We start from the raw sequence: 144,179 nt of genomic DNA on the forward strand, positions 1-144,179 counted from the left end.
TATATATATATATATATATATATATATATATATATATATATATATATATATATATATATATATATATATATATATATATATATATATATATAGTACAATTAGCAAAGGATGTAAATAGCCGGCAATTAAGATAACATTTTTGCACATACAAAGGAATGTAGATAACAATAAATGGTGCGATGTTTTCTTTACACAGACGTATTGCTTTACAGTTGGTGAGAGGTTCTATGTATACAGAAGAATATGGGTTTAAATATGGTGAGAAGTTTTATGAAAAAGGAGGAATATAGGTTTAAAAATGGTGAGACGTTTTTGAAAACGGATGAATATAGGTTTAAAAACGGTGAGAATTTTTATGAAAACATAGGAATATAGATAACAACATATGGATAGCAATACATCAGATGTAATTTCTGTGTGAAGATTTGTATAGATGACAAGATTTGTGTTGTCCAAACAGATAGAAATATTTATATAAACTGATATAAAGACATGAACTGATTGTTGCCCTCTAAAACATCAACATATTGTTGCCCTGTATGTGGTAGTATAGGAAAACACAGGTACTGGCCAAGGGAATTGTCCGTAGAGTATGACCTGAGCTTGTAATGCTGTAAAATTTGGCAAACAATCCTTGAGGCCTTTGACTCGTGGTCGCAGATCTACCTCAAACCGAGAAACCTCATTTGTGGTCTGCGATATGGCCACAACTCTGGACCATGTCCTTTATAGTCATATCTGTGTTTTCCTATACTACTTTTATTCACACAGAAAATATTAATAGTAACATATTTATATTCCCTCATACAAGGTCAAAGAGTACATTGAAAAGATTTTTTAAACATTAAGTACATCATGGGATTCGGAATGGATATTGCTGAGCAACAGGTCGTCATACTTACCACTGCACTGGGCAATTAACAACATGACGGAAGAAACTTTTGGTCATAGTGTTATCAACGTCTATTGACTATAGAGAAAAATTTAAAATGGTAACTCATTCCGTTGAATTATCAAAATTAATTATCTTGTAAAATTCAAAGATTTACGAACTAGAACAAAATATAAACGATTCTTTAATATATTAGAAACAGGAGACGAATGATTGCTCATGATAATATAAATATCTTCTACTGTGTATCTAGCATCTTCATCGATTATCAGCAGCCGCATCCCTCTCAAGAATCGTATACAATGGTCTTCCAGAACGTGGATCCTCCTCCATAGATTCGCAACCATCTTCAAAACGACGAATCAGCCTCACAAGAGTGGGTTATAACACAGAATTACATCCTCCATAGATTCGCAACCATCTTCAAAACGATGAATCAGCCTCACAAGAGTGGGTTATAACACATAATTACATACTTAAACTTCATCCATGTTGGTCGAAAATGTCAGTCGTGGGAGCACCCGGATTTGTTTCCTTAGTAGATGAATTGTTTTTCTAAGATATGTTTAGGTCACTGTCATTTAACTGTTGCGTCACACGCATAAATCTGCAAATCATTTTATTGGTATTTTGTAGTTGACAGGTTCTAAGAATCAAAAAAGTTTTAGAAAAGTATTCATCACTTTTCAAATACTCTTTATATATGAAAATCATCGGAGTTAACCAATTAAGCTCGACATAAAAAATTTCAATAATACTTCTATCAGATATAGTAATGTAAACTTTTGTAAATTCAACGCTTTCTTTTGTGTTTATTGTTTGTTTTGTATTTGTCTTCATCACAGACGCAGTGAGAGACGAAGCGCTTTTATTATTATATATCGTTTGATTTTAAATTCACTAATGGCCTGCTCTCATAATAAGTTAATTACTGTAGTTAATTAGAAATTAGATGGAAAGAAGTCGGGATAGTGAGGAGAATTGTTGTTGGACTTAATCAGCAGTGAATAATAAAAATGACTAATTACTGAGTAAAAGAATAGATTGATGGGACGATAGATTGAAGAACAGGGGAATCATTGGAGGGAATGACGAATGAATAAAAAATGAAAAATAGGATTGATGCTAAGTAGATAAATGGATATATATGTTGGGTATGTAGGTGGGTATGCATGTAGGCTGGATGGTATGAAGGTAGATAGATAATATTTGGTATAAAGATATTTACAAAGATATATTGATACGAATCTGCTCCCGTGTTGCACATTTCGTTCTATATTAATAACAAAACAACATTTGACCAACTCAAACTATTAAAAACCCACTTTACGTTTATTAGGTTTAGGTACAAAAGAAAGAAAAAAAAAAAGAAAAGAAAGGAAGAACTTGCAATCAAGTACTAGCGAAATGTAAAGCAAGTTCAGTTTTGCTCCAGAATTTACATTAAACTGAAACTTAGAAGACTCGTATGTTCAGACATTTGTATTTTTGTTAGTACCGGTTGTTGATCATTATGGTAGGTGTTGTATGTAAGTACGATTAAAGTGACCATCCAGATCAGTGCGATAGGTGCTGTATGTAAAGTACGATTAAGGCGACCATCCAGATCTTTGTGATAGGTGTTGTATGTAAGTACGATTAAGGCGACCATCCAGATCAGTGTGATAGGTGCTGTATGTAAGTACGATTAAGGCGACTATCCAGATCAGTGTGATAGGTGCTGTATGTAAATGCGATTAAGGCGACCATCCAGATCAGTGTGATAGGTACTTAAGTACGATTAAGGCAACCATCCAGATCAGTGTGATAGGTGCTGTATGTAAGCACGATTAAAACGACCATCCAGATGATTTTCAGGCAGGGGTTAAGATTTGAAAATAAAAATCTGGTCCCTTCTTTACCATACACAATATTTTTTTTTTTAAATTTGATCTTATAAATAAATTAAAAAAATGAAAGGAATCGTCGGTAACTTACCTGAAATAAGAACACATCGGGGAGAAAATGAATTAACAGTTTCAACAGACAAAGCATTTATAAAACTTTCGGTTGTCTGTGGGGTTTCCGTTCTCAAACGTTGTGAATGTCGAATTTAATAATTCTCAGGGGGAAAAAACACAACACATCCGTTGCTGTAAAGTACGTCCAGTTCAGATTACAAATTAAGACACGGAAAAATAACTATGTTTACGCGTGATTTTATTACACCTCTTAAATATATTTTTATAATTTTAATTTTCTTAGTTAAGAAACTTGTCCACTTATGGACGTGACCACAACTTAAAGATTTGGTATACGCTTTGGATACACGTTATTTAGGAGAATTCGTAGTAGAAACGGAATGAATTATTGATACTGGGGTTTGAACAAGCAAACTATTTTAATATTTGATCGGAACACATATTTCTGCAACAACAAAAAATGGCGCTTTACTTTGTTTGAATTTAAAATATTTTTAAAGATACGTTTTTTTAAGGCATACCACATGCACACGGATTTTACGGAGATTTCGTCGTGCATGGACGCGCTGATTGGCCAGGAGATTTACACCGAATATACTTATCTTTAAGGTTGCAATCTGGAACTGAATTTGGTCATAAGAATGGGACTTTGCCGATGGAATATACACACAGTTTGTGAAATTACGGCCAATACCCATTTATAATTCACAGCTTGTCATTCTTTGCTTTTTTCATTTTGTATTTTTTTAATACCTGAGCTAAGTTTTCCTAGCGTTTAATTAGTTAATTTGGAGTTAATACTAAGATGATGTAATTTTTTTCCGAATCGAAAGATAAATACACACATATCCCCACCCCCCTAAATCAAACAGCTTTGTAAACTTAATATATTCTTTTCTGTTCAAATGTTATTAAGATCTGCGAGTCAATTTTTATTCAGTTATGGGTATGTACGACTTCAGTTTACAATTTGAAGCTCACATGCCTGCCTTTGTACGTGTCAGGCACACCCCACTGACGGATTTTTTATCTGTTTTATTCACAGAAAATTATAATATATTGGACCAAGTCGATATTTTGTTGTTGTTGTTTTTTGTTGTTGTTATTGTTGTTGTTGTTGTTGTTGTTGTTGTGTGTTTAAAATGTAGCCTTCACTAGAATGTTTATGTCGTAACCACAAATATTCTTTCACTTAAAAGCAGGTTAATATTATTGTTTTATTTTGGAAATGTTTAGGTAATAAATTTTAAGATTGTGGAGTTTAACTCGTCCTCAGTTTAACAGAAAAAGTCTCTAAACTTACATTATTTATGAAGCTGTGTGGTCCGATAGAATCTTGAACCAGTTTACTTTCGCGAATTTTTGGAGGCCTTGTCACCCTGTAGTGCGCGCATGTGTTGCCTTTCTACAGTATTATAGGACTGTATATTTACCTTTCCATGATATTAGCCTTTGTGTAAATTATTACTAATTTAATTTGTGCGCAGCATAATTCTACTCGATCTAACATAGGCAAATCTATACTGAAACAAAATTCATACGCTATTTTTTTAGCGGAAAAAAAGAATATGTGGAAAACAAGTAACCAACCCCACTTCTAATTTGAAAATAAAAAAATTTAAAAAAATAGGCAGAGTAGGCACCCGCCTATGGACCCCATTCCTTTCAGGGGCCCCGCGACAATAATTGTTCAATCATTTTTGTTTAATAATATAAATTGTTAATTTTTTAATAACATTAATAATTGTTAATATTTGTTTTTTGCAATACAATTGGTTTATTAAAAGTGTTGGTTTGTAAAATTAAAAACGTATTAGGAGATAATTTGCGATGGTTGGGGGGGTGGGGGCCAAGATTTTGACTGCCTGAGAGCCTCCACAGTGTTTAATCTGATTTTGGACGTGCTGATTTTGATGCATATTGTACAGAAATTATCCAAAAAATATGTGGACTATGACACGTATATCTTTTTTTATTATTTTTTTTTTTATTTTTTATTTTAGCCACCGGCTGTTCCGTTTACCTCCTCCGATTATAACAACAGGAAGTTCCCATCGCCATTTGTGATAGTTGAAAATCTGCTTCCTGCGAAGACGGATAGAGCAATACACCCCTAAATTTTATAAGTGCTCGCGAATAATCATTTAAAATTACTCAGCTGGTAAGTAAGGACGTCATTGGAAATGAAACTGATTCACTTTAGGTTGAATGTTTCCAAATTTTGGTTTGGTATGTCAATTTACTGGTTCATGGGTCACAGTGTTGGTATGGTGGTTGCTAATTTTGGCAACCGATTACTCATTCTATTTTAATTGAGGAGTGTTACGAAAGTTATTTATTTTGTGGGTTTTCAGTCCAGTTGTTAATAGTCTGTATCATGTATTGGCATACACTACTTTATACATGTTTTTTGGGCGTGTGTGTAAAATTGTATCGTTGTTTCTGGTTTCCTTTTGTCGAAGTTCTCGATCACACCTGTCACTATCGTGAATATACGATAAATATGTACCGGCATGTGTACTATTGATTATCACTGAACATAGTTTCTTTTGTATAAATAGCAATCTAAACCATATCACTTTCGTATTGCTTTAGCATTAATAATTTTTAAGCAGTCTTAGATATTTTAAAAGGTTATTTCATTTTACGTTCATGTTATATGAAAGAAAACATATTCTAGACTGAAAAGATTATATATATATATATATATATATAGTAATACCTCGTGCATTTGCATTTCTGGATTTGCGAATTCACGGATTCGCGAAATTTTCATTGGTACCCTCTACGTACATTTTTTCTTTACTTTATTGAATTGTACCTTGGTTATATGACTTCTGTGACATATGAAGTTTACCTAGTTTACCTTCCTGACAATGACAAAGAAAACATCAGTCATTAAGTTTACAGTCCCATTCGTTACTTGGTTTTACCTTACTGTGAGTGCAAAAGAAAACGGCAGCCAATGAATTAGTATAGGGGTAATATTAGTATACATGTACCATACTGTAAATGCGCTAGTGTGGCAAATACCCATTAGGCGATATTGTACTCTATTTTTACGTCAACCATTTATTTCTCTTTTTAAGGGTAATGTATTAAGCTAACTTTTAGATGAAGTTAAAGTGCTTTGGGAGCATGATTTGGGTCATATTTAGGGTTTAAACCCTAGAAATAAGCATTTATTAGCATTTTTAGTGACTCGTACCAAACATTCGCGATTCCTCCTGATCCGCGACTGGTTCTGGAACCTAACCTTGCGAATGTTCGAGGTATTACTATATATATATACTACTTGAGGATTAATTGCTGTCAAAAAAATGTATCTTTAAATTTCTTTATTTAAAAAATATATCACTTACACATATTTTTCCATGAAATGCTAAAAAATTTGTTTGGAAAGTTTATTCATTTCATTCATTGATGTGATAGCTGATTAACTTGAATGAATATTGTTGATTAGGACTATCCATTATTACTTATGGGACATGTTATATTGTAAGAGATCGTAGTATACCGATAGACCACTCTAGTGGCCTAGTGGTTTGAGCATCCACCCTGGATGCGGTAGGTTGTGGGTTTGAACCCCGGCCGAGTCATACCAAAGACTTTTAAAAATGGTACTAACAGCTGCCTTGCTAGGCGCTCAGCATTAAGAGGTTAGTGTTAGGACTGGGTGGGTGTCAGGATACTATGACGGGGTGGGATATCATGCAAAATGTATGTGACATGATGCCCCAGTGCCAGACATCACTTTAAACTGCCACACTGCGGACATCATCGCGATATGACTGGAAAATTGTTAAAGCTACATTAAATATCTAAGTCACGCACAGAGTATACTGATATAATGCAGCATTCCAAGTTGCAACAAAAATCTCAGAAGAGACGAGTGAAAATGGTCAACTATGTGCCCTCTAGCAGCAGTCAAAATATGTCTGAAACATTTGTTTCAGTAAGTTGACCTGCTTAATAATATTAGTGGTTATTTAAAATTTTAGGTTGCATCGCCCTATTAATTTCATTGCAATAGAAATTTGAAAGCCAAATTTTAGTAGGGATAGAATTAATGGTAGAAGATAACCAAATGTGGTGGGTTTTTCTTTTTTAATTATGGCAAATTAAAAAATAAGTATTAATTATTTGGTGTATTATTAACCATCACTGTATTTTTCATTGCCTCAGATTCACTGATGTGGGGTTTTCTTTTTCTTCATTGGTAGTTTTTTGTTAATAAAGAACAAGCCTTATGTTCATTTATTATAATTCAGCTGATGGCAGTTTTGTTGAGGACTTTATTTTGTATCTGTTTCCATATCTTCATTTTATCAGATCTTTACCATCATCCATAATTAATTACATAGTTCATGTATTGGACTGGTTTCAGATTAATATGTGTAAATAATTTACATTATTTTATCAGCTGTGACCTGTAACTTGGATTGCATCTGCTTGATAGCAGGCTTGTTTATCAAACAAAAATGCAGCATGTCCTATATTCGTAAAATTGAAAAATGTTGATGACGTTTTCAGGATTCTTCAGATTGCAAGATGGCAAGCAGTTGTGTTTGACTGGCAAAGGCTAATGTTTAGTCACATATGTGACCATTTTACTTGCAACATGGTTATTTGCCTGGTTTAATTCTGAGTCATAATATGGAACCTAGAAAATAACATGAGCACTCTACAGTTACGAATATGAGCCATGTATTATGCTAAAAGGCAGATGCAATTTAATTTAAAAGCATAACCCCATTTGATTTGTGGGACTGCCAGTTGCTGCATTAAGTAGCTGTCATTATCCTAACAATAATTATTATTATTATTACTACTACTACTACTACTGACAGCAGGGAGTACTGTATTATAATTATTGTAAAATTAGGAGAGTAAGTGACTTCTAAAGTTAAACAAATATTGTGTTTAATATGTATTCCACATAAAAAGTTGCAGGATTAAATACATTGATGCATACTTACTTAGTATTTATTTTCTCTTTTTTAAATCATTTCATAGAAACCGCTCTGGTGGCCTAGTGGTTAGAGCGTCCGCCTCAGATGCGGGAGGTTGTGGGTTCGATCCCAGGCAGAGTCATGCCAAAGACTTACAAAAATGGTACTAACAGTTGCCTCGCTCAGCACTCAGCACTAAGAGGTTAGTGTTAGGACTGGTCGGCCTGGTGTCAGGATAATGTGACTGGCTGAGGCATCATGTTACATGTCTGCGGCATGATGCCCCAGACATCACGATAAACTGCCACACTGCAGACATCATAGCGATATGACTGAAAAATTGTTAAAGCTATGTTAAAAATCCAAATCACACACACACACAAACATCTTTTCATAGCATAAGTTACATGTTTGCAGTATTGCTTTGAACAGAAATTGAATGCTATAACCAGTCAGTGTATCCTTAGATTTCTTCCTGTCAATAATTATGTAGTCTTCTGTTAAAAATTTCAGAAGCGCCCTTATTTGGATCATGGCCTATGGCTGTGAACCACTGCAACACTGCAATATAATTAGTTTACTTTTCCCTTTACATATATTTATAGATTTTCTGTTGAGTCACCTGCATTTTTGTTTCCTTTTTTTTTGCAGGTAGGTCTTTGTAGAGGATATGGACCTGTGACCTGTAGGCTTCTTATTGATAGATTGGTTCGTATCTTTCCTTTGGTGTGAAACCTAAAAAAGTTTCATTCATGATGCCAATAAGGAGGACATTGAAAAATGTCGTTAAAAATTACACAGACGCTCAAGTCAAGGTCCGTGAGGCAACCTCTAATGACCCTTGGGGTCCCTCAAGTACTCTGATGTCAGAGATTGCTGATCTGACATACAACGTAGTTGCTTTCACAGAGATCATGCAAATGGTATGGAAAAGACTGAATGACCATGGCAAAAATTGGAGACATGTGTACAAGTCATTGGTTTTGCTTGACTACATCATTAAAACAGGGAGTGAGAAAGTGGCTCAGCAGTGTAAAGAAAACATATATGCTATACAAACTCTCAAAGACTTTCAGTATATTGAGGATAACAAAGATCAGGGGATGAATGTACGAGAAAAAGCAAAACAGCTGGTTCAGTTACTGAAAGATGATGAGAGACTGAAAAATGAGAGGGCCAAAGCACTGAAAGCCAAGGAAAGATTTGCACAGAATTCAATGCATGGCATCGGTTCCAATAAAGTAAGAAATATTTACCGCATCTTCTGTAATTTTCATAAACTTTTTGTATGCCTGTCATTACCAGTTTTATTTCTGCACAATAATTTGATTTGTCAATCATTTACAGTTGCCAGACTTTGTGGATGGTTTGCATTTGGGTTAAGGAAGAACCCTATTGATTTCAGGCTCAAAAACTAAAAGGTCATTGTCACAGACTGAAATAAGAACAAATGATTTTGTCACAACTTGAGTTCTTCGCTATCTGCAGTTACCCAATTTTCTTTTTTTTTTTTAGCTTGCAAATTCGGTAAGGAAAAATTATATTGGTTTTTAGAGTTTTAAAGATTAGATGCCAAGTTTACATGATTGAAAGATGAAAAATGGTTTCTGCACACTTATTTAAGTTGTCAGTTGTATGAAGCTACCAAACTTTGTGGATGCTTGGAACTTGTGGTAAGCAGAACCATATTGAATTTGTCCAGAAAGTTGGCATCATTGTGATTGAACAAAAACAAATGTTGCACAGTAATATTGGTTCTGCATTACATACCTGGACCAGATTTTGTGTATAGCGTACATTTGTGGTAAGGAAGAAGCTCATAGGTTTTGTGGTCAGAAGGTCAGAGTTGAAGAGCAAAAGAGTGGTTTCTGCACAAAAAGTTAATTTTTCTACATGGGGGAATGTTAAACATGAGGTGGTCATATTATGTGCCATTCATGGTGCTCTTATTAATTATATTTTTAGAATTAATAATAATTATTGGTAAGAGAATAAATTGTCATTTTAAAAATCATAATTTTATGGGGTGGATCAGGTAGGAAACATTTGTGGGTATGATAAATTACAGACAATCAATGTGGCTGCTTTGCACTCCCTCTCTTTTGAGTCCTCTCTTATTTTTGGTGAACATAGAGAGCAATTCAGAAAACAGTCAGCTCAGGAGTTGCCTCTACAGTTGTTGATTCAGAACCTGGTCTCGGCTCGCCCTTGTAACAAGAAGCATCAGAGCCAGGAAGACAAAACACATAGATATGATAGAGGTTACTGTTGTTGTTATTGTTTTATGGTATAACGGCATTTTTCAGCACACGATAGGCTATACATGGCGCCCAGTATTAATGGTGGAGGAAGAACCCGGGAAAACCCCGGAAAGAACCACGACCCACGAGAAGCTACTTGCAAGCTTTTTCACATACCCACATTGGCTGAATCCAAGACTCAAACCCATGCAGACAGAGGTGAGATGGCACTGATACGTAACGGAGAGTGCTTTAGACCACTCGGGGCCCCCGATAGAGGTTGCACTCAGATACAACAATCATAGAGACGCAGAGCAAGCAATAGGAGATCTTCTCATCCAGTCCATTACCAACTTACTGTTCTACAGCTCATGGACCAATTTATTCCCTCACAGTGAGTGGTTGATATAACTGGTGTCAAAGGGGCACAGCATCTCGATCAGCCATCCCCTCTCCCTTCCCTTGAGCTCCTTGCCTGTTAATCCCTTAATGGTAGCGACTCGGACCAACCGCATGAAAGCGTACATATTACGGAAGGAGATAAAAATGTTACTAGATTAAAGGGCTGTGGAACTTGTTTGAAATACGGCATCCCCAGGTTTATAATCAGTGCTCTTTTTGGTCAAGAAAGCCAATAAAAATTGTGTCCATTTATAGATTTAAGCAGTCTCAGTGTATTCATATGATCCCCAGAGTTCAGAATGAAAATAGCATGGTCTATCTGTTTCTCATTATGACTAAATGAATACACAATAAGCGTCCTCCTATCTGATGCATATTTCCACATTCCTATTCATGTAACATCAGGAAAATACCTGCGTTTGCCCACAAGTTTGTCAGTTTTGTGCCCTACCTTTTTGACCTCAACTTCAGATCTTGTTACTGATCGTGAACATATACATTTATAGGCTTATAGAAGGATGGTAGGATGCAGTTTAATTGTCTACAAGTATATTACTTAACCTGCTGTCCTTTCTAGATGGGCTGCATATGTTTTGAAAAATTGATACTAGGATTCCTGAAAAAGCATGCTTATAGGTTTAGTTCTCTGCATCTGTGTTATATAATATGATGACCTAAAATGAAAGACCATTTTGTGCTGGCAGGTGGGTTGTTTTAATTGTTATGCAACAATTAAGCAGGGGCCAAGGTTATTCAGTTGGTAGAGCATTAGATTCATGATTTAAGTGTTGCTGATTCGATATGTGCCCAGGCCAGCCTGGGTTAGCTACCTCTGTGTGATCTAAGGAAAGGCACTTGGCTCCCATTTCCATGGGATCATGTAATCAATCATGTGCTAAAGGTGCCATTACAGACCAGCCAACCAACCAACCGGAATAAAGAAATTGAGGTTCTCCAAAACACGGAAATCCGCATAAAATCATGCATGCCTTTCAGTTTGGAAAACATGGAAATTCCAACAGATAAGTCTTTGGTACACAAGTTTTGTGTTGGTGAAATGTTCTTTTTTTAATCCAAAAGTGAGTATCATTTATGCTGTATGCAAACCATCAGACACATTTCAGGTGATTTTAATGGGATTAGGTGGAGTGGCATTGGTTAGTTCTTACAAGACAAGGTGATTAATACAACTGTTAATCCAATGTTGGTAATTAATGATCATTTTGATCTAAATCCTAATTAGACACATGTGCTTTGATACACCTCTTTGATCAGCACAGTTTTAATCCATCATCTTATCAATCCTTATGTGATGTTTATAACACTTGCATGTTATTGTATTCCACATTTATAAAAATGGTAGCAAGATTTCATTATTTATTTATGCATGTAAGGAATATGAACTCCCATGTTAATCATCATCACTTGTTTTGAAGTCAGTTAATTTTTGTGTCCAATAGCAACTTTTTACATAATTTCTTTGGTGCCAAGTGCACGGTTCTAGATGAGAATGATTACTGCAAGACTAGCCTTTAGAAATTAGCAGATGCATCTAGTTTTGATAAATAACACAGAATGACTGTGAGACTGGGAGACTCGTGATTAGAATCAGGGATTAGGACATTCCCATGGGCTGAAAAACAAGAAAATAATGGAGCGTTAGTAGCCTTATATGCAGGATGTTACAACTGTGGAAGGAATAATGCAGTGGCAATCCAAGGAACACTGAACTTGTAAAATTCAGCATAATTGCATCAAGGCAAAAGGCTTTGGGACAAAACCAAGAAAATGAGGTTGATAAAGAAAGGCCCAGAACTTAAAAAAATCCAGAATTTGCAGAGGAGAAATTTATTACGGTTTAAGAAAAAAGTTCATTTAGTATGATGTGTTACTTAAGATGAAATGAATGGATTATGGTCATTTTTTTCTTATTCCATTGTCTTGGAAAATTGATTAATTTGAAATATAATTGAGCTAATTTAACAGATAAATATAAAAAGAAAGTATAAACATTTCATTTATTCCTTATAGCTGCAGACAAAATTAAAGAATGGCTAGGTAAAAGCATTGAGAATTGTTATAGTTGTAACATCACAATCACAATGATCAGTAGCCAAATTTTTCATTCATTACTAAATATTAGCTTTAGCAATTTGGTGACATTTATATTTGTGATAAAATAAAACAGTCATAATGTTCTGAATTATTGCAAGGGGAAAGGTATTGTTATTGGGACTGCAACTTGAAATATCTTTTGGAGAACCCTGGAAATGGTCAAATGTTGTGTTATGCAATCCAGATGAATATCAGGTGCATTAGGGCCTCTTGTTATTATAGTATGTTAAACATGAGATTGACTGTAGAGGAATTCACAACTATTTGTATCAAAAATCAAAATTCCCATTTGGAAATGAATTGTAAAAAAAGTGTTATTATTTCAGTAAAATGGCTGCTATATCAGATTGTATACGTAATTATTCAAATTCTGTCCAGTGAAATGATTGTGGTATGTGAACATTTTCCTTGGATTCTGCCATAAAAATGGTGGCCAGTTTGTATTGTAACTTCCAATTCAAGTAGTTGTCACATTGGGAAAGACCAGAATTATACCATAGCATGACCACTGCAACCAGAACACACCTTGCATGTCAATTTATCCAATATTGATGTGATTTATTATCATGGCTTTTTTCATGAACTATTGGAAACGTGGTTTAAAACCTACCAAGGCAAGTTTTTCCAAGTTTTTACCTTATGAATATGTTATATGGCTGAATTTATTCAGGTACTTCATGGTTATTAGGAAAAATTAGCTAATGATCACAATTACAGCTGAAAGTGCAGGTACTCGACATAACAATACCATATTTGAAGCTGAAGACACGGTCAGGAAAAGAGGACAGATTCAGGCTTTATTTTTAGATTGTGGTGATTCAGTTTTTCTAATCAATTACTGAATCAAATTCCCCAACAATGTATTATAAATTCTTGTACAGTCTTGTTGCAAGATGCCTGGGTTTAGTACATATAGACTTGACTGCAGTATGTTGTAGATCTTCTTGTAACATGGTCTTGGTATAAAGGAGGACTTCATTCACTGGATGTAACAGATGTTAAAATTTACTGCATTTATTGAAGTCAATTTAGAGTTGGTAACTGAACTTATATAAACTGTCTTGCCTGTCTGTATTTCATTTATATACTGAGATATAAAACAAGGTCAGTTTGGTAATGGAGAGAAAATGAAACATTTTAACATGCATCAATTCAGTACAAGATTTTAACAGAATTTTAACTACATAAAACATGTCAGCTAATGCAAATTTTGTAATAGTTCATGTTGTCTGTATTTTACTTAATTTTAAGGTGTTGAACGAGTTTATTACAGCATTCCTTGTGTTTGACAGTGGCTCTATTGATTAATTAAGAATGATAAGAACCCATTAACCCTTTACCTCATGCAAGCGCCTTTGGACGCCTCTACTCCATTTGCATGGAAGCGCCTTTTGATGCCTCTACTCCATTCACATGGAAGTGCCTTTTGACGCCTGCTGTAAACATCAGCCATTTTAAGCCGGTTTTTGTGAAGCCACCTTCGTGGAAACCCCCTATTAGATACTACATTCATTTCTGTGAATGACAATTACGTCAGATCACATGGTCACTGTTTATGCTCTGGTCGATATCTGCTATTTAAGGTAACTGGGTCGTAATCTCCACTCTCCAAAATGGAGGTTGCTGATTTCATTCAGTACTTATAAAGTTTTCAGGCTTAGAATCACAACTATGAAAGATTCAATAACTTAGGTAAAGGCACTGATATTGATGTAGGCAGCAATTAGTTTTTATAAATTATCAAATTTAGATGACTTAGTGATGTAGACGCAGACAAAAAACTTGTAAATTTCAAGTATAAGAAATGGCAGCTACGGTTGGTCACGAGGCCTCACTAACATGACGGTGAATGAGTTCTCTAAAGATTTTTTAAAAAATCTTCCATGAAAAATAATTACATAGCTATAATAATCGGACTTTACTCTTAAATTTTTTGACACATAATAGATGTGTACCAAAAATGTAAAATGGTTATAATTACTGTTAAAGGTAATATACACTACATTGCTTAACAGTTAACAGGCAGGCCTATGCATATGGAGTCGAATAGGTAACAGATGTTCTATTTATAGCACACTGCACTGGGCAACTCTGCTCTATGAGGTAAAGGGTTAAGCATGCATCATAATTTTAATTATTGCATATTATCTCAGAATGATATAGCTTGAATAAAAAGTTACAATTGTTCCAGAGTTCTAAAATGTTTTTCTTTAAATTTATAATACAGTAAACAATGTTGTATGCCAACAGTGTGATAAAGGGATCTACAGTTTGTATACAGAAATAAATAGAATCAAAATGAAGTAGTAGTGATTGTTGTAGGTTGTTGTTGTTGTTGTTCTAGGGTTTAACACCATTTTTCAGCACAAGATAGGCTATACATGGCAGCCAGTATAATTGGTGGAGGAAGAACCCTGGAAAACCCAGGGAAGAACCACTGACCCCCAAGAAGCAACTGGCAGGCTTTCCCATGTATCCTTGCTAGCCGAACGGTGAGTGCTTTAGACCACTCGGCCACTCGGGGCCCCCGATTGTTGTCGGGTTTAACACATTAATCCCAGGTGACGAGTTTACATGGCAGGAGGTAGTAGCCTACTGCCGAGCTCTGTAGTGTCAAGGTCATGTATGATACACTAAAGTGGGTGGTATTATAGAAAGGTAGACATATATGGCTCTACAATGATACCAAATAATCTGGAATTTCTAGTTGCACTACAAAATTTAGAGGGAAAAACCTCATTTTTTGGACCTGATTTTTTTCTACCCAAAATTTGCCCATGGTCGGAATCCGATATTGTGTCTGGATTTGAGACTTTTAGGTCTCAGATCTAAGGCAGACCGGTATGAACTGCAAACAGACAGATGAACCTTTGCAAAAAGTAGGATAAGATGGGCATTTGGAATAAAGAGTGGTCTCGATACGAAAATAATGGGTCCGTTAAGCAAAATAAAAAAATAAAAGTCGAACTTTTACCCTTCTGCCTCATGCACGAGCCAAATAGCCAAATAGCCAATGAAAAACGATGTTTCTAACACAACTAGGCAGTATGTTATTGGAAGATCACCTGGAAGTTGGTGTTTTAGGATGTATTCAGAAATAGCTTTCAAAATGTGTTTCCCACTCGAATTTCAGACGAAAACAACAAATACCTCCAGGGGTTAATGTGTTAACAGCATATCAGCACATTACTGGCAATATGGTGCTGATTAAAAATAAAGTAAAAACTCCTCACAAAATGGAAGCTAACACGAGTAAATAATACATTCTAAGTGTATGTAATAAGTATACATGTTAATACAAAATAAAACCATGCAAGGAGACCATATTTACAATTTCAGGTGCATACTAGTTTATGTGTGTCACCAGTGATAATTAAAGGTGAATTGTGAGGTGTGGTAAATCAGAGTTTTATATGTAGCATCAGTCACTGGAAATGCACCTGTTAAACAACTGTTAACAAACAAAAAAACACTTAAGATCCCAATCTACATTGTTTTATAGATGATATAGGAAACACAGGTATATTTATTAATGTCCTGGGCAATTGCAAGTGAAGCATGTTACACATACAAAAGATGGTTAGATTTCATTTTTAAATAGTAGGTGTGGGTAGAGGTTCAAATTTGTACCATTTGTTCACCTATCTCCTGTAGTAAGTTGCTTTATGTTCAATCTGCTACAGGCACGTTTAGAGGAAAAGTGATATACACTGTATGCACTAGTAACGTTTTGAACATGAAGTTTTAAATTCAGCATACTGTATATAATCACTTCAGTTGCAAACAACACAGACCCATACCTGTCTTTGCATGCTGTTTTGCATAGACTCAGATTGCACATTAAGTGGCGGCAGATCTGGTAGTATAAAGTTTGCAGTTGGATCTGACTTAAAAGCAGGTATATATTTTAGGCTGCCTTACTTTCAGGCAATCACAAACGGTTTTCAAAAGTAAAATCCTGCACAAAATCTAGTAGTGTTATTACTTCCAGGTCAGAACTTTTTTTTTTTTTAGTTACCAAAGGTACAAAACTAATGAGAAAATTTAAATTTTACATCTATTTCCATGAAGGGAAAGACAATTGTAATATGTGATACTACTTTTAACGAACTGCATGTGGGTTTTTTTTTCTTTCTTCCAGGTAAGAGGTGGTGCCCACAGTCCCACGCTACAGTCCGGATCAGGATACTCAGACACACTTGGAGGTTATGAGGAATGTAAGATCTGATGAAATTTGAACTTTGCTTTTTAATGACTCGCTTCATTAAGATCTGATATTTATGTTGATTTTTTCTTATCTGCATTTATTTTGAAAAAAATGTATAGCTGGTCTATATGAATACAGAATTTCCTGATTTTGTCAAGTGTATATGATAATTTTTCAGGTGTATTCACTTTACAGGTTTTTCATGAGAACTTTAGATTTTTCTAGATGGTGATTTGCTTCTTGAATTAAATGCTATTGAACAAAGGTGCCAAAGTCAAACATTCAGGTCCAGTCCAATGAAAATGGTCTTCTAGACACCTTTATTTCAGAAATTTGGGGGAAACAGTATTTGTTGACCCCTATTGTCTTGAATTGTGTGAAACCTAACATTTTACTCCCATGTTTTGTCTTTTAAAATCTTAGAAGCATGCATTACCAAATGTAATTTAAGCACATTAATGAGAGCCAGTGTTGGTTTGCAGTGAATTTAATAAATTTATTGTTAGCGCGACTTTTCATGGATAAGAAAGTCATCCATATGTCAGTTAGCAGAAGTTTGTTATTGCTACTCCTCATAGACTTTTTGGAGGATTGCATTTAAACTTCACACATACATTCATCCCAGTGTGCAGGGGTCTTAAATGAAAATCCTGAAAATCTTCCAAGTTGCTTCTTCTCCTGAAAGATTGGTCGTATCATCATGCACTTTTCACCAAAATACTTCCTATGATGCCTACTTGATCATAAAATGGTGCCGTTCTGATATTTAGTATGGCTGCCACAATGGCCATCTTGAAAATCTTGTTATTGCTGTTCCTCAATGGATCGGTCATGTCAGAATGGGCTTTTCTTATAATGTCTATTTGGTCTTCAGTGAAAATGATTCTGATCTGACATACAATGTGGCTGCTTCTATGTAACTATGACATAAGAGTACGCTTGTCTGTAGATATGCATGATTTGAAGAAACATGATATAAGTTGGCAGAACTGTTAGTGGTTTTTCAGCTGATAATGCATCAGTGATGTCTGGAATTCATAAAGGAATTGCATCCTATATTTTGAAAATATCTCCATCAGTGTACTTAACAGGTTGTCATTGTCATTTGATACACCTTGCTGTGGGAAAGGCTGCAGATAAATTAGAAGGATAATTCCTGAAGTATCAAGTTGGGAATCATCTACCTGACAATGTACTTAATGCAGACAGAGTTATGTGCAATGACATCTTATTTCCCAGCTAAAAGACCCAATCACTGGAAGATATAAATTTCCTCTTCTTTGTCAGGTTATTAAAGGAGTATTGGTTCTTTACCATTCTAATGCCGTGAGTGATGTTCAATATTGTTAACAAAAAAAACTGAATTCAGATCCAGGCTCAGTAAACCAGTAATTAGTGCTCTACTGGTGTGCAAAACATTCATGGTCTCAGCTGGTACAAAGTGTTTTGAGATGCAGCATGACAGCCTGTTGCTTTCTGAAGCTAAAAGTGCTAGATATGAAAACTTGAAGAAGTAAATGATGTTAAAATATCAGAGGGGTAAATAAATCTGGTTGTACATATGCTCATTGAATTTTTGCCATGTTATATGTGGATTTCTCTTTTTCTGCTTGGATTACTCTTTCTGTCCACTTAAATTACACTTTTTCCTCACCAGGGGTTGGCATGTATGTGACAGCCATCATTAATTTTTTTTTATTGCTACTCTTTCTGAATTGATGGTCATATCAGCATGTGGTTTTCACTAGAAGTCTTGTGATGATATCTAGTTGGTCCTAAATGAAAATAGTACCAATATGACATCCAGTATGGCCACCATTGAAGCCATCTTTTGAATCTCATTAATATAATTCTACATGAGCAGAAAGTCATGTTGATGGTTTTTTTTCAACAGAAGACTATAAGATGTCCATTTGATCTTAAGTGAAATTGGAGCTGAACTGACATCCACTATGGCCACTAAAGCAGCCATCTTGAAAATTTTGTTATTAGTATTCCTCCTAAAAGGATGGTTGTATCAAAATGAGTTTTTACTGAAAGACTTCTTATGATGTCTGGTTAGTCTTAAACAAAAATGGTGCTGATCTGACATCCAATATGGCCACCACTGAAGCCATCATGAAAATCATGTTATTGCTACTCCTGTATGGTCATATCTTGAAAATATTGTTATCTCTCAACTTTCCATATGGATGACTATATCAACATGGCATTTTCACCAGTAGTTGGCCCTAAATGGAATTGGTGCCAGTTATGCATCCAATATAGCTGGCACAGCAACTGTCTTAAAAAACACTTGTCACTACTCCTTCTGAGTTGATGGTCATTATGACACGGGGTTTTAAACAAAATACTCTGGGAGCTGCAGTGGCTCAGATGCTAGTGTGCCAGACTCACACCAACAAAAGGGTGTAGGTTCGAATACTACTTTCGGACCAGGCTGGGTGAGCTAACTTGGTGTGTCTTTGGGCAAGGCGCTTTACTCCAGTAGCATCGGCACTAAATAACTACTTTTGTTGCTGTGTCATAATGCACCAAACCAAAACAAACAAAACCAGAGCATGACTTATAGTCTCTACTTTTTCCAAATAAAAATGGTTCCAAGCTGACTTGTATTTGAAAATTTAGTTATGACTCAAGATTATTGTATGGCTTCAGTACTTCACAAACAAAAGGAAGAAATAGTCTTTTCTTGAACTCCTGGAAATTCTTTTTGCCAGTAGAGCATGAGTCCTTTCAAAGGACTCTTATTTTATTTTTGCTGGATGTAAAATAAACTTTAAATACAACATTTGAGGTCATTTGGCAACAATCTACCCTTGTATCATTTATTTTAAATCAGGATGATAGTGCACATTCAATGAAGAATTTGTTTCTTAATCAAGTTTATGGAAATTTCTTAGAAATTGTCAAAGAATGGCTCTTTTTATAACTTATGTGCAATACTGATGCACAAATGATGAAATGAATAAATAATAGTCAGATTTGGTGATGTCACCAAAATTCTCTGATTAACTCATTCAGCCCCAGAGGTTTTTGTCATTTTTGCCTGAAATGTACGTAGGAAAGACATTCAGGGGGCTATTTCTGAATACATCATAATACATCAGCTTTCAACAGATTTTCCATGAGACTAATGCCTAGTTGTATTAGAAACATCATTTTCCATTGGTTATTTTGCTTGTGCACGAGCAGAAGGGTAAAAGTTGGAGTTCTTTTGTTGTTTTTTTGTTTGTTTTTTTTTTGCTTAATAGAACCACCATTTTCATATGGAGATTGCAATTTATTCGAAATGCTCACCTTATCCTAGTTTTTGCAAAGGTTCACCTGCCTGTGTGCAGTGAAGACCGGTGTGCCTTAGATCTGAGGCTGAAAGGTCTAAATCCGGACACAAAATCGCATTCTGATCTCGAGCGAATTTTGGTTGAAAAAAAACCCAGGTCCAAAACATGAGGTTTTTCTCTCTGTATTTTGTAGTGCAACTAGAACTTACAGATTTTTGATATCATTTTAGAGCTATATCTGTCTGGTTTTTTTTAATGCCACCCACGTTGGTGTATCTTAAATGACCTTGATGCTGCAGAGCTTGGAAGTAGGGTACAGCCTCATCACACCTACAGACGGGATCGGGGCCGAATCGGTTAAAATATTAGACTCCAAAAATAAAAAGTAACCTCACTGTAGTAATTGTAATAGTGTAAACTTGATATTCATGAAGTTAAGAAGAAACAAGTTCTTACTGATCATAAGTAGAGAAAATCTTCATTTAGGAAATTTTTATTGTATGGTCTAGAACAGTATGTATAAATGACAACTTTGCTGCTCCAGTACTGTTTGTATTGATTTGTCAAAATTTATCACTAAAGTTAGTGAAGAGTTTGATTGGCCAAACTCATGGAATAAATTACCTCCCATGATTTTGTTTGCTGTTATGTGTGACATTCTAGAATCAGGCAAATGTTCATTGGAATGGTCATTTTAAATGAAAATAATTGTTTTTTGTGGTCACGACGTTTGATGAAACAAAAGAGAAAGACAGAATGTATTGATCAAGTGATTTAAAACTGTCTAACCAGGCTGTATCTTCAAGAGCTTTGTGAGCATTTAATTCCAGGCATATGTAAAGAAATCAAATCATTATTAATCAGTCTGAACTTTGAACAACAATTTACACTTAGATTTTTGGCAAATAACTTTTGTTACCTTTCTTTAAGTACATTGTGAAATAAGAAATCTGTTTTCCTAGCGTAGAGGAATAACAATTGTAAGCACATTTCTTTTTCTCACAAATGTTTTCTATACTGATTATCTGCTGCATATCTAACTGAAGACAATATAGACCCTAATCTGACATGACATATACACCAGCAGATCAGGGTCTATGCTTTTTGTTCTATTGGTTACTCATAACAAATTGCACAGACCCATATCTGCTAGTGCACTATGCAGCAGTAGATTGGCTTTGTGCAGTTTGCAGTTTCACTTGGTAAGAAGAAATAAATGTAACAAAACATGGTTAAAGATTGTTACAAGATAAGGGGTAACATCTGAAGGAGAGTTTTCCTTATTTAATATCTAATTTAATTACAGTTTATTCTCAAAGTGTTATTGGCAGTGATTTTGACATCCTTATTTTCTTTGTAAGTTGCATGATATAAAGGTATGAAAATATTGGTACATCCTTCCCAAACTGAGACTTCACTAATGCACTGGAATGCAGCATGGTTTCAGAATGTAAATATTTATTGACTGTAAGCGTAGCATTGGCAGGTCTCAAGCTAGGTTAGAACTTTTAGGAAGAAGTCACTTCCTCTTGCAAGGTCCAAGAGGGAGAAGTTGGAATTCTCTGTGAGACTTGGTTTGGATTGGCAAATAATATCCTATGCGTAGTTAAATTTTAACTATGTGTGGATATACATGCATATATTTATATATATGTGTGTATGGATGGATGGATGCATGCATGCATGTTCATAGCTGGCTAGGTAAATTAATACAATACAATGTGCCATGCTTGATTATTTAACTGTTATATCAGTGTGTTTTATTTGTATCGTTCAGAATAGTGAGCAGAAATTTCACTGAATATGTATAATTACAATTGTTAAGAAAAGAAAGAAAATAAGATTTAAAAAATTAGGTGTAGTGCAGGGACTGGTTAAATATATGGACACAAGTATCAGAAAAATATATTATTTTATTACTTTTAACATGTTTTTATTATATAACATTTAAAAGTCCACTATAGGTTTGCTGTAGAGGTATATAGACAAGTTAACAGTGACAAACAATGCATGTATGTATTCACTGTTTCCAGTGTCAGATTATTACAGAGAGGCCTGAGATTGAATTTACATTATAAATCCATAGTTAAGAACATTTTAAGCATTTACTCGGCTTGTTCATACATGTATTACTGATGGAATTTGGGAGCAAAGTTAAAATTTATACTACATGTACTAGTACCTTCATTTTGAGGAGCACCATGACTTATTTTGGTTCTCTATTACCTAACCAACTTTTTAGCAACATATTGATACAATAAGATGAGTCATTGTATGACCATTATTTTTGAACAATTTCCCTTTTGTAATTAAAAATGCTGAAGTTGCAATGACCAAATTGTAATATCCAGTCAATCAACACCAAGACCATGTGACCCATGCCAAATTTTCTTTTCATATGCTGACATTCAGATTTCATTGTTCAAATTCCACAAGCTATATGTAACTTCCTAAGCACCTTTAAAACCTGCAGACCTGAGTTATTTAATTAGTCCCTTTTTTAAAGCAGTAAATTTGCCACATTCTTGTGCCAACTGTCTTACCACAGCAGGTACGTACAGAAAATGATCCATTGACTGTTCCAGGTATTAACAGAGAGTGACTTATCCTTCACCCAGTTGCACAATCTCTGCTTTAGTAATTTCAGTTCTTACATCACCATAGTCATTGTTCATTTATTAGCCTATCACAAATGATGTTATAATCTCCACTTGATTAAGCAAGTAATTATGTTCCCCTGATATGTCACATCCTCATGTATCAGGGGAAGTAAGTCTGCTCCAACTTTAGGAAAACTTGTACTGTGTGGTGGTGTTACGTATATCTGATTTAATATATATTTATTTTAATTTAATTGTTTGTCAGTTTTAAATTTTTTTATTCTATTATATGCTATTATAATGTAAATTTATTCACTGGAGATGATATTTTTCCAAAAAATTGGTTGACCTGAATCATTCTTTTCATAAACACCAAGTGTTTATCTAAATTCTGACCTTGATTCAAAATTAGTAAACAAAGTTCTATTTTATTTTAAAATGATTGGTTGTTTCCAAAGTCATGATGGGATTACATTTAAGATGTAAACAACTTTTTTAATTTTTTTTATTTCTTAGAGAAAATTATTGGTCTAATCAAGGCCATATTCTGTGTACGCGATATAAACATGATCACGTGACCACCCCCACCCCACCCCTTCTGAGTTCGCATCTTGGGGGAATTTCGAAACTGCGTCTTATGATACAATATAACCTTTGTTTTGGGAGAGATTTCTCAGCTTTAGGGCTTTTACAGTTGGTATCAAGTTGTTTTCTTTGTTGTTGCCAGATTTTGAGTTAATTATCTTCAGATCATTTGGATTTCAAAAGGATTAATTCTTTTTTCTCTGGAAATATTTGAAGAGGGCTTACACAGATTTTGGAAAGACATTGTTTACAAGTTTAATTTGGATTTTCAATACCGGAGTGCCATTATTTGTATTTCTACAAGGAACTGTGGGGCCTCGAGTGGCCGAGTGGTCTAAAGCACTCTCCATTACGGATCACTGCCATCTCACCTCTGTCTGCGTGGATTTGAGTGTCGGATTCAGCTAATGTGGGTATGTGAGAAAGCTTGCCAGTAGCTTTTCATGGGTCGGTGGTTCTTTCTGGGGTTTTCCCGGGTTCTTCCTCCACCATTAATACTGGCCGCCATGTATAGCCTATCGTGTGCTGAAAAATGGTGTTAAACCCTACAACAACAACAAGGAACTGTAGATAAGCACAGTACTGACTACAGCATACATCATCGTCATCCATCTTGAAACATTACATCAGGATTCGAATTTGAAATTATTAGAACATTTATTACTAGGACTTTGGTAATTTAATTCGTGGATTATTCTTAGATTATTTTTTGGATTTGATTCTTGAAACCATAAGTTCTTCTCCTTTTTTTCATTTTTACAGAATTTTCCAGGAAAATAAATTATTTGTTAAATTTTAAAAAGCTTGTTGTTTTCACTCTTTCTGTGTTACTGTTTATTCGAGCCTAAACACATAACAGCAGTAATTTGTAAACTTTGCAGTATAATTTTTATATAGGGGGAGGGGTATAGAGTAATGCTTAAGTCCAGCCATCTTTCCATCCAGTTGTGCATCTGGCACTAATTAGAGCTTTTGATGGATTGAAATGAATCTTAGTAAATATTATAGTTATCACCTGAAGATCCACGTAGCAATAGATCACTTGCTCCTGCCCATTTTGTTTTCTATTAGGTATGACACAATCTCATTAGCGCTTGGTACATTTTTATATATCCCCAGATGTGCTTAAGATCTGCATTTGAAATCAGTGTGCTTCTGCCATTTTATTTATAGTTATTGTCCTTTTAGTTTTGCAGCTTAATGTTGTGTTTGCAAGAAAAGTTTGCAATTTTTGATGGGTGATGGATTGTCATAAAATTTGGTTAATATTGTGGACATCACCTGCATATCAACAAATTCCTTTGCGCCATTAATTTTGGTTAGAGTTATTGCCCTTTCTTTTTGGTAGTTTAATGAAGAAGTATAACACAATCTCATGAACACACGTAGTCCTGCAGTTTTTCTTGCATATCTAGGTGTGTATATGCTGTGTATATGCTGTGAGACATATAGTCGTTAGCTAAAGATATGCATTTTGACAAATCTTTTTGCTTCCATTGGATGCAATATATGGCATAGATTTAGAATGCTACAATTTTCTCAGATTTTTTAAAGATTGCTGTGCAACTTAGTACATGTTATGGTCATCTTGAGAAGACATGGATCTTCAGAAGAGTTTTATGCTTTTTTTTAAATTGTAAATTCAAATCTGCCATGGGGTAGAGTTGGATGTGGGAAAGTCATGGGTATATTTATGTGATCATATGATTAAAATATTTCTAAGTGTAAACAGATACTTCCATATTTGACCTTTACTTTAAAAAAATGTCCAGGAAAAATGATTGATTCCAAAATGTTTTATATGAACAGTGTAACTTGTTCAATTTCAGCACCGAGGAGGCGTGCATCATCTGAATTTGAGCAAGCCCGGCCATCCTCCATGGGAGAGGAGGAATTGCAGCTTCAGCTTGCATTAGCAATGAGTCGTGAAGAACATGAAGAACAAGTAAAGAAACAGAAGACAGATGAAATCAAGCTTCAGCTAGCCTTAGAAGAGAGTAGAAAACAAGCTGAAGATGAGGTCAGTTTGGTTGTGAAATGTCAAATTTTAAGTTTAAAAACAGCAATATTTATAATTTTTCTTTTAATCTTACTTCAGATCTTGTTTATTTGCTAAGGGGAGTAGTTTTTGCCTTTGTAGACTTTGCTGTTCTATTGGTTGGAATTGATTGTTGATCCCGCCTTGGTGGAAGCCTGACATCAATCACTTGAGTTTACATGTCCATCTATCCCTTGGTCCACATGCTAAATTAAGTCCGTTTTACTTTTTTTCATGTTCAGTTTTTTTTCTTTGTAGCCAAATGAAAGGCGGGCTCACCACAAATAAGCATCTGATGTGTTACTTATTTATCCATGTGTGATGATCAGTTATCTTTACATTTTTGTAAAGATGTTAGGATGAGAAAAGCCTTCATTTTCGAATTGGGGAAGGACAGCTAAAATTCTGTAGCCTTGGTTACTATAAATAAGTTGTTTAAAATAAACTTCCTGAGAATAGTGATCTGAGATTTAGCTGACTTGGTTTAAAACATATTGGAAAATGCTTGTTATTAAGTAATGTTACATTTTGATGTACATGAATCAATCCTTAAGTTATATAGAAGGTATATAAATTTTATTGGATAAGAGTTTTACCAGTACTTGATTAACATGGTAAAAATTTTATTTTTCAAATATGCAACTGATTATAATATGTTAAGAGTATGACCACTACCTTGCAAATCCAGCCTTCTCATGCAAAAATGGTGCTAAAGGGTCATCTGCTTCATAAAAGGAACTTATAGTCTCCCTTTTTGCTTAAAGGGATCGGTGCGCAAAGCCCTATAGTCCCTAGTTACTGTTACTGCTATAGTGCATCTTTGTTTTGAAGATCACACAAATTCTTGTAGTGCCTCTTTCTTTTGGAAAATTTGATCATGCACTCTGTGATATCTTCAACTGATTACCCTTTCAGTTTCATTAATGTATTAAGGATGGCCAGTTACTGAATTTACTGCAGACCTGCCAACCCTTACAATTTTGCCCTGAGTCTTACGAAAATTACCCTTTAAATACGAACTTAAGGCATAAAAGCAAAAAGCTACAGAAAAATGATCATTGCTGAAAAATCTGGAAAATTTGTGCAGCTGTACTAGTGGTAAATAAAGACTATGTGTACTTTACAAACTTTTCAGTTGAACATAATGTTTATCTTTGCTGCATGTTTCGAATAACGAACTTTTAATTACGTTTTCCAACTTGACAATAGCAGTTTATATGTTTTTTTACACCTTACTGACAACAGGTCTTGCTTATGGAAAAAAATCAACTGCCTTACTGAGATGGACTCGTCAAGGTTGGCAGGTCTGTTACTGACAGTTTTAAGTTCTACTTTTATTCACACTTGGTGTCTTTGTATTACACTGGTGTTAGTAGCCCCCCTTTTACAGACAGTTAATGCGATGCTGTACCATTGGTTTATATTGGTCAAGTTCAGTGGGAAGGATTAGCTATAGTGATTGTAGGCATTTCAGGCTGCAGAGACTAATCACCGTACATGCTTAAATTGTATGGGGTGCAACTTAGAACATATGTTTGATTTGTTTCCACTGTGCTTATTTGTAAGATGGACTATTATTTCCACAAAGCAACTTTTTTATGGCCAGTGAGAGTATAATAAAAGATAAAATCTGAGTCTAATATGCCATTGTATCACTGCCATCATCACCTCAGTCTAATATGCCATTGTATCACTGCCATCATCACCTCAGTCTAATATGCCATTGTATCACTGCCATCATCACCTCAGTCTAATATGCCATTGTATCACTGCCATCATCACCTCAGTCTAATATGCCATTGTATCATTGCCATCATCACCTCAGTCTAATATACCATTGTATCACTGCCATCATCACCTCATCTAATATGCCATTGTATCACTGCCATCATCACCTCAGACTAATATGCCATTGTATCATTGCCATCATCACCTCAGTCTAATATACCACTGTATCACTGCCATAATATACCATTGTATCACTGTCATCATCACCTCAGTCTAATATGCCATTGTATCACTGCTATCATCACCTCAGTCTAATATGCCGTTGTATCACTGCCATCATCACCTCAGTCTAATATACCACTGTACCACTGTCATCATCACCTCAGCAAGCCAAGACTCTGATTGCACAAAATTCACTGATCAAGAAAAAAAATAATACACTGGTACAATATCATGGGCCTCCCATGGTTCTAGCCCTGTTGTCTGCCTCTCTCTTCTAAGCATGTGGCCACTTTTAGTTCATGCATCCATTGCTTTCATTATCAAGAAGAAAAAAAGATGACCATTCAAGCAACCACCACTGCATTGTTGCGTTGACAATGTTTTGTTGTGTTGAAAGACCACTTTAAGATAATGGTGTCCATATACAGGGATTTACAAATCCACTTGCCCTACTCCAGGGTCAAGCTCAAATTAAGTTCAGACAAGCACAAGTTTGCAGGACACATGCCCACTGGCAAGTCCAAAATATGGAGAGAGAGGAATGCAAGATGCATGCTAGCTTATTTAATATCAGTAGTCTGGATAAAATAATAAAACACTAGCTCTGTCTGAGCTATTTTACTGACAAGAGGCCATGTTTGATTCCTAAAACTTTATGTTCTGTGAGTTTTATACCCTGCAATCTTGCCAGAGTACATATATCCACACCTTTATGGTGCATACTTCTACAGAGCTCACCAGAGTTTCTTTCATCTATTTTATGTGTCATTTCCATACTTTTGTCAGTGTCAAGGTCAGTCTCGTATTTTCTCCTGCAGATAATGTGAATATATACTTTTTAATGCAAGTTTTGACAAATAAGTCATAAATATTTATATTTTACATTAGTTATATATTTATTGTAATATTTGCACATATCCAGGATTCACCAACTTTTAGGTCCTATGTTTGCCGTGGGCAGTTTGTCAGATTGTCATCACAAAACAATCTTTTCCAGAAACAAAATTGTTATGATACATGTCACCAGATTTGTGTGAATAGGTGTTAACTATTTAATAATACAGTTCTGAAGATTTTTCTTTGATGTGTGTGTTTGTAAATAAAAGTCGCTTGTCTCTTTAACCACAAGGAGGATATTGGTCAAATCATGATTGATGTTATGAAAATGTAGCACCCACAAGTGGTGTTTATTATGTGTTGTTTACGTGATAATTACGATAGACCAATACATACTGTTTGCTGAACAATTAAATCTACAAAAATAAGTGTTCTCCAATCAATGTGTAAAGTTGGATTGTCAAATATTTTGATGCATGTTGCCAATTTCAAGAAATCATTAGTCAAGTTTTAATTTTTTCTCTCTCTGTCTCTCTTAAAAATCTTATTTCCAAATCCGTGTGTACCTATCCTTTATCTGTCTATACACATGTACCTATCTGAATTTGCTCTTCTAACAGTATCTGCATTCTCTTTCTAATCTACGTTTTTGTCTACTTGTGTTGTCTATATTCGTATTTTTTGATAACTTTTGTTATGGATATGTGGTTTAAGGTACATAAAATCACTTGTAACATTGCAGTATTGCCATGGATTCCTTGTCAAGAAGGTTTAATCTGACCTCATCCATTCCAGCATTCCATTAATATGGGCATGGAGTTCTAAACACTCTTGAAACAAATTGCCCTCTCTTGAGAATTTGTTCTGAATAATTTCAATGGTGTCTGCAGTTTGCTCAGATAATCATATTTAGGCCTTGCATGTTTTTGCTTCTTAGGTCTCCTAACTGTGACTGTCAAAATTAAGCCTGTCATTTTGTGGCTTTTCTTCATGAGACCCCGCAGATGCTCCATCTTTTCTTGTGATGGTCAAACTTTGCCCATGATCCCCATTTCTGTCTCAAGGAAAAGAAGGCTAATGTAAATGCCTTTCACACATGGCATGAGTCAATGTTTGGAAAGCGGAGCCACATTCTGTATGACATAACAACTCTGGTCATCTACATCAGCCGGTAAGGGGGAGCCGAGGTTTCTGACCTCAGCCTCCACGTGGGGTTTTTCTTAGTTGGAAATTCACCTTTAAGTCTACCACATCAAAGGAATATTCAGTGTTGAAGCAGACTTTGTGTCCCACTGGAGTCAGCTGATTCATGTTGGATGATCCATTTAAGCCCTGGTCTATATCTGCCAGGCTTGTTATTGACAGTCGAAATGCCAAGCACCTGAACTTCATCTGTCCAATATATAACAGACCTGAATGCCAAGTACCAATTAGTCCTGATCATTTCTCTTAAATAGGAAAAATTCCAGGATTTCTTACCAGCTCAAAGTGCCTAAACAAGTATTTTCAGTCTGAACTGGGAGAGACTGAACCTTCATGCAAGGCTCTTATCAGAAAGTGGCTCTTCTTACAAGTGGTGGACAGGATTGCTCAGTTAAGACAGCCTGAAAATCTGAAAGTATATGGAGGTAAATTGAGTGTTTCTTTCTATTAGTATGATCAAAACCACATCATCCCCTTAAAGCAAACATAGTAGCAAGAGGCAAATTCCTTATTATGGATTTTTAGAGAGGAAGCTAGTCTCCATCTCCATCAAGCACCACCACACAATGGTCTCAGACATGCTTTGATATACAGAAGGGAGAACATGAGATAAAATAAGGATCTCTTCAACCTACAGGCCATCTGTTTCTTCTTGGTACATGTTTTGGCCCTTACTCCAAATAGAAGAAACCATGGGTTTTGTTGTGGCTCAACAAAGCACCATTTGAACCCTTGTTCAAATTTCACTTACTCACCTTGTGCATAAGACCTGGTTTCTAGTTTCCCAGACAGAATAAGTGAGCTGCGTGCCATTTTGTTTGACATGAACTATTTGCAGCTCCTTCAGGATGGTTTAGTTTCTCTCATGATAGCTCCTGCCTTTGTTGCCCAGATCAGACTTTCACTCATAGCCAGTCAGCTGGTACCCTTGGTCCCAAAGGCATCTACAAGATCCTCTCAGGGCTTTGAAGTTCTGAAATGGTACCCGAAGCAGACCAAGCCAGTCAAAAGAGTGAGATGTTGATTACTCCTACCTAATGTATATGGAGATGACATTTCTTATATCAAACTGTCATCATGTATGCATTTGGTTATCCCGTCAGCATATAGAGAACTAACCCATGATCAGACAAGTTTCTTATATATTTCAGAATATAAGGTTCAGCATTTGCTGCTAGCATATAAAGTGAATGTACTTTCTCCCCTACTTCCCTAATTCAGGTGATGTGGTGGAGGTTAGAAATGACCTTTTCTAACTTATACCTCTGGGATCTCTCAACACAAAAGCACAGTTTCACCTAGTGGGGCAAATTGCTTCATATGTTTTTGGAGACTGGAGTCTGTACCAACTCTAAAGGAAGGGATGTAACTCCCTCTTAACATATGATCGGGTAATATATTTGAAAAGAAAACAATTTTTGTTAAGGTAAGGTATGTTTCTTAGATAGCACTTATCTGATTATTATATAGGTACATTCTCCCAAACCCTCATAATTACCATCTCAGTAAAGCGTACACCTCATACTCAGTAATAACTGATGGCTATATGGTTTTGAGTAAAAATTCTTATATCCGAGTGATGGTTGCTCTCATTTAACTTTTATCTTAAGCAAGCAGGTGACTTATTAGCAGAGTTGTTGCTAGATAAAATTGAAATGGTTGTAAGTTTTTTTTGCTAAAAAAGAGCTGGATTGGGGAGGTAGTGGACATGCTCCTAACATTGTTATAATCAAGTAAGTATTATTGAAGAAACGATTTAGCTTCGAAGTAGTGGTGTTTTTTAATCAATTGCATCATCTGTATTTCTCAGTCACAATGTAACATTCACCTTTTTCTACTTTTTTCATGGATTAAATTTTCTAATATCCTCCCAAAGAGCAATTTATGTATTTTTTTTATACATTTTTTTTTTAATTTTATTTTTTTAGGAACGAAAGCGCTCAGTAAGATTTGCACAGTTTGTTCCTTTGCAAGTGTGTCCTAACCAGTGCCCTCCTTGCATATCAGTGTACCATTATCTTCTTTGCTACACTAAATTTCTTAAATGTATATATTCTCCATGAAAGATTGCTAATCATTATCCTTGCTATAAGCATATGCTAAACGTCTGTCTTATGTCTTAGCCTTCCTTTATAACATCCTGAACTGTTATCGACTGTAGTGCTTTGTTTTAGTGTTTAAATCCAGTTCAGCATTTGAAAGCTGAATATTAATTGACTCCATCCAGTTTTGTCTGTCTTTACTATCACCCAGAGTGTTTATTGATAGATATTTCATTTATTTGTGAAAACAGTTTGAGATGATGCATTGTTTGAAAGCTTTGCTTGATATTCCTTTGTAATGTGCAAAAGTTTGAGAGACTGGTGCAGATACCACATTTTAGCTTTCTAGAAACTGGCAGAGTTTACCTTTATCATGCCAGTCAAAACAAGTCCAGTTTAAATTTACTGGATAATTTAATATGTATAACAAGACATTCATACCAAGAAAACTTTGTATGGAAACACCTGAGAATTACATGCTTTTAATTCCTATAAAATTTTCAAACCTACCAAAGAATCTTTTATTGAGAAAAAGGTTTTGAAATTTATCTTCTTTTTTCAGTGCACGCATTTTTTTTATTTAATTGTACCACCAACAAATCACATAATCAGGCACAGAGATTATAAACCTCTGAGTATGATTTTGAATTCCCACTAACAGCTAATCAAAAGTGTTGTTCTAGTAGCGATGTCCTTTGTGATTGGTTGAAATAAAAAATACCTGGAAATCATAAAACATTAAGTTTGAATTTGAATTTGATCTTGAGATTTGTTGCAGCCAATCACAATCAACATTACTTTTGAAAGGTAGTTTCTCATTGGCTGATAGTGGAAACTCATTGTCTGACCAGTACTCTGTCAGTAACAGCTCAAGTACTATGTGCCTAGTTTAAATATTTTTGTGTGGATTATAATGCTATTGGTACATCATGCTAATATGTTGGATTGTAAATGACATGGAGAAAGAAAACACATTTGCATTTATTGTCAAAAACTGAAAGGATTAGGGAGTTGTGTTTAATACACAAACAACAGAATTATAACATAAAATATCAAGAGGAGACCAAAATGAAATTTGAACTTCACATATATTGAAATACATTATTTATAAATCACTATATAAAAATAATTAGTTACTTCATAAAAGTAGTTGATCCTTTTCTGTTTTTTTTTTTTTTGCAGTTCAAATTGTTTCAAAACTTTTTACATTGAAGTCACTCATATCTGGACCCTCTAACATTATTCTAGTCAATTTACATAATTTGGCATGATCCATTCATGGTCTTGATTTGGTTCTCATGTGATTTTGTCTAGAAAACACCCTTTCACAAGCAACACTGTTAAGTTGAGCAGTGAGCTTGTATTTTGCTAGAATACGAATTAGCTCCTGACAATCCAACTTGAACTTTCCCCCGCATTTTTCAAAATCATCTAATCATCTTCAACTGCATGTAGTCTTTCTTCATGATTAATAGTCCTGGCTTTCCGTTGTTTGACCCCAACCAGTTCTACAGCTCATTTTCACCATAAACCGTGATTAATAGTCCTGACTTTCCGTTGTTTGACCCCAACCAGTTCTACAGCTCATTTTCACCATAATCCGTGATTAATAGTCTTAACTTTCCGTTGTTTGACCCCAACCAGTTCTACAGCTCATTTTCACCATAATCCGTGATTGCACTGGATGACACTGGATAGAGTTTTGGATTTAGTACGTTTTTGGCATAGTCTAGTTTGATTCATTACCTTGTTGGTATAGTCCCATTTGCTCATGGTGATTCCTTGAATCTGTTTATTTGGTATTCCTTCAGACTGTCAAGGCAATCCATAGAAACATTTTGAAATCCAAAATCCAGTTGTTCACTGTTGGTCAATTTCATGTCCTGGTTTCCCTCAAATTTATCATATACCATCTGCAGTGTAGGACATTTTTTCAGTGAATTGACATCCAGTGTCACAATTATGCTAGAGACACCATGACATTTAAAATGTCAGATTCCAGCACATATTTCTGGAACACTTCACACAGTTTGTTGAAAACAGAGATCACATCAATGAGAAAAGCGGTTGTTACTATAAACATTTACTGCATGACTTTCTTAAGGAACCCTTTGGTCTCATCTTCTGCCAGGTATTCAATGTGGGCACCATTGCTAGCTACACTTCAAAAATTGCTTGCACTGCACTATCCAATGAAAACAAGTGAAAGCACGCTGCTTCTATAAGAGTCAGATATCGGGTGTCACACAAGTTTCTGTCTCCTGAATTAACTGTATCTCACTGCAGAATTATGAAAAAATCGCTATATATTTTTCACATTTGTCTGGTATTCATGAAATGGTGGCACATCCTTGCTGGCTTGACTGGCACACAGTGCTAGGGAATGTTTAACACAGGTTCTATACAAGTTTGTTGCAGAAGCTTTCAAATAGCTTCATGCCTGTACCTATCTTTTTACAAGTCAAAACACCGCTCCGGTGGCCTAGTGGTTAGAATGCCTGCATTGGATGTGGGAGGTCGTGGGTTTAAACCCCGGCTGAAAGTAGTGAATGGGGTCACCCTACGTACAATGGGAATTAGCATTACAGGGACCCCTGGGTCACTCTACGTACAATGGAAATTTAACATGGCGAAAAATCGTGGGTCACTCTACGTACAAGGGAAATTTAACATGGCGAAAAATCGTGGGTCACTCTACGTACAAGGGGAATTTAACATGGGATTTTTTTTTTAAATTTTAAAAAAAATTTTTTTAAAAAAAAGGGGTAGGCAATTCAAAGACTATCTCTTTTCGAGAAATATGGGGGCCCTGAAAAGGGCCTTTGGGTTTTATGTTAATGTATTCATTAACATAAATGGCACCGCATTGGTCTTCTTCTTGTCCTTAGGCTGCGTCTTACTGTTGGTCCGTACATCAGCACTCTTTTCAGGCATCCTTGTCTTTCTACGTAGATCCTACGTATCCACAGGCTGGTGTTTGTCCTGTGGACAACGGTCCACTTCGATCGGACATACATGAGCAAGTCTGTCCGAAACATCATGGAAGACACAAGGGTGGATGACTCAACTGTAGTCCACATCTTGAAGCGACGAGAACAGGTGAATCAATGCATTGAACGGCGCTTATTTATAGGCGGAGGAAGGATTGAAACGGATTGAGTTCATTTACCAATCCGAACACGCGTTACAGAATTCAGTCAGCTCGCATCCAATCCGAAGAGAGCAGTCTGTGACGTCACGTAGTCAATATAGATTCGCTAGCGCTTGTGTGCAGTCAATCTATGCGACAGTGATTCAACATGACGGAAACTCAGAAAACGATCCAGTGGGGTGCACCAGCAGGGGAGACTGCCCAAGGGAACCCGGACTTACTTTCAGAAGAGGTGAATTGGGATTTTGTGGATTTTCTCTCCTCGCAAGAATTTGTTCCGGAACCTTCGTTACTTTCTTCATTACCGCAAGTGGAGAATTTTAGACAGAGACAGAAAGAAGAATTGGAGAAATTTATACAACGACAAAAGGAAGCGGAACAGACTTTTCTCCTACAGCAACAGCAACAAGAAGAAGAGGTAAGAAAAAAACAACAGCAACAACAGCAAGAAGAAGTAGCAGCAAAGAAACAAGAGGGTGAAAATCAAACGGTCACGGTACTGTTGGACATTTTAGCGGAGTTAAGAAGTCTGAAACAAATGTATCAGACTTCTTTATCACGACCGAAGAGAATACGACCTTCCCGAGCCAAACATGTCAACCCTGTGACTAAGCCTACCGTACCACCCTTAGTGATTTCAACCCAATCATCATCATCAACATTACGCAGTCCAGAAGTAGGCCTTGGCCGTGGCAAAGGCTTAAGGCAGTTAAAATTGATTGCTTAAACTCACCCCTACACCATGAAGAAAAAAGGCCCTTTTCAGGGCCACCCACATTTCTCGAAAAGAAATACAATTTCAATTTGCCAATAACTCAAAAAAAACTCACCCATGTTACCCTTTTAATACGTGTCTGTGTATGAGTGCGTGAGTGTAGCTTCTTATTTTAAAATCACAACTCAAAGACACTTACCTTATATCATTCATTTATTCTTTTCTCCATTTTTTACAATCCAATTCACAATTTATAACACAACACTTTAATTAAAAGTTCATTAATTTCTTCTTTTCTCCTTGTTTAGTCTCTCCGTTTTTTGAATTTCTTCACCGTCACACTCTTTTCCTCTTCTTCCTCCTCGCTTTCTTCCCTTCTTCTTTTTTTCTCCTGTTTCTTTTTCTTCACCTGTCTTCTTTCTTCCTCAGAAGAATCCCTCTCTTCCTCAGAAGAATCCCTCTCTTCCTCTGAAGAATCCCTCTCTTCTTCTGAAGAATTCCTCTTTTCTTCTGACTCCTCTTGTTTCTTTTTTGGGCAATCTGGAGACCAATGTCCTTTTTCTTTACAATAATAACAGGTATCTTGACTTTTGTCTCTTTTATCCCCTGTTTTTTTTTTTCTTTTTTGACGGTCTGGACACTCTGAAGACCAATGCCCTTTCTTCTGACAGATATAGCAAGTATCTTGACTTTTATCTCTAAAGGAAGGAGAGTAGTCCGTAGGCTGGTCTGAAGAGAATTTTCTAATGACCCCTCGCAAAGCTCTGACGAAACGTTCCATCTGGTCAGTCTCTTCCATCGTTGTGCTCGGCTCGAGAGTGAAATGAATAGTGAAAGGACAAGACACACACCCTTTTATATACGCTGGTCTGCTATGACTATAAAGTAGTTTATGGTGTTTGAACTTGAGTCATTTGACTTTTTGCTTTCAAGATGAAACGATCCCATTCATTCGAGAAGAAAGAAGAAGAAAGTAAGAGGCAGAAACGTGATCTATCGCCTCGTACCAGGGCTGAGATCTTGGCACAAATTCATGCCAGTGATTTTGAAGAGGACATGAGTGAACCAGAATTTGAAACCTCTAAACCAAGTTCACCACCCTTAGTCAACCCTGAAAAATACTATTCCATTCGAGAGACGGAAAAGCGCTCCTCTAGAAAATTTAGAACCACGGCTTACAAATACACGGTGAAGTTTAAAGATTTCAAGTCCGAAGTACCGTTAGAGAAAGCAGAAGGGTTCATCACCGGAGTGTGGGATTCTCTGCTCACTGCACTCAAGCGACAATGTCAACCCAAAGAAGACGACCGCTTGAGACTTTCCATACAACACGACGGTTTGAAATCCCCTGTTTGGATCGAGTTTAGCACCCCTGCAGAATTGACCGCTTCCAAAGTCATGGACAAGATTCAACACGTGCAACAATCTAATGACCAGTTTGACATCACCGATGGAAAAGCCACATTGGACATGACCCACGTCTCTCCTCCTCAAGGGACCGGACGCAAAAAGATGTTATTGGTGGACGACCTTCGCAACACCAAAACGAGTCTCGTCCGAATTAACAACCCTCATGACCAGATGTGTTTAGCCCGTGCCATCGTGGTGGGACGAACCTATGCCAACAAGAACGACACGGTAGAATGGAAAAGAACCTGGAACACTATTCAACGTTCCGACCGAGCCAAACAACGAAATGAAGCAGAACTCCTGTTACAACAAGCCGGACTGCCCAAAGACACACCCTGTGGCATTCCCGAGATGCAAAAATTGCAAGATGTCCTAGCTCCACGATACACCTTGAAAGTGCACCCTCAAGAAATGCGCGGGCCTCTATTGTTTCGAGGCCAAGATTTTAAGGACGGAAAATACATTCACCTTTATCATCACGATGACCATTTCGATACCATTACCAGTATCACTGGATTCCTGAGATATGTTTATTATTGTGAGAAATGTGACTATGGTTATAATAATCGAGAGCAACACAAACATTGTGGATGGAAATGCTCAGGATGTTTGGCCTCTCCACCCTGTCTGAGCGAAGAACCAGTGCCTTGTTCCACTTGTCTGCGCACGTTTGTCAGCCCTACCTGTTACCAACAACATTTGAAGACGCAAGGTTCACAGAAGAAATGCGCTTGTCAACTGCTGAGATTGTGCCCCGCGTGTGGACAAGGCATACGTACCAATAGTGTCGAGGCACACGTATGTTCAGGAAAGAAAAAATGTCACATTTGTCACCACATCGTGGACTTGGAACACCAATGTTACGTGCAAAAATACCAACCCCCACCAGAGAAAGAGGACGGTCACAAGAAGAAAGGCAATTTCATCTTTTTCGATTTCGAATGCATGCAAGAGACCGGCATTCACATTCCTAATTTTTGCGTGGCTCATCGAGCGTGCGAGAAGTGCATTCAAGAACCTATCTTCAGTCATTGCCCTCACTGCAGCAAGATTCCTGGAGGACGTGAAAAAATCTTGCGGGGACCGAACACGTTAGCCGATTTTGCACAATGGGTCTTAGACCCCATCGACAAGACGTGGAGCCAAGAGGACATCGAACGTTACGGAGATTGTCATCGTCATGCCACGGTGATGGCTCACAATTTCTCCGGATACGATGGACAGTTTCTTTTGAGGTACTATACGGAACAAGGCACCGAGCGTCCTAAAGTGACTTTGAACGGAGCCAAAATCATTTTCATGCAAGTGGGACAAGTACAGTTTAAAGATTCGATGAGCTATTTGGCCATGCCTTTGAGTCGAATGCCTAAAACGTTTGGAATGACAGAAATGGCTAAAGGGTACTTTCCACACTTTTTCAATACGGAAGCCAATCAACACGCCGTTCTACCCCATTTACCTGAGGCTCACTATTACGACCCCGACAACATGCGTACCGAACAACGAGAAGCTTTCTACGCTTGGTACCAGGCTCACGCTTCGGACCCTTTCGACTTTCAGGAAGAAATGCTAAAGTATTGTCGTTCCGACGTGGACATTTTACGGCGTTGCTGTGGAAAATTTCGAGAACTGTTCATGGAACACGGAGGGGTCGATCCTTTGAAAGAAGCTTGCACCATTGCCAAAGCGTGTTCCTTAGTGTATCGACAACGATTCATGCCTGAAAACACCGTGGCTGTCATCAGTCCTCAAACGACCCACTTTGTCAAACGTCAATACTCGGTCAAAGCCCTACGTTGGTTACATTACTTGTGCGACAAGGAAGACAAGTGGATTCAGCATGCCCGCAACGGAGGGGGCGAAAAGACCATCGGAACATATTCGGTCGATGGCTGGGACTTAGAAAACCCCAAGATCGTGTACGAGTTTAACGGTTGCTTATTTCACGGATGTCCCGTCTGCTACCCTGACCGTGGTACTAAAAATCAGTTTTTGCAACGAACCATGGAAGACTTGTACCAGGACACTTATCAGCGACGCCTAAAGTTAGAACAGGAAGGATACCAAGTGGTGGAAATGTGGGAACACGAGTACGATCACCGTATGAAAACCGATCCCGAGTTTAAACGTCTCGTGGAAAGTTACCAGTTCATGGACCCGCTGAACCCGAGGGATAGTTTGTACGGAGGAAGGACCAGTGCCACCTGTTTGCTGTACCAAGCCGACGAAGAGAAAGGAGAAGAAATCAAATACTTGGACGTGTGTTCGCTGTATCCCTACGTGTGCAAATATTGTCGCTTTCCTGTAGGGCACCCGCAATTGCTGACGGAACACATCGACCTGGTCAACATTCGACAATACGAAGGCTTGATCAAGTGCAAAGTTTTGCCTCCCACGAACCTATACCATCCCGTCTTACCTCACCATTGTCAAGGCAAACTGATGTTTCCCTTGTGCCGTACTTGTGCCGAAACGTGCAACCAAGACCAGCCTTGTCAGCACAGCCTGGAAGAACGGGCCTTGACGGGAACCTGGGTCAGCGTGGAATTGTTCAAAGCTCTGGACATGGGATACCAACTGTTAGAAGTGTACGAAATTTACCACTTTCCCAAGACACAACAGTACCGCAAGGGTGACCCCACGCAGAAAGGCATTTTCGCAGACTACGTGGATGCCTTTTTGAAACTGAAGCAAGAAGCTAGCGGCTATCCTTCCTGGTGTCACACTCCCGAAGACCAAATACAATTCAAAGAGAAATATTACGCACAAGAAGGTATCACTTTAGACCACATCGAGAAAAACGAAGGCAGGCGATCGTTTGCCAAAGTGATGTTAAATTGCTTGTGGGGTAAAATGGCACAACGACCGTGTTTACCCAAGACGGAATATTTGACAGAACCTTCCCGCTACTTCCAGATGATTCACGACAAAACCAAATACATGAAACACGTGGACGTCGTTCGAGAGAATTTGATCTTGGTCAATTACGAAGAAGATCTGGACTTTGTACAAGACGACCCTTTTGGAAATGTCATCATTGCGGCTTACGTGACAGCTCATGCTCGCTTAAAATTGTACGAAGCTTTAGAACTGTTAGAAGAACGCGTCCTGTACTTTGACACGGACAGTTGCATTTACATCCATCACCCGATTCAACATCACCCTAACATCGAAGGAGACCGTTTAGGAGCCTGGACAGACGAGCATCCCGACGACAAGATTCTAAGTTTCGTCAGTGGCGGTCCCAAAAATTACGGCTACGAATACCGGGACAAACAAGGAGAAGTGCACACGACGTGCAAAGTGAAAGGACTGACTCTGAATTATCGTACCAGTCGAGTGGTCAATTTTGGGGTATTGAAAGAAGCCTTGCAATCGGGAGAGGATGGAAACTTTAAAGTGACCACCTATCAACCGAACAAGATTGTACGTTTACCCACTCACCACATCGTCAGTCGGCCCTTGGAAAAAGTCTATCAAATCGTGTACCAGAAGCGAGTTCGACTTCCCAATCATTTCACCTTACCGTATGGACACGTTGGTATAAAACATTGGTTGTAAGAGGATAGTTACCCCACCAGAAAGATGACTTCGCCACAGCAAGAATCGAGTGAGAAACCCGATGAGAACTCCAAGTTCAAACCCTACCATTTTCCAGTCTTCTTACCTGACTATTGTGATTGTGCCCGTCGATTGGACACGTTTCAGAAATGGCCTACGGATAGGGAAGGATTACCTTTTTCGCATGTTTTAGCTAGAACAGGATTTGTCTACTTGGGACCTGAGTCAGGATTGGGATACGAGGTACAGTGTTTCGCTTGCGGACTGAAGTTACGAATGGATCTATGTATCTATAAAGATTCAGCTATTCTGGAGCATACTCGATGGTCTCCGAATTGCCCTTACCTTTCTATGGCCTTTCCACCCATCACACTACGGTACAATGTTGACGGTACCTTAGAGACGGTACCTTCCAGAACAGGACATAAAAAACGTAAAAAAGGAAAGATGTACAAGTTGGAGACTGCATTGAGACTAGTATAAAAAAGGGGCTATGGTCAAGATCGATAGTTCATTGTGACTACCAAGACCGAGCGAACAAGATGAATACTTTGAAAAAGACATCGTTTCAGTTTGGGGATTGTAAAAAAGTTGTATCTTCCTCTAGTGTGACTAATACTGGATGGATAAGACCCATGCATTGCGACGGAAAATGTCCGGAAGGAAACTGCGATTGTCCATGTGGTTACCATTGTAATTGCGTAACGGAGTTTGCAGACGAGTGCGATTGTGAGCCTTGCGATGGGACCGATGCTGTACCTTGTGACCTGAGCGATGCCGTAAAGCATCATGGGAACTTTAGTACCCCTACCCCTATCATGGAAAGTGATGCTGTGCGTGTCAGACCTGTGGGATGCGAAAGTGATGCTGCTCGTCCTCTTGGACATTTTACTGGGTTTCGTTTTAAAGGGGAATGTCCACCTTCACGTCTACCCCCTTACGGATGTCATCCAGCCCTGAGCAAACTCCTACCCATGTCACTCAACCCTCATCGAAACGAACCTGTGAAAGACGAATATTCGTTTCCTGTGCGTTTGTCGGAATACTGCGACTTTGAAAATCGTCTTCAATCGTTCAAAGGAAAATGGCCAAAGTATCTGGGAGGACCGACCCCCGAAGAATTAGCCAGAGCCGGATTTTTCTACTTGGGCGAAGGAGATAAAGTCAAGTGCTTCAGTTGCGGTGTGTCACTTCACCACTGGGAACCGCAAGATTCAGCCTACGTAGAACATGCTCGATGGTCACCGAATTGTCATTACTTACCCTTAGTGGGACCGAGACATTGAAGTAACTTCTTACCATAATCATCTGTTCATGGATACTTTACAAGAGAACATTCGTGCTTTGCCTGTGGAGTTGAGAGAACGCATTTATCGAGAACTGGTCAAAATACAAGTGAAACGTAAAGAACAATTGCATCCGATACGTCACCGGTGTTTGAACCACTGGTACCTTCAGGCTATACAAGGACTGATTCAATTGAAAGTGTTCCATTGGACAGACATTGATCAACGACCTCCTGGTTATAAAAAGGATTGGTTTGGTATGGACGATTGTAGTTACATCATTGTAAATGTACTGCATCGAATTCCAGAGGAAGAGTTAACGAATTACCAACATCTTGAACACAATGTCAACTTGGTGAAAGAGGAAACTTCTGAACGAATTGTAATGTGTAGATTAGTGACTCAACGATTTAAATTCGACACTGAAGTGAAACCATGTTTGTGCAAAGAGTACATTTCTTGTGTCAGACCAAAGAGGATTTAGTATGACCTATTCATGGATACTTTACAAGAGAACATTCGTGCTTTGCCTGTGGAGTTGAGAGAACGCATTTACCGAGAGCTGGTCAAAATACAAGTGAAACGTAAACTCAAAGTGATTCATCCGTTTTTAAATTATGCTCTGTTCCAAAGTACAAGAAGACTGATTATGAGTGGATATTACATTAGGCACAAAGTTAAACGAGGCTATTGGCTACCACCCAACGATTCCAAAAACAGTGTATATACTTATGGATACTTTACAAGAGTACATTTTGGGCTTGCCTGTGGAGTTGAGAGAACGCATTTACCGAGAGCTGGTGAAAATACAAGTGAAACGTAAAGAACAATTGCATCCGATATGTCACCAGATCTTTAACCACTGGTACCTGAAGGGTATAAGAGAACTGATTCGTCAGAAATTCTTTCAATGGTCAGACATTGTTCAAAACTTTGAGGTCGCTAATGATCGACATGTTCATGATTATGGTTACTTCGAGATTCACCTAGTGCAATGCATTGAGGAAGACAAGTTAAAGGATTACCAACATATTTTACGTGGAATCTACTTAGAGGAAAAGGAAACACCTAAACGAACTCTGACGTTTCGGTTACAGTATGCAAGATTTAGATTCCCTACTGGAGAACGAAGATCTCTGGCTAGAAAGTACGTGTATTGCATCCGAAAAAAAGAGAATATAAAAACAGGCTGCCATGCCACGGTTTATGTCACATGTCATCCAACAGATTCCGTGGAAGGAACTCAATGACCATATTCAAACCGTGGATCATTACCATCAATTATTACAAGAACTGTATCCATTCAATTTTGGACGACAAGTGGTGTGTGTCTTAGTGACTTGTTTTCTGGGATTTCGTTTACCAGCCGATTCTTTGTGGACTCTTTACGATCAGTACTTACCACCTCCATGGCCTTAAATGGTCACGAAAAACTCCTTTTGTTCAAAGCCTTGCGTTTTCATCTGGATACTTCTCGACCTCAACAGGAAAAAAAGATTCGTCAACTTTTAGCTACCCAAGACGTGTATGACGATGTGTGTGTAGCTTGTGACTTACACCCTCATTGGACAGATGTTCGTGACTGGAAAAAGGGGGGTTTTGAGGCTTGGACCCAAGAAGTGGCCCAGTATGCACAAGAGTTGTTCAAGGAAAAAAGTTACTTTTCAACCTGTGTTAGTGACGGTGCCAGAAGAACCCGTCACCGAGAACAACCACTCGCTTCAGGACAGGACTGTCATGGACATTCCTGAAAGGTCATTCCGAGAGGACACTTGTGTGACAATACCTCATGTAGAGACTGTAAGAACATTACACACTGTCCCTAGGACATCTTGGTTAACCAAAACATGTTGTACAGACACTTGTTTATATTCCACTTTGATCGCTTTGCTGTGTTTTATATTCCTGTACATCACTATTTGGGTTGTATGTATTTTTGTCTTTCGTGTTCATATTTGAAACATTCAATAAACGTGTTCTGAAAAAGTATATAAACTCTTGTCTTGTTTGTTTTCGTGTCACAAGTGACATTTCTGACACCATGGCTACCTCTACTGTCTCTGCTCCCTCTTCCTCTACTGTCAAAGTCATCGACGAACACTTAGATCGTGCCAGTTGGGAGGCTTTGTATCTTCGCCATCCCTTTAACATGCTCATTGCTGGACCTAGCGGTTCAGGCAAAACCGAATTCGTCAAACGTTTGATCGAACATAAACATCATTTGATCGATTGGCCCCCTCAACGGATCGTGTGGTGTTACAAAGAGTGGCAATCGGCGTACAGCCTTTTGCGAGAAAGTCAAGGCGATTCCATCGTGTTTGTGGAAGGCATTCCTAAAGAAGACGACGGCATCGTCTCTGACTCCCGTCTAACCCATTTGGTCATTTTCGACGACATGTTAGGAGAAGACGAAGAAGAAATTAAATTGTGGTTCACGCGCAAAGGGCATCACCGTAATGCCAGTGTCATTTACATCACCCAAAATTTGTTTCAACAAAGTAAAGCCCATCGCACCATCAGTCTCAATGCGCATTACGTGGTCTTGTTTAAAAGCCCTCGAGATAAATCGCAAGTGCAAGTCTTAGCCAAACAGTTAGGAACGCCTTGGCTGACTCAGGCGTACGACGATGCCACTCAAACGCCACACGCCTATTTACTCGTCGATTTGAAACCTACGACCCCCGAGGATTTGCGATTTCGTACCCACTTGTTTCACCACTGGTGCCAAGACGGAGGGCCTGTCCTGTACACGTCTCCGTCCTCGACTTCATTTCACTCCTCCCATGAAAAAAATCTATAAAAACCTCAGACCCTTTTTCGTCTGTCTCACACAGTGTGAACATGACGTCCCTTCAGTCGCATCTTCCCGTCAAATTGATTCGTGCCTTGTATGGCATCAGTCGAGAAAAAGATCCACAAACACGAGCTCGTGTCTTAGAAGCTAGTCTCAAAGAAGTCTTACGATGGTTCACGGTGACGGCACGTCAATTACTCCAAGGAATCATTCAGATTCCTCATCAAACCCAACGCTTTTTCGATCGAAACAAAGTCGCTTTGGTCCAACTGGCCGATCCCCGCATCGACACTCAAACCAAAAAACAAATCATTTTGAAACCTGGAGGGAGCGGTACTCTGGGAGGGGTCATCATTCGCTCACTCTTAAGATGGGATCCTAATGCCCCCAAAGTTATCCCCAAGACAAAAGTCCAACGAAGCCCCAAGAAGAAAAAGAAAAAGACCAGGTCCCCAAGAAGAATAACTTCTCCAGTGGCAGGACCCTCCTCTTACCAGACACCACCCCGAAAAAAGAAAAGAAGCCCCCAGAAAAAGAAACAGAGAAAAAGTCCCCAGAAAAAGAAAAGTCCACAGAAGAAAACTAGTCGCAAGAGAGGCACTTCGGCCAGGACGCAACCTTACACTCGCAAACCACGACCTGCCACGGCAGTGACTGCGTCTCCGGCATCCTCACGTTCATCCACTTCACCGTTGATGACACCCAGAACTGAAGAGTACTTGGAGACGTTGATCACACCAAGAACATCTCCGTTGATGACCCCCAAAAGAACTTCCCCAGTGGCAGGACCCTCCAATTTAGTGGCAGTGGCTGCTGCTCACAAAGTACCTTCTCCCAAAATCAAAGTCCAAGAAAGATCGGGCATGTTACAAAGTTTACTGGATTTGTCCAAGCAAGAACTGGCTCGATTTAGTCCGTTGCGTACCCCTGCACGACGTGTCATGCCTGTCCTCAAACTGATAAAACGTAAAGACAATCAGTGGCGACGCGTTCCAGTATAAAAAGAGCCTGTGACCAAGTCGGGGTATCAGTGAACTTGTAAAAGATGTCACCTCCAAGAAGCCACAAAAGAAAGAGACAAAGGCAGACGCGTCATCCGACAAAGCGCTTAGCCAAGCATCGACATTACCCTAAGAAAAGACACAGTCGTTCCAAGAAAAAGAGGCGTCAACAAAGGGGAGGATTCCTTGGCGATTTTGGGAAAAACATTGTCACCTTTATGACAAAGCGATAGTCCCAAAAAAAGATAAAAGGGTGTGCGTTAAGTCATCGACGTTAGTGTCTGTTCGGTGAATGTCCCGGAACCCACAAGCAAAAATGTCACCCTCCAGAAAACCCCAAGGAAAGAAAAGGAAAGGACTGCCACCACGTTTAGCTAAACATGGGGACCTGTTATCTGTCCTGTCCAAAGCTTCTCCACCCCTACGAAAAAAACTCATTCAAACGGCCTCCAAAGAGGTCATCGATACCGTGTGCGAATGTTGTTTGAACGTCTTGAAAGGCACGATCCCTTTGTCCAAACACCAGAAACAATGCTTAGGCAAACATCGTCACGTTCTTCGGAAAATGGTTCAAAAGAAAATTCCCATTCGTCAAAAAAAGAAGATGTTGGTCCAACGTGGAGGCATTTTGCCTCTCTTGTTAGGCCCCATACTGAAAGGAGTCTTGGGAACCATGTTGGGAGGACTGATGGGAGCAAGATAAAAAGGCCTTCGAAAGTCCCAAGATCTCAGAATCGACCCCTGACAATCCCATGGAAGGACGAAAACTAGCTTTAGTGCCTTACAAACGATGGATGGAATACCATCGGTGGCAAGAACAACGCACCCCGCATTTACCTCCCAATCCCAATTTGAGCGAGATGTCCCAGTTACAACACGAATTGCAATCCTTGATGGATCGCCAAGATTTGTCCGAAACAGAAAAATCGCAAAAGTACGGTCAACTCTTGCAACGATTGCAACTCTTTCACCAGAAAGCTTTAGACGAAACAGCTCTACCCACTTTGAAAGATTTTAAGACCTTGATGAAAAGTCCAGCACCATCACCAGTACCAGTACCAGTACCGGTACCAGTGGTCAAGAAAGAAAAAGGAAAAGAAGAAGAAGAAGAAGGGTTTCAAACTCCACCAGAAAAAGTACGCAAGTTAACAACACCACCTACCTCCAGAATTGGATGGATTAAAAAGATGATGGCGACCCCTTCTTCCTCACAAGAGAAAAAGAAAGTGAAGACAGAAGTGAAGACAGAAGTGAAACAAGAACCGATATCCCCTGCTCAGACATCCTCCTCCTCTTCGACACCTATTGCTGGCCGCACACGCAAAGCCTTGCAATCCAAGAAAATACCCCAAGAGAAAAAGAGTAGCCTCTTCCAAGAGTGGGTGCCTTATTAAGACACCAATCAACACAAAAAATGGAAAAAGTCTTAGCCAGCATTTACTACGATCCCTCCCATCCTGCAGGTTACGCAGGAGTTCAAAAATTGTATCGTGCTGCCAAAACGCGACTGAAAAGTCTCCGTTTACCTCAAGTGCAACGATGGTTACAAGAACAAGCTACCTACACTTTACACAAACCCATTCGACGCAAGTTTGCCAGAAGTCGCACCCGAGTGGAAGGTATCGATCATCAATGGCAAGCCGATTTAGCCGATGTCTCTCATTTGGCCAGCTACAATCGTGGTTACAAATATTTGTTTTGTGTCATCGACGTCTTTTCCAAATTTGCCTGGGTCGTGCCTTTGACTTCCAAATCCAGCAGCGAGTTAGTGCGAGCCCTGCAACGGGTGTTGAAACAAAGCGGTCGTCGCCCTCTTCGATGGCAAACGGACAAAGGCACCGAATTTCTGAACCAAGCTTTCCAAAAAGAATTAAAGAAACGTGACATTCATTTTTTTACCACCGAGAATCCCGAAACCAAAGCCAGCATCGTGGAACGTTTTCAACGCACTTTGAAAGAACGCATGTGGAAATATTTTACGCATCACCACACTCTGAAGTACATCGACATCTTACCGCACCTGGTGCAAGCGTACAACCAATCTTACCATCGAAGCATCGGACGTGCCCCGCAAGACGTGACTCCCGACAACGAAGTGCTGGTGTTCGAGCGCCTGTTCGGTACGTCCCCGACGAGGGCTGTCCCCAAGAAAAGTGGAGAGTTGACCGTAGGAGATTGGGTGCGCATTGGCAAAACCAAACGCACTTTCGACAAAGGTTACTTACCTAACTGGACGACCGAACTGTTTCGCGTCACTGGACGAGTACATGGCCGTCATCCTGCCGTCTATAAATTGGAAGACATGAACGGAGAAGTACTCAAAGGAACGTTTTATTTGCCCGAGTTACAACGTGTCACCAAAAAAGAAGACGACGTGTACGACATCGAAAGCATTCTCGAACGCAGAACCCGTAAAGTGGGCAAACGACGTGTCAAAGAAGTCAAAGTACGTTGGAAAGGATATCCACCCAGTTTCGATTCTTGGATCGACGCTTCGCAAGTCATCGACTATAAAAAGAAGAAGTGACCATCATGCCCTTTCACACATCAGACGCAGCTACGTCGACCAGTCCTTCTTCCCCTAGTTCTTCTGTGCAAGATTTACAAAAACAACCCTTGTGGGTGTGGTGTGGAGAACGTGTGCCTAAAACGCAAATCGTCTTTTTCTGCCAAATCTTCGTGGTGTATTGTGTCATCGGGGCAGCCATCGCCAATTTGAGTTTGCAACAAGGAGACAAACAATTGTGGACCATTTTATTGAGCAGTTGCATCGGTTACCTACTTCCCAATCCCTCCCTGAAATTCTCCTCGAACGGGAACGTTGTGTCCAGTGCCAGTGCCAGTCACCACTCCAACAACAACCACAACCAGAACCCCATTTTGGGCGGAGACACACCTCTGACATCCACTAATATTCCCTCGGACAGCCACAGAACTCTAGAATTATGAGTCACCAAAACCAATTTTACTTAACCTTACCCAGTGACAGTTCCATGGAGGTGTTTCCCAACAACACGTTGTGCTGTTACACGGCCAAATTACCTCAAGCCATCCCCTTAGATCACGAAGCCCATTGGGAAGTGGCTTTGGTAGAAATGATTCACCCAACCCAAGTCCTCAATGTCATTCCACAGCAAAATTGGTTTAAGGTGGAAGTTCATGACAAACAATTGCAAGAGGAGTTAAATAAGATTGGCACATATACCAATAAAACCTATGATGACAAAACTCAAACGTGGACCTACAACTTGATCATTCCCGCAGGCTATTATTTCAGCGGTCAACATTTGGTCAGCACCATAGCCACCAGGTTTAATAGCGTGTTCCATAAAGCTTTGGGGAATGTCCAAAAAAGTGTCACCCTGGAATACCACAAAATAGCTCGTCGCTTTCTGATGAAATTTTCTGAGGGGTCCAAAAAATTCATGTCTTTCTTATTTTGTCCTGAATTGTTTGACATATTGGGCGGTGACACGGAGCTGAGGAAGACAGGAGAACAAAAAAAAAGCCCCGAATTAGCAGTCATTCATGACAACGAATCTTTTGCGAGGTATTTTCGTTTCCCGGTAGAACTGAACCAAGGACTAAATTTGATCTTTGTGTACTCCGATGTGGTGGAGTACAACGTGGTGGGACACACCTCCGTGCCGTTACTGCGTGTCATTCCTTTCAAAGTGGATTCTGCCACAAACGCTGACGAGGAAGGTGGAAACACTTACCACGTCCACCGCGAATTTGTCCATCCTCACTATTTGCCGGTCAGCAAGTCGTATTTGGACACGGTCAACATTACTATAAAAGGAGATTTGGGACAGAATATTCCATTCACCAAAGGAAAAGTCACGGTGAAACTCCATTTTCGAAAACGGTTCTCTCACGAATCGTAAGCAAGTCATGTATCCAGTGTACCGAGGGGTGGCTCGACAGCGAGGACACGGTTTAGGAGACATGTTAAAATCGGCCTTTCGTTCGGTGGCCCCAGTGTTGAAACCGATGGTGACACGCGGATTGCACGCCTTGAAAGATGCGGCACTGACGCAAGGCAAAGAATTTCTCCAAAATGTCATCATCGACAAACAAAACCCTAAAGAAGCCTTCATGAGGGCAGGCAAAAATGTCTTGCTGCAAACGGGCAAAGACATTTTGGGCCGACGAGACACACCTATAAATGCCCTGCACGCTACCGAGTCAGGCATTCAGCAAGGACAAGGCAGAAAGAGACGACGAATAAGAAAACACCCTTTCACCAGACTTCAAGCGAGAAAGGCCAAGAAAAGAAGAACCGTTCGAGACTTAGACGTTTTCGATTATTGAAACACAGAACAAAATGATGCACCGAGAGTCTTGCGCCTGTTCCAAGACGGAACTGGATCTGTTTGCCATGCCCCCTACCATGATGACCATGCAAGAATCTCAGTGGGTGGAATTTAATCCCATCTCCACACTGACCGATTCCGCTCCCATCGAGTTTGAAATCAAGGGGCAGCCCGAAGATTACATCGATCTGAATAGCAGTTACTTGTACTTGAAAGTCCAAGTTCTAGAAAAAGATGATAGTGGAGTAGATGACGCTGACGAAATAGCTCCCGTCAACAATTTCATGCATTCCTTGTTCAGCTCAGTGGATTTGTACTTGAATAACAAACTAGTCAGCAGCAGCATGGATACATACCCTTACCGTGCCTACTTGGAAAATCTCTTGACGTACGGAATAGATGCCAAGGATAGTCATCTCAATGCCTGCGTGCTGTGGGTAGCTGACGAAGCGGGCAAGTTCGAAAAAACAGATGGAAGCAATTCCGGCTTTGAGGCAAGAGAAAGCAAAATCTTAGAGAAGAAGAGTTTAGAACTGATGGATCGTTTGCATTTGGACATGTGGTTGCAAGAGAAATATTTGCTGAACGGGGTGAATGTCCGCTTGAGACTGAATCGCAGCAGTGCCGCTTTCCATTTGATAGCTGCTGATCCTACTAAGGCTCCTAAAAGCATAATCCAGGAGGCCAAACTCTACGTACGACGCGTGGAAGTGTTACCCAAAGTGGGTAACGACATCAGTCAAACGTTGAGCAGAACGACTGCCAAGTATCCCATCCGACGTGTGGAAGTGAAAACGTTCACCATTCCCGCTAACCTTCAATCCATAACCGAAGATCATCTGTTCCAAGGACAGTTACCCAAACGTTTGATCCTTGGTATGGTCACGAATTCAGCCTTCAACGGAGCCTTCAAAGAAAATCCTTTCAACTTTCAACACTTTTTAGTGAAGAAAATCGAAGTCAGTCGTGATGGCAAGACCTTGTGTACCCGACCTTTCGAACCTGACTTTAGTGACAAGAACAAAAATTACTTGAGATCGTACTTGTCCCTGTACGAAGCCACCGGTCAGTTAGGAACCAACACCAGTCACGGCATTGAGTACGAAGATTATGCAGGAGGCTATGCTTTGTGGGCTTTCGATTTCACTCCAGACCAAGGCAGCGACGAGGGACATTTCCACCCTATAAAATCTGGCCAGATTCGTGTGGAACTTCAGTTTGTAAATCCTCTACCAGCGACAGTGAACGTCATCCTGTATGCAGAATTCGATAATACCATAGAAATCAACAGTTTGAGAGAAGTCATTCTAGATTATTAGAAAGCCATGGAAGACTGTTATCCCTCTTTACCTAGTGAAGAAACTTTGGAGATGGAATGTAAGGAGACCGTGGAAGGAGAAGAAGATATCATGATGAAGTCGAGATGGCCAGAACAAGAAGCCCATTTAGTCTCCTGTTTTGCCAAACACTTGGTCGACAAAATAACAGAACTGATTAAGAAAAATTGCTATGGATGTCAAAACGATCATCCCAGTCAAATTCAACACGATAAATGCCTGATGTTGAGTCAAGAAGAAAAATTGGACGAGTATCTGGACGAAGCTTGGAGTCTCATCTCGAACAAAGACGTGTTGCACCAGTGGTATAAAGACTTGCGTGAACATTCTTGTCCACCATTAACCACTCAAGAGATCCATCGTATCGAAACTCTCCTGAATCAGAGTGAGGAAACAGAACGAATAACCGTTTATTCGTCAGACATTTTCAAGCAAAAAGTCAGGATCGAATTGACGACTTATTATTACCTGTGAAGAAAAAACACAAAACAATGGATACCTGGGAACTTTATTACCTTTTGAACCACAGTTCGTATACGTCTTCTTGGAATCCCGTCGTCTGTGCTAAAGATGAACTGCCTCATCGCAAACCTAAAGACCATCAAGCTTACGTGATCAACACGGACGACAGTCATCTCCCAGGAACCCACTGGGTAGCCGTCTACTTTCCTCAAGAAGGCTGTGTGGAATATTTCGATTCGTACGGATTGCCCCCTTTGGAAGACGATATCATCGACTTTATGAGAAGAAATGCTCAAACCACCCGATTCAATAACGTGAAATTACAAGGCACAGATTCCTTGGTGTGTGGACAATATTGTGTGTATTTTCTACATCATCGCAGCCTGGGCTATTCCTTAGAACATTTAGTGACTCATTTTGATCCTCGTTCTTCTGCTAGAAACGATGTGAAAGTAGATCGATGGTTTTGTGACCATTATGCTTATCTTTTGTCTCAAGCTAGGAAACGTAGTGTCCATCAATGGCCTAATGATTTCCAACAGTGGAAATCACAATTTCATTCACAACGTTGTCAGCCTTGTTTAAAGTAGATTGTATTTGAAGAAAAAAATGTTTGTGATTTGAAAAAAATTGTTTGATGTTATAGTGTTGGATTATTGTTAAAAATGTTGTTGTTTAGTGTTAAGTGATTTTTGAATAAAAAATGCTGTGTTTAGAAAAAAATGCCTTTGTCTTTTGTTTAGCTATAAGAATGTTGGATTGATGCTCTTTCATTTCTTACTATCCCTCTCATGAACGTTGCGGCTCGAAAACCGTGTGGGGGATGTTTTCCATCACGTCCGCGCTTTCACTTTAAGACCCGGGTTGTTCCCAGTCTAGCCATCCATTGTCGACTCATCCTCCTAAGAAGATGTGCTCCAAACTAGCTAAGCTCAACGAAGCCTACGTGAATTTGCATAGGGTCAGACACAGTCTGATACCGAAGCCAGAAGAAATAGAGAATGTAAGAATGTTAAAAATCACTGAAGACCTGATAGAAGAGCTCTTCAGAGAAGAAATGAACAGGGAGAAAGAAGAATGGACAGAGAAGTACAGACTTCAGAAACAGCAGCAACAGCAGCAACAACAGCAACAGCAACCTGAAGCTGACAGAGGCTTTGTCGATTGCCGTATCGACACCAAAGAGTTCTTCTTCTCTTTCCGAAGAAGCAGACCTATCGCCAGAAAGTCTATCCTCAGAGGACATCGCATTCTTAGAAACTAAAAAAGAATGCCATAGCAAAAACAAAAAACAGCCCTTTTCAGGGCTACCCAATACTCTAGAAAAGAAATAACTATTTATTTGCCAATATGAGTAGATAGAGTAGTGTGAAAATAAACACTAACTCTCTCTTAAAAAATGTGAGGGTATGTGTTTGTGTGTTAGTGTTAGTAAGTGATAAAGTAGGTTGGTGTGGATAGTAGATTAAAATGATGTTTGTTTTTTGGGCTGTTTGAGGTGTATATTTAGGGTTATATCGGATTGCTTTGCGTATGTGGATAGTCTATTGAAGTGATGGGTAGCATAAAAAAGTGAGCGAGTGTTTCTTTTAGGTCCGCGCGTTGTTGTTAATTTGGTCATGATTTAGGTAAGATGAATTTTATGTTTTTAGGGGATGTTTTCCTTCACGTACGCGCTTTCAGTATAAATTGAAACTCGTTCGGCAGTCCAGCTACCCTTGTTGATTGATCAACACAGCCAGAAGAATGACTAGCAGAATAGTGAAACTGTTAGAACTCCAGATGCACCTGGAATATGCCAGGCGGATAGTAAACGAACTATCAGCGGAGGCTATAGTAGAAGAAGCAAGAATAAAGAAGGAAGAAGAGGAGAGAAGACAGAGGGAAGAGGAGGAAAAGAAAAGAGAAGAGATGATGTCGTTTAATATTCCTGAAACAGAGGATTGGGGTGCTGAAGCGAATCATCCTCCCTCTGCGCTCCCCAGAAGAAAGGTGAAAGAAGACTGGGGAAGAAGATGCGTGTGCGGCGCAAGGCCAGGAAGGTGCAACCATTAGATAGGTGCATCTGGAGTTTAAAAAAACAGCCCTTTTCAGGGCTACCCAATAGTCTAGAAAAGAAATAACTATTAATTTGCCAATGTGAGTAGGTAGAGTAGTGTGAAAATAAACACTAACTCTTTTTTAAGATAGTGTGAGGGTATGAGTTTGTGTGTTTGTGTGTTTGTGTTTGTAAGAGCTCAGGTAAGTTTGTGTGAATAGTAGATTATGGGTTTCTTAGCGTATGTGAAGAGTAAAGTTAGGGTTTTATTATATGAAATGAGAAAGTAGGGGGATGTTTTCCTTCACGTACGCGCTTTGTTAGGTCATGATCTAGGTAATATCAATTTTATGTTTTTAGGGGGATGTTTTCCTTCACGTTCGCGCTTTAAGTATAAAACTAACAGTGTTTGCCATTGGAGCCCATTCTACGGAATAAGCAAACAAGAAGATGCCAGCAGCTTCAGCTTTGTACAATAACCTTATGGGAAGTTGGTATTCGATAGTGGATGGATTGAATGTAGCAGAAAGGCTTGAACAGGAATGGAGGCATGCAGTGACAAAAGACTTCGTCTCAAGACAAGTAACCAGCCTCCACTTATCCATCGATATAGTAAGAGAAATGATAGAGGATGAGGAGAAGAGAATCAGAGGTTTAATTAACCCACCGTATGTGAAAGTGGGTAAGTTGAAAGAAGCAATAGTTTATGTGACAAGTGTAAGGTGCTTTTTAGAAGACATTGTGGAATGGACAGATTGGTCTTTTGTGAAGTGGGGCTTAGACAAGCTTAAGAAAGCGGAAGAAGTAATGAGGAATGTGCTGACCGAAGAGGTCAAGAAGATCAAAGAAAAGTGGTCAAAGGAAAGAAAAGAAGAAGAAAATAGAAAGAAAAAGGAAGAACTAGAGAAACTAAATGCAAACTGGATGAAAATCCAAGAGAAGTTCCGAGCCATGGGTCACCCGGACTGGTTGCCGGAAACAGAAAAGAAAAAGAAGAAAGGAATGATGGACAAAATAAGAGGATGGTGGAAGAAGTTAAGAAGTTAAAAGAAGAAGAAAAAAACCCAAAGGCCCTTTTCAGGGCCCCCATATTTCTCGAAAAGAGATAGTCTTTGAATTGCCTACCCCTTTTTTTTAAAAAAATTTTTTTTAAAATTTAAAAAAAAAATCCCATGTTAAATTCCCCTTGTACGTAGAGTGACCCACGATTTTTCGCCATGTTAAATTTCCCTTGTACGTAGAGTGACCCACGATTTTTCGCCATGTTAAATTTCCATTGTACGTAGAGTGACCCAGGGGTCCCTGTAATGCTAATTCCCATTGTACGTAGGGTGACCCCATTCACTACTGCTGAATCATACCAGAGACTTATAAAGAAATGGTACTAACAGCTGCCTTGCTAGGCACTCAGCATTAAGAGGTTAGTGTTAGGACTGGTTGGCCTGGTGTCAGGATAATGTGACTGGGTGGAACATTATGATACATGTCTGTGGCATGATGCCCTAGTGCTAGACATCACTATAAGCTGCCACAGTGCAGACATTGTAGTGATATGACTGAAAAATTGTTAAAGCTATGTTAAAAATCCATATCTCACATGTGCTTGTGCACAAACACACACACACACACATCAAAACAGAAGCACTGTCGCATGGCATATAGATCCTTTTCATCATGTTTAATCTAGTTCTATTGCACAAATTCTCTACTTTTATGATTGTATCTGCTTTTGCGTTGTAAATGGACACACAGTCCATGAAATGAATGGCATTCTTTGTAGTTCCTTTCTTAAATGACTTGAAATATACATTCAGCTTGTACACAGTGATATAAATAATTATTTTTTCTGTGATGTTTCCAGCGAAGTTGCTGTAGTTAATATCTGCCCCCATTGCTGCCCGATTTCCTTGTCAGTGGCATTCAGTGTAGACTGTGTGGCTTGTGTGGATGTTGTCCTTGTATTGCAGTCTGGCAGACCCAATCTCTCTGTCATTTCAAAAGTGAAAAAAGTGATTTTATTTTTCAAGTCACATACAGAAAATATCTAACCACTCAATGGGTGTACATGCTCAGCCTAACTAGCTTTTGTATTTAACCGACTACTCTGTTGATAAAAATAAATAATGATCATAAATTATAATTAGTTTATTTTTTTTTAATATGGAACTTTGCTGTATTTTTATCATATTTTTCTTAACTGCAACTTAATATGGGATTCTGAATATTCAGTTGGAAGCAATTTGTTGAAACAAAGTATATGGTGTGGAACTTATTTGGATCAGCCAAATGGATTATTTACTTTGTCTGGTGCAAAAGTAGCATTAGAAATGATCTAGATATGAAATAATTCGTTTAAATAACAGAAGTGTGACCACACTATTGAGAAACAATTGAAATCAATAATTACAAGTTTTCATGGATATTACAGCATCATTTAAAGAAACAAATGGTACTTGACACAATCATCTTTGAATTCCATCCATCATGTTTAATTTCTAGTCATAGCTGATCTGATATGCCATCTTCATAAAGAGGTGTTTAATTCTAGTTATCATATTCGGTGTTACTCTAACAAATCTGTTTATCTTCTCAAAAGAATAGATTAAAGCTGACATCTATGTCAGTTATTAGACACGCCCATATGGCCATTACAACTTTTCATGAGAACAGTGCTGATTTATCAGCAGGTCAGGCATGTGCTTAGGCCTGGTCATTTTAAAAAAAAAAAAGTCAAAAGATTTTATCTGATTCTGATTATAGTGTTGGACGCTTAAGGCCACATTTCTGGGAATCAAACTAATGCATTGGGTGGAATGCACACAACATCAGCTTTGAAATTCATGTCAAATCCCAGGAGTAGAAGAAACCCTCTGCTTAGTTTATGGGTTTTATAAAATCTTTTTAGAGGTGGCAGTATTCATCATAATATTGATACTATAAATACCTGCAGTGAAGTTAGCATATTATAACATGAGTGAAGTATAATGTGACAAATATCAGTTTTTACCCTTTTTCCAGAATTTCATTCAGACTTGAAGGACCAGCAACTTTAAAATGTTTGTTTTGTTTGTCCTCCAGAACTGCTGCAGATCCTCTGTGTTTACTTTTCATAAGCTAGTAAAATGTTTAGACTGGTTGGCAGGCATTAGAATGAAATACACACAAAGAGCATAAAATAAAAATTAAAAATGTCATATTTAAAGTGCATATACATTTGCTTGATTAAGCATCCACATTGCTCCTAGTGTAATACTTCTATTTCATAAATCTTTGCTTTATGTTTGCATCATAAGTGACAAAACTTTGCTACTGACTTTGTCATTAGGCTTTAAAGCACTCACACCTCGCTCAGGCAATGGACTGAAGTCAGTAAAAATGCAAGTTCAGGTTGATTGTTTATTTTGAACATGACCAATCAGACAATTCATTATTAGACTTAGGTACTATTATATAGATGTACACAATTCATGTATTCTGCTCAGGCTCATTTCCTTGCTTCAGATCATTTGATTGAAACTAATTTTACAAAGTCAGAAAAAACATAAAGCAACATGTTCCATCATTTAATTATCCCTTCTTTCAATTTCATTAATTAATTGAAAGACCATTTTGGTGGCCTAAGTGGTAAGAGCATCCACTTCTGGATGCATGCGGTTGCAGGTTCAAACCCCAACACAGTCATAACAAAGACTTATTAAAAAAATGGTACTTGCAGCTGCCTCACTTGACTCTCAGAATCAAGAGGTGAGTGTTCAGACTGGTCAGCCTGGTGTCAGGATAATATGACTTGGTGGGGCATCATACTACATGTCTGCGGCATGATGCCCCAGTGCTAGACATCACTATAAACTGCCACACTGCAGACATCGTAGTGATATGACTGCAAAATTGTTAAAGCTACCTTCAAAATCCAAATCATGCAACCATGCACACACACACACTAAATGAAAAAAATATCTGGACACTCCAGGTTTATGGACACCATATTTTCAAAACTTGGTAATAATTTTCAGTAATAGATAACATCCATACACCAGGTACATTTTTTAAGCTGAGGATGAAAAATGTTTAAGTTTGAATGCAGTAAACTCAATAATGTTCTACATGTAGTTGACCATAGGTCATAGAACGGATTATCATCAAACAAACCTTGAAATTTTAAGAAGAGAGCTTTCTTCCCATTCAGTTTATGTATCTTTCCACTGGTTGAGAGGGTCAGAAACTGGCAGGTAACCAGATCTGAAAATGTGTATTTCCCTGAGGGTTCTCAGTGTTCTTGCCATTCTGTCACCATACCTAAAAAAATTCTACATGTGAACTAGTATACAGAGAGGGCCAGAATAATTTGACTCTCAATATCTGCTACATTAGGAATCAAACGGTACTTCCTTTCCTGTGGAGGCCTCATATTTTCAGCACTGAGGTTTATGGATTCTGTCTACCATCACCATTGTTTTGATTCATTGGATTTGTACATGGAAAGGGGGAATATCATTCTTATAGAAAAAGATAATTGAACAAGTGCAACTAACACAACTAGACCTTTGTTCACGCTTATCTCCAGTGGTATACTTAAACAAAAGAAGAAGAAAATAAACACCAGAGCTGCAGCCAGTATTCTTTATTTATAATTTAAAAAACTACCAAACTTTAATTATATAAGTTACCTTTAGTTTGAGAGCAAGGATTTGATGTACATTAGTTTACCTAGATCACTTTTGACCAGAATTAAACATGGCAAACACATCAGTATGTACAATAGATAATAATTCTCTTGACTAGATATTTGTGAAAAATAATTATTTGCACGCACATTAACTGGATAGTGAAAAGAGTGTTTTTTTAAACATGTCATTCAAATTTGAATAAATGATGGTGACCCCAAAAAATGATTACATAATTAATATAATTACATAATGTAATTTATAAGTAAAGTTAGATGAAAGCTTTTCCATAGAAAGTCCATGTAAATCTATGCTAGAAAGGTAAAGGACTTTTGGTGTTAGATTCATTTTATTTCTTTTAAGATTATTGTTTATATTTACATTTTTATTTAGCATGATAAATTTATTTATACTTGCTATAAATGATGACATTTAAACAAAAATGAAAACTACAATTTTCATTTTCATAATAATTCTTTCACAATTAGGAAAATTATCTGCTTCTATTTGAGTACCACAAAATACCAAACCAAAAGTTTTGTTGTGTTCGATATATGTACTAATTGTTCTGGAGACATCTGGGAAACCAATCATAGAATTTGTCTAGCACTGTGTGTGTCTTGGAGTTTGGTCATAGAGTGCTGTCTTACTAATTGCATCTACAAAACTATATTGCCCTTGCTTCCTTACTTCATTCCATTAAATTCATATAACTTTAACCAATGCTGCACATTACTAGCTCCTGAACAGAACCGCTTCAGTATTCTTAAATTTATGCAACATAATCAATAGCTGATGTGTAAAGAGTTGTAGAATGCATGTTATGGTATGCCTGTTGTGCAAAATTGTTGCTTGGAACAAACATGCATTTTAAATCTTTGATCTTTCAATGCAGATGTATGGGAACTTATAAGCAAATGTGAAAAAGATGTGCAGAATTGTTGCATGGGAAGAAACATACATTTTAAATCCTTGATCATTGAATGTTGAAAGATAATTGCTTACAAACAAATATCTGACTGAAATGGGGGATAATTGTCAAATTAGCTGTTGAAAATATAGATCTTGTGCCAAATGCTAAAAAACGAGTAGGAATTGCTCGGTACAGTTTTGTATTCTTTTACCCATGTATCAATTTTAGGGCTGTTCCATTTAAATTGACCTTAGACCTTAGGAGGTAATACCACATTTTATGCAACGATCTTAAATCAGGCATATTATGTTACATCTTTGTCTGTCCATCCATCAACATTTAGTTCTCTGGTCCATAACTTTATAATGGTTAGAAATTATGGTGAAACTTTGCCCAAGTATAAATCAAGATCTGATTCTACTTGATTTACAATAGCTACCTTTGATTCTATTTGATTTACAATAACTATCTTATCCCAACTTCTATGTCAAAGTCATTGCAAGTCAAATATCAGACACTGGTATCTTTGCCTGGAAAATAACTTCTGCACTAAGATATTTTACTGAAATGTTGACCAAGTATATATCATGACTAGACAGTGTGTCATGTACAATAGCCACACCCACTGCCTCAAAGTCCATGCTAATACATTTAAAATATTCTTTGACTTGTAATGTCTGTAGTATAACCTTTGAACCACTGAAGATATTGAAGATAATGAAACTTTGCCCAGTTACATGTCATGACTAGATCATGTGCCATGTCCTATAGCCATGACACCTGTGTCAAGGTCAATGCAAATGCAATTTGTAATTCTATAACTTTGTATCCCTTATCCAAAGTGTAACTTTTGAAGCTCTGACGATATTTCATGTGTTTTTCGTAGCTAGACATTGCGTCAATTACAACAGTTGTGACGCCTGTCTCTTGATCAAGTTCAATGCATGGAAAATATAAATCATTTTATTTACAGATATAACTTTTGAACCAGTGATATTAATGAAACTTTACCTGTTACATATCATGACAGTGTATTACATATTAATAGTTGTATCTCCTGACTTGAGAGCAAAGTCACAGCAAGCAATAATGCAAGTCATTGGCATTTCTCCATATTCAGATTCACTTTTTAGCACCTATGGATATTTTGGTAACATTACACAGAGCCACACTTTGTCATACAGTAGTCAGGTTTGTACCTCAGTGGTCAAGGCCATTAGTGAAAACAAGATCACAAATCACGCCTCTCATGTATTTTGTGGCACACCTGGCTGTAAGATCAGGTGAGCTTATGTTATCACCATGCATCTGTCTGTCTGTCTTCCATCATATGACAGTTGTTTCTTGCCACATGGGAAGCCATATTTCTGATTTGATTTGGATCATCTTAAGAGTATGGACTTGTATCATTACGATGTCAGACTAGTTCAGTAATGATCAAGGTCCATGAATATTACTGAGGTGATCTTGACATCAGATTGGCTGAGCTTGTTGCTGGGCCAGATGCCTATATTCAGTTTGATTTTGATCACACGTAGAACAAGATTCACTGATGAATTTGGTGAATAAAATATATTCACAGCACCTGGTAATAATGTAATCTTGGCCATACTTGTTTCCACACCCAGGCCATATTTCTGCTCAAGTTTGATAAAACTTGGAATATGGGGTGATAGCATAAAGATCTCTAATTGTTTAATGAACAAGATCCAAATGTATTAATGAGACAGTGTGTCAGTCATAAAATTACTATACATGTACAATTTTTTGTGTATCCCCCCCCCCCCCCCCCCCCCCGCTTGATGTTTTGAAAATGTTGTTGGTCCAGAATGTTGAAATTGGCTAAAATACTTGGTAATGCCTGATAAAAAAAAAACACTTGTTAACAAATACAAGTTATTATTCCATTTAAAGAAGTTAATATAATGATGTTTCCACATTGCATTTTCTTCTACTATGATCACTTGATAACAACAGATTCACCTATTGGTTCAGAATGGTCATCTAAACCTTTGCTTCACATAATTTTTAACAACAGAATTTCCTTATTGTGATAATTTTTGTTGAAGAGATCAATATGGATTGAAGATAAAATCACACACATGGGCAGCTTTATAAACACATGGGCAATCCTTTTTTTAAATGCTAGGGAGAAGGATGCATGTATGTTTTACATGTGATTGAAATATAGAGACCAATTATTTCTTTTGCTGCCAGACTTTTATTAACTTTAAGTAAAGATTTCTTTGGCCTAGTGTATCATTCATTTTTTTTGTAAACTATTTCCCTTTGAAGTGCTCTGAGATAATAATCTGTCCAATGTGCATAATGTAAAAATAAGATTAATATAGTGAATATGTCTAATGCATATTTGTTTTTGTCGAGCCTACCTTGGCGGATGCTGAATAAAGTGATCACTTTCACCTCTGTGTTCATCCATATGTCCATTCTTGCACATTGTAGATTCAACTAAATTTTAAATCTTTTTACTTTTCCTTTGTTTTAGCAGATATGGATATAAGTGCGCTGTCGAGTATGAAGATCTCTCTTGTAGAGTCCAAATTGAATAAGTTTTTGGATTTTATTTAGATTCATATTGGGTTAGACGCTCATTTGGAAAAGTGCTATCTTGAGATACAGATTTCCATATGTACTCACTTCGAAGTCTATGTTAATTAATCCTAACAAACTGCAGAGACCCAGATCTGTTGGCACATTATGTGGCGGTAGATCAGGTCTGTGCAGTTTGCAGTTGGACACAACTTTTAAGCGAGTACATACGGTATATATTCAGGTATCAGTCAAATCCAACTGCAAACAACATAAACCCTTATCTACCATGGCATAATGCACTAGTAGATGAGTATCTATGCTGTTTAGAACATGATCTGCTGGTGCATTGGGTCTATACAGTTTGATCCCTCTTATAAGTGAGTATATGCAGTGTGTGAAAGTTGTACAGTAGGTGGAACTTGAGTAATCGGAAAGATAATTTAATGTAATGAATGAAAAATGTTTTAATGATTTAACAAGTTTATTGTAACTTTTCAAAAATTTCTTATTAATTTTCAAATGGTAATTTTTAAGGTCAAAATTGCAATCTAAAAACTGGAAAATAATGTTTCATGATGCAGCCTCTGAAAACTTGAGTAAAATTGATCTTATAGAATTTTCCAGTTAAAAAGATTTATACTGCATAGATTCAGATCTGCTCTTGTATAATGCACTGGCAGATCTGGGTCTGTGCAGAGCATTTAGGAGTAATCAGTAGAACAAACAACATAGACCCTGGTCTGCAGGCACATTATGCTATGGCAGCTCAGGATCTTTGTATAGACTGTACTTTTCAGCATAGTGATGCATTATATTGCTGATCTAAATTAGTCATTGTTAACAGTGTTGTGAAAAGTTGAAAAATCCATGGGTTCCAGGAAAAAAACACGCATCATTCTTGTATGTTATGCTTTATAACAAATTTTACAAAGATTAAATTAGGAGAAAAACAAATTTTTAAGTTTATAATGGATATATTGACATGATGTGTTTATTGTCTTATAATTCTTCATCTAAGGTGCTGAAAAATTTGGGAAGTTCAAGTTTTAACATTTATTTGATCTGAATACTTTCGCAATTTCAAATGTTCATACATGTCGAAGGATTTTGAAGGTGAGTAGCCTATTGCTTTAAAGTTACGATCAGGATTGCAGTTGCCTTGATTTAAAATTTGTAAATTGATTTTGTTCTTCTCATTCCAGGTAGAAATTGTAAATTTTAATGATATAAACAAATAAGTTTAACTGTATAAATGGTTCACATGTATGAAAATGAGAGCAACTGCAATATCTCACAGTCACATTTTCCCAATGCTTTACATCCCCTGCATATTTTGAACCCACCTTCACCCCAGCAGCAGTCCATGGGTCATAATACAAAGTCAGTCATGTATATGATGCATCTACTTGCTATGACTGCATGTTAACAGTCTTGGTTAGAAACTATCTGAAAATATTGTAATAGCAATTTTTGCATTTTTGGCCTTCTCAGAGACCCCAGGGTTAAAGCCACAGTTGACACCCCTCTTGCAGATGGTTACCACAGGCTAGATATTTTTTTCAGCAATTTTGTCTGTTGTTGTTGTAGGGTTTAACACCATTTTCAGCACAGTATAGGCTATACATGGTGGCCAGTATAAATGGTGGAGGAAGAACCCAGGAAAACCACCAACCCACAAGAAGCTACTGACAAGCTTTCTCACATACCCACATTGGCCGAACTGGAGACTTGAACCCACACAGACAGTTGTGAGCTGGCAGTGATCTGTAATATTGAGCACTTTAGACCACTCGGGGTGGGGGGGGCCTGCAATTTTGGCTGAGACAAGTCACATCGGAAAATTGACTTATCCCAAGCAGTATCTTACTAGTCACATTTTTGTCCAATATACATGAATGGTACTATAAATTTTACATCGGATACCAATATAGAACACCATCTGTGACTTCTTATGAAGCGGTGAGTGAAAAAAGGTTGCAAAATAAAATCACTGTAATGAAAATTAATGTGAATGGCTAGAACAAGTTTTATTATTTATCGTTCTAATTTAGGTTCTTCACTTGCTATCATACAGTTTTTAGCTTGAGTTACCAGAATCTCCAGAGATGCATTGATGCATCAGCAGAAATGGACTGGTTCGAGTCTTAAGTATTATGCAGAATGTTTTGTTTTGAAATATATATTAAGAGATAAAATATTTAAAATATGAATAATTGTCCTGTCTTTGGCGTTGATCAGTGTACTTAACTAAATTACCTTTTTTTTTAATTTTTGATCATGTACCTGTTGCCCTCCTTTTATTTTCTCTAAATTTGACATTGTCAGCTGACATATCATGGGAGTAGTACTAATATTAATACCTCTGCTGCCTTCATTGAACTATCCAAAATCAAAGCTGAAATATCATAGCTAAGACATGTAATCATGAGTCATGTCGAGACCATTCAGTCTCCTGTGACACACAGCACACATATTACTTTTGATGATTTAAATATCAGATGAGTAAACTTTGCTACATAAAAGTTGTTCAACCAGGCAACTACCCATAAGATAACCAGTACAGAATGACACATTTGAGTAACCAGATCAGCTGTATCATAATTCATGTTTTGACTGGTTTTCCAAATCATTGAAAAAAAATGATTGTGTAGAACTGGATAATGTGTAACTAGTCCATTTTATTTGATCTTCTATAAGTGACAGGCAGGGTGTTAAGGGGCCTCTGTCAGTTGAACATAAAGGATATACTCAACATATTTCTTTGTAAATTCCCCCATTGTCCTTTTTCTTAAATGCGTGATAGGTAAACAAACATTCTTAATAAGTAATAAATGAAATTCATTCTTTTAGAACACCAAATGCCCAGTTTTCATTTCTGAAAATGCACTTGCCACATAGCTACAAAGTTTTGTGTGATAACTCTCAGCAGTTTAGGAGATGTGTTAATGTATGGACATACAGGATATGCCACAATATCAACTATCCTTTTTAAAAAGGTTGGATAAAAATTTAGTTTAAAATTATAGTTCTTTAAAAACAAAACTTCCAATTTTAAATGAATGATATATATTGTATCATGGGCTGGTTTGATAGTTATGTCACAAAATGGTTAAATCTGGGATAGCTTTATTCACCTTGGTTCAGTGTTTCCCTTTACCCTCATTTGCGCTTCAGAGACCCCCAAATTTTTAATTTGACCCCCAGTTTTGATACCACAGTTTGTTTTTAACTCAGTCTGACACCCAGTTTTGACACCAAGGTGATTTTTGACTCTCAGTCTTGCACCCCTAGGGGATACACTGCCTTGGTTGAACAACAGCTGCACATTCTTCAGTGCCTTTTTTCTCTTTTGGTTTGAATTGTCTTTTCAGTTTTAGGTGTACAGAACTTGTACAGTTCAGCAACATATTGCACAAAGTTTGTGTCTCAAGCACTTAAAACATTTACTCATTAACATGCTCTTGCATCTTATATAGCTAATTGTGTGGATTTAAGGCATTGGTCCTGTGGCAACCATTTGGATAACAAGTATAAAAATCTATTCATTGGCTATATATGTGGTAAGCCATTAAATTGGTTTGATGAGTGAAATATTTAAAGAGGAATGCTTAATTTCCAGTCACAAATGTTTGGTTGTTCCTACTCTTGATACCAGTAGAAGATGTGAAAATTCAGCTGATGCTTGCCACTGCTTGTGTGGAATGTTACCATAGTCTGTATGTAATAATAACATTTCAATTTACATGTAATAATGCCATTTCAATTTACATGTAATAGTGCCATTTTGATTTACATGTAAGAATGTCATTTCAATTATCATGTAATAATGCAATTTAGAAGGACAATATTCAGAACCATAGTAATGTTAATAGAAAAAGAAGAGTATCTTTGTCAAAATGTAAAAGGGTATTGGAGAGTCATAAAGGGGTTTGATACTTCAGTGTAGTTGAAATCATTATTTTCTCACAGATGAAATTTGGAGAATGTAGCATTTTGATTGTTCATACGCTTGTTTTTTCATTCATTTGTTTGTTATGCCTTGAGTATCATGGACTCTATTGCACTAACACTCTTGAAAATTAGTATGTGGGTGCACTTCAAAAAAATTAACTCAGCTGTAACAGTATCGATCGCATCCTACCAGCTCAGAATTGAGTCGGTAAAGTGGCAAATGAAAATTGAGTGAATATTATTTTATATTAAGATCATAGATGAGTTGCATAATGAACAAAGTCCATGCGTATTAAAGAAGTGACCATGTATTTGTTTGGCTTATCTGGTCACCACTACAAAGTCTCTATTCTTTTCAGATGCTGATCAGACTTTGTAAATATCATCAAGATGTTCATTTAGTTTTATTATGAGCAAGATATATGCATGTTAATGAGGTGACCTTGCATCTGATTGGCTGATTTTTAAACACATACAAAATGGTGTTTGTTGACCCAATTTTGATCAAACTTGAAAGAATGGCTAATATCCCGATGTTATATCAGTTTTATTACAAGTCCTGTAAGCAGAGATGAATATAAGGACATAAATGGACTAAAGGATGTAAGCAAATTATTTAATACATTTAAAATTATGCAAAACAATTTGATTTGGACTATTTAGTCCCAACATTACCAGTGTGTTGATCGTGTCATTAGCACAAACCATGTTTTATGATAACACATTCACATTCAATCTGTTTTGGTCACTAAACCATTTGACACATTGAAAAAGGTACGATTAAAGTCCTGATGACTAAGGCTCAGTCTGGCATTTAAGTTCGGGGGATTTGGGGGCATGTGAGTTGGGAGGGTTTGCAGTATTACCAAACTACACCATTGAATTTCAAATAGCTTAGTTCTAAATTGGGGAGTAAAGTACCCACTTTTTACAGAGCTATTTAACGCTATAATTAATCTGTAGTTTCTATGGATAATTTTACCAAAATATGGCTTCAGTTCAGGTTATCAATTTTACGGGAAAAGTCCATTTCTTGTAAAGATTCAGCATACCAGAGTTCTATTCATTTATTACGACTCATTTACTGAAGTGCTTGAGAATGCTTAATTTCAGTACAGTCAAGAATCCAAAGCTTTATGAGTGAGGACAGTCCCACTAGTTTGATGTTGTGAATGAACTACTGACAAGTAAATTAAAGCTGTGGCATTTTAGGATCATTTCTGAGAAGTAGAGGAGTTTGATTTCTTAGAAACTAAGGGGATCACAAAAGATTGTTATCTTGTTTCAGCAAATTTGTGCTAACTGTGGTTGGTATTGAAAGGCACATGTGACCTCAGCTGATGAGTGTAAATATAAAAATTGCTGGTATTTACAAAATAAAATTAGATCTGTTTTCAATAATTCTCTGAAATTTTCTAGCAGATGTCCTGACATTGGTGTTGATAATGAAGATGCATAAATGAAAATGGTATTTGTTGAAAAGTATCGTAAGATAAAAATCAGTGGAATGCATGCACAATACGTTCTATCTAAAGATAACAGCAGATATCTTGCTCCACATGAATGAGTGACACCAATAGAAAAGAAATAACTTCCATAAAGTTAAACCTTTTCTAATTTAATGATCAGTTTTGCTAGTTGATTAAAAGGCAGGTATAAAATTGGCTGCCAGCAATTTCATGTTTTGTTTTAACCCTGTCTGGTCCATTACAGTAAGGTACTTCAGTACAACATGGTTCTGTTTATAAGGTGGGCATTTAATAATACTGTTTATATAATTTGTGCCAGTATAAGGCAAACTCATTTATTGCACAGTACATTTTTTATGACTCCTTTTACAGTGTTATAGTGAGTGATTATGGTAGGCTTATGCAGTGGTCTTTGACAGATTGTATCAGAGAGATCTACACCCATTAGTGAGGATCTCTCGTGTCAGGCTGGCTGAGGTTGTTACATTTATACAGACTATATTTTTCATCTGATTTGAATAAAGCTTGGTAAGTAGGTTTATATCATCATGAGTTTGGATGAGTTTAGTTATGAGTAAGATCTGTGAATATTAATTACATTGAAACCTGTGCAAGACAGCCACCTTTTTGGACTGACTAAAACTGGCTGTCATAAAGAGGTATTTGTTTTATGGAGGTTAATTTTATATGGAATGCATCATGTTGGGTCTTGAAAAATATGGCTGTTAACTTTGGTAGTATATTGAATTATTTTATGTTTAAAGATGTGACTGACTTGTATAGGTGGGGTTTTTTTCTTCACAGAGGTAGCTGTTAGAGCAATTTTGTGTGCTTTAGAAAGAAGTTTTTCAGAGTATAACTAAATAGGCAAAATCAACATATTAAGCTTGGGAGATACTTTAAATAGGGTTGTATTTTTTTTGTACTACATAAAACTGCTTAGTGAAATGGCCAACTTTTATGTATATCATGTGAGTCATACCAGGGCCACTTGTGCCTCTTGCTATAGGGTTACCACCACTAGTATAAAAAAATAGAGTTACCTGGGACTAGAATTACAATTGGATTGTTATATAAGCTCTTGATAAGCAAGTAGGGCCCCAGTATATGCTATAGCACTAATTGAGATTAAAAGACAATCAGAGTAACAGCAGGGTTCCTATTCTCAAAGTTTTTTTTACCTATCTCTGTTACCTTGTAAGAGGGTTCTGAAGGTGAAATTTAGTTTTGTGATCAATGAGATATTTTTATTTCCTCTTCGGAAATATAAAACATTGTATTTAAATTTAGTCAATGCAAAGTCAAGCATACATCTTAATTTGAGTTTGAAAAGAGACGTACAAAATGAAATCAGATGATGCAGAATGTTAAGTTGTTACTTTTTAAAATGGAAAAATTATTCTAACAGAAGTATGTGTAACATCATTACATTTTGTATGCCAATGGAATATATCAGTACAAGTTTTATTCCTTTATTACAGATACAAAAGGAGCAAAGTGGTTAACAAAAAGGTATCTACCATTGATTGATGAGGAAAATTTTCAATCAGCTAGGTCTCACTTTCATTACAATTTCATTTAATATGTAGCACACAAAGTAAACAAAATTAGATCTATATTTTCATGCCCTTTAAAGATGCAAAGATACTTCTATAATTATTGTAAATAAGAAACAGTTTGGTACACGGATCAGATACTCTGAGGTTAGTTGATACATCAAGTGGCTGGAAGCCCTTTTGACATGACAGTGATATTTAATTTGATAATGCAAAGAAGGAGATGTATATCCCTGTGTAATTCTAGTCCCAGGGACACACATACACAAACACAAACAAAATAGGTTCCAATCTGACCCATACAGATCAAAGTGCATTCCCCCTCCCTAGGTACAATTAAATGGAATAGCCTTTACTTCAAGCCTACATGGATCTGAAAATTTGTCGAACTTCAATGTGCAGTATTGAACATTATGTTGTGTCCAAAAGAGATTAGGTAACAGTTGTAAACTTCATCTTAATGCAGATTGAAAGGATCATTGTCACATTATTTTCATGTATACTATAATAGTTGGGAGTGCATTCAAAATTCTTTTTTCAGCAAAATAATTAAGAGTACTTATCTCAGGACTCCATCATATTCTATAATAGTTGGAGTGCATTCAAAATTCTTTTTTCAGCAAAATAATTTAGAGTACTTACTCAGTACTCCATAATATAACCCTTTAATCTAACTTCCTTGGGATAAGTTTTTACATAATCCTTAGGATTAAGATTTTACTTAATCTGAATATAATAGAGGCAGTAAAGACCCCACACTTCTAAATGTCTCTTCCAAGTCTTAATTTTACCCATGTTTTCAACATGGTATTGCATTTTATGTTTTTGTCTGTACCAGATGTTTTTGATGTTTAAATCCCAGGTGTAACAGCAGATCATTTAAGACTATTTTCACATTTGTACCGTTGAACTATATGAATGTTATGAACAGGTGCATGGTCATCCTGGACTGTATTGATTTAGTCCAAACACAGTTTTCAGGCAATTTTACATCCTTTACAGCATTCATTTTACCGTTTACAAATTAAAATATTTTGATACTATACCCTGTTAGGCATCTCAGTATCATCTGAATAAATGTGGGTGTTGGGAGCAGGTGACAACTCAGCTTAATATGAAAATTTAATTATTTTTCCCAATATCAATCTTATATTCATTACCGAATACCCACTGATTTCAATAATATACAACATATTGCAATTAGAAAGACATTTTCAGATATTTTTTTAAACCAGAGTTTGTACATGCATTTGTAGGAAGAAGACTTAAATTATGTACAATGTAACATTTTTGGTTATTTATCCATGTTTACAGTCTAGAGAAGTAGGGAGGGACATTTAATAAAAAGCGTGGAGATTTACCATAACAGTAGTTTTAGTTTCAAGTTTATTGAATTTCAAAGGTGCTCAATACTGTACTGTATCTACAGAAATTATTTCAGGGGAGAGAAATCGCTTCATCCAAAAATCTAATCCTGAATGAATCTCAGGAAGAGTGACATGACCACACAAAAACATAGTCACTGTAACCTAGCTTGTATGCATTAGTGACCTTTGTATTTTTCATCCAGTTGTTCTTTATGCCTATGATATCTTAGACCCTATTTCACAAGCACTTATGAAAATTGGTATGTAGATTCATCTCAGCAAGAGTAACTCAGACATACCAAAAGTAGGTCACTCTAACCTAATGTCCACTTTTTGAGTGATTTGCATTTTCAGTTATTTTTGCGTATACCCAAATTATCTTGAACCACACGTTACCTCAGTTATGAAACTCAGAAAGAGTACCTCAGTCTTACTAAACATAGATTACTGTGACATGATTTAAAGCTTGAATGACATTTGTATTTTATCTATCCATTACTCATATCCTCAGTTTTCATGGACCTTATTTCACAAACACATGATGCATCATAATAAGTTGCATATTTCATGTAATATTTCCTCTTGCACATGGTGGCTTAGTCATGATCTTAGACTCGTAATCATTGGGTTATGGGTTTGAATTCTTTACAGGCCAGCCTGAATTAGTTGTCGAGGCATATCTCTGTGCAGGGTTCTTAACTCCCATTATCTGGCCTTCTACCAGTATATATCTGTATATTGTCCACACTTGCTGTATTTGGCAGGGGATTCATGTTTATGTGAAAACATTTAGTTTTTTGAGTGTCCCAGTTTTCTGTTTGTACATTCCATAACAGATACATTTTTATGTATAGTGTATGTTTACACTAGAATTTCATAAGCAATTGCCAAATATGACTGAAAATACAAATACTAAATTATCTTGTGCACCCAAAAAGGGCTGCACTATGGTATTTCCCCTATTTGGATCTGTTCAGCTATATCCTACACCATTATTACAGTTAAACCCATCAGAAAAGTGGATTACAGTTGATCTTGACTTTGTACCAGCATGTAAGCTGAAAGGCATTGCATATTCAGCTTTGAGATTCAGTAATGCCATTTTATTTTTAAAAAACAATAACACATATCGGCCATTCACCTTATGGGTTCTGCATCACTTAAAGCCCCACCCTGTATGGACTTAAATCAAACAAAAAAAATGGTTTAGAAAAGATCCACTACCCCTTCAAAAGTGAGTTGAACTAATTCTATAAGATTTATATCATTGATTTCATTGTTTTAACCATCATTTTAATTTCATACATTTAAATTTCTAGTTGATTATAAATCATTAATTTATTGACTTATCTTGTTACAAGTTATTTCAAAGATTATGAAATAGGTAAATTTGATTACACAGTCACATATGGTTGTCATGAATTAAAATGGTGGGTACAAAGCCAGTCTTGTTGATTATGTACATATGCTATTACTTATCTATCCTAATGTGTCCACAGATGCACATGTGAACAAATTTGCATAAAAAGTAAGCACCTTTATGACAGAACAGTGACAAAGACACTCGAATGTACAAACCCTTCATATAAAGACACATGTTTATACTAGAAATTTGTCCTGTCACCTAAAAAGCGAATATTTACAGATTTTTCTGTAACTTTAACTTTTGTTTGTAATTGCTGTCTTTGTAATTTTTTTTCTTTTCATGCTTATATGAAGTTTAAATATAATGAGCTATGTATGCTTCCATCTTTGGAAGATATTATAGCACCCAGTGCAAATATTCCAGAAGCATGATATAAGCATTCATACAGAGACATATTTCAAAATGCCAAGCTATGATCATCATAAATATTCCATCATTGAACATTGTTTTTGACAGTATTTTCCGTACTTGTCATATTTTTTTTTAAATGCCTGCAATTTACTGTATCTTAATTAAAAACAGTGTTACACATTTTCAGAGAAAATATTTGGCAATGATCTCATATTTACAATAATGAAAGAATTTGTTTTTCTTTATTTTATGCAAAGTTGTTCATAGTTCACCAGAAATGAAGTTTTTGTCCACATTCAGAAGTATTCAAAAACTGAATTATTGGAGCTAAATAGTACAGATATACATTATATAGAAAACAATCTGCCAATGACATGACTGCGCGAAGTATGATCACAGATATGCCAAATGTACAATATTTTTCTCAGTGTTTATTCAATGTCTTAACACATTTTACTCAATTGAACAGATTCTAATATATATGTGTGTGTGTGTGTGTGTGTGTGAACAATTTTCCACATTTGCATAAATGCAAATATTCCCCTTTTTGAATATAGTATTAATTGACAATGGTTAGAAAACTTTCTTGAAATGGAATATTTGTGGTGGTTGTAGTTGTTCTTTTCTGGAACATTTCCATGCTTAAATATTCAATTTTGGAACTATTTGCACCAGGTACAGATATTCCAGATTACGAAGAATACATGTGCGTACCTAATTTAATGCTAAAGTATGTATTTCTGCATCTTCCTTGGTTGAGATATTTAGTCCCTTACATCATTGAAAATGTTACACTAGCAGATGTTGACAACATCAAGACAAACACAAGCTCCCAATTTTTCAGTCACCTAATCTGTTATTTTATTGAAATGAATTTTGATTGCCATTGCAGATTTTTGTGATCACTAGTGCCAACATGGATAATAAACATTTTCAGGTCAGTTTTGTTTTAATGGAACACTTCTCAAGTGTTTCAAAGAGTTATTTCATTTTATCACCATTTGTTAATCATCATTGATTTATTGAGTTCATGGGCATGTCTTTTCATTGTCTGTTTATGTATTTCAGGTCTCACAACCAGCCACATTGCTAGACATGGCTAACTCGAAGAGAAATACTGACCCCTGGGGAACCTCAGTGCATCGTTCACCTGCTGCCGACCCTTGGGGAACCCCTTTACCTGGCCCACCAGGTAATCGAAGTGTCATGTAAAATGTTTGCTTAATAGTGACTATAATGATTGCAGCATGTACTACTTATAGAAATCATATGCCATTTTGCACATGTCAATCATTTCCACAAATATTTTGAAAATTTCCTGAAGGTTCTGGAATGGATTTATTTGAATTATGCCTTGCATGCTTCAGTAGTACAATTTAAAAGAGAAAATACAATTTTATCTGGGTTTTTGTACCTGATTTCATAACTCTAGCAACTTAAATGGGGTCTTCTTTCTGTCTTGAATGATATTGTATGGAATGTATTCATTCTCTGGAAATTTAAAACAATCTGTGTGCAAGCATGCAACAGCAATCAACTTGTGAAATGCCGAGTCGATCTCTCTGCTATGAAGAAAAAAAGTTGGCACTGACAGTGACTGTGTTTGATATCCATTGAATTGTATCATTAAAACCTTCTCTATTACAAGAACTAATATTGATATATGGGAAGTAAATCACACATGCATGCTATTTTCTCTTGGTAACACGGGTTATTTTACCCAGTGCCTTGTAGAGAAATTCAGCATGCATGAAAATTTCAGTAAAAGCTAAATACTCCAAATTTAATTTATAATGAAGTTATGGGGACATGAAAATTAGTCTCCTACACTTGGATTTCAATGTTTAAAAAATACAACAAAAAAAGTATCAGCTTTCATTATGAATGAAAGTGAGCTTGTTGTATGCAGATTATTTTGCAATATTAGTTCATTGCTGTTTATTATAAAATTAAATGCATGCTATGATGTCCAATTGACAGGATTACAAAATCAAAACACCACAGTGACATCATCATATTTTAAGCACACAATTTGGACATTTAAAAAATAATTGCTGTATACATGAGAATATTCAGGTTTAAGATGGGCAGTAAACCATGCAAATAAGAAAAACACTCTATTTTGAAGCTTAGTTGATTCTGAGAATGTCAGTGTTTACTGGTGTTTAAGACCGCTAATAAACCATATAACTAAGAGAATCAGTCTATATGAAGCTCTACATTAACATGGATAAAAAACCATGTAAATAAATGACCTAGTCTATTTGAGATTAGTATACAGGGAGAATATCTGGGTTTAGCACATTCAACAGACCATGCAACTAAGATAACCAGACTCTTTGAAGTTCAGTATACAGTGAGAATATGCAGGTTTTACACAGGAAACAAAATAAAGTAACTAAAAGAACCCATTTGAAGCTCGGTGTACACTGTCAATATCTGGGTTTTAAATGGGTAACAAACTATGTAACTAAGAGAATCAACCCATTTGAAGCTCAGTTTATAGTGAGAATATCTGTGTTTATCATAGATAACTAACTATATAATAGTACCAGTCTATTGATATTAAGAATACAATGAAAATATCTGGGATTAAGATGGGTAACAAATCATGTAAATAAGAGAACCTGTCTTTTCTAAAATAAAACGTATGCAGTGAAAATACAGTATATGGGTTTAATGTGTGTAACAAACCATGTAAAATATATAAATAAACAGTCTGAAGTTTAGTACATGTATGCAGTGAGAATATCTGGGTTTAACATGGTTAACAAACTGCATTGATTCCAGAACCTATTTAAAAATAGCTGGGCTGAACACAAGTAACAAAACATGTTATTGAAAGAAAAACCAGTCTACTTGAATTTCATATACAGTGAGAATATCAGTGTATAACAAGAATCATGTAACTAACAGAACCAGTCTATTTGAGGCAAAATATATGGTGAGAATATCAGGGTTTAACATAACTATGCAACTAAGAGAATCAGTCTTTCTTTATTTAGATCGCGTTCTACAGATATTACATACGTCTGATTGAGTGTAAGGTGAAGTTGTTTGCATTTGCAACATACACAGTGGAAAGAATGCTGCCTTACCCATCTGCTACTTGCATGTACTATGACTGAAATTTCTTTACATCTTGTATTTGTGGAAATCATGCAATATCTAAGCACACTGCTGGTCAAAATGTCTGCTCCCATGTTCTCAAAAAGCCAGCCAGGAATATTCTAAAGTACACTAACTTTGAAAGATATCAAAATAGGGAAAACAAATTTTACCAGAGAAGGCCATACCAGTTTCTGAAAGTGCAATGAATGAATTGCAAAAGATATTCAAGGTCTTTCTGCAAGGATAACCAGTCAGGAAGATCTGGGAAATTCATTTTATTTTTAAACATCAAACCCAAGACAAAATATGAAACTGTAAAGTGCAACCACAATGAGAATAATTGGCATTAACATGGGTAACAAACCTTATAACTCAGTGAAGAACCTGTATATATGAAGCTCATTATGAAAATAACTTAGTTAAACATGGTTAACAAACCATGTAACTAAGAGAACCAGCCTATTTGAAATTCACTATCCTGTCAGTTAAAAGCTCAGTATTCAGTCAGAATATCAGGGTTAAAAAGGATAACAAATAATGTACTAAGAGAAGAAGTGTATTTTGAAGATCAGTATACAGTGAGAATATCTGATTTCAGCTTGGAGAACAAGCTATGTCATTAAGACTGGGTTCAACTTGTTTGACAAACCATGTAACTTAGAGAACCAGTCTTTCAAAGTCATCTATACAGTGAAAATATCTTGGTTCAACTCGATTAACAACCCTGTAACTAAGGGAACTGTTGATTTGATGCTTAGTTGAGCCAACAGTTTCTTCACAGTTTAAATAAACCCACCAGATTTTATGAGCCTTAAGTCTTCCGTTTCATTTCCACAGCAGTTCTTTCATTACATTGGTACCCTGTCAAGTCTGCCCTTCAGGTACAAGTCCTGCCATAAGGCAGAGCATATTATGTGAAGATGATTTTCATCCATCTGTCTCTCTGTTATTAATTTCATTTCTACACATTAACTTGAATTCTCCAAGTGGCCAAGTGGTGTAAAGTGCTCTCCGTTAAAAATCACTGCCATCTCACCTCTGTCTGCGTGGGTTCGAGTCTTGGAATCTGTCAATGTGGGTATTTGAGAAAGTTTGCCAGTAGCTTCTCATGGGTCATTGGTTCTTTCTGGGGTTTTACCAGGTTCATCCTCCACCATTAATACTGGCCACCATGTATAGCCTATTGTGTGCTGAAAAATGGCGTTAAACCCTACAACAACAACAACAACAACAACTTGAATTTCCCACCATCTACAGTTATCAGACTTTCTGGATGGCTTGCACATGGGATAAGGAAGAATCCAGTCAGTTTTGGGGTAAAAAGCTGAATGGTCAAGGTCACTGAAAGGAGAAAACATGGTTTCTGCAGAATAGTTCAAGTTCTCCACCATCAACAGTTACCAAACTTTTTGGATGACTTGCACTTGGAGTGTGGAGGAACATATCAATGTTTTTAGTCAAAAACTTGAAGTGCAACATCATCTACAGGTATCAGACTTTGTGGATGGCTTGCACATGGGGTAAAGAAGACATGGAAAACACCAATTGATTTTGGGGTCAAAAATCAAGGTTACTGAAAGAAATGAATGGTTTCTGCACATTAACTTTGTTGTTATAAAACACGGATCTGGATCAAACTTTGGGGATGTCTAAAACTTGGTCAAAGGCAGAAACCTATCAGTTTTGGGGTCAAATAGTTAAAGCTCCAGGTCATTTTGATTGAAAAAAGAAACAGCTGTTTCTGCACAGAAATTTCAGTTATCTACATAGCAAACTATTGTTGGACTTCTACAGGTTCCTCATATAGTAGACCTGAGTCAGCTGCATCCAAGTCAGTCACAGATCCCTGGTCTTCCCCTTCTCATCCTGCTCCAGCATCTGACCCCTGGGGTGTGCCATCTCACCCACCAGGTAATGTGACTCTTTGCTTGTGTTCCCTCAAGTGTTAAATATTAAAAAGAATCAGTAATGTTAATTCATTTTGTCATTTGTCCATGTCTAATTCATGGTGTGCATTAATACTTGGATTAGTTAAAATGACATTCATACGTAATCTTTATGCACTAATAATCAAACCAGAAAAGGTGAAATTGAGTTGCCTTTCCCATTAATGGCTCTGTTAATAACTGTTGAGGCATGAGTGTCACTTTTCCAATGGCATTTTGTTCAGAGCTGCAGACAAATAGCATATTTGCATAAATTTGCACAAATTTACTAAAAATGCATAAGAAATATTTTAATGTGTTAAATTATGCAAAATTTAATTTTAAGCATTAGTTAAAAAATGTCATCATTTAAATAGTTCTCTATTTAATCACAGCCTATATTTTATGGTGGCATTTTCAATCTGTATAAACTGTTATCAGTATAAGTTCCTGATATCTGCGCTTATTTTAAATGATAGAATTTGTTGGTCACTTGAGAATACTTGCACTGGAACGGAGCTATATAATTGAACACACCATGAATTTGTCTTGATCACTAAGCATTTTGATGAATTCAGAAAGACATCATGAACAATTTGATCGTTAAGACTTCGCCCGAATGGTAAGGGTGTGTTTTTCAGAGAACACAAATTATCCCATTGAGTTTCAAAAACAACAATTAAATCTAATCCAGGGAGTAAAATGCCCAGTTTATCAAATCCTTGTCTATAATTCTGTATGTTTGCTGTGAATACTTCTGCATGTCAGACAAATTTATGGTCCATTATAGTATGGGGCAAAAGTGAGTTGCATTCCTGTGAAATCTGGTCCCCTGCAGCTTGACCTTAAGCTGATTTGAAGTAAGGAAAGACTGACCGGTCAGATTGATCTCAGCAGATTTAAATGGAATGTTTAAGTATGACTCCTATCACACAAACAGCATGTCAAACTGAAATGAACTTGACCTGCATGTCCCCTTTTGTACAGAACATTGATGGGGGGGGGATATAATGTTACCCATGTGCATTTTTACATCCAACCATCTTCCCAAATAAGTTTTGCATTTAGGTCAATATCAAGCATGCACACAGGTGATTCATTACTTAGTCTGTTTTTGTCTGTAGTGCATGAATGCATTTCTTCAGAAGATATGATTACAGTGTGACCCTGCTATAACATGGTAGTTGGAAGCCATAGAACCTGACCGTGTTATAGACCAAACTGTGTTATAAGCAACCAGGTTAGTTAGGTGAAGAAAATGATGCATGTACTGAAACAAATTTGTGGCGGGGGTGTGTGTGTGTAAGTAATAAATGTGGGCACAAAAATATGTGCTTCATTGGCACAGTTACCATCTTAAATCGTTGTATGTTAAATGAGAAATACGCCAGTAGTGAAAACAGAGAAGGCATATATAATATTTTACTTTATTCAGAGAACCAAGCATTGGTACACATTTGTATAATCTGTTTATATATACATGTCTAATGTATAGCATGAATAGAGTATCAACACCATGTACTCACCCACAAATCTCATCACATACATGAACTCCACAATACAAGTAATTCCATCGAAAATATGCACACACACACAGATTTAAAATATTCAGTTAGTTTGTCACAGGTCATATAGGTCTGAATTCAGTGGGGAAAAAATAGCACAATCAAGTAACGAATGATGAAGCACATTTACTTTTCAGTACATCCCAAGTCAGTAAAAGTTAGTTTGTGTTTTAATCTGCCATAGATAGCGTTCGTAAGCATAAACTTTTTTCCTGTAAAACGGAAACTTTCACGGCACAGGAAGTGCATTCCAGGCACATTGGAAAATGAAACACTCCATCAGATTCCATTGCTTTTAATTAAGTTTGGTACTGACTTCCTTGGAAGAAAGGTTCTTGGTTTTTTATTGAAATTGTAGTTGGCTTTCTTGGATGAATGGTGTATGAGTTATTGAAGTCACTGCAAAGGCCAGCTTTTGAGAACCAAACAAATGCCCATTTCTTATTGTGGCAGCAACATCAAATAATTGTATTGCATGATTGAGACTGATTTTTTTCTTCTCATTTGCTATGTACGTTTTCATAACAGTCGGTGTTTCAAAGGTATCTGTTTTCTTTGGAATTTCAGCAAACTATTTTATCTGGGTACATTTGTGAAAAAAAGGATTCGGCAGTGTTGCCAATAATAATAAAAATCGCCAGATGGTATATATATTCCTGCCAATAAGGAAAAAAATCACAGTTTGCGACAGTGGCAAAGCCCTGTGCGAACCCTGAATAAACATTTTACGAGAAAAATACATATAAAATTTCAGGAGCCATGCCACGATCATCTTGTATTTTTCATATGCAATCTCTTCCCCAAAATGATAACACTCTTTTTGTTTTTTTCATGCTATTAATAAAGATTGTTTTTTTTCTGTATGAGAAAAATACCTCTATATGAAATTTCGGGAGCCACACCACAACCATGTTTTATCTGAATTTGTGTTATAAAGGAGCATGCTATAGCAGGGTCACTGTACTATTTCTGCATCACAGATCCATTCCTCTCAAGCTAAATTTTTACCTATGGGTGCTAAAAGTTGTTTGCCTTCATAGGTGGCAGCCAGACATTGATCTTCCCTGGCACCAAATCACACATGTACTTACTTACTGCTTCCACTCCTTCAAAATAGCACCCTCATGAGAGGTTTCACAAACGAATGTCAAGAGTTCTGCTATTCCACTTTAGAGCGAGTTGGAGGAGTTACTCATTTTAAGAAAGTAAACTTCATCAATATTTTCAGCTGTTTTATACTCTTTTCTATTTGAGAAAAGGTTTTTCTATCTGTTCTTTAATTAAAACTGCAATTTTCTTTTGAGTTGATTTTTTTGTATCTCAAGAATACATTTGTTTTTTTCTTCAGATAATCTAATGGATATAATATATTTTGTTAAAAGTCATAGCATGATATTTATTCTAGTTATTAACAGACTAAAATTTGCACAAAAAACACTGTCAGGCCCTAGCCCTAAAACATGAATTTTGCAGTCCCTAACATTATTGCGGCATACCACAGTATGTATCGAGGAACCAGTATGTTCAGAAATACCACAGTACAAAATGTATTGTGGTACCCAGTTCTACTATGTATAAAATTACTCTTATGTTCAGATACATATGGGTAAATTTTCTATAGATAGCTAATAGTCACAGCATCCACTTCATGGTTATGTAGCGACACTTCAGAGATTTAACCTATGTAGGCCTACTTTTGGGCCCTTGCATTACAGGTAATTTTTTGAGATTTACTGTAGTAACTCAGTGTCCACTGCATGAGTTTATAAACAATGCTTGGCTGGCTACATCTGTTTAAATATTGTCTGCTTTATTTCTGTGTACAGAGTCTCAAATATGGCAGGACTAAATGCAAGCAGTGTAAATGCTGGAAGGGCATGGACAGTAGCCCAGGGTGCATTATCACCTGATTTGTGCAAAATTAGCACAAATTCTCACACTTGGAAAACAGTGATATGCGATAACTCCTGCAAATCAGTTTCAGGTCGAGCATATGAAAATATACTCTGAGCAATACTTGTGGTGACAGGAAGTCAAACTTTTAGAAATATTGTAGTGCTTGTTGCAATGTATCTTTTTTTGTAACTATTTACATATTTGTTTTCTTTTGCTTGACATGAATGGTTGTTAAACTAAATTTGATTGGCACATTAGGCCCATAACAAGCATTCTCTTTTAGTTTTAACCTTGCATCAAGGAAGTTTCACAAATGCATGTTTATAATATGGGCTGTCTAGAAGACCCAGAATGGCTGAGTCCCATTGTGGTTCATCTTTAGATGAATTCATTCAGCAAATACTGGCTGATGATAGTGATAAAGGCAATTTTTATTTTTAAAGTTAGGAAGTATATCAGATTATTGGAGCTAGGAAAGTGTTAAAATCGGTGAGTGATTTTGAATATAAAAAAAAAACAAACCGAGTCAGTGTACATCTGGATGGACTGAAACAGATGGCATGGTTCAATTTAAAAGTAGATTGCACTTTTCGTTTCTTTTCTTGTCACAAGTTAGCACAGCAGGATCATGTGCTTCAAAACCCTAGCATAAAGGTTAGGATAAATCTAATAAATAAGAATCTAAAAATGAAATTAAGACATAAAGCTATTTATTTGATCAAAATAGCTCTGTTTGAACAAGTAGACTATCACATTAATGGACTTAAGATCCTAATATGGCATTATGGAAATTTAAATCTGGCAGGGTGCTAATTCAAGAAAGTTAAACTTTGACAAAACTTATGTTAGTGAAAAAATCTTATTTTGGAGAAAAGGTATCCAGAACACAGTATCTGTCTGCTGTGGAAAATTGGACACAATAATCATAAAGAACAGTTTTCAAATTTGTTCCAGCTGGCTAAGTTAGCTATGTATATGCCCCTTCAGACAGCAGATTGTGAAAGGGGGTTCTCAGTACAGAATAGTATTCATACACAGTCAGTTAACAGATTAAACTCAGAAACAGTCTACAGATTATTGCTTGTACAAATTGAGGCAATGTATTTTAAAGATTTTGACTTCAGTAGATGTTTTACAGAGTGGAACATGAAGAAAGATGGATTTTAAAAATATTGAGCTATGGCCATTTCCTCCTGTCTGTCATTTTTGTTCTACTGCCCCTTATATTTGTGACATGGGCAATTTGCCTCTCCTCACCTTATGATAAATTTCTGGGAGCATTCCTGTTACCATATTTGGCATGTGTTGATTGCCACTTAGGAAATTCAGGTCAAATATGCACTATATACATTGAGAGTAAGTGGCTTCAGTATTGGGTGCACAGTCTAAACAGAAAGGGAAAGCAGAGAATATTTACACGCAGACAAGAATGTCATTAGCATTGTCTTTGCTGTTGAATGGAAAAGAATTTGACTCCCAATGTTTAGGGTCTCTTCAGCTACACATATCCACAAAGACCTGTTCAAGGCAGACATACTGTTGTGAGACATAGACAATCTTTCTCAGAAAATCGCTGTAGAGATTGTTCACAACACAAATTCATCAGGCTTTTACTTGGGACTGTTGTTTGTCTCAAAGATTAATGGTATGCTTTGACCAGTCATAGACCTAAGCACCTGCAGTTGTTTCATACAGCACCATTGTTCAAAATGGAAACCACAATGTGGGTTCTAAACGCCATTCAGGAGGGAGATTTTGCATTCAGTATAGATCTGCAAGATGCTTATCGACATGTCCCAATTTACATTTCTTTCAGGAAGTTCAGCGATACAGTGAGGTTCCTTGACAGCAAGTAAAAATCTGATATCATGGCAGTTCAGTATTTAACCCACCTGGGTATGGATGCATCTGTAAAGAGTATGTCTCTCTCAGGAATGGACATTGAAAATAATTTCATTGGTGGCTTTAGTTCTTGTGAAGAACCATCTCTCATCCTAATAATTCCATCGCCCACTGGGCTTGTTCATAGCAGCAGCAGACTGCAGTGCATATCCTGTACCATCATCATGCCTGCATAAAGTAGCCCACTTCTTAGGACTGTCTACTGTATATCAGTACCCTAGAAATGAAGGTCATACTGAAACCATTTCTTTGGTGTCAGGAGAAGCTTTATGGAAAGGGTGTACTGCTGCTCTCTTACAACTCCACTGTGGTGAATGATCTCAGAAGGCAAGGTAGAGCCAGATCCCCAAACCTTTGCATCCTAGTTTTGGTGGTGTCATCAGTGATCAATCCATGTGCAAGTTGGGCATATTCCAGGCAGACTAAATGTATTGGCACACTTGCTGTCCCACAGGAGTCAACGAATACAAACAGAATGTTTGCTTCATCCCTTAGTTTACCTGCTGCGATGAGCCATTGGTAGTTCAGTTTGCATCTAGGTGGAATGCTAAATTCCCAACCTTTTTCTTCCCAGTCCTGGATCTGAAGGCCTGAACAGTCAAAACTCTTTCCATAGATTGGAATAGTTTGGATGCCTACACTTACCCTTCACAACCTCTGATTGGAAAGAGTCTGAAAATGGCAAGAGAACCAGAGTCCCAGCTTATCCTGATTGCTCCCCACATGTAGAGTAATCATGGACAAACACCTTTATGAATCTGGCAGTGGAAAATCCTCATCTGCTCAAACAATTTGGAGTTTCATCCAAACCCAGATGTCTTGTACCTGCACAATTAGATCATATTAAACAAGTACCCAAGGACAGTTTTCACAATTAGTGGTGGAGAAAAATCACTTGGTCAGGAAGGCCCACCAGTATGATAATGTGCGAGGGGAAGTTACTATTCCACTGTCTCTGACACAATGCATCATAATAGAAGAGAGGATATAGAACAGAACAAAGACTTCTGATCTTTGGTAAATTTTGATTTGGCACTCCTGAAGGTATTGGTTCTGTGGTCAAGTGGAAATTCCTGGATTCTAACATGTTTGAATAAGGCACCATCTGATCAGTATACAGGATCAGCAAAAGACATGCATTGTTGGTTGACTGGAACTATCTGATGTTCTGTTCATATGAATTAGTATCATTCAAGACTGCCCCTGCTTTCTACACCAGGAACAGGCTCTCTCTAATGCGCAATCGTTCTTTGGGGGATGAAATCTCTTTCCATCTATGATCCTTCAGCTCACAGTCCTGTACAGAACCCAATGTGAGCTTTGAAGTGGTATGAAAAAAGAATCAAGCCAGTACAAAGAGGGAGCTATTTTATTTATCTTTGAAAGAGGGACAGGTCGGTATCACAATGCGGGCTCTGTTGTCCTGAGTATGATGGGTTGTTAGCTTTGCATACAAAGAATTAACTCAAGATCAAATGAAGTTGTGATATTTTGGCTGATGAGGTTAGAACAGTCATGACAAGAATTGCATCTGAGGATAACTATTCCCTTTTTGGAGTAAAATATACTTATTTTGATAATAGTTACTTGATCATTATATGAATACATCCTCCCAGCCTCCTCACAGTTCCATTGTTCTTGGAGACTGTGCATTACACTTCACTAGTAACTGAAGTACATATGGGATTTGGCACTAATCCTTATATGAAGAGATAATTTTCTCTGACAGCCACCAATGTGGGCAGGCAACTTTTAGCTCCCATAGCTCCAATATTTAACTTGGGAGGGCTGGATTTGCAAGGTGGTAATAGTACTCCCAAGTTACTTGATTGGATAAACATCACCGAAGAAACATTTTACTAAAAAAAATTGGTTTCTTGTTTATTTCTGCATTTGATTTGTTCTTCCTGTCACCAACAGAGGTCTCAAGTCATTGGTTTGAAGAACTATTGTTTCATAAGGCAGAACTTTTTATGTTATGATATTGTTCTTCTATTCATCCAGCATCCGTCTGTTCCCTATTTCATTTCTGCCAAGTTGAGTTAACCACCATCTGCTGTTACAATTTTGGTTTTTGAACAAGGAAGAAACCTATCAGGAAGAAAACTTTTTCCACAGAATAACTTTACTTGTACATCTTGTATCTTGACCAAATTTTGTGAAAGTCACAGTGACTCCTGAGAAATGGTTTCTGGAAATTAACTGTACATAGTGCCATTACAGTACCATTATTCAAATTTGTTTTCACTTTTTTGTATATTGGACTCGTTTTTGGAGAAATGTTGTGCTCAGTTCCATTTTGAAAAAATGACAGAGTTCTGCAGCAGTAACAGAGTTCTGCAGCGGTAACTTAAAAAATTTTGCATGAAGAAACCAAACGGGTTGCTCATAATTAACATACCACAAGGTCAAGGTGTGTAAGAGGGACATTTATGACATGTTTATACTTAAAATTGTGTAACTGGTGTGTTGGCTGTTAATTCAGCATATTATTGGAATAATGCACGTTCCAAATTCTCTGTCAGCAATGTAAATTGGTGTCCTTGTAAATCTGAATTACTCTGCAAGGCTGTTTTACAGAAATAAAAGTTTAGATCTAGAAAATATAACTCAGAAAGATGGTTGAAGGAGAAAGAGTTATTCCAATAGTAATTTAACCTCAGGGGCTGTAAAGAGGTGCAAGGGCTTGAATATTAGACTTTTTTATGTACAAACTTAAGGCCAAGTAAAATCCACTCTTTTACTCATTTTGACAAGTTAATGGATGAGTAAGGATTGGCAATATTTTTATCCTTTTCCACAAAAATGTGTGGTGCATTTAATGTTACCCGTGACATCCGTTATGTTTTTAGTGAAGTTCAATCTGTAATGCACTGCATCCTCCCATTATACATCAATACTTGTTTTAATTCTACCCATTGATAAAACAGTGTTATGGAATTTTTATTAGTTAGGGTTTCTGTAAGGGTTGGTAGTCTTTTTTGTTTTGTTAATATTGGTACTTTGTGGATTTCATTAATCTGACATGGTGAGGCTGGCAGTGTATTGTTGATACTTTTGGTTTGTACATCTTTTACAGCAAACACTAGCTGAACTTCTCACTTGTATTGATAACCAGTGCAGTTATTAATTTCGCTGACAACATTTGTGCTATTTTCCCTTCTTTATCATTTATTGATGATAAACTATACTAAATGCAAGAAATTTATAGTTGGCAAGGACAGTCATTTGCCTCAACAGCACAGAATGTGTATTAACATTATCTGACAGTGTTTGCAGTTCATGGTAAAAAAATTAGTAACATCTGTGGTGCTGCAAGAAGTGAAAAAGAGAAAGATTGTCCATTGCTATCATAGTGGCGGATACATGATGGCATCTTCCCATACCATGATTCACTGAGCATAATGTCTATTGCTTGTATAGTGGCGGATACATGTTGGCATCACCCCATACCAAGATTCATTGAGCATAATGTCTATTGCTTGTATAGTGTCGGATACATGATGGCATCTCCACATACCAAGATTCATTGAGCATAAGGGGCCCCGAGTGGCCGAGTGGTCTAAAGCGCTCTTCGTTACGGATCACTGCCATCTCACCTCTGTCTGCGGCGGTTCAAGTCTAAGATTCAGCCAATGTGGGTATGTGAGAAAGCTTGCCAGTAGCTTCTCGTGGGTCGGTGGTTCTTTCCGGGGTTTTCTCTGGTTCTTCCTCCACCATTAATACTGGCCGCCTTGTATAGCCTATAATGTGCTGCAAAATGGCGTTAAAGCCCACAACAACAACAACAACAACAACATTGAGCATAATGTCTATTGCTTGTAGAGTGGTGGATACATGATGGCATCTCCCCATACCAAGATTCATTGAGCATAATGTCTATTGCTGGTATAGTGGCAGATACATGATGGCATCTTCCTATACCAAGATTCATTGAGCATAATGTCTATTGCTTGTATAGTGGTGGATACATGATGGCATCTCCCCATACCAAGATTCATTGAGCATGTCTATTGCTTGTATAGTGGCAGATACATGATGACATCTCCACATACCAAGATTCATTTAGCATAATGTCTATTGCTTGTATAGTGGCAGACACATGATGGCATCTCCCCATACCAAGATTCATTGAGCATAATGTCTATTGCTTGTATAGTGGCGGATACATGATGACATCTCCCCATACCAAGATTCATTTAGCATAATGTCTGTTGCTTGTATAGTGGCAGACACATGATGGCATCTCCCCATACCAAGATTCATTGAGCCATGCCATCTGCTACTGTTAAGTCCATTTGGCTATAGATGAAGAATTGGGTGTTGTCAGATGTGTCCATGCTGCACCTGCAACAATCATTGCTCAAGATGCAGAAGAGAAAACTTGTTTATGAGATGGCTTGAAAGTTATTTGTTTCTGGGTAGTTTTATCTCCGTGCTCATAATCTTTTGCCAATATAGACTTGTAATTGACAGATTTTTGCCTGCCCAAAGGTCACAAGTTCTGTAATTTGTCTGAGCATTGGTCTTATTATCTTAAGTCAGAGGCCTGGTGCATGATAGTGACCTCACCGACATGTTTTGACAGTGCTTTATTCTGGTTGCCAACCAGCCAGTTTAGCTGGTTGTACATACCAAGTACAGACCAGAGGCCAGTTTATAGGATGCCACAAACCAGTCAACAAGCCTAATTTATAAAGAACCATCCAGCTGGCAGTTTCGCCTGCATCACATTCATCCATCCAGACACATACCTTGTTGGAAGCCTCACCACCAACCAAACCAGCGGGCCTGATGTTGTTCATGAATCTGATTGAGAAATAACTTTTTATGCCCTGGGATGACAGCACTGCTTCCATACCAGTGGGTGTGTGATACACAGACACTAAAGCAATGCCAAATTAGGACACTGAGTATGTGTAAAACCTCAATCTGTAGACTCTAATTGATCAGACAACAGGATGGAGAGTTTCATTTAAGGAATTTGCTTGATCTTTGCTCTGCCTGAGTGTCCAATGGTGTTGTAGTCAGGCTCTTAAGGTCAAGTCCTCTATAGATGTTGAGGATGATCATGATCACCCCTCTTCTGTCTCTCCTCCGGCTTTTTGAGAACGCTTATTACCAGTATCTTCACCATGCTGGTGCTGCAGACACTCAGAAACTCGCGACTCATTGTGGATGTTATGAGCATTGATAAGAACATTGCTGCAGTGAACATTTAAATCCCACAATTCTGTATGGTCAATCACCATATCTTTTACAAACTGCAGAGGATGCAGGAGGTCGTGGGTTCAATCCCCAGCCAAGTCATACCAAAGACTTACAAAAACGGTACTAACAGCTGCCTCACTTGGCGCTCAGCATTAAGAGGTTAGTGTTAGGACTGGTCGGCCCGGTGTCAGGATAATGTGACTGGGTGGGACATCATGCTACATGTCTGCAGCATGATGCCCCAGTGCTAGACATCACTATAAACTGCCACATTGCAGACATCGTAGCAATATGACTGAAAAATTGTTAAAGCTACGTTAAAAATCCAAATCACATCACATCACATTACAAACTGCAGAACATGGAGCAATCATCACAGCTGCTTGACTTGGCATCATGATGAGCTTTCTCAGGCAGTGAGTATGTATGGGAGTCTATATCTGCAGTGACAAAGTGATTATTAGTTTTGTGCATTACTCTGTGGACTTGTGCTCTTATGGCTTCTTGCAACATTGATTTATTGGTATACAACACCTTTCTCTGGACATCATCACTGAAGTCACATTATATTTAGCCTTACCCTTATTGTCTGTTGATTTGTCACTGCTGTTTGGCATCCATATCAAGGATGTGTGGAAGTAGGCAATGCAAAAACTGCCCCTCCAGCTCTGCCTACACCTTCTCCAGCTTTTTGTCATCATCAATCTCTGAAATAATGGAGAGATGATTGTAGCTGGAGAGACAGATGGCTCACCAGCACCATTCTCAGCCAGAACCCATTTTTAAATATTCACAGACTCCACAGCCTTAGAAGCAATTTAATAAAGAGAAAAGGAAACCAAGCTTTTTTTCCGCCCATGCCTTCCAACACATTGCCAATAACTTGTTGCCATGACCACATGCCTAAAATTTACCTATTAGATCCAGACTTGTTCATTTCAGCAATCTTGGATCAACCTTTTTCTGCAAAACGAATGGGTAACCCAGGTTGTTTCATAAGGCTTCTGATTTTGTTGATCCAACTCCCTCCCATCTTATTTTCCCCATCTATGACTGATTCTGGTAAATCCTAAGATGGCAGAAATTTTACTCAAGGAGATCAATGCTTTACTTTCCCAGCAGGCTGTAGAGAGAGTTTACAAACTGAACTTGGCAGGATTTTATTCCAAGATCTCCTGGTGCCAAAAGTAAACAGCAAACTCAGATGGTGATAGATCTTTAATAGCTCAAGAAATATATAGCCATACAGAAAATCAGTCTTTGTGCAGACCTGTTGTGGTCACCTATCTCCTCAAATGGTGGAGAAGGTGTGGAGAAACCAAATCCACCAACCTCTCCATGTTGGTCTGGGACTTTCAATGCTGATGCTCCCAGCACAAAAATCAGACACATTCCAAACAGTCACTGTGTCCTGACTGATTTAGCTGTCAAGAAGGGGTCATACCCTTCACGTTTAGTGGTCCCTGCATCCATCAATTTTTCATAAGTTTGCACAATTTGGGGGCTCCAATGATAGATCTCTGCAGCCAGGTGGAAAACCTCAAACTGCCCAGCTTCATATCCATTCTGGGATCCAGTTGATTTCCCAAGAAGTCTGGGTCCATAGAATGCTTTCTATTGAATTTATTCCATTGCTGTTGATTATACAGTATATGTTATGAAATAGTTGTTTTAAGGTTTCAATAGTTATTTCAAGGTTTTGTTAACTGTGTACCTAATGACACATCCAGTTCCATTTGCTGGCTGTAGGCAACCAGAATAGTGGCAATCAGTTCTCTCTGTCTTTGATTTTAATGTCATGGGAGGCAGTGATGCAAGACTTGGAAATCTTCAGAGAAAAGACATGGAACCTGACAAAGCCTCTCTTTCAGTGAAGCCCAGAAAAGAGGACCTAACCCATCAAACATTAGTGACTTGTTTGAAGTGAGTCAGTGTTGTTTTTGTTAGGGTTTAATGCCATGTTTCAGTCCATGATAGACTGTACATGACAGCAGGTATATTTAGTGGAGGAAGAACCCCAAGAAAAACCCCTAGCAGAACCACCAACCTACAGGAAGCTACTGGCAAGCTTTTGCACATACCCATGTTGGCTGAATATGAAATTCAAACTCATGTGGACAGGTTGGATGTCAGTGATCTGTAAAAGTGAGTGCTTTAGACCACTTGGCCACCAAAGGTCCCATGAAGTAGTTATGGTGTATTCTGAGGTCTCACAAGATAAACCTCATGAAAATTTCAGTTCATGAGATTCAACCAATCTCTTGGGTCCTTGCATCAGAACAATCTGAAACATTATAGAAACTGTTGGCTGGCACAGTCAACCTTATGGACTTTCAACCATTATGGAGAAGTAGCACTGCAGACATGAGAATTGAATCTGGGGCTCAAGTTGCTGCAACCCAGACAATGACCAGATCCAGTTAAAGTCATCACAACCTCTTCAGAGGAGTGGGTTTAATTCTTTCACTGGATTTTGTATTGATAAGAAAACATTTTTAATTTTTCGTTACCTATGTATTGACATTAGATGTTATATGACATTTGGTTGTGCTGTTTTCATGTTGCTTGAGTCATTTATCCTTAATATATGGATGCAGCCATATTTCCCTTGAAGGGGACACATGATGAAGGTTGAATGCTCAGTATTTTCTTTTCGTTTTAATATTCTCCTGGGGCCATGGGTAGCTGAGTGGCCTAAGGCACTTGCCTTTATAGATCAATCACTCATCTCTTTCCACTAGAATTTGAGTCTCAGCTCAACCAACATGGGTATGAGTGAAAGTTTGCCAGTAAATTCCTGGGGTCAGTGGTTCTTCCCAGGTTCTTCTCCACCAATATACTGGCTGCCTATCATGTGCTGCAAATGGCATTAAACCCCACAAAACCAGACCAAACCAATTCTAACATTATTATGATAGGTAATATATTTGATAAATAAAATTTTTTAAATTAAATTTGTTTCTCCAAGAATGCTTATCCAGTCACATTACCAGTTAGCTCTCTCAAAACCTCCTCACAAGTCAAGCATCAATATTGATGTTTCACTCAAACTCTGACTTGTAAACAATTTTTATATGTGTAACCACTTACTGGTGGAAAGGGGAGGTAATTTGCAAAACAAATCTTCCTTTGCTTATATGTTATATTGATGGGAAAGAAAACATTTTTGTCTTTCAGGGAGGGAGAGATTTGAGAGGTGGCAGAATTTATTTCATAACATTAATGTGATTATGTAAGTATTATTGGAGATACATAATCTTTAAAAAAAATGTACCTTTTATCTTTTCTTTATGGAAATTACCATTCAAACTATCTTTGGTGTTTGCAATCCATATGAAAACTCACAAATCAAGCTTATCCAACCATATCCTTTTTTTAAAAAAATAAAAAAAATAAATCAGTTTGATTATAGTCACTTGATGCAGATGCATATAGGTGAAAAAATGAATTTCATTAATAATGGTTAATATGTTTCAACAAGTTTTACTTTATAATTGACACAGACAAATCATATTAAAACTTTGAACTTCCATCTTTCAGCCCCTGCACCAGATCCCTGGTCAGCTCCACCAGTCTCCTCTCATTCACCTTCTTGGGGATCTCCAGGCATGCCACGGACCTCAGCTGGCACCGCAGGAGCCTCTGGCTTTGACTCCACATTCTCTGGTACAGTAGGACCCACATCCAATGGAACAAAGAGTAACAACATTGATGATGATTTTGATTTGTTGAGCTCACGACCCTTGGGTACTGCTCCTGCTAAACAGCCAGCACTGGATGGATTTGATCTTCTTGGAGGTATTTCACTTCAGTGTTTGTAGTGTTTACATTCTGCATACAGTGTTACCATGTATGTCAATCCATTGATCAAATTCCCACCAAGTTTTGCATTATGGTCAGGTTCTCATGGTATTCTGAGTGTGAAGTTGTACATCTTTGCGATATTTCTTGGTAAATGCAACACCTTCACCAAAAGTAGGTCATTGTAACCTCTTTTGTAGATTGAAGTGATGATGGCTTAGTTTGCAGTTAATTTCACATGCATTGTTGGCTTCAGGGTCATGCAGTTTAAGAAAGGAAAGGTTATCTTTCCTTTTTCATGTTTGTATCATTTTGCCTCCTAGCCACCCATCCCACTCCCAACTCCAAGGTAATATATTGGTTTTGTGCAGTCCATCCATCCATCTAATGTCTTTCCATTCATCCATCTGTTGCACCTACATGTAACAAAGATAGCACAAGAAATATAGTTGTACCTTTCATCTTTTTTGGCATAATCATTAAAACTGTATACACTGAATTATGGTCTTATACTCACCTGTGTATGGACTATGTGTTTTGTGTACATTGATCAGAAGAAAATGATATAAAGCAGTAAAATACTGTGTTCAGTCTGTAAATATGTCCATCATTTTGGCAGAGCATGTTATTCTGTGTCATAGTCTGTTAGTTAATGTTTCCTTTTCTGCACAATAACATTTGTTCTGCAACACATATCTTCATGATTTTGGGGTCAAATGGTCAAAGTTTCAAAACCATGGTAACTAAAGGAAGAAAAATGGTTTCTGCACAATAACATTAAAAGACCTAAGCCAGACTTGTGGATAGCTTGCACTTGGGGTCACCTGGAAGCCTATTGATTTTGGTGTCAAAATGTTAAAGGTCAAGGTCACTGACTGAAAGAAGAAAAATGGTATTCTCATAATAATATGCTCTACATCACATACATGGACCATACATTGGGAGTAGCTTGCACTTTGGGGAAGGATTAAGCTTCTCAAAGTTAGGATAGAAATGTCAAAGTCATGGTACTGAAAATAGAAAAATTGTTTCTATACCATAACATTAGTTCTGAATCACAGACCTGAACCAAATGTTGTGGATAGTATGTACTTTTTAGTAAGTTAAAAGCTTATCAATTTTATGATCAAAAGGTCAGGTCACTGACTGAAGAAAAAATATCGTTTCTGCACCATAATGTTTGTTCTACATCACAGACTATGACCAACCTTGAACAAGTCGTATATGGTATATGGAAGAAGCATATCATCAGTTTGGGGATGAAAGGTCAGTGTCATTGTGACTGAAAGAAAATTTCTTTTTAGCATAATGATTTTAGTTCTAAACCATGTACCTTGACCGCGAGAGTTGTGGTATCTCATTTTGTAAAAGCATGTGACTCATAATCCAAGGGTCATAGGTTAGATAACCACCCAGGCCAAATGGGGTTGGCTGCCTCAGTGTGTCCTTGGGAAAGGCAGTTAGCCCCATTTTCTTCACATGATATAGCCAGTAATTTTTTTGAAGTTGCATTAAAACCAACAAAAGCTTTGACTAGAGTTTGTTGAGGTTTTGTAATTAAGTATGGAAGAAGACATTATGGTGGTCCAAAGAAATATGGAGTTTTTTTGCAGAATAATTTGTATTCTAGAGCAAGTTTCTTGACCAAACTTTTTGCATGGCTTGCACTTAGAGTAATAATGCAAACCTATAGATTCTGCTTTCTAGAGGTTAGAGATCATAGACATGATAAGGTTTAGACAAAAATAAAAGTTTCTACATGATGAGTTTAGTTCAAGACTGCAGGACTTGATCATAGTTCCAGGTCATTGAAAGCCATTGGTCAATAATCATTCGAGTTGGCCATACCTAAACAAATTGTCTAGAGAACCAATCAGCACTGTAAATAATGGTACAATATCTGAAATGAACTTGACTGTATTGATATGACTTGAGATTGTTAAATGACTGAAAAATGTTAGAGGAGAGGGATTTTTGAACTTTGAATAAATGTCAGATTACAAAAATGGTAAATCAAGACTGCCTCAGAAATTTAAAGATGACTTTTACAATTAGTAACAGTGGAAAGTTAGACATGTAGACTAGATAAAGTGTGTGTGGGTTGTATATAAACTTTTTGATTATGTTTTGTGCTTGAAGCTTTCTACAGACTTACTTGGATTTTGCCTATTTATAGCAAGAACCAGCTTCAGATTCAGGTTTTTTGTCAATAAGAAAAGGTATATTTTTCATACATTTCATGTAGTTATGACATGTAATATGTAGATTACACTTCTATGTTCAGATAGTGCTTTTTCTTTTTGTCCACTTAAATTACACAGGTAAATCTTGGGGGCGGGGGGACTTGCAGGTATGTACTGAGCTCAAGCAACCCAAATTGGATATTAGGATACCTTGTGTGGGTCCCAGTTTTGTGCACTTGTTTGAAATAAACTTTTTGTGTATAAGCACAGACTACTTGAGGTACACAAATAAAATTTGTTATGTGCATAGTATTGATATTAGTATGAGATAATCATTTTTCTGTTGTTTCATCCCTCACAAAAAGTCATGTTTAAAAGATCAAAATAAATTATCGTTCTTCCCACCTTAGTTTTTATGGGCTATATAAAATTTCAAGGATTTATAATTATTTTTTTAAAACTGCTTTTAAATATTCATTAAAAAGTTTTACATGTTATTTTTCCTGTAGAATAACTTGATTATTATTTGCAACACAAGTGCAGTTTCATTGTTGAGAGGCATCGTTTTCACAAATAAAAGTAATTTATGTTTGTGTCTTAGTGACTTATCTTAAATTTGCAGTTTTTATTAAATTTCAGGTATTTGTATAAAAAAGTGCACAGATTTTATGTTCCTGTTCAGCAACTGATTATTTGCATTACAAGCATAATTCATACTTGACAAAAATAAGCATATTTTAAAATATAGAAAGTAATATTGGTATATCTTTCTTTCAATTTTACATTTTATACCATTTATGAAAATTCAAGGATCAAAAACAACAAAAATCATGTTATATTGTTAGGATTTCTTGTTTCTGTTGAGCAGAGTGATCAATATATGATGGATATAATAGGTTCTATTTTTCTTGAAATCAGAGCACTAATATATTTTTTTATAGGAATTTAAGATCCAGATTTTTATCTTAAAAAGAAAAACAAGATCCCTCCCTTCCCAATGCAGAAATGAGTGCAAATGAATGTAGAGATTAAATATTGTTTTTAAAATATTGCAATAAAACTTGATGGACCGCTGCTTTGAAAGTTAATCTGTCTTGAAAGACCACATACTCAGTGCATGAAGTAATCTATGGACTGTTTGAATTATGCATTAGTGTAAGTCTTACAGATTATAAAATCAAATGAATTTGATACAAGTATGGACATAATACAAAGTCAGCAGTTTTGTATTGGGCTCTCTGTCTCAGTTTCGTTTTCTCTTAAATTTATTTAGATGAAATCTACCTAGCAATACAAAATATATTGCTGAAATCTAATCTATCTAAAATAAGTGCACTTAAAAAGGCAGCATATTTTGTGTGAACAAAGGAAATAACTCTTGACACCTGCATAAAAAGAATAAGAAAATTATTTTTTTTACATTAATGAAGATTACTTTTATTGTAGTATTCTGATATGTAATTTAAAGTTCCTATACCTTCATTAACTTGAACATATGTTTCCAAAAACCACAAATTGCTATGAAATATTTCAATAAAGATTAAACACATCTGAATAACAGTTAGGACAAGAATGGGATTATGTATACCTGAATTTATGTCCCTTCTTTTCATTTGTTTATCTATCATAAGCATCCAGTCATTAGTTTCATGATTACTGATGTTGAAGAACACTTCTGTTTGATGCAAGAAAAGGAACTGCATTTCTCATTTCTGGATTTTGAAGTACCACGAGTTATGTCCCTTTTGTCCAATTCAATACGTATCAGTGGCCTGGTTAGATTTTCAAGTCATGATGGCAATTTGTCCTTTTTTTTAAAACATTATTCAGCTGTTTTTGGACTCGGACCTTTTTGATAAACACCTTTAAATATGAAGCAAAAGCCACAGTTTGATAATGAAATGTTGTAGGCTTATTTATATTAATATGTAGATGACCTTGTAAGATTCTGTATGCCATTTTGAGCAATTTTTGTAAACTTTTTTAAATACAGATTTTAAAGCTATTTGGACATTTTTTTTGCATCTTATCGTGGTAAGCTTGCTAAAGCTAGAAACCACCTGCGATAGTTAAATTAAGTTTGTTAAACACCATTACTGCAATTATTTCATTGTTTACACATTTTTGAACTTTCAAACTTTGCTTTTTATGAACCTAACCTTTTCAGTACAATTTCACAAAAACCCTTTAAATGAGAGACAAATCCATTTTGGCATGCATATTTGTAGGTCCATATAACAGACTTGTTTAGATTTTCATGATGTAACAACAATTTTTCTACATCTCTAAATTGTTTCTTGCTTAGACTTTCTTGGTCTGAGTTATTTTTACAAGCATATCCGTTTTTGTACCCTGACTGCTTTGATCTCAATTCAGCTCCGTCTATCTGTCAGTTTGAATATCTAAACATCCATCCTTAGAAACTAGTTAGCAAAATAGCACAGAACCAGGCAATGTTGACAAATGAAATTTGGCTGGCATATTTGTATGCATATATCTAATCTGATTGATTTTGGACCATTACAGCATTTTTTTAAAAAAATTTGACTATTTTTTCTCTTCAATCTTTCATGTTTGGACTTTTAGACAAAAATTTTGTTAGTATGGTTAAGCAAAAACCTTTTTATATTTGTAGATGACTTAGTTATTTTCCAGGCTATTAAAGTAATTTTTCCTTTTTTGTTTCTTCATTTTTTTGGACCTGGACTATTTTAACAAAAAACCTTAGAATAATTAAGTAAAAGCTAGTTGAGATAGAGAAATTAAATTTGGTGAGCATAGTTTCATTTATATGTAGAAGTGACCTGATTAGATTTTCAGGTCATTGTATCAATTTTTAAGGTTCTGTTTACACATTTTTTTAATAATGATTTTGTTGACGAGGAACTTTGTTAGCATGTAGCTTGATTAAGCAAAAATCACATCAGGTAGACAAATTTAATTTGGTGTATTTATAAACATTTCAGATCATTGGAATTCCCAGTGCTAGATTTTATTTAAATCTGACTACTGTACAATTTTCTTTTGACTACAGCATGAATAAACTAACAGAGTCATTTTTGTGGGGTTGAACAAATTGATTCACTGGTCAGTTATTGACAACATGGTTAAGTTATGTGGATGTGATGGCAAATTTAGTGTCTGATAATTTCAACAGTCTTAAGCTTTGAGATTGATGCTATTGAGTAATTACTTAATTAGATATGTAACTTGATTTATAAATTAAGGTCAGAAACCATAATTGCCCACATTATATGGTGATTGGTTCTGTACGCCAGTTGCTTGAATAATCATCTGTTGACTATTGCATAGCCAGGACTGATCAAGAATTGTAGACAGGATGCACTGTAGCCAAACACAAATAAGTCTTGATGGTTTTTTTGCCGATCATTCAGTAATAATTTGATTAACAGTTATCAACATTTTCAAGAGCCGAATTCATTCAGAAATAAAATGACTACTCCAGTGGCCAATATGGTTAGAGCATCCACCTCAGATGCAGCGGGTAGTGGGTTTGAACCCTGACCAAGTCATATCAAAGGCTTATAAAAATATGGTATTGGCAGTTGCCTTGATTGGTGCTCAGTATTAAGAAGTAAGTGTTAGGACTGGTCAACCTGGTATCGGCATAATATGGCTGGGTGGGACATGATGCTACACGTCTGCAGCATGATGCCCAAGTGCTAAACATCATTATAAACTGCTACACTGCAGACATCATAGTGATGTGACTAACATTGTCAAAGCTGTGTTAAAGATCTATATCACACACTCTCTCAGAAATAAAATAAGATCAGAATGCAGCCGTTACTTATTTTGACACAATTCAGATGAACATTGACAAATAGAAACTTTTAAATTCTTTATTCACATAAAGAAAAACACGGTTATGAAACGTTTTTCTTCTTGAGGATAAAGCACATCTTGCCAAATTCTTAAATCAAGCTCTCCTTCATTGTTGCACTACAGCATTTGTAGCACTTAAAGAAATTGGTTATTATAAACCTTTGGGAATCATGCCACGAACATGTTATATCTGAATTTATTTTGTCACAGTGTCTGGTATAGTGGGATTTCACTGTCTGTAAATGATCTAATCAGAATTTCATGCAGCTATAGTTTTTAAATTTTAGTACTAGACTTTATGATCTGCATTACAAACAGATCCAATTTTTTGTGCTTTTCCCACATAAGCAAAGAGAGATATGCTAGTCAGTTTTTGTCAGCAGTGTTAAAGGTTTTGCATTTAAAAGTTTTGGGCCCCACTTGGCTAAGTGTTCTTAAGTGATTGCCTTTACCAATCACTTCCATCACATCTCATCATGTGGGTTTGAGTCTCGGGCTCAAGCCAGTGTGGGTATGTGAGAAAGTTTGCTGGGGGTTGGTGGTTTTTACCATGTTTTTTCAAGGTTCTTCCTCCACCATGTATGGCCTATCATGTGCTGGAAAATGGCATTAAACCCCCAACAACAAAAGTTTTCAAGTCAGAGATCTTTGACATCTTTTTCTGTAGTAAAGTAGATACTGTACGTCTCAAGTGTATACTGTGATATGCTGTAATTTCCTGTCTTGTCTGTCTTACCTACATAGCCATCGCCATGAACTAAGGCAGCCACATTTATGTAAATGACGTAATTTTGTGTTAGCCATGTAAACATTTACAAAACCTGCCCTGCATTTAAATGATTAATAAAGCACATAACAGAATGGGGGCACTTTCTGTCATATTCAGAATAGCACCAGTACAATGACCAAGTACTTGAAACATGTACACAAGTCTCTTTCATGTGAGGCTAGGGAGCATGTCATCTCTGACAAAAAGTACTTACCCAACAGCCAGTTACCTCTTTTAAGTCACCAGTAGAATCTACAATGTGAGAAGTGTAGTGGCAATGGTTTACTGAAAAGCTAGCCATCATGTGTGCATATGATATCCTGCTACTAAGTGTAGTGCAGATCAGGTATCGAAAAGTTCCTGTGTGACGGGAAATATCTCCAAATATTCTTCTGTCTGCTATACAAAATAAAAATTGACGTCAAACCCCCAAAGCAAAGTTGAAAGTTGTCTATAATGGATTAGGATTGGAGTCAAAGTTTTCCATAATGGATTAGGATTGGAGTCAAAGTTGTCTATAATGGATTAGGATTGGAGTCAAAGTTCTGTGTTTTAGATTGATGTTATTACGCTGCAGATATCAGTTTTGTCTTCAATTTGAGACCGTTAAAGCCCCATGAACACCATGTGAGCCTCAAATACAGACAGTTTCCATTAATTTGACGTCCTTTTGATATGAATTACAGGTAGCACTAGAACTGGAGATCCTTGGAGTATGGATGGAGTGTCAGCAGCCCTGCCTTCAGCTCAAGTGACTGCTCATCACAGGAAAACACCTGAAGATTTCCTGGGAGCCAACTCCAAACTAGTCAACCTCGATGAGCTTGTTAAGACAAATCAATCCAAAGGTAATAGAGTTTGGAAAGAGAATGATCAGGCCATTTTTGATACCTTAAGAGGCAGTATGGCCTACTGGTGAGCATCATGGACTTGGGATTGGAAGGTCATGGATTTACCATCCCACCTAACCATGGTTGTGATGTCAATGAGTATGGCTTTTCACATTCTTTAGATGATGGAGCTGCAAGAGGCATGAATGTTTACAGGATGTAGGTGTGGGTTAACCTGCAATGGTCTGGCATTCCATCCTGAGGAGAATAATGTTAAATTATAAGTGTTCTGTGCCATGGTTATGGGGATAAGTCCAGCCTTATGAGTCATTTTTAGATTCAGGAAGAATTAAACTTTTTTCATGCAGTAAGATTTTGTTTTAATATTGGGGTGGCTCACAATTTAAGAACTTTTGGTTTCACAGACCAAAAGAGCTTATGTGATATTTTTTATATGTTGTCTGTCTGTCTGTTAGTGTAAATTTATTATCACTACTCAGCTACTAGTAGGATTGCCATGAAGCCTTACACACACACATTCATCCCATGGTTTAGGTGGTCATGAATGACATCCAGTATGGGCGACAACAACATGAAAATAGACATCCAGTATGGCCACAAAAACGATTCACTGATTCACACCGCATGCAGAAAAATCAAGAATTACCCAATTCTCAATTATTTTAAATCTTTAATAAAATAACAGATTTCCCGTTAAGTGCTAGTCGTGATATTGACAGTTGCTGAAACAGTCCGGTACTGCAGGTCGCGATATTATTGGAACTATATCTGATTGGTACAGTTTGCCCAGTAGCAAGCACTTTAGCATATTTTAATTTATATGTATAAGAGTAGTTTTACAAATGCTTTTGAGAGGAACTGGGGCCTAACAGGAATTTTTCTTCATGCATGCACCACAAACGCTTATTTGAATTACCATTCGGCATTGCATCTTGAAAATGTCTTCACCAACAAGGAAAAAGAAATGTATTGCACAAAAAGTGAAGTTTAGTTTGGAATATGCCAAAAATTGGTCGTGCATTCAGCCATCAAACACCGATATACATCATGCTTTTTGCACACAGTGTGCCACAAATTTTAGCATCGGGCGTGGCGGCAGAGACGATGTGAGGAAGCACATAGGTAACAAAAAGCACATAGACATTGGGAAAATTAAGAACTTGCAGCAGATTTCAGCTCTGGAATAATTTAAGCCATCAATGGAAGACCTGCAAGCTACCAGTGCTGAACATTGTGCGTTTTCTTGTTGAACACAATCTTCCTTTATCAGCTGGAGACAATGCTTAACGTTTGTTCCAAGAAATATTCCTGGACTCAAAGATTGCTTCAAGAATTCATGTCAAAATTCACTAATTTTTATCCCTATTTTCACTAATTGCAAGTCTGAGGGTTGGCAGCTATGAGTATGACCACAACAGCAATCTTGAACATCTTGTTATTGCTACTACACCTGAATGGATGCTTATATCTACATGGGGTTTCAACTGAAATACTTCCTATGATGTCTAATTGGTCCTAACTAAAAATGGTGCTGATCTCACAGACAGTATTGCCAACACTGCAGCCATCTTGAAAATCTTACTTACATCCGGTTTTCACCAGAAGACTTATTATGATTTGTAGCTCATTAAAAATGAAAATGGTACCAGTGTGATTTCATATGGCCACCACATTTGACATCTAAAAAATTATTTAGCAGTTCTCTTTGGTCAAAAAGTCATATTGACTTTGGATTTTCACAAAAAGACTCCTAACAATGTCTGGTTGGTCCCTAGTGACAATGGTGCTGATCTGATGTCCAATATGGCCACCATGGTGGGCATCTTGAAAATCCTATTAGTGCTACCCTTTAATGAAAATTCTTTTTGACATAGGATTTTCGTCAGAAGAGTTGCTCCTAAATGAAAATGATGCAGATTGACCCTCAGTGTGGTTACTGTGTTGGTCATCTTGAAAATAGTTATCTGTACTCCTTCCAAATAGATGATTAGGTCAACATGGGCTTTTCACCAATAGACTTGTGATAATTTAGTGGTCCTAAATAAAAATGTTGCAAATCATATAATCAATTTGGCTGTCTTGAAAGTCTTGTTGTCACTATTCACCCAGATTGGATGGTCATATTGGTATGGGGTTTTCACCACAAGACTTGTAGTGATGTTTGCTTTTTCCTAAATGAAAACAGTGCTAGTCTGGCATCCAGTATGTCCACCACAGCAGTTTATTTGAATATCAAAGATGGTTTCAGCAGTCAGCAGTTAAAAGGAAGAAATGGTCGTATCTTGAATTTCTGAAAATTCTTTTAACCCAGTAGAGCATCAGTCCCTTTGAAGCAGCCCTCTTCAGAATCTTGTTATTGCAGATCTACCTTAGGCTTTCACCGGAACAATTCTTATGGTGTCTAGTTGGTCTTAAGTATATAAAAAGTTGCCAGTCTGATGTCCAATATGCCTGTCACATCAAATGTAACAACCACTATAGCCTTCTTGAAAATCTTGTTCTCCAAGATTGAAAGTCCTATCAGCATTGTCCACCAAGGCAGTCATCTTGCAAAATCTTATTTTTTCCACTACTACTCACAGATTAAAAGTCATACAACATGGGATTTTCCACAGAAGACTAGCTGTGATAGTCCTCAATGAAAAATGGTGCCAATCTAATCTCAAATACGGCAGCTAGAATGAACATATTGAAAATTCTTTCTCTAATTTTTCTGACTGGATGTCAACACAGGGTTTTCACCAAAAGTCTTCTAATGGTGTCCAGTTTGACTTAAATGAAAACAATGACTACCTCAGCATCTAATTTGAAATTCTTATTGCATAAAAATATTTGGGATGGTTTCAATTCTCAGCAGTTAAAAAGAATGAAAGAATTTTATTATGTCTACTAGTCATAGACCAGAAGAGCTTTTGGGATGGACACAGAAATAACTTTTTTTCCAGTAGAGATGTGAAATGTTTCGATATTATGTGAATGCTTTGTGTTGAAGATTTTGCATGTTTGATGAGGGATACAGCATTGTTGCAAGTGAGACACGACGTTTCATGGATCCTTGTTAATTTTAAGCATTAGAACCTTGAAGAAAAAAATTAACAAATTATTAGATGGATTAAGTTAGAATTACTTTGTTTGCTGTGTATGAATTCTATGTCCTATTTTCAGGAGTTAATGTTTATTGTTAGCTATTTAGTAAATAATATCAAATAATAAGTCTTTTAAACCACCAGTCAAAGAAGAGACAACAAATGTAAATCAGAATATTTTGACACCATTACATTTTTCTGATTAATTAAAGTGGAATATCTCTGACATAAAATCTGAGTGAATAGATTAGCAACATGATTTATACTACTTGGCAACAAAGTTTTTACACTAAAAACAATTTTGCTTCATTTTAGAATAATGTCATGCTCATTAAATAAAGGGTAAAATTGTCTTTGCAGGTGTCAAAAATCCATTTGCAGCAAGCTCAACTAACCCATTTGAACAGCCCACTCAAACCCAGCGAGTTCCCTTGAGTCAGCTTCAGCAGTCTTATAATGTACCATTCATTCAAACTAGTTCAGCAGGACTTCTTCCAGCTCCACTGGTCCCAATGACAGGACAACCAATGCAGCCCCAACAGAGTTATAACCCTTTCTTATGAGTAAAGCCAGCTGATCAACATGTATTGTATTACAGACTATACCGTTATGATCTGTATGCTATCAAACTGAACAATTATGCATGTTTGTATGATCAGCCTTACACTAGAATATTTGTTTTGGACTTTTTTCAGTAGCCTGCCAGTATTTCCTGGAGGAGTAACCATTCAATACAATATTTATATGAGCATAAGTACCTTATTTACTATATATGTTGGGACAGTATATAACTATTCAGACATCTTAAATTATTTTTTAAAATTATTATTTAATGTAATGTAAGTTTTGGGACATGTAAATAATTTTTTCAAAGATGAATGTTTTGTGACCTTCTTGTATGGTCTTGGCTTCTGTCTAGTTAAACGTCCCTGTTATCAGACCTAGTCTCTCCCAGTCAAGTAAACATTTCAGTTTTTCATTCAGTTGAACATATACCCAACATAATGAAATGTCTTGCATAATAAACAATTATACCCATACTATTAGAAGTACTAAACTGTTTTCATTGTATTTCATCAGCTTGAGAAAGAAAACAAGCCATGAACTGATCATTACATTGCTTGAGCACTGTATTAGGTAAGGCCACTTATAGCAGTGAAAATTTTAATTCAGCAGTGACCAGGATTTTCACTACCATAACCTGAAGAATAGTTGATGTCATAAACATAGAAATCTAACACTTAGCAAATTTTAATTTGCAAAGTGACTTGTATCTTGAACTAATAACATTTTTGTGACCATTTTTCCAAATGAGTGTGGCAGCTACAGTAACTGTGATGTCTGCATATTTAAGTGTAAGACCCACTTAGATAAAGAAAAAAAAATGTATTTTATTTTTCATCAAAGATTGTTGAAATGTTTCAGCAATAGGTTCAACATTACATAAGATTGGGACTTAGTAATTTTTTATTTTTGAACATTTTGAGACCAAGGTCCTGAGTGAGTAATTTCAGTTTTTAAGTTTTGGGGGAAGGAAATTTTTTTCTTCTATTCACAAGGTTGAAGATAGTCAAAGTACGTGCTGTAAAATCAAGATAAAAGGTGTATACCAATTTGAAAAATACATGGGTCTTCCAGTCATTGCCTCAGATTGAGATGCTGATATGAAATTTAAACACATGGGTCTTCTGGTTAGGGCTTCAGATTGAGATGTTGATATGGAAAATAAACACATGGATCTTATGGTTAGGGCCTCAGATTGAGATGTTGATATGGAAAATAAACATGGATCTTATGGTTAGGGCCTCAGATGGAGATGTTGATATGGAAATTAAACACTTGATATGGAAAAAACACATGGGTCTTCTGGTTAGAGCCTGTGATTGAGTTATATGGTCAATAAACACATGAGTCTTCTGGTTAGGGCCTCAGATGGAAATGTTGATATGGAAAATAAACACATGGATCTTATGGTTAGGGCCTCAGATGGAGATGTTGATATGGAAAATAAACACTTGCTATGGAAAAAACATAGGTCTTCTGGTTAGAGCCTGTGATTGAGTTGCTTACATGGTCAGTAAACACATGGGTCTTCTGGTTAGGGCCTGTGATTGAGTTGCTTATATGATCAATAAACACATGGGTCTTCTGGTTAGGGCCTGTGATTGAGTTGCTTATATGATCAATAAACACATGGGTCTTCTGGTTAGGGCCTGTGATTGAGTTGCTTACATGGTCAGTAAACACATGGGTCTTCTGGTTAGGGCCTGTCATTGAGTTGCTTATATGGTCAATAAACACATCGGCCTTCTGGTTAGGGCCTGTCATTGAGTTGCTTATATTGTCAATAAACACATGGGTCTTCTGGTTAGAGCCTGTCATTGAGTTTTGCTTATATGATCAATAAACACATGGGTCTTCAGGTTAGAGCCTGTCAATGAGTTGCTTATATGGTCAATAAACACATGGGTCTTCTGGTTAGGGCCTGTCATTGAGTTGCTTATCTGGTCAATAAACACATGGGTCTTCAGGTTAGAGCCTGTCAGTGAGTTGCTTATATGGTCAATAAACACATGGGTCTTCTGATTAGAGCCTGTCAATGAGTTGCTTATATGGTCAATAAACACTCGGGTCTTCTGGTTAGGGTCTGTCATTGAGTTGTTTATATGGTCAATAAACACATGGGTCTTCTGGTTAGAGCCTGTCAATGAGTTGCTTATATGGTCAATAAACACTCGGGTCTTCTGGTTAGGGTCTGTCATTGAGTTGTTTATATGGTCAATAAACACATGGGTCTTCAGGTTACGGAGTCAGATTGAGATCCAGGAGCCCTATAGTAATTAAGGCTGTCACATTTATGCATGTAAATAATATAATATCATGTTATATAATATGTTACCTCTGTAAACCAATAGTGCTCCCATTTACATGATAAATAAAGAAATTACACGATGCAACACATTTTCCCCAAAAGAGGAAAATAATGGCAGTATTGGCTTCAGCAATCATACACCACTCATTAGATAACTCACAAACCTTCTTATAAAGTGGGAGTAGGTATGGATCCCATACTTTCATATTTAAAAAAAAGCCCCCAAATAAGCTTCTAATTTGAATAAAATTGTGATCATAATTGGTAAATGAAACCATGGTAATGCTTATTTTATTTTCAAAAGCAGTGGTTGGTGCCCAGAAATTGGATTCAAAATTATGAAATTCAAAACTTTTAGCTCTACTAGTCATTGACCAGAAGAGCTTTTAGAATGGGCTGATGTCCATCATCTGTCATCTGTCTTTTACCATCAACACATCCATCTGCACAAGTTTGTTATTGCTACTCTCCCTGAACAACTTGGCAGATAGCCATGAAACTTGACACACACATTCATCCTATGGTCCAATTGGTCCTAAATGAAGATGGTGCTGCACAGACATTCAATATGACCATTACAACAGCCATCTTGAAAACCTTGTTATTGCAACTCCTGAATGGATGGTCATATCAGCATGGGGTTTTCACTAAAAGACTTCTTATCGTGTCTGGTTCATCTTATATGAAAACAGTACCAATGTGAGATCTGATATGACCACCATGGCAGCCATTTGTGAAATCTTTTTTCTCCTACTTGGATGTTCTATCTGAAGTCCAGTTTTGCATTGATGGCAGCCATATTGAAAGTTTGTTATTGCTACTTTTCCTGAATAGAAGGTCATATCAACATAGGGTTTTCACCAAAAGACTTCTGTGATTAGTCCTAAATGAAAATGGTACCGATCTGACATCCAGTATTGCCAGCATGTCAGCCATATTAAAAATCTTAATCAAAACTTTGACCTGCACAGAAAGTCATATTCAAAAATGATGTAGATCTGGCATCCAATATGGCTGAAACACAGAAACCATCCTGAAAATCTTGTTATGGCTATGCCCCCTGAATGGATAGTTATATCAACATGAGTATTTCAGTAAAGATGTTTTATGATGTCTTCTTGGTTTTAAATAAAAATGGTACTGATCTGACCTCTAATACAGCCACCACAATAGTCAGCTTGAGTGTGATTTGTATTTTTAACGTAGCTTAAACAATTTTTCAGTTATATTGCTACGATGTCTGCAGTGAGGCAGTTTATAGTGATGTCTAGTACTGGGCATCATTTTGCAGACATGTAGCATGATGTCCCATCCAGTCACATTATTCTGACACCAGGCCAACTAGTCCTAACACTAATCTATTAATACTGAGGACCTAGTGTAGCAGCTGTTATTATCATTTTTTATAAGTCTTTTGGTATGACTTGGCCGGTAATCAAACCCGCGACGTCCCGCATCCGAGTCCACTGGAGCGGTATAGTGAGCTTGCAAATCTTATTGCTACTCCTGAATCGAAAGTCATATCTCTACTCTTTCAAATAGATGGCTTTATCATCATGTTTGTTTTTAGCCAATAGTCTTCTTATGATACCTAGTTGGTCCAAAATGAAAACCTCACATTTTTTTAAAACTAAAATTATTATTCCAGTTTTGTCAGTAATATAATATTTGTTACTCATCATTTACAGAAGTATTTGTCTGACGTTGAATATAAATTTAAATATATTTTATTGAAAATAAAATTGAGAATTATCTCCCCTGAGAAACTTGAAATGCAAATAGTTCTAAAATAACAAGACAGATTTCTTTTTAAACATTTCCACCATTGCTTACGTTAGGATTACCACTTTATTTTGACCATATATATTGTTAAACTTCTTTGTCGCTTAAGGTATATGTACTTATTTTCCAGATTTTGTGGTAATATAATTAAGTATTAAACTAATTGGTCATTTTGTTCAGTCTCCACAAAAGGTGTGTTAGGCATGGACAAAAGCATGCATACCACTTTGCCCATTTGGAACATGATCTTTGCAGTTATCTGTTTGGCTGTGGGGGTGGGGCTGGACAGAAGCCTGCATACCACTTTGCCTATTTGGGACATGATCTTTGCAGTTATCAGATCTGGGGAGACAGAAACCTGCATACCACTTTGCCTACTTGAGAAATGATTTTTGCAGTAATCAGTTCTGGAGTATAAAATAAAGGTCAAAGCTACTGATCATTGTGTGCAGTTTATGAGAATGCAAAATTAAACTTCAGTTCTTTTTATTTTATCTTCATGTGTACGTATGTTATCTAAGCAAACTATTTATGGAATAATTCATATCCAAGTGTTACATGTTTTAATATCACTTGTTTTTCATAATCTTTTTTTTTTGCTGTTAGATGGAAAGGGTGCTTATTCATTTTTTTTATTGATGAATTAAATGTGATGGCATAGGTTATTCTAGTAATTTGCCACCCCATCTTTGTCTGTGATTGCAGGTTTAAGTAATATAAAATGAATAAAGTTGTATGAATTCAGTGCAGTTTCGAGAAAGCAGCTGTATACTATATCTGAAACATTACTGTAACTTTTTATATTGTAATAGCATAGTTGGAGTGAAGATGCACACACACACACACACACACACATGAGTTCAAATCCCATAAATTTCAAATCCCATAAATTTAATCTCCTGTATGCTGTATTATTGATAAAATTACATCAGTATACTTGTAAGTTTTAGTCTTTTCTGGTTAGTGGCTAATACAGCTAACAGTTGGATTGAATGATTTTGGAGTCTCCTTTTCAAGCACTACCTTAATTCACTAAATCACTCTTACAATCAGAACATTATTTTTCCAGTTGGGGAAAGTAATTTCCCCTCTAAATTTTCATTTTTTGAATAGACTCTGTATCACAACCCTGCTAATGATATGTTGTACCATAAAACTGGAATATAGCCTTTTGTTGCTGTTTTACAGCTGAAAAAGATGCAGCCTTGAATTTACTGATTAAATAGTGATCCATGTACAGTCAAATCTCATAAATTTGACTTTCAGTTATCCAACTTTATCACATGACCTTTCCATGTTCTAGCATCATAATGAGATGCTATTAAACTTTTATGACGCTGTTGTAAGTCCTAGCAGTGTAACAAATAGCATCATTGAGTACTGTAAAATCTTATGATAAATCGATTTTGTTGAATTGGTGTTGACTAGATGCAAAATATATGAAATTATTTGAATTCTACAATGTACTGCTCACAGCAAGCAGCTTTTGATGCAAAGTGTTTTTCAAACTGGTTTCATGGCATTGCATGTCAAATGAACATACGTAAGGTTGTTGACATCCTATCTGTTATTCATTTCTGACAGTTGTGCTCATCCTAGGATTTTAATTAGAATGGAAAACTAGAATATTCTGATCTGAAGTGATTGTAGGTCTTAGATTTCAGGCATGATAAGCATCAGGAACCAATGTACACTAGAGTTGTATAGTGCACTAATCTTTGATTGTTTTGGGTATCAGAGCTTCAATTTTTAAGTAATTGTGAACTCTTATTCTTGTGAATAAATTAATGCTTCAGATGAATCAAAATTTGAACACCATAACTAAAACCAGCTTAGAATTAGTCTAAAATATTTAAGATGTTTTTATGTTATATTGAATTGTGTTGCCTTCATTTTCTTCACTCCCCAAGATAAATGGAATGATTTTCTTCTTCCACTGGTTAAAATTCTGCTTGTGAGTAAAGTATGGTGCTATATGTAAAGGTGTTATTTATGTAATTGTTTCCTTTTTGTGATAAGATCTTACAAGGTTATTGTTTTAATTTAAAAAATGGGAGATTCATTTGAAACATAAGTTTAACTGTTGGCAATCATATTTGCAAGAAGAATGAATGAATGTACTTTATCATGTTCATTAGTAATTTTTCATTTGTTCTTAATTAACAGCAGTCCCACACTGTGGGACTCTTAAGTACAACACGGATACGGTCATGACTCCCTTTATTTTGCTTGGTGCTATTTTTGCTTGTAATATACCCCAGTATAAAACAGCCTTGACTAGAACTATACACTGTATATACTCCCTTACAAGTTGAGTCAAATTGCAAACCAGCAAAAATTCTGACCAGCCTTATCATAATGCACCTTCAAATCAAGGTATATATCTAGTGATTACTCTTAACAAACTGTACAGATCCTGATCTGCCAGCACATTATGAGATGGCATATCTGGGTCTGTGCAGTTTGCAGTGGGATTCTCTTTATAAGCAAGCATAAACAATACTTTATGGCCTTCACTAACAGTATGATTTTGATGGACCCTATTGTCAAGTCTTGCTATCTATGGATGACTGCCTAATATGGAAAAAGCTGCATTAATCATTAAAATAATTATTGATAAAAGATGCTTTTAACATTATAGGCATACAGTTATTCAATATATATATATTTATATCAAGCCAGTGTATATGGGAGGCTGAAAGACATTATTTTGCCAGTAGCAATGTATGGTTGAAGTTTTCATTTGCATTTATTTCCTAAACCACTTGATAGATTCTTATCATGCTTGGCAAGAATTATAAAGCTAAGACAATTGATCCTGTCACATAATCTTTTGACCATGGGGTCGGGATTACAGTCAGTCAGTTTGTTATAAATTTTTCATCTGATGATGTTTCTTTAACCCTTTAATGAATTGTGTTCTTACTTGGGATGAATCATTATGAAGTGAAGACAATTCATTATGCAGCATTATCAGTTGTCTTTTTGACTTTGGGGTCAAGGCCACAGTCATAAAAGATTTGTGTTGAATTTTTGGTTACAGTTTTTCATTTCTTACATTTTCTAACACTCCTTAGGGCTTTTCATCCTAGGATAAATTATAAAGGATAAACAGTTTTGCAACATGCTTAGACGACAACCTAATAACCATGAAGCAAAGGTCATACATTTCACAGCATTGCTTTGATTTTAGGCTCAGCATGTAAGCCCTAACCACCGTGCTTTTATTGAATATGATCATTTTATTGTGGATGGATGAAATCAGATTGTGTTTAGGACTCGTTTCTTTGCTATTGTGCCACTAACATTTCTTGGGGATATATTTTAGTCTCATATTTATTGTTAAAAAAAATGCTCAGTGAGAAGTTACACTCAGTACAATAAAATTTTAATTATCTATACTAGCTGGGAGACTCGGACTTGTCTAAATGATTGATTCTCCAAGTAAGTAATATTAAGTCAAGAAAACTTTTTGTTGGTTCAGATGAGTGAAAAAATCTGATACTTCATTTACAGATTGTCAATGCCTTACTTGATGTGAGCTATTACTCTTTATTTCATTTTGCGGTAATTAAACAAAATGTTTACCATTACCAATTTCAGATTTACAGATTGTCAATGCCTTACTTGATGTAAGCTATTACTCTTTATTTCATTTTGCTGTAATTAAACAAAATGTTTACCATTACCAATTTCAGATTTACAGATTGTCAATGCCTTACTTGATGTGAGCTATTACTCTTTATTTCATTTTGCTGTAATTAAACAAACGTTTACCACTAGCAGTTTCATATTTAAATGTATACACTCTTTACCATTTTTTTACATTCTTTACCAGATTTCTCTTTTTAAAAACCCTCATTAAAAGACCCACACCATAATTCTATAATAAATATTTCAGTTATGTGTTCTTATGTTTTGCAAGTAGAAATGTATTTGAATGTTATCATTTACGTTCCAAATAATATGGTTTTCATAATATTATTAATAACTGTGTATCATGTAACATTAATTTGTTTCAACATACATGTACATGTAGAACAATATTAACAATTCATACTCTGTGTATCATCATAAAATAATGCATTTTCTAAATGTTCACATTCATTCTATTGTCACACATTTATTTCCCTTTTGTTTGATATACAAGCTCCTTCATTATTTGTTACAGAATCCCAGAGTGATGTTTTGATTTGTTCTTTTAAGGATTTTTAACCCCTTTGTAAAGAGGCATGCATGTAACAAAGTATATTGATAGAATAAGTTTATCATATGATCTTTTATATGCATTTGGATGTTTTCAATTGCTTATTTTTCTTGTCAACAGGGTTGCTTTATTATATCATTTGAATATATCATTGGAGCTGGGTAATGAGTTATGATTGAAAATATTTGTATGCAGAACAAGAAGACAAACTTTATATCCTTGAATGAAAATAATCAGTCTTTGACACATTATCTGCACATGCTTATCGGTGCTGATTGTTTTAATTTGCATACTTAATTTAGAACCAATAGATCAGTTTGTGGATATTGTGGTACATTGTTGTCCTAAGTTGTTCTTTAAAGTGAGCCTCTGTTGTAACAGTATACATGAAATAGGCTATTTTCACATTTTTTTAAAAAAATGACCACTATATTTGACACCATGTGGGATTTAAGCACTGTAGTTATATCTATACAGTATTGTGACAGATGAAACAAGTGTTAGTCACTTTGGGATTGGAGGTTGTGGTATGAGGTTTGAATCCAGCCAGTCATGGTTGTTGTGAACTTGAACAAGGCACTTACCTGTGATTACTTCTCTGGGTCTAGCTATAATGTGTTACCATTATTCACAGCAGGTTAACCTGTTGTGGACTGGCACCCAATCATAGTGATTCATACACTCATTCATTTTACAGTATGGAAACCAGAACACATAACCGTAATTACTCCTTCAGATCTAACTATAACCTGCATTCACTGCAAATTGCCCTTTGGTTGACTGGTACCTAAACCATGCTGATTTATAAACTTATTCATTTCACATGCTTCAGCCTTCTGAAACAATTTGTTGCATTGAAAGACTTTTTCCTTTTCAACAAAATATGTTTTAAAACAAATTTGGTGGAAAGATGCTATTCTTTGTGCAGCATTATTTTTTTATATATATATTTTTTTTTACAAGTCTGGTTTTCATTATATATATATATATATATATATATATATATATATATATATATATATATATATATATATATATATATATATAACAGAAATATCTGGAAATTGTATTTTTAAAATGTTTCTAATACATCATTGACACTATGCAGACTCTGGGGGCATTTAAATATTTATTACAGTAAAGACAAGACTATCCAGACTCATCAGGAGACATTGATTTTATTGATATATCTGGTTGTCCAGAAAACTGTGTATCTGGCTAGGGGTCACTGTCAGTTCATATTATATAAATGTGTGGAGCAATAGTTTTTATAATTAAGGTTGACTCTGTAAAGTCATTAGTGACTGAGAGGGATTAATAGCCCTCCCAAGTCAGTGGCATGCTGTCTACTCTTCTTACTAAGGACAGTTTCTTTTGTTAATTATAACTCACTTTCTATTTTTATCTCTGTTGATATTTGACTTTTGAAAACTAGTAAGCATATTAAATGCATATAACTCAAATTTTAACAAATTCTATCAGATTGTAAGCTTCAGAATTGTTACTGCCATTGATATAGTTTGACTTCTTTATGTAGTATTCAATACAGAAATGTTTAAGCAGAAAATGCTCACAAAAGGTTATTGCCAAAGTATTTTCTACAAATATTTATGAATTATGTAATCAGTTTAAACTTATGAAATAGAAAGAAGAGACTTGAAACCCATTTGAGTTAGATTGTATGCATTTCGAGAGATATTGGTATTTGCTTTTGATCAAAAAAGAAACATGATTAATATCTTGTAATTTATGTTCATCCCTTTGATCTTGTGCAATATACCACATTACCCAAACCCTTGAGACCATTAGTATTTCAATACCTTGATTCATTCATGGGCTGATTTCCAATCAGCATGTTGTACTTTATCATTAACGTTCTGTTAACATTAAAGTATGTTATTCTAACTAGAGGGTATTTATCAGAAGGTTTATATCAATGAATACACATTCACAAGAGAAAGATTCCCCACTACTACCAAGAAACAAGATCAATATTTTTGATCAAAATTTATACAGTATTGGAACCTGTGTGTTTGTCATTTCTTCCGTAATCTGTACACTTAATTTTGTCTTATTTTGGTATACTGTACACCCGATTTGTTGTATTTTCATTGATTTTGTGCAACTTTTGTTTGTCATTTAGTTTCCTTCAGATTGTCACTACCACTGGAGAAACAGCTGTACAGATCTACTGAAAATAAAGAAACTGAGGCACACAGGTTCTCATTAGAAACAGGGTCATGGAAATTTTAATTTATCCCCATCTGAGATGTATCACAAAAGATCAGACTATTTTAGAAACATCACAGCAGGTCTAAGTAACAGTTCGTCTGAAAACTCAGTTGGAGTTGTAAAACCTGCAGATTTAAATTACTACATTAGTTTTCCTAAAAAGTATGATTGTATTCAAAATAATGAGCTTTTTAATTTGTTTGTCTTTGTGAATCTTACATTTGTATTTCATAATTTGTGTACATAATTATGGTAGACATTCCTAATCCAAGCATCAATTATAGGAGTTACCTGATTAGTGGGATGGTGGGGCTTTAGAGCTAAGATTAAAGAATGGTCAAATCCATCATAACTGCTAGTTAGCAAGTCTCCAGGCTTGTATTTGATAATTATAACTTAAGACTAGACTTCTGACTGGATAAAACTCAGACTTAAGCAATGAAATGTCTTAAGATTATACTTAACTTTAAAGACTTGTGTTGGTGAAATTAGGAGAGGCTTTAAGGAATTTTGCATCACTTTTATCCAAAGAATTTTTTTCCAGTGTATCAAAGAACCATTTTTTCTTTTAACTTCTGAGTGCTTGAAACTGCATAATGGCCACAAACCTTCCATTCTGAGCTCAAAGTTGTTTGAAATTATGAAGGTTGAACAAATATTTATATGTTCACATGTAAAGACTAGAAACATTCAGTTTATGAGCACATTACATTTCAAGGGAAAAGACAACTCAAGTCAATTATATGCATAAATCATTAATATCATATAAAGATTTGACTACGTTAAAATTCCATGGAAATGATACAATGCAGATCAGAATATTTTCGTAATTTTACCAGATACACATGGCCCATTGAGTCATTTTATTTTGAAAAAGAATTTGTTTTGTAGCAGATTCATAAATTGATTGAATCTAATTACATAGCAAATTTTATTTGTCAAACTGGCATGTTAGTCTGAAACCATATCTCTTTTTAGATCATTTTATGACATGTTGTAAAATGACTTGCAGAACACTAAATTTCATTTAGTAGCGGTAAAATAGTCATGTATTTATTTCGATAAGTAATCAAGTTGATCTGTCAACTACTATAAGGTTAAAATAGCATTTTTTGTTCTTTTTAATGCTTTAAAATTTGCCACAAACCAGTTGTTAGTTTATGAATACACCTCTGTCAGAAAATGCTTGTTTAATATCCAAGCTATTTTTATTTAGTGTTTATAATTAATGTAGCTATTCTGCAAAGCCAGCTTTGAGTGCCATAACAGCAGTATCTGGCAACTCAGCAGAAAATGCATATCCATCTAATCTTAGCTCCTAAGTCCCCACCATTAAAGGAATTCCAGAACTGAGGTAACTGCATGTAAAACCTAACAAATAATACTACTCTTAGGACTTGAGAAAAGCGGTATTGCTAGGTGGAATTAGTAGTGAAGTATACTGAATACTGAATTTAAAAATTTAGCAACGTGATTTTAGCATCAGTGGCTGATGGTTTGGATTTTTCTTTTATAAAGAAAGGTTGTTTGGAGTACCAGAGATGATGCCTATTTCTTTGATTTTTTTCCATATCAAACAGATAGTACAGTAAGATACATTAGGTTTAATGAGATGTATCCATATGTGTGGAATTTTAGTGATTTTTGATTATATTTTTCTTGGGGGGGTGGATCTGTCGGCTGATTATAATTAAATTTGTCAGAAACTTGCACAATAATTTGCACACAATGCCAGTTTGCATACCATCATTCATTGCCTATTTTGATTTTAAGATCTGACTTTTTTAATGGAAGAAGAGATCTGGTAATTATTAAAAGAATGAACAAGTTTATATTGGAAATCAAATTAATTGATGGATTTTTTTACTTAATAGTTACAGGAATGTTTTAAAGAACAATCATCAGATAGTTGGTATGATCAAGTGTTACTTCATTATTGTCGTCTAACTAAATTTTGAATTGTTAAATTGAATGAATAGACATAAAATTGAAATAATATTCAAATTATCAATAAATGCAAATTGACAGTTTGTGACAATGCCTTGGAGAAATGTGGCAGTTTGCTAGCATAGTTGTATATTAATCAAGATTCTATGACTTCCTGTTTAAATGTGTGTACCTTTCCCTTCATATCCTGCAGTTGCCAAATATTTGTTTTATGTTTGTTGATTAAAGTCTGTTGTATTAATTTATATTAGTAAAGAAGCAATAATACCAGATAGAGGCTTTGTAAGGATTTTTAACCAGTTAGTACTTAGTTACATTACTGGAGTTTTTTTACACCCCACCACAACAGTGTTAGGATATATTGTGTATGTTATCATGTATTATGCAACTTGTGTGCTTCCATCTTTCGCACTTTGATTAGGTCTTTTTATATTCTGCATCTGGTTATCATGACCGGTCTTGTGCAGACTGGTTATCATGACTGGTCTTGTGTATACTGGTTATCATGAATGGTCTTGTGCAGACTGGTTATCATGACTGGTCTTGTGCAGACTGGTTATCATTACCAGGCTCATGCAGTAATTTACTATCTAATACCTCTATTTAAAATGCAGTACTGAAACATGGACACATGTGCATTTTGTTGAGCTCAAGTTAGTGGAAAACTTAAATGTAGTGCTCAGTTCTCCACCTGTAGCAGCAGCTATTGCATTGTCAACAATTTTGTTAGGGTTTTGGCTAAAGTTTTTAATTTGTTCCTAGGCTTGACATGCAGGACATGGCCTTGTATATTTGTGTGTTTTTCTTTTGTATGTTGTCACTTCTTTCCAAAAACATAGTACCTCTGTGTGTGAAATAATGCAATGCCAGTTTTCTTGATGTGTATCTGCTTAGAGCAAGAATAGATTACATCACCATATCGTGATATCATTTGCAAAATATCTTGTGAAATAATAATTCTTATTTCATTATTTGATTGACACTTTAAGCAATAATAAAAGATATTTGATGTATATTAAAAGAGTAGCAAGTAATGTAAATTGGGGGAAAAAAACATTACAACTAGATTACTGTGCAAACAAAAAATATAATAGTCATGGGTAAAGAGTCACTAATATGGTCGAAATATTAATCTATTACTGCTGATTTTAAAGTAACAATGCATACTTTATATTTTTCTTCAAAGTGTGTGAAAGACTGATTCAGTTTGCCATGAAGGGGCTTTCGTTACAGTAAAGTTTAAATCTCTAAGCTGTATCTAGGTAAATATTTCTAATGTAAATGTGAATAATTTCTCTAATATTGTAAATAATATTGTCTATAATAATAATATCTTTAGTATTTATTATGGCTTTTAGTCAGCATACTTGTATGTAAGCTTAGTGATTAGTACCAAGAGTTATATATGGATTATATTTTTGTAGACATGTTGGATAAACTTGCATATGTTTAATTATGGATGGACTTCATATTTGTCTACATATGTTTGGACTGCCATCTCTAACAGTTGTGTTAATAGTTACTTCCCTTTTAACGTTAATTACCTCCCTTCGAACAGGATCCTTTTCCCCCATAAATGGGTTTTCTTTACTTGATTAAAATACAAGTGAAGTAAAATACAATTTATATTAAAGTATATTAAAAACGTCTGTCAAGAGGAAGTTAATAATGCTGGTAATAGAGGAAATATCAAAAGATGAAATTACCCTTGTTGAAAAGTGTGATAAAGCACCAGGTGGAAAGGTACTGATGCTACAGCTCACACCTTTAAAGCATTCTTGTCCTCTCTGAAGAAGCATGATAAAGCTATCTTTTTCAGCTTGGAAGATATGTAACGGTTTTTTATGCCTTGATAAGAGTGGCCAATGAGTGAACAACGTGCTCAAAAGTTTTCAATTGCTTATCTTGGTACTCTTTTCTTTTACGTTTTTGCCTGGTTTGCACACAAAAGCATTTTTGTCACTGGTCTGTGAATTTCAGTCCCTAAATTTGCTAAAGTTTGTACATGTACGATTTAAACTCTCGTTAAATTGTATTAAATATAATTATTATTTTGTTGTTGTTCTTTTGATTCACAGTAGAAGTAAGATCTTGGCTGCTCTTGTTAAAACATCTTCAAAGATGTCGTTGATTTTAGATTAATCCAGATTTCTATTGTCTTGATGTTCCAAAGAAGCGTCATCATTGTAGCAGTGTTTGTAAATGAATAAATGAAAAAGTGATGGTTGATAGTTCTGAAGGATTCTGACAACATCGAGATGGTTTTTACATTACGAGACCAGTGTATCACTTGTCCACTGATTCCATTGTAGCTGAATTAAGATTTACTGTTAGCCGTTTCGAAAATCATACAACTTCTGTCAGATCCTGTATTCAACTGAAATTTTGGCTGTTATTATTGTATGAATAAGGTTCACACCCTTGTTGCGTATAATCTGGATGAGATTGTGTGAAAATAATCCGCTAAAGAAAAGAAGTGCTTACGGTCAAATTAAACCCATATGAGAGTGACAGAGAAACTAAGTCTTCTAAGGATTAGTTGGTCTTTACTTTGGGCTGTTCCATTTAAATATACATGGTACACAGGGAAGGCAGCTTAAAAAAAAATAAGCCAGGGTACTTTTATTTCAGAGTTCTTATTAAAATGATACGAAATATCTAAATTGCATCTATGGGTGAGTACCTCACATTAAAAGTGCCTTCCCTGGGTTCCATGTATGTTTTATTGGAACAGCCCTTAATGACTAGGGTGACTATTTATATTTTTGAACATATTCCAATTCTGCCTTTACATCTTACTTTCTCTTCTTTGCCACCATTTGTAACGTGTTTGTGAATCATGTTGACGAGAATCAGAATTTTCCAAACCTTATAAACGGTCGTATCATTATGCTCATCCACATCGATGGGCTGATATAAAAATAAGCACGTACAATCTTCACTAAAATTATGATTATACTCTTCTATTCTAGATTTGAAGAATAAGCTTATATCTCGCCTCAATAGACAGTCGCTGGCACCATCGTAGGGGCATTTGTAAGTGAGATAGTGTTGGCTGGCACCATGGTCTGTGTGGTTTAATTTTTTTTTTTTTTTTTTTTTTTTGTTCAGTTATGGAATTAATGACAGTTTGCTTATACGTTAGGCGTCATAGACATCGTTAAATTTTCTTCCCTAATAACAATCTGGGTACACTCACTGTAATCGACAACATTCGACTTAATTTCGATCAATGGAAATGTTACAAATGCCTAAAGGTGGTTAAACTTTCATTAAATAGCAATTAAATAAGTTTTGTCAGAGGAAATTCGTGTTTTGGTTTATCATTTAATTCTGTTTCTGGGGCCCCGAGTGGCCGAATGGTCTAAAGCTCTCACCGTTCCGGATCACTGCCATCTTACCCCTGTCTGCGTGGGTTCGAGTCTCAGTCTCGGTTAGCATGGGTATGTGAGAAAGCCTGCCAGTAGCTTCTCGTGGGTCGGTGGTTCTTCCCGGGGTTTTCCAGGGTTCTTCCGCCACCAGTTACACGCATAACCTATCATGTGCTGAAAAATGGCGTCAGACCCTATAACAAACAAACAACAATTCTGTTTCAGTGTAATCATCAGTAAGGCTACACGCCCTTTTGTATTCAAGTGTGAAAAATGCCACTTTATCATCACTGCTATGTTCGCGAGCAAGATTTGAGAACATGATTTAGTGCCGAAAATGTGTTTTGATCTAAAACTTCCAGAAGTACTTGTTGTATTGTTACACTCAGTTAACAGAAGACCTGCTTTGTATTATTACGTTACTTACGTCTTAGATTCAATCGCCGAAACCCTCTCAAGGATCCTGGATAGCAAACTAGAAGACCTGCAGATTGGCCAGGCAACTGCGGAATATGACTGGGCCTCCTTTAGAGACACTGTCTACTCCACCACCCTCTTACATCTGCGACAGACGGCGCGCAAGAACCTGGACTGGTTCGATGAGAACAACCAGGAGACAAAGACACTGCTCGCAGAAAAACAATGCCTACAAAGAGCCTTTAGGTGCCCATCTTTAGCTTCCAAGCAGGCGGCCTTTACATTATGAACAGAAGACCTGCTTTGTATTGTTACGGAGTCACCTGGCTCAGCAGTAAAGCAGACGAGATTCGGTCCTTTGGGGACAGAAATGACTCAAAACGCTTCTCTCCCCACCCCCTAGTCATCTGGGTCCTCTTCCCTCCTCAGTGCAGATGGGAAAACACTGCTTACATACAAGGCTCAGATCCTGGAGCGATGGACCGAATACTTCAGTGACGTCCTCAACCGTCCATCATCCATCAACGATGAAGTTATAGAACATAGAACGCTTGCCTCAAATGGAAACTATTGCTGAACTGGACACTCCACCCAGTGAGCAAGAAGTTAAGAAAGCCTCAGTCTGCTGTCCTGTGGAAAAGCTCCATGCCATACCAGCCGAGGTGTACAAAGATCGGGGACCTGTACTGCTGCAGAGCTGAGAGACCTCTTCCAAGAAAAATGGAATGAAGGGATGGTCTCACGGGAATTTAAGGCCACCTACATAGTCCATCTCTACTAGCGAAAGGGCAACCGTCATTGCTGCGACAACCACAAAGGAATCTCCCTCCTGTCAATCGCTGGCAAGATACTTTCTCGCTCCTGCCCAGTCGCCTCAATCACCGTATTCAACAGGGGCTACTCCCAGAAACTATTTGTTTCTGCGCAGGCCGTAGGAAAATCGACATGACATTCGCTGCACGACAACTTTAGGAGAAATGACAGAAAGATACAGAAAATACTATGGCCGATAGCGGCCATGAATAAAACAAACAAAAGACAACTATTAATTTTATCTTTGAAAAAGAATAAACGCCGTATCATGATAATCGTGGAGGAACTGAACATCGGTTCGATTACTATGAACCTAAATGAACATAAAATCAATAACACGAAAGAAGATGCTTGGAATATAACATAGTTGTGCTTCAAGAGACTCGTAACAAAGATAACGAAGTGAAAAAGAATCGGAAAAAATTAGTGAAATAGTACTAACGAACAATAATTTAAGAGAAAGTATTGCAGGAGTGGCAATTATTTTAAAGTTAGGCAAATCCACACCTCAATGGAAAATTTATAACGTCAGTGAGGACCTTTTAAAGGGAAACAAAAACACAAAGATGAATAATTGGCACATCCTAAATTTAAACGTTCAACCTAAATACAGTACAAAGAAAATATAATTTATTGAGAAATTTAAAGACTTTAAACAATTTTTTGACGGAAAACTAGTATAGCTGTGGCTTTTCATTGGGGGGGGGGGATCATATAGAAGTAGGGGATACACTGGGAAAACTATTTACTTAGAGAACCTGTATTAAAATTCATCAGAAAAACGACTTAAATGATATTTATAGGGACCAAATCCTAATCAGAAGAATACATGCATATAATTATGGGAATGACAACGGAAGTAGACTTGATAAAGATTAGATATCTAAGACACGGACAATATACGGTAAAGAATACGAAATACAAGATCTAATAATATCGGATCGCAAAGGAAAGCCAAGGAAAAAATGGGGACCTGGTTTTTGGAAGGTTAACAACTCGAAAAGTAAAGATAAATACTACCAAGATCAGATAAAAACAATTGTAACTGAACTCATAAACGACAATCCAATATAATAGACGAATGGGATGTTTCAGAAGCAATCGTATTGAAAATGAAACACTGTTGCTAAAAAATAAAAGGTGAAAGAGGGCATGCAAGAGATAATAATTGTGAATCAAAGTTGTGGGGGAAAAAGGGGGAATCCAAAATAGCATTCTAACAATACAGACTACAATCGACTATTGTACAAGTCACACTGGTCATTTAGGCATTCAACCCCGATTATTCCAGTAATGGGCGTAATTTTGTAGAATTTGATTCTGCATATGTTTATATAGCAAGTATTCACTTCATTTGGATTCATATACATCCATATTCCGTTAGAAGGTCATTATTCATACGCCCCGATAGGTACATACGGCAAAATCAACGTTAAAGTACGTAGACATTTTTGGATGAAATGAGCCTAAAGGTGTGATCCAGTATAATCCGGATTGAATGTCGCACCCTGTGTTGTCACGATGAAAGTTACGCATATTGATAAACAAATTCGTACTACCCTCGATCGTGACGATTCCACTCGACGCGCTCTTATTTTGACCCAAGTTTAGTACATGGCCACCACTGTAAAAGACCAAAGAGATCGATAATTTTCATCGGGAAGTTTCTTGATGACGCTTAAAGAACAGATCATTAAAAAATCAGGATTGAATAGAATTTGGTTAAAGAAAAGTAGTGTTAGATTTTGAAGAAAAAAAAAATTATATTTAATTTAAAATGAGTAAATGCGTATGCATGACATATGTGAATTGTTCTATACTTAAATACAAGGGGAGAAAAAGGAGCTGTGATACTCTTTGATCAAGAAAAAGTCGTTGATCGATATGAGCCTAACTATATGAATTTTTGGTTTCGTAGACATTTTTCGAAGATGAACTAAAATCCTGTAAAGGAGCATTTTCTCTGGAGTACAGGTAAATGATGCAAAATATAAAGAATTTCAAATACGAAGGTCAGTCATATAGGGATGTCCCCTGTCAATGTTTTTATATGTAATAGAAATTGAAGTCTTGTGCTCCAAGACTAGAAACAATGGAAACATCCAAGGTATAAAACCAACCAATCCAAAACAAGAACTAAATCTGCTACATCATGCTGATATTTGTACTAGCTTTATAACTAATGTATATAGTATACATATATAAAGAAGTTGGCGATATGAACTAATGAATCGTTATAAATGTAGATAAGTGGTGAACGGATGAATGGAATATGAAATATAAACTAAAAAATTACACTGGACAACAAATTTTTACAAAAGTCATGTTACTGAAATAAAATTAGTCAATTCTTATCAATTTTTATGTGCTGAACACGAATATGACAGTCAAATTGCAAAATTGGCTCTAGTTTTTTTGTAATCTGCAAGAAATTAATGTTTACATAACGAAATGCATTCCAATAGTAAAAGGTCAACTGTAATAGCCTACCTATAAAAAATCAAGTCATTGACTACATCTTAGATTTCTTCGCCTGTCTCTTGTACAGCTGTTCGGGAGCATCTCTGAGGAGTGTCCAGCAGTAGTCAGCCAGCATTGTAGTGGACCATTTTCCCTGGTATCTTTGTTCCATTGTTGCGATATCTTGATGAAAACGTTCGCCGTGTTCATCACTAACAATACCACAGTTGCTAGGAAAGAAATCCAAATGGGAATGAAGAAAGTGAATCTTTAGAGACATATTGCAGCCAAGTTTCTTATACTTCATCAACATGTCTTCTACTAGTTCCTTATAGTTTTCTGCCCTAACATTTCCGAGGAAGTTTGTAGAAACTAGGCGAAAAGCATTCCATGCTTGTTTCGCGTCACCTTCCAGCAAGTTGTTGAACCGGTCATCTTTGAAAAGCTCTCAAATCTGAGGACCCACAAAAACTCCCTCTTTAATCTTTGCTTCGCTGAGTCGAGGGAATTTTTCATGTAGGTATCGGAATGCTGGCAAAGTCCGGTCAATGGCTTTCACGAAGTTCTTCATCAAACCTAGTTTGATGTGAAGGGGTGGTAGCAAGATTTTCTGAGCCTCAACCAGAGCTGGGTGTTGGATATTCTTCTCTCCAATGGCTACATTCTGCCTGTGAGTCCATTCCTTCCTCATGTAGTGCATTTCCCTTGCTCGGCTATCCCACTCGCATAAGAAACACATGTATTTTGTATATCCTTGCTGCAGTCCCATTAAAAGGGCAACTACCTTCAAATCACCACAGAGGTGCCAGCTGTACTTGTTATACTCAATGGAATTCAGTAGCTGCCTTAAGTTATCGTATGTCTCTTTCATGTGGACAGCATACGCTACTGGAATAGATGGAAGAATGTTTCCATTGTGCAAAAGCACAGCCTTGAGACTCAGTTTCGAAGAGTCCACAAATAGTCTCCATTCTTGTGGGTCATGAGTGATTTTTAAAGCATTCATGAGGCCCTCAATATCGGAACAGAATATCAGATTACTTTCCTTTCTGAAGAAAGGCTCCAATTGCTGGTGGCGCTTTCGATATGCAGTAATTGTGACATCTTCTTCTAGAAGATTCCATTGTTGGAGTCTTGATCCTAGCAATTCTGCCTTGTTCTTTGATAAGTCCAAATCACGAATCAGGTCATTTAGTTCTTCCTGTGTTATTCTGTGTGGGGTTGATGATGCACCACAGTGAAAATCTGGATCACTGCATGCTGATGGACCAGGAGAAGAACAGGTCGACTCACCTTTGTCTTCGTCAGATGAATCAAGAGAATATTCTGCTGGAGGTTCTGGAATAGGAAGTCCCTCACCATGTGGAACTGGTCTAAATGCAGACGGAATGTTTGGGTAAACTATTCTAGACTTCTTTCGCTTCGTTATTCCGCCGGAAAGAGGAGGAACCAAGCAGAAGTAACAGTCATTTAGGTGGTTGCTTGGCTCTCTCCACACCATTGGGACTGCAAACGGCATTGATGACCTTTTGCAATTCAACCACTGTGAAAGCTGTGTTGTACATGTAGCACAGCATATATGCGGAGCCCAAGGCTTGTCTTGGTCACCAACCTTGCATCCGAAGTAAAGATGATATGCCTTCTTCACTTGAGAATTGATACTTTTCTTCTGGTTGGCAAATGTCACTTCCCCACAAATATAGCAAAAATTGTCCGCGGTATTAACACACTTTCGAGGCATTACTGTTCTTTATTGTACGTAAATGGATAAAATAATAAGTTTTATGTAACAGTAGCTTGAACTGTCTCGCACAACGTCTAAAATATTTTAAATGCTGAACCTATCTGATTGGGCTTTATATAGTACACTGCTTACGTCAGCTTCAGCAGCCGCCTGGCATTAGTATAATAGGCCTACACATGTATAGTACACTGCTGACGTCAACTTACTTCAGCAGCCGCATGGCATTAGTATTGCATTGCATCAGAAAATGATGCAATCAACTGTGGATGATGTGAGCATGATGGTATTATGCAATGTTACATCATTATTCCGGATGTTGCTGCAGTCCTACTGGAGAAATTTACACAGTGAAACATAGAAAATGAGGTATATGAATATCTTCAAAACGAGAGCCAATACAAATTTTTCACGGTTATATTCGTGTTCGGCACACCAAAATACTACAGATTAGGGCCTTTTCAAGTCAGTAATGATTTCACTGTTGACCAGTGTTATAAGATAAATTTCTTCTATATCCATGGCTTTAAAGTTAAATCATGGTACAGTGGATGCATCTTCTATCGACAAAGCCGTAAGTGTGGACAAAGAGGGCCCGAACTGAAACAATGCACCCGAACAAGAGAAGAACTCAGAAAACCAAAAGAGTCGAAGGACATTGCAGAAATTACACAAGGAGAAATAACACCAACAAAGATGGAAACTATAGTCACTCACGTCAACACCGGACAGAAAAGAAATTACCACACACGAAAATAAGAAAACAGAGCCAGGAAAAGAAGAGAACGTCGGGAAATACATCAACGGATTGTAAACACAAAGAAAGAGAAAAGGGGAGACAAGAGAAGAAAAGAGATTACTATAAACTAAACGTTGAAGTTTCGGAATATCATAACTATCAAAAGAAGAGAGCCAACCAACCGACCCACCGAACAAAGACAACAACAACAAAAATGCAGCAAACGTAAAACCTGCTGTTTAGACTTAGATGGCACAAGAATTTCTAAAATGGCATTTACCAAACCCATACATTTGCATTGCTTGTTACATGACTACGCAAATCTTGCAACCCGCATATTGTAAGAAAGTCAGATTCATGCTGTTTTCCGTTCTGTTTAAATGCGAGTTTGAGTGGCCATCACAAAAGTTGTAAGATGTCAGTCCTTTGGCGGATGTGAAAATTCATCGTTTGAGCATTATCAAGTTATAGAGCTTTAATCTCGATTTTCATAATATCATTTTTATACTACTCATTACATCTCACAACTAAAGCACCACACTTTATAATACTGATAATTAATTTGATCCAAATTATTGATAGGGGTCACAAAAGAGCATATGTTTCGCCCTTTGGATATGACGTTCAACTATCCTGGAGGAGCAATATATGATTGTGTTTCATGACAAGCCAAAATCGACCATGCAAAACTGCCGATATAGGATACATTTGATATAACACATTTGATCATTCGTTTGGGAGTTGACGATAATTACTTGCTGTCTTTTTTTAAAACATCTGCCATAGATCGGAGTGTACAGTTATGAAGTCCGACTGTCTTCCTATCTCTCCGTCCATTATCATTTTCATTTTCACACAATAACTCGTGTTATCAACCATCTACAGTTACCAAATTTTGTGGATGGCTTGTACTTGGAGAAAGAAAAAGCAAATCGATTTAGGGTATCATATGTCAAAGCCACTGTGACAGACTGACGATAAATAGTTTCTGCACAATAACATTAGGTTTAGGTATCGGGCCTGGACCAAACTTTTGTTTTGCTTGTACTTGGGGTAAGAAAAAAGCAAATCGATTTAGGGTGTCATATGTCAAGGTCACTGTGACAGATTGACAGTTTCTGCACAGTAACATTAACTTTAGGTATCAGGCCTGGACCGAACTTTGTGGATGGCTTGTACTTGGGGTTAGGAAGAATCCTATCGAATTGGATGTCAAAATGTGAAGGGTTACGGTCACTCCATCTTTGCGGAGACAAATGGTTTCCACGCGCTTTGGTTTACATCACAGAGCTGAAGCACTCTTGATGTATTTTTATGGTTCACAGTTTGAGTAAGGAAGAAGCCTATTGGGCTTGGGGTCAAAAAGTCAACGTTTTAGATTACCGTGACTGAAATATGATCAATTGTTTTCGCACAATTCAATTAGTTCCGCATCACACCTGGACCAAGCTTTGTGAACGGCTTGCACCTGGGGTAAAAAGGAAGCCTATCGATATGGGGTGGGGTGGTGGTGGTCAAAGGTAATTTATCAAGGTCATTTCGGTTTAAAGATAAATGGGTTTTGCAGAATTGTTTTTGTTATTGAGTAAGTTCATTGAAGACGTTCATAAGGGCGATAACGAGACCTGTAGATCCTTGGGTCTGATGGTCAGATGTCGCGGTCATGTTCACTTCAATAATTAATGGTTTCTGGCAGTTAGTTTAATTCAAGACTGTATGATTCGACCAAAGTTCCATTGTATTGAGACCCGTTGGTCAATAATCTCCAGAGTCGACCATGCCGTACTAGTGCAAACATAGAGGACTATTAAACACGCGAATAATGTGTCGTGGAAAACAATCACAGGAGTGGTAAAACAATTACAAGTGGGTTAGTTTTCGTCCCCTATTTTTTTTTAATTTCAGGTTTTTTTTGTATGGGTCTATTTAGGAACCCTCTGTTCTGGGACATATTGCGGCCAAACAGAATTCAGCGAAGAAGAAAAAAGAAACGCAATCCAACAATGGAAATTTTAAGCCATGTATTTCAATTCTCCCCATATCTCTATCGCTATAATGCTTGTATGACTTCACTCCGCTTAGACTAAACTGTCATTCAGTAGTTAATTTCCTAGTATATATAAGATGATAGCAAGAAAGCGAAAACTGTGATCTGATGGAATCAGATGACGATTAAGCGATGACGACTAAGTTTCTGAAATAATGTAGAATTTTCAAGGAAAAGGTGCCATTTTCGGAGCGTACATCTATAAGATATTATGATAATTTTTGCAGTATTGTTTGTGAGATCAGTTTGACCAAAATGGTAAACTGCACTTACCTATCTGACGTCTTTGTGGCGCAAATAATAACTTACGATCATATAGTAAACCATTGGCTATGAACAATGGGATTCCAATGTTCCCTTCCCTCACCCATTAAGCTCAAAATGTAAACTTTAAAAATATCCATCTTTATATATACAACAAATATGATAATTTCCCGAAATAATAATTTATACACAATATAAAAAGTGAGAATTAATTTAAATAATTTGTAATCTTAAAATGACGATGAGAAATAATTTTTACAAGTTACTGTCACTTTGGTTGATTTATTTACATATTCGTTTACTTGTAGTTGGGTATTAGTACTTTGCAATATTATTTTGCACTAATTTACCTTTTCATCTCAACAGAATGACATTCCGAACCGACCTGTCAGAATGTACTTATCGTGAACTAATTGTTTATTCACGTAATGCCACAAAAATGGTGTACTCTACACAGGAAAGGAAAATAATGAGAAAAATACTTGTACACAAGTTTATCAAAGTACGCTTTGCTTCGTCAGTCTGTCTGGTCGTCAGTTTATCGACATTTCCTACTATGTATGTATGTATGTATGTATGTATGCATGCATGTATAAGTCCTTCACTACATACATAAACGGGGGCCCCGAGTGGCCGAGTGGCCTAAAGTGATCACAGTTAAAGATCATTGCCATCTCACCTCTGCCTGCGTGGGTTCGAGTTTCAGGTTCGTCCAATGTGGGTATGTGAGAAAGCATGCCAGTAACTCCTCGTGGGTCGGTAGTTCTTTCCGGGGTTTTCCCGGGTTCTTTCTCCACCATTGATACTGGCCTATCTTGTGCTGAAAAATGGCATTAAACCCTTCAACTACAACAACAGCGTACATAAACGCGAAATATTTACGCTGTTTGGTGTATATTCAGGATGAAAAACTTCTCAGAACTCACAATTTTTAGTCACGGACTATGATGCAGGGTGTAATTAAATATTGTGTTTGGCAGTGTGTTAGACTTCATTTCTTTTCATTTTCGTTGGAAGGCAAAACGACTATAGGTATATAAGTAGTGAATAGGGATACCCTACGGACAATGGGAATTAGCATTACAGAACCCCTTGGGACAATCTACGGACAATGGAAATTTAACATGGCGAAAAATCGTGGGACAATCTACGGACAAGGGGAATTTAACATGGGAATAAATCGTGGGACAATCTACGGACAAGGGGAATTTAACATGGGATTTTTTTTTAAAAAATTTTTTTAAAAAAGGGGTAGGCAATTCAAAGACTATCTCTTTTCGAGAAATATGGCTGGCCCTGAAAAGGGCCTTTGGTTTATGTTAATATGCCCTTAACATAAAGGGCATTTGCGACATCTTCTTGTCCTCAAACTTCGTCTTACAGCAGGGCCATACATCAGAGTCCTCTTGAGGCAACCTTGTCTCTCTATATAGACTCTTCTTATCCACAGGCTGCTGTTGGTCCTGTGGACAACGGTCCACTTGGATCGGACATACATGAGCATGTCCGTCCTGAACATCATTGTTGACACAAGGGTTGAAGATTCAACGTCGGTCCACATGTTGAGGCTCCGAGAATAGGTGAATCAATGCAGTGAACGGCGCTTATTTATAGGGACAGAAAGGATTGAAACGGATTGAGTTCATTCACCAATCCGAACACGCGTTACAGAATTCAGTCAGCCCGCATCCAATCCGAAGAGAGCAGTCTGTGATGTCACGTAGTCAATATAGATTCGCTAGCGCTTGTGTGCAGTCAATCTATGCGACAGTGATTCAACATGACGGAAACTCAGAAAACGATCCATTGGGGTGCACCAGCAGGGGAGACCGCCCAAGGGAACTCGGACTTACTTTCAGAAGAGGTGAATTGGGATTTTGTGGATTTTCTCTCCTCGCAAGAATTTGTTCCGGAACCTTCGTTACCTTCTTCATTACCGCAAGTGGAGAATTTTAGACAGAGACAGAAAGAAGAATTGGAGAAATTTATACAACGACAAAAGGAAGCCGAACAAGTTTTTCTCCTACAGCAACAGCAGCAAGAAGAAGAAGAGGTAAGAAAAAAACAACAGCAGCAACAGCAAGAAGAAGTAGTAGCAGCAAAGAAACAAGAGGGTGAAAATCAAACGGTCACGGTACTGTTGGACATTTTAGCGGAGTTAAGAAGTCTGAAACAAATGTATCAGAAGTAGGTCTTGGCCGTGGCAAAGGCATAAGGCAGTTAAAATTGATTGGTTAAACTCACCCCTGCACCATAAAGAAAAAAGGCCCTTTTCAGGGCCACCCACATTTCTCGAAAAGAAATACAATTTCAATTTGCCAATAACTCAAAAAACCCCACCCATTTTACCCTTATAGTACGTGTCTGTGTATGAGTGCGTGAGTGTAGCTTCTTATTTTAAAATCATAACTCAAAGACTCTTACCTTATATCATTCATTTATTCTTTTCTCCATTTTTTACAATCCAATTCACAACACAACACTTTAATAAAAAGTTCATTGATTTCTTCTGTCTCCTTGTTTAGTCTCTCTGTTTTTTGAATTTCTTCACCGTCACACTCTTTTCCTCTTCTTCTTCCTCCTCGCTTTCTTCCCTTCTTCTTTTTTTCTCTTGTTTCTTTTTCTTCACCTGTCTTCTTTCTTCCTCAGAAGAATCCCTCTCTTCCTCTGAAGAATCCCTCTCTTCTTCTGAAGAATTCCTCTTTTCTTCTGACTCCTCTTGTTTCTTTTTTGGGCAATCTGGAGACCAATGTCCTTTTTCTTTACAATAATAACAGGTATCTTGACTTTTGTCTTTTTTATCCCCTGTTTTTTTTCTTTTTTGACGGTCTGGACACTCTGAAGACCAATGCCCTTTCTTCTGACAGATATAGCAAGTATCTTGACTTTTATCTCTAAAGGAAGGAGAGTAGTCCGTAGGCTGGTCTGAAGAGAATTTTCTAATGACCCCTCGCAAAGCTCTGACGAAACGTTCCATCTGGTCAGTCTCTTCCATCGTTGTGTTCGGCTTGAGAGTGAAATGAATAGTGAAAGGACAAGACACACACCCTTTTATATACGCTGGTCTGCTATGACTATAAAATTAGTTTATGGTGTTTGAACTTGAGTCATTTGACTTTTTGCTTTCAAGATGAAACGATCCCATTCATTCGAGAAGAAAGAAGAAGAAAGTAAGAGGCAGAAACGTGATCTATCGCCTCGTACCAGGGCTGAAATCTTGGCACAAATTCATGCCAGTGATTTTGAAGAGGACATGAGTGAACCAGAATCCGAACCCTCTAAACCAAGTTCACCACCCTTTGTCAACCCTGAAAAGTACTATTCCATTCGAGAGACGGAAAAGCGCTCCTCTAGAAAATTTAGAACCACGGCTTACAAATACACGGTGAAGTTTAAAGATTTCAAGGCTGAAGTGCCGTTAGAGAAAGCAGAAGTGTTCATCACCGAGGTGTGGGATTCTTTGCTCACTGCACTCAAGCAGCAATGTCAACCCAAAGAAGACGATCGCTTGAGACTTTCCATACAACACGACGGTTTGAAATCCCCTGTTTGGATCGAGTTTAGCACCCCTGCAGAATTGACTGCTTCCAAAGTCATGGACAAGATTCAACACGTGCAACAATCTAATGACCAGTTTGACATCACCGATGGAAAAGCCACACTGGACATGACCCACGTCTCTCCTCCTCAAGGGACTGGACGCAAAAAGATGTTATTGGTAGACGACCTTCGCAACACCAAAACAAGTCTCGTCCGAATTAACAACCCTCAAGACCAGATGTGTTTAGCCCGTGCCATCGTGGTGGGACGAACCTATGCCAACAAGAACGACACGGTAGAATGGAAAAGAACCTGGGACACTATTCAACGTTCCGACCGAGCCAAACAACGAAACGAAGCAGAACTCTTGTTACAACAAGCCGGATTGCCCAAAGACACACCCTGCGGCATTCCTGAGATGCAAAAATTGCAAGATGTCCTAGCTCCACGATACACCTTGAAAGTGCACCCTCAAGAAATGCGCGGACCTCTATTGTTTCGAGGCCAAGATTTTAAGGACGGAAAATACATTCATGTTTATCATCACGATGACCATTTCGATACGATTACCAGTATCACCGGATTTCTGGGATACGGTTATTACTGTGAGAAATGTGACCATGGTTATAATAATCGAGAGCAACACAAGCATTGTGGATTGAAATGCTCAGGATGTTTGGCCTCTTCACCCTGTCTGAGCGAAGAACCAGTGCCTTGTTCCACTTGTCTGCGCACGTTTGTCAGCCCTACCTGTTACCAACAACATCTGAAAACGCAAGGTTCACAGAAGAAATGTGCTTGTCAACTCCTGAGATTGTGCCCTACGTGTGAACAAGTCATATGTACCAATGCTGCCAAGGCACACGTATGTCGAGGAAAGAAAAAATGTCACATTTGTCACCACATCGTGGACTTGGAACACCAATGCTACGTGCAAAAATACCAACCCCCACCAGAGAAAGAAGACGGTCACAAGAAGAAAGGCAATTTCATCTTTTTCGATTTCGAATGCATGCAAGAGACCGGCATTCACATTCCTAATTTCTGCGTGGCTCATCGAGCGTGCGAGAAGTGCATTCAAGAACCTATCTTCAGTCATTGCCCTCACTGCAGCAAGATACCCGGAGGGCGTGAAAAAATCTTTCGGGGACCAAACACGTTAGCCGATTTTGCCCAATGGGTCTTAGACCCCGTCGACAAGACGTGGAGCCAAGAGGACATCGAACGTTACGGAGATTGTCATCGTCATGCCACGGTGATGGCTCACAATTTCTCCGGATACGATGGACAGTTTCTTTTGAGGTACTATACGGAACAAGGCACCGAGCGTCCTAAAGTGACTTTGAACGGAGCCAAAATCATTTTCATGCAAGTGGGACAAGTACAGTTTAAAGATTCGATGAGCTATTTGGCCATGCCTTTGAGTCGAATGCCTAAAACGTTTGGAATGACAGAAATGGCTAAAGGGTACTTTCCACACTTTTTCAATACGGAAGCCAATCAACATGCTGTTCTACCCCATTTGCCTGAGGTTCACTATTACGACCCCGACAACATGCGTACCGAACAACGAGAAGCTTTCTACGCTTGGTACCAGATTCACGCCTCGGACCCTTTCGACTTTCAGGAAAAAATGCTAAAGTATTGTCGTTCCGACGTGGACATTTTACGGCGTTGCTGTGGAAAATTTCGAGAACTGTTCATGGAACACGGAGGGGTCGATCCTTTGAAAGAAGCTTGCACCATTGCCAAAGCGTGTTCCTTAGTGTACCGCCAACGATTCATGCCTGAAAATACCGTGGCTGTCATCAGTCCTCAAACGACCCACTATGTCAAGCGTCAATACTCGGTCAAAGCCCTACGTTGGTTACATTACTTGTGCGACAAGGAAGACAAATGGATTCAGCATGCCCGCAACGGAGGAGGCGAAAAGACCATTGGAACGTATTCGGTTGATGGCTGGGACTTAGAAAACCCCAAGATCGTGTACGAGTTTAACGGTTGCTTATTTCACGGATGTCCCGTCTGTTACCCTGACCGTGGCACTAAAAATCAGTTTTTGCAACGAACCATGGAAGACTTGTACCAGGACACTTGTCAGCGACGCCTAAAGTTAGAACAGCAAGGATACCAAGTGGTGGAAATGTGGGAACACGAGTACGATCACCGTATGAAAACCGATCCCGAGTTTAAACACCTCGTGGAAAGTTACCAGTTCATGGACCCGCTGAACCCGAGGGATAGTTTGTACGGAGGAAGGACCAATGCCACCTGTTTGCTGTACCAAGCCGACGAAAAGAAAGGGGAAGAAATCAAATACTTGGACGTGTGTTCGCTGTATCCCTACGTGTGTAAATATTGTCGCTTTCCTGTAGGGCACCCGCAATTGCTGACGGAACACATCGACCTGAAAAACATTCGACAATACGAAGGCTTGATCAAGTGCAAAGTTTTGCCTCCCACGAACCTCTACCATCCCGTCTTACCTCACCATTGTCAAGGCAAACTGATGTTTCCCTTGTGCCGTACTTGTGCCGAAACGTGCAACCAAGACCAGCCTTGTCATCACAGCCAGGAAGAACGAGCCTTGACGGGAACCTGGGTCAGCGTAGAATTGTTCAAAGCTCTGGACATGGGATACGAACTGTTTGAAGTATACGAGATTTGCCACTTTCCCAAGACACAACAGTACCGCAAGGGTGATCCCAGTCAGAAAGGCATTTTCGCCGACTACGTGGATGCCTTTTTGAAACTGAAGCAAGAAGCCAGAGGCTATCCTTCCTGGTGTCACACTCCCGAAGACCAAATACAATTCAAAGAGAAATACTACGAACAAGAAGGCATCAATTTAGACCACATCGAGAAAAACGAAGGCAGGCGATCGTTTGCCAAAGTGATGTTAAATTGCTTGTGGGGTAAAATGGCACAACGACCGTGTTTACCCAAGACGGAATATTTGACAGAACCTTCCCGCTACTTCCAGATGATTCACGACAAAACCAAATACATGAAACACGTGGACGTCGTTCGAGAGAATTTGATCTTGGTCAATTACGAAGAAGATCTGGACTTTGTGCAAGACGACCCTTTTGGAAATGTCATCATTGCGGCTTACGTGACAGCCCATGCTCGCTTAAAATTGTACGAAGCTTTAGAACTGTTAGAAGAACGCGTCCTGTACTTTGACACGGACAGTTGCATTTACATCCATCACCCGATTCAACATCACCCTAACATCGAAGGAGACCGTTTAGGAGCCTGGACAGACGAGCATCCCGACGACAAGATTCTAAGTTTTGTCAGTGGCGGTCCCAAAAATTACGGCTACGAATACCGGGACAAACAAGGAGAAGTGCACACGACGTGCAAAGTGAAAGGACTGACTCTGAATTATCGTACCAGTCGAGTGGTCAATTTTGGGGTATTGAAAGAAGCCTTGCAATCGGGAGAGGATGGAAACTTTAAAGTGACCACTCACCAACCGAACAAGATTGTACGTTTACCCACTCACCACATCGTCAGTCGGCCCTTGGAAAAAGTCTATCAAATTGTGTACCAGAAGCGAGTTCGACTTCCCAATCATTTCACCTTACCGTACGGTCACATCGGTATTGGTCTGTATATAAAAAAGGAACCCTAGGCAAGATCGATAGTTCATTGGGACTACCAAGACCGAGCGAACAAGATGAATACTTTGAAAAAGACATCGTTCCAGTTTGGGGATTGTAAAAAAGTTGTATCTTCCTCTAGTGTGACTAATACTGGATGGATAAGACCCAGGCATTGCGACGGAAAATGTCCGGAAGGAAACTGCGATTGTCCATGTGGTTACCATTGTAATTGCGTAACGGAGTTTGCAGACGAGTGCGATTGTGAGCCTTGCGATGGGACCGATGCTGTACGTTGTGACCTGAGCGATGCCGTAAAGCATCATGGGAACTTTAGTGCCCCTACCCCTGTCATGGAAAGTGATGCTGTGCGTGTCAAACCTGTCGGATGAGAAAGTGATGCCGCTCGTCCTCTTGGACATTTTACTGGGTTTCGTTTTAAAGGGGAATGTTCACCTTCACGTCTACCCCCCTACGGATGTCATCCAGCCTTGAGCAAACTCCTACCCATGTCACTCAACCCTCATCGAAACGAACCTGTGAAAAACGAATATTCGTTTCCTGTGCGTTTGTCGGAATACTGCGACTTTGAAAATCGTCTTCAATCGTTCAAAGGAAAATGGCCAAAGTATCTGGGAGGACCGACCCCCGAAGAATTAGCCAGAGCCGGATTTTTCTACTTGGGCGAAGGAGATAAAGTCAGGTGCTTCAGTTGCGATGTGACACTTCACCACTGGGAACCGCAAGATTCGGCCTACGTAGAACATGCTCGATGGTCACCGAATTGTCATTACTTACCCTTAGTGGGACCGAGACATTGAAGTAACTTCTTACCATAATCATCTGTTCATGGATACTTTACAAGAGAACATTCGTGCTTTGCCTGTGGAGTTGAGAGAACGCATTTACCGAGAGCTGGTCAAAATACAAGTGAAACGTAAAGAACAATTGCATCCGTCACGTCACCGGTGTTTGAACCACTGGTACCTGAAGGCTATACAAGGATTGATTCAATTGAAAGTGTTCCATCGGACAGACATTGATCAACGATCCTCTAGTTTTAAAAAGGATTGGTTTGGTATGGACGATTCTACCTACATCATTGTAAACGTACTGCATCGAATTCCAGAGGAAGAGTTAACGAATTACCAACATCTTGAACACAATGTCAACTTAGTGAAAGAGGAAACTTCTGAACGAATTGTAATGTGTAGATTAGTGACTCAACGATTTAAATTCGACACTGAAGTGAAACCATGTTTGTGTAAAGAGTACATTTCTTGTGTCAGACCAAAGAGGATTTAGTATGACCTATTCATGGATACTTTGCTAGAGAACATTCGTGCTTTGCCTGTGGAGTTGAGAGAACGCATTTACCGAGAGCTGGTGAAAATACAAGTCAAACGTAAAGAACAATTGCATCCGTTACGTCACCAGATCTTTAACCACTGGTACCTGAATGGTATAAGAGAACTGATTCGTCAGAAATTGTTTCAGTGGTCAGACCTTGTTCAACACTTTGAGTTAGTGAATGATCGAAATGTTCATTATTTTGGTTACTTCGAGATTCACCTACAGCAATACATTGAGGAAGACAAGTTAAAGGATTATCAACATATTTTACGTGGAATCTACTTAGAGGAAGAGGAAACTTCTAAACGAACTCTGAAGTTTCGGTTACAGTATGCAAGATTTAGATTCCCTACTGGAGAACGAAGATCTCTGGCTAGAAAGTACGTGTATTGTTTCCGAAACAAAGAGACTATAAAAACAGGCTGCCATGCCACGACTTATGTCACATGTCATCCAACAGATTCCGTGGAAGGAACTCAATGACCATATTTAAACCGTGGATCATTACCATCGATTATTACAAGAACTGTATCCATTCAATTTGGGACGACAAGTGGTGTGTGTCTTAGTGACTTGTTTTCTGGGATTTCGTTTACCAGCCGATTCTTTGTGGACTCTTTACGATCAGTACTTACCACCTCCATGGCCTTAAATGGTCACGAAAAACTCCTTTTGCTCAAAGCCTTGCGGTTTCATCTGGATACTTCTCGACCTCAACAGGAAAAAAAGATTCGTCAACTTTTAGCGACCCAAGACGTGTATGACGATGTGTGTGTAGCTTGTGACTTACACCCTCATTGGACAGATGTTCGTGACTGGAAAAAGGGGGGTTTTGAGGTTTGGACCCAAGAAGTGGCCCAGTATGCACAAGAGTTGTTCAAGGAAAAAAGTTACTTTTCAACCTGTGTTAGTGACGGTGCCAGAAGAACCCGTCACCGAGAACAACCACTCGCTTCAGGACAGGACTGTCATGGACAGGCCTGAAAGGTCATTCCGGGAGGACACTTGTGTGACAATACCTCATGTAGAGACTGTAAGAACATTACACACTGTCCCTAGGACATCTTCGTTACCCAAAACATGTTGTACAGACACTTGTTTATATTCCACTTTGATCGCTTTGCAGTGTTTTATATTCCTGTACATCACTATTTGGGTTGTATGTATTTTTGTCTTTCGTGTTCATATTTGAAACATTCAATAAACGTGTTCTGAAAAAAGTATATAAACTCTTGTCTTGTTTGTTTTTCGTGTCACAAGTGACATTTCTCACACCATGGCTACCTCTGCTGTCTCTGCTCCCTCTTCCTCTACTGTCAAAGTCATCGACGAACACTTAGATCGTGCCAGTTGGGAGGCTTTGTATCTTCGCCATCCCTTTAACATGCTCATTGCTGGACCTAGCGGTTCAGGCAAAACCGAATTCGTCAAACGTTTGATCGAACATAAACATCATTTGATCGATCGGCCCCCTCAACGGATCGTGTGGTGTTACAAAGAGTGGCAATCGGCGTACAGCCTCTTGCGAGAAAGTCAAGGTGATTCCATCGTGTTTGTGGAAGGCATTCCTAAAGAAGACGACGGCATCGTCTCTGACTCCCGTCAAACCCATTTGGTCATTTTCGACGACATGTTAGGAGAAGACGAAGAAGAAATTAAATTGTGGTTCACGCGCAAAGGGCATCACCGTAATGCCAGTGTCATTTACATCACCCAAAATTTGTTTCAACAAAGTAAAGCCCATCGCACCATCAGTCTCAATGCGCATTACGTGGTCTTGTTTAAAAGCCCTCGAGATAAATCGCAAGTGCAAGTCTTAGCCAAACAGTTAGGAACGCCTTGGCTGACTCAGGCGTACGACGATGCCACTCAAACACCACACGCCTATTTACTCGTCGATTTGAAACCTACGACCCCCGAGGATTTGCGATTTCGTACCCACTTGTTTCACCACTGGTGCCAAGACGGAGGGCCTGTCCTGTACACGTCTCCGTCCTCGACTTCATTTCACTCCCCATGAAAAAAATCTATAAAAACCTCAGACCCTTTTTCGTCTGTCTCACACAGTGTGAACATGACGTCCCTTCAGTCGCATCTTCCCGTCAAATTGATTCGTGCCTTGTATGGCATCAGTCGAGAAAAAGATCCACAAACACGAGCCCGTGTCTTAGAAGCTAGTCTCAAAGAAGTCTTACGATGGTTCACGGTGACGGCACGTCAATTACTCCAAGGAATCATTCAGATTCCTCATCAAACCAAACGCTTTTTCGATCGAAACAAAGTCGCTTTGGTCCAACTGGCCGATCCCCGCATTGACACTCAAACCAAAAAACAAATCATTTTGAAACCTGGAGGGAGCGGTACTCTAGGAGGGGTCATCATTCGCTCACTCTTAAGATGGGATCCTAATGCCCCCAAAGTTATCCCCAAGACAAAAGTCCAACGAAGCCCCAAGAAGAAAAAGAAAAAGACCAGGTCCCCAAGAAAAATAACTTCTCCAGTGGCAGGACCCTCCTCTTACCAGACACCACCCCGGAAAAAGAAAAGAAGCCCCCAGAAAAAGAAACAGAGAAAAAGTCCCCAGAAAAAGAAAAGTCCACAGAAGAAAACTAGTCGCAAGAGAGGCACTTCGGCCAGGACGCAACCTTACACTCGCAAACCACGACCTGCCACAGCAGTGACTGCGTCTCCGGCATCCTCACGTTCATCCACTTCTCCGTTGATGACACCCAGAACTGAAGAGTACTTGGAGACGTTGATCACACCAAGAACATCTCCGTTGATGACCCCCAAAAGAACTTCCCCAGTGGCAGGACCCTCCAATTTAGTGGCAGTGGCTGCTGCTCACAAAGTACCTTCTCCCAAAATCAAAGTCCAAGAAAGATCGGGCATGTTACAAAGTTTACTGGATTTGTCCAAGCAAGAACTGGCTCGATTTAGTCCGTTGCGTACCCCTGCACGACGTGTCATGCCTGTCCTCAAACTAATAAAACGTAAAGACAATCAGTGGCGACGCGTTCCAGTATAAAAAGAGCCTGTGACCAAGTCGGGGTATCAGTGAACTTGTAAAAAAGATGTCACCTCCAAGAAGCCACAAAAGAAAGAGACAAAGGCAGACGCGTCATCCGACAAAGCGCTTAGCCAAGCATCGACATTACCCTAAGAAAAGACACAGTCGTTCCAAGAAAAAGAGGCGTCAACAAAGGGGAGGATTCCTTGGCGATTTTGGGAAAAACATTGTCACCTTTATGACAAAGCGATAGTCCCAAAAAAAAGATAAAAGGGTGTGCGTTAAGTCATCGACGTTAGTGTCTGTTCGGTGAATGTCCCGGAACCCACAAGCAAAAATGTCACCCTCCAGAAAACCCCAAGGAAAGAAAAGGAAAGGACTGCCACCACGTTTAGCTAAACATGGGGACCTGTTATCTGTCCTGTCCAAAGCTTCTCCACCCCTACGAAAAAAACTCATTCAAACGGCCTCCAAAGAGGTCATCGATACCGTCTGCGAATGTTGTTTGAACGTTTTGAAAGGCACGATCCCTTTGTCCAAACACCAGAAACAATGCTTAGGCAAACATCGTCACGTTCTTCGCCAAATGGTTCAAAAGAAAATTCCCATTCGTCAAAAAAAGAAGATGTTGGTTCAACGTGGAGGCATTTTGCCTCTCTTGCTAGGCCCCATACTGAAAGGAGTCTTGGGAACCATGTTGGGAGGACTGATGGGAGCAAGATAAAAAGGCCTTCGAAAGTCCCAAGATCTCAGAATTGACCCCTGACAACCCCATGGAAGGACGAAAACTAGCTTTAGTGCCTTACAAACGATGGATGGAATACCATCGGTGGCAAGAACAACGCACCCCGCATTTACCTCCCAATCCCAATTTGAGCGAGATGTCCCAGTTACAACACGAATTGCAGTCCTTGATGGATCGCCAAGATTTGTCCGAAACAGAAAAATCACAAAAGTACGGTCAACTCTTGCAACGACTGCAACTCTTTCACCAGAAAGCTTTAGACGAAACAGCTCTACCCACTCTGAAAGATTTTAAGACCTTGATGAAAAGTCCAGCACCATCACCAGTACCAGTACCAGTACCAGTGGTCAAGACAGAAAAAGGAGAAGAAGAAGAGGAAGGGTTTCTAACTCCACCAGAAAAAGTACGCAAGTTAACAACACCACCTACCTCCAGAATTGGATGGATTAAAAAGATGATGGCCACCCCTTCTTCATCACAAGAGAAAAAGAAAGTGAAGACAGAAGTGAAACAAGAACCGATATCCCCTGCTCAGACATCCTCCTCTTCGACACCTATTGCCGGTCGCACACGCAAAGCCTTGCAATCCAAGAAAATACCCCAAGAGAAAAAGAGTAGCCTCTTCCAAGAGTGGGTGCCTTATTAACACAAAAAAATGGAAAAAGTCTTAGCCAGCATTTACTACGATCCCTCGCATCCTGCAGGTTACGCAGGAGTTCAAAAATTGTATCGTGCTGCCAAAACTCGACTGAAAAGTCTCCGTTTACCTCAAGTGCAACGATGGTTACAAGAACAAGCTACCTACACTTTACACAAACCCATTCGACGCAAGTTTGCCAGAAGTCGCACCCGAGTGGAAGGCATCGATCATCAATGGCAAGCCGATTTAGCCGATGTCTCTCATTTGGCCAGCTACAATCGCGGCTACAAATATTTGTTTTGTGTCATCGACGTCTTTTCCAAATTTGCCTGGGTCGTGCCTTTGACTTCCAAATCGAGCAGCGAGTTAGTGCGAGCCCTGCAACGGGTGTTGAAACAAAGCGGTCGTCGCCCTCTTCGATGGCAAACGGACAAAGGCACCGAATTTCTGAACCAAGCTTTCCAAAAAGAATTAAAGAAACGTGACATTCATTTTTTTACCACCGAGAATCCCGAAACCAAAGCCAGCATCGTGGAACGTTTTCAACGTACTTTGAAAGAACGCATGTGGAAATATTTTACGCATCACCACACTCTGAAGTACATCGACATCTTACCGCACCTGGTGCAAGCGTACAACCAATCTTACCATCGAAGCATCGGACGTGCCCCGCAAGACGTGACTCCCGACAACGAAGTGCTGGTGTTCGAGCGCCTGTTCGGTACGTCCCCGACGAGGGCTGTCCCCAAGAAAAGTGGAGAGTTGACCGTGGGAGATTGGGTGCGCATTGGCAAAACCAAACGCACTTTCGACAAAGGTTACTTACCTAACTGGACGACCGAACTGTTTCGCGTCACTGGACGAGTACATGGCCGTCATCCTGCCGTCTATAAATTGGAAGACATGAACGGAGAAGTACTCAAAGGAACGTTTTATTTGCCCGAGTTACAACGTGTCACCAAAAAAGAAGACGACGTGTACGACATCGAAAGCATTCTCGAACGCAGAACCCGTAAAGTGGGCAAACGACGTGTCAAAGAAGTCAAAGTACGTTGGAAAGGATATCCACCCAGTTTCGATTCTTGGATCGACGCTTCGCAAGTCATCGACTATAAAAAGAAGAAGTGACCATCATGCCCTTTCACACAGCAGCAGACGCAGCTACGTCGACCAGTCCTTCTTCCCCTAGTTCTTCTGTGCAAGATTTACAAAAACAACCCTTGTGGGTGTGGTGTGGAGAACGTGTGCCTAAAACGCAAATCGTCTTTTTCTGCCAAATCTTCGTGGTGTATTGTGTCATCGGGGCAGCCATCGCCAATTTGAGTTTGCAACAAGGAGACAAACAATTGTGGACCATTTTATTGAGCAGTTGCATCGGTTACCTGCTTCCCAATCCCTCCCTGAAATTCTCCTCGAACGGGAACGTTGTGTCCAGTGCCAGTGCCAGTCACCACTCCAACAACAACCACAACCAGAACCCCATTTTGGGCGGAGACACACCTCTGACATCCACTAATATTCCCTCGGACAGCCACAGAACTCTGGAATTATGAGTCACCAAAACCAATTTTACTTAACCTTACCCAGTGACAGTTCCATGGAGGTGTTTCCCCACAACACGTTGTGCTGTTACACGGCCAAATTACCTCAGGCCATCCCCTTAGATCACGAAGCCCATTGGGAAGTGGCTTTAGTGGAAATCATTCACCCGACCCAAGTCCTCAATGTCATTCCCAATCAAAATTTTTTTAATGTGGAAGTTCATGACGAGTCATTGCAACAGGAGTTGAATAAGAAAGTCACGTATGACAATAAAATCTATAATGAGAAAACTCAAAAATGGACCTACCACTTTTTAATTACCCCAGGTTATTATTTCAGTGGTCAACATTTGGTCAACGTCATAGCTGCCAAGTTTAATGGCGTGTTTGGGAAAGCTTTGGAGCATGCCAAAATAAGTGTCACCATGGAGTACCACAAAGTAGCTCGTCGCTTCTCGATGAGATTTGAGCGGAGTAAAATCATGTCCATTTTATTTTGTCCTGAATTGTTTGACATGTTGGGCGGAGACATGAACCTGAGAATGAGCATACTCAAGAACAACGAATTACCCATCGTTTACGACAACGAGTCTTTTAGCAAGTTATTTCGTACCCCAGTAGAACTGAACCAAGGACTGAATTTGATGTTCGTGTACTCCGATGTGGTGGAATACAACGTGGTGGGACACACCTCCGTGCCGTTACTGCGTGTCATTCCTTTCAAAGTGGATTCTGCCGCAAACGCTGACGAGGAAGGTGGAAACACTTACCACGTTCACCGCGAATTTGTCCATCCTCATTATTTGCCGGTCAGCAAGTCGTATTTGGACACGGTCAACATTACTATAAAAGGAGATTTGGGACAAAATATTCCATTCACCAAAGGAAAAGTCACGGCGAAACTCCATTTTCGAAAACGGTTCTCTCACGATTCGTAAGCAAGTCATGTATCCAGTGTACCAAGGGGTTGCACGACAGCGAGGACACGGTTTAGGAGATATGTTAAAATCGGCCTTTCGTTCGGTGGCCCCGGTGTTGAAACCGATGGTGACACGCGGATTGCACGCCTTGAAAGATGCGGCACTGACGCAAGGCAAAGAATTTCTCCAAAATGTCATCATCGACAAACAAAACCCTAAAGAAGCCTTCATGAGGGCAGGCAAAAATGTCCTGCTGCAAACGGGTAAAGACATTTTAGGCCGACGAGACACACCTATAAATGCCCTGCACGCTACCGAGTCAGGCATTCAGCAAGGACAAGGCAGAAAGAGACGAAGAAGAAAACACCCTTTCACCAGACTTCAAGCTAGAAAAGCCAAGAAAAGAAGAACCGTTCGAGACTTAGACGTTTTCGATTATTGAGACACAGAAAAAATGATGCACCGAGAGTCATGTGCTTGTTCCAAGACGGAACTGGATATGTTTGCCATGCCCCCCACCATGATGACGATGCAAGAATCCCAGTGGGTGGAATTTCATCCCGTCTCCTCTTTGACGGATTCCGCTCCCATCGAGTTCGAAATCAAAGGACAACCCGAAGATTACATCGATCTGAATAGCAGTTACCTGTATTTGAAAGTCAAAGTGATCAAAACTGACAACACCAATCCTGGAGCCAATGATAGGGTAGCGCCCGTCAACAATTTCATGCATTCCTTGTTCAGCGAAGTGGACTTGTACTTGAATAACAAACTGGTCAGCAGCAGCATGGATACTTACCCATATCGTGCCTACTTGGAAAATCTCTTGACGTACGGAAAAGAAGCCAAGAATACTCATCTGGATGCTTGCGTGGTATGGAAACCTGACACGGCAGGTGCAGGCACGTTTAGCGACACAGCCCTGACAGAAGATGACAATCCTCACAATGTGGGGTTTAACACACGTAGAACTAAAATTTTGCAAGGACGTAGTTTAGAACTGATGGATCGTTTGCATTTGGACATGTGGTTACAAGAAAAGTATTTACTGAACGGAGTTGATATTCGCCTGAGACTGAATCGTAGCACTGCCGCTTTCCATTTGATGGCCCATGCCAACGAATACAAAACTGTTATCCAAGAAGCCAGACTTTACGTACGCCGTGTGGAAGTGTTACCTAAAGTGGGAAACGACATCAGTCAGACGTTGAGCAGAACGACCGCCAAGTATCCCATACGACGTGTGGAAGTGAAAACGTTCACCATTCCTGTTGGACAGCGATCCATGATCGAAGATCATCTGTTCCAAGGACAGTTACCCAAGCGTTTGATCGTTGGTATCGTCAGGAATTCAGCTTTCAATGGACTTCACAACGAAAATCCTTTTGAGTTTCGACACTCTAGCGTGTCCAAAATCGAAGTCAGTCGTGACGGCAAGACCTTGTGTACACGACCCTTTGAGCCTAACTTTGCCCAGAACAATTACTTGAGATCGTACTTGTCCCTGTACGAAGCCACCGGACAGTTAGGAACCAATACCAGTCACGGTATTACGTACGAAGATTATGCAGGAGGCTACGCTTTGTGGGCTTTCGATTTCACTCCAGACCAAGGCAGCGATGAGGGACATTTCCACCCTATAAAATCTGGCCAGATTCGTGTGGAAATTCAGTTTGCAAATCGAGACCCTGCTGATCCAACGTTGAACGTGATCCTGTATGCAGAATTTGACAATACGATAGAAATCAACAGTTTGAGAGAAGTCATTCTAGATTACTAGAAGCCATGGAAGACTGTTATCCCTCTTTACCTAGTGAAGAAACTTTGGACATGAAATGTGAGGAGACCGTGGAAGGAGAATCCCAAGACAAAGACGAAGAAATTGTCATGATGAAGTCGAGATGGCCAGAACAAGAAGCCCATTTAGTCTCCTGTTTTGCCAAACACTTGGTCGACAAAATGACGGAATTGATCAAGAAAAATTGTTATGGATGTCAAAACGATCATCCCAGTCAAATTCAACACGATAAATGCCTGATGTTGAGTCAAGAAGAAAAATTGGACGAGTATCTGGACGAAGCTTGGAGTCTTATCTCAAACAAAGACGTGTTGCACCAGTGGTATAAAGACTTGCGTGAACATTCTTGTCCACCAT

At 37.6% G+C, this 144,179-nt stretch overlaps 1 protein-coding gene across 3 annotated transcripts; it reads left to right on the top strand.

Moving 5' to 3' along the window:
* Nucleotides 1–4,698: 4,698 nt before the first annotated feature.
* On the top strand, nucleotides 4,699–116,866 carry LOC149805927 (epsin-2-like). 3 transcript variants are annotated; one of them, XM_089950709.1, is made up of 10 exons: nucleotides 4,699–5,014; nucleotides 8,457–9,046; nucleotides 16,704–16,779; nucleotides 25,068–25,258; nucleotides 31,195–31,209; nucleotides 72,698–72,821; nucleotides 76,535–76,651; nucleotides 90,780–91,037; nucleotides 98,525–98,686; nucleotides 102,136–116,866. In XM_089950709.1, exons 2-10 carry the CDS (start codon nucleotides 8,558–8,560, stop codon nucleotides 102,336–102,338), a joined length of 1,635 nt encoding a protein of 544 aa, XP_089806835.1. In that variant the 5' UTR covers nucleotides 4,699–5,014; nucleotides 8,457–8,557; the 3' UTR covers nucleotides 102,339–116,866. The 3 variants fall into 3 exon arrangements, with proteins under 3 accessions (XP_089806835.1, XP_089806837.1, XP_089806836.1); XM_089950711.1 differs by lacking the exon at nucleotides 76,535–76,651; XM_089950710.1 differs by lacking the exon at nucleotides 31,195–31,209.
* Nucleotides 116,867–144,179: the final 27,313 nt, after the last annotated feature.

The sequence above is a fragment of the Sinohyriopsis cumingii genome, chromosome 2, assembly GCF_028554795.1.
Source record: "Sinohyriopsis cumingii isolate HCF-2022 chromosome 2, ASM2855479v2, whole genome shotgun sequence".
In the NCBI taxonomy this organism is placed as follows: domain Eukaryota; kingdom Metazoa; phylum Mollusca; class Bivalvia; order Unionida; family Unionidae; genus Sinohyriopsis; species Sinohyriopsis cumingii.

Coding starts and splice junctions, on each gene's coding strand:
- LOC149805927 (XM_089950709.1), top strand. CDS start 8,558: ATGATGCCAATAAGGAGGACATTGAAAAATGTCGTTAAAAATTACACA. Junction 72,822..76,534: donor CCCTTTACCTGGCCCACCAG/GTAATCGAAGTG, acceptor GGACTTCTACAG/GTTCCTCATATAGTAGACCT. Junction 98,687..102,135: donor TAAGACAAATCAATCCAAAG/GTAATAGAGTTT, acceptor TTGTCTTTGCAG/GTGTCAAAAATCCATTTGCA.